We start from the raw sequence: 131,694 nt of genomic DNA, 5'->3' as shown, positions 1-131,694 counted from the left end.
CCTCTTGAACCTCTGGTTTCAAGTCCTAACTGCTACAGAAGTGTGAAATAACAGCTCTCAACAGGGTGATTAGATGCTACCTAAAATTATAGCACAGAAACAAAGTAATTTGGCCTGACACATCATATCAGTGTCTATGTCCCACAGAGTCATTCTGTTTTATCAAAGCCTATTCATGTAGGGTCCTTTCTCCCTGATTTGTTTATCTGGATTCCCCGTCAGTCAGTGTTCCCCAACAGTTTTCCCATTGTGATCCCAGAGCTGTGACAGTATGGGTAGGGGAAAGGATTAGATCAGGGGAGAAAAACGTCCCTGTTTAATTCTCTAAGTTTTTAAGTAAAATGCACCTACTTTTCCACTGGGCCACCTCATTGTTAAAATAGGCTGCATTTGTCAACTGTAACCTGTTTGTCTGGCTATTGTGGGTCATCAGTATGACTGATCAATAGTATTTTAGCCTGTTGGAAAGATATTTGTAACGATACTTGGTCTTTTTTAAAAAAGAAAATGTTTAATTAGCAAGCACGAACATTCAAGGCTATATCTCACAGAGTTTGGGAAGTCCTGCCTTAAACACATCTGTGTTATTTGCCTTAGAATTCCCATAAGTGTGGAAGCAGGCCATTCAGTCCATACCAACCCCCCCCCCCCCAACCCAAAGAATCCCACCCTATCCCTATAATTCTACATTTCCCCTTAGCTAAATCATCTAACCTGCACACTATGGGCAATTTACCACAGCCAATCTACCAAATCTGTATATCTTTGGACTGTGGGAGGAAATTGGAGCACCTAGAGGAAACCCAGGCAGACATGGGGAGAATGTGCAAATTCCACACAGACAGTTGCCTGAGGGTGGAATTGAACCCAAGTCCCTGGTCCTGTGAGGTAGCAGTGCTAATCACTGTGCTACCATGTGACTTTAACTACTCCTGAAGGGTCCTCCATTTTAGGCTCTTTCCAGGAAATTTTGCATTCAATTTATTAGAAATATCCCATATTCATGACCAAAAAGACAAAGAACAGCAGATGCTGGAAATCTGAAACAAAAACAAAAGTTGCTGAAGAAACTCAGCAGGTCTGGCAGCGTCTGTGAAGAGAGAAACAGTGTTAATGTTCTGGGTCCAGTGACCCTTCTTCAGAAAAAAAGGGTCTGAACTGTTCTGAAGAAGGTTCATTGGAGCCAAAATGTTGACTCTGCTTTCTCTCCACAGATGCTGCCAGAACTACTGAATTTCTCTGGCAATTTCTGTTTTGTTCCATATTTATGAGCCTTAGTTTTGGATTTCTCCATAAGTTGAAATTGTGAGAGGGTCTAACAGTGATAAATACTGAAAAGCTGTTTATACTCGCTGCAGAATCTGGAGCTAGGTGACATAGTCTGAGGATAAGGGTTTAACAATTTCCAATGAAAGAAAAGATGATGTTTCTTCACTCAGAGGATTGTGCTTTGAAATTCTCTACCTTTAAATATATACAATGTTGATATTGATGTTGGTGATCTCAGGGAGTTAAGGGATAATGAATCAGATAGCAAAGTTAAGTTAACGCACAAGATCAACCATGATAGTATTAGATGGCAGAGTGGGTTTCAAGGGTCATACAGTCTTCTGCTGCCCCCATTTCTTATAAACAATACTTCTACATTCACCATATCTATCATGTTCAAATCCTTAAAAGCTATGTCACCCCTTAGCCCTGTGTTTGCTTGAGACAAAATCTCCATTGTGTTCAGTCTTCAAGGCAGAATGCATCTGAGTGTGACACTGAGCAACAGCCAAACTATAAGAGAAATTGTCCAATGGCTGGAGTCAAATTTGGAACAAAGGAATATGATTGTGGCTGTAGGAAGCCAATAATTACAATCGTGGTGAGGAAGTTAAAATGCCACAGAGGGGTCAGTTCCATGCTTTACTTCTCTTTCAGGACACATTGGGGACTCAAAGTTTAAACATTCCACTACCAAAGGACTAACTGCAGTATCAACTGAAAGCCTGTCCTCTTACAATACAGACAGAATGTCTCAGTGGGGGGAGGCTAACTGTATCTTAGAAATGGAGCCTAGTGGAGCCACACATGCGGATTCCCCTGTATCCTCTTACAATACAGACAGAATGTCTCAGTAGGGGGGAGGCTGACTGTATTTTAGAAATGGAGCCTAGTGGAGCCACACATGCAGATTCCCCTGTAGCCTCAGACAGAGGTATTTGCCCTTTCCAGACAAGACTGATAGCCTTGGCCACAACCTTATTAAACTGCCTCCGCTCCCATTGTCTTACTTCCTCTCCATATTAGCATAGGTATGTGAATCCCCCATTTACAGCAGGCAAAACCCTTCTGCCTTAATCTCTTCCCATCAACACATAATCATGAATAATATGATAATCATTTTCTGTAATCTATTCACATGTTATCACAGGATATCAACATTCATCAGGCTATGTAAATTCATAATTACCAACATTAAACTATACTGTCTCTGTGCGTAGGGCAGAGATTTGTGAAGAAGCAGGCACACGGCTACTTGGGGACATTTTGAATCTCTCGCCGGCTGTCCGAAAATAAAACTACTGCTGTTGTACAGAAAACTTGTGTTGTCTGGATTTGTGAAACAAAGCAGACATCAACAGTGGGATATTATTAGTTTGAAGAAGTATCCTCAGCTCATCCATCTCTAATTCATCGTAATCTTCACTCTTTCATACTGTCAGGAATACAGTTTCTCAACAACCAATCTATAGTGTCAAAATCCATTTCCAACTCCTGTGATAATGAAGCAGTATATACCAGCTCAGCTGTCATAGCATTCAGAATTGGGCTAATGAGGGGCATATGACATGCATACCAGATAGTTGCCAACAATTACCATATAAATAAGTGAAAGTGTAACCATCTCCATTTGGTCTTCAATAGCACCATTGTTCCCTCCATGTATGTCTTGGAGTCATGACTGTCTATGAACTTAAATCAACTAGCCCTTATTGAAACCATGACTACAAGACATGAAATATTCTGCAAATAAGAACTAGTTTCCTGACACATCAAAGCTTCTCTAGCAGCTGCAACAACTACTTGTATTTAAATTCTGGATTAGTGGTGCTGGAAGAGCACAGCAGTTCAGGCAGCATGATTTCGCTGCTCCTTGGATGCTGCCTGAACTGTTGTGATCTTCCAGCACCACTAATCCAGAATCTAGCTTCCAGCATCTGCAGTCATTGTTTTTACCTACTTGTATTTAAATGACAGCTGTAAAACATTTAGCTAACATGCTGCATAGAGGCATTATCAAATAAAATCTATTATGCTGAAGTTCAGAATGAGGTAGAATACTCACTTGAACAATGAAGCCACGTAAACACATGAGAAGCTCAACAAAATTCAGACAAACTAATTCAATTCATTGGCAACCCTGTCACCATGCTCAATATTTACACTATCATCATTCACACTCATCACAATTTTGTTGGATATTTGCACTGTTTCCCATCACAGTTGATTAGATGGACAAATAATGGTACAGGATATAATTTATGGACATGATTTAAGGCCCACATGAGACTCTCAACCTGGAACTTTCACAGCTGAGGAACTTAGTTGCTGCAGTATAGAAATTGTTCTCAGTTTGCCTTCAGTGTGAGAGATAGACCAAATTACTTGTGCAAGTAAATTAAATATTTTCCGTTTTAAAAAGGCTAAGTATCCTTGTAGATCATTCCAGCAGGCAAAGAAACCCTTGATAAGATATGTTAATAACCCACAAGTCAAATAGTCTGCAAATGACAGACTCAGAGGAAACTCCTTGATTAAATCTCATGAGTGGTCCATCTTCCATATCAGTTAGATTTAAAATAATATATGAACAAGATAAGACACAAATAAAATAGTATAAGAAATTCCAAATGCCAAAGTGGAGACCCAGGGTCCTGATGTCAGCTATCTTCTGAGTAGAGTTAATAGAAGATAGCAGTATTTTTAATATATTAAGTGCTGTAACTCATAGTTTGCTAGTGAGTCAGCTTGTTAATTATGTGACTGCTGTGTGGTCAGAGCAAGATGTAGAATCAGTTTGGATAGAGATAAGAAATAGGAAAGGAACAAGGTCACTTTGTGGGAATGGTTTTTAGGCAGCAAGGACTCCTAAATCCCTCGGTGCTGTAGCTTCCTGGTTAAATAATATTAAGCTACTCTATTCTTCCTGCCAAAATGTATAACCTCATATTTTCCCACATTAAAGGCGACCTTCCAAGTTTTCACCCATTCATTTATTGATATTCCTCTGCAGATTCTTTGTGTCCTCCTACTTGCCTTTCCACCTATTTTTGTATCATCTACAAACTTGGTGATAAAACATTCACTTTCCTCAGCCAAGACATATTTATTAGTTCAACACAGACGGATTTGGTAGACGTTGTGCATAATCACAAAAAGCTAATATTCAAGTTCAGCATGTAATAAGGAAGGCAAATGAAATGTTGGCCGTTATTTCAAAGGGATTGGAGTATAAAAATAAGGATGAGGGTCTTGCTAAAACTGTACAACACATTAGTTACACCACACTTGAAATAACATCAATGTATTTGTCCCCATATTGAAGAAAATATATACTGACATTGGAGGCAGTATAGAGAATGTTCACAAGGTTGAGATTGGATGTGGAGAGATAATCTTATGAGGAGAGGTTGAGAAGGTTGGGTATGTACTCATTGGAATTTAGAAAACTGAGAAGCACCCTTATTGAAGCATACTAGATTCTTAGTGGACTTGACAGGGTAAATGCATAAAGGTTATTTCATCTTGTAAATGAGCCCAGGACCAGAGGGCATAATCTCAAAGTTAGAAGTCACCCATTTAAAGCAAAAGTGAGGAAGAATTTCTTCTTTCAGATGGTAGTGAATCTGTGGAACTCTATGACAGAAAGCTGTAAAGTTGGGTAGTTAAGTGTATTCAAGGCTGAGATCGATCGATTTTTGACAGGAAGGGAATTGATGATGATGAAAGAAAGTCAGAAAAGTGGAGTTGAAGTTTATCAGCTCAACCATGATCTCGTTGAAAGGTGTCCCGATGGGCTGACTGGCCTACTTTTTCTCCTATGTCTTATGATCTTACACCTAATTGTATTTATGCTGTAGGACAGATGTATAGTAAGAAATAAATAGAAGCTATACGAAAAAAAACAATAATTGTGGATGACTTTAATTCATATGCAAATTGGACAAATCAGATTGGCAAAGGTATCCTGGAAAATAAGTCCTTAAAGTGTATTCAAAACTATTTCTTAGAGTACTACACTCTAGAGCTGAAAAATGTGTTGCTGGAAAAGCGCAGCAGGTCAGGCAGCATCCAAGGAGCAGGAGAATCGATGTTTCGGGCATAAGCCCTTCTTCAGGAATGAGGAAGGTGTGCCAAGCAGGCTAAGATAAAAGGTAGGGAGGAGGGACATGGGGGAAGGGGCGTTGGGAATGCGATAGGTGGAAGGAGGTTAAGGTGAGGGTGATAGGCCGGAGAAGGGGTGGGGGGGAGAGGTCGGGAAGAAGATTTCAGGTCAAGAAGGCGGTACTGAGTCCGAGGGTTGGGACTGAGATAAGGTGGGGGGAGGGGAAATGAGGAAGCTGGAGAAATCTGCATTCATCCCTTGTGGTTGGAGGGTTCCTAGGCAGAAGATGAGGCGCTCTTCCTCCAGGCGTCCTCCTCTACATTGGGGAGACAGGCCGCCTACTTGTGGAACGTTTCAGAGAACACCTCTGGGACACCCACACCAACCAACCCAACTGCCCTGTGGCTGAACACTTTAACTCCCCCTCCCACTCCGCCAAGGACATGCAGATCCTTGGCCTCCTCCATCGCCAGACCATGGCAACACCTCCTTCCACCTATCGCATTCCAATGCCCCTCCCCCATGTCCCTCCTCCCTACCTTTTGTCTTAGCCTGCTTGGCACACCTTCCTCATTCCTGAAGAAGGGCTTATGTCCGAAACGTTGATTCTCCTGCTTCTTGGATGCTGCCTGACCTGCTGCGCTTTTCCAGCAACACATTTTTCAGCTCTGATCTCCAGCATCTGCAGTCCTCACTTTCTATTACACTCTAGAACCAACCAAGGTGCATGATATTCGAGACCTGGCAATGAGCAATACAATAAGATTAATGAATAACAGTATGATAAGGTAGCCTCAAGGCAATAGCAATCTTAGCATGATGGGATATTATGTTCAGTTTGAAAGGGAGAAGAGTGGGTCTAAGAGTCATGTTCTGAATCTGAATAAAGATAATTATAAGAATATGAAGACAGTGCTAGCTAAAGCATTTTGGAGAACTCATTTAAAAGGCGAGACAGTAGAGATGCATAAACAAAATTTTAAGGAGATAATTAAATAATTCTCAGCAAAGATATATCCCAGTGAGAAAAAAAAGACTCTTTAAGAAGGATGCAGCACCCACAGCTGAATAAGGAAATTTACGATATTATAAAATTGAAAGAAATGCTGTACAATCTTCAAAGATTATTAATAAGTCAGAAGATTGGTCATATTGGCTTAACCAACAAAAAAAAACCCAAAACAAGTCAATGAAGAGGGAGAAAATAGTCATATAGGAGAAAGCTCTCCAGTAATATAAGCATTCAGTAAAAGTTTCCGAAAGTATGTACTTGGAAGAGAGTAAGCAAAACTATTGTTGATCTTCTCAAAGACCAGTATGAAATCTTTAAAAATCCAATTAAGAATTAAGTAATTAAAATAGAGATGCCAAGTTAGGCAATGTGTTGTAACTCTGTAAAGTAGAGCTGATGGATCACTATTATGGTTCATAGTGACCACATCTGTACCAAGTGTTATCTTCTTGAGGAAATTTGGCTCAGAGTTGATAAGCTGGAGTCTGATTTTTCTAATATTTCAAAAGGCAGTCATACCCCTTAGATTAATTACTTTGAATTTGGTTGGTGGTCAGGGACAGAAGGACCTACAACCACCTGATTGAAGGAGCAGCGCTCTGAAATCTAATAGTTCCAAATAAACCTGTTGGACTATAATCTGGTGTCATGTGATTTTTAACTAGGGACAGAAGGGTGTGACTACGAGCAACACAGGTAGAGGAATTCAGGAGGGAATGGTGAAGGAGCTTCAGCCCTTGCGTTTGTCTAAGAGGTTTGAGATTTTTGCTCTCTGTGTGGATGAGAGTGGGGGCTGTAGGGAAGATGACCAAACTAACTACAGCAGTTTGGCAGTGGGAATGTGGGAAAATTTGGGAAAATTGGACATAAATGAAAAAAAATCAGAACCTTAACATCAAGAAAATGATTTCTGATTTTCTCCTTAAGGTTTAACTTCTGCATACAGAACCTCACAAATGAGTGGCAACTACCTTATTTCCAAACATTTGCATCTCATTGTGAGCAAACCCCAGCTCCTTACTCTGCAGCTTCCCAATTCTCCTTTCCTTGTTGAGGATTTTGAGATGCTCTCTGTCTTGTGACCTCACTTGTGGGTTAAGTCTACATCAGAACACTAAAATGCATTTACAATTCCAGTTTGTGAGATATGGAAAAGATTGAGAACATTAATTTAGATTTCTCGTGCAGCATGGTGGGTGTCTGAGCAACCGAACATGCCCGTGCCTATCTTAACCAAATGTTGCATTATAAATAAAATTGATGTTTATTTTTAGAATGTTAATGACCATATTGAACCATTCTGAATATTTAAGCAGCCTTTTTATTCAGTTTGAAGCTAAACCAGCCATTATTTATATGATTACATAATTTCAAGTCTCGGAAATTACCCAACCAGGCAACTACTCGAAAATGTTGAAACAACTGAAGTAAGTAGACGTCTTATTACTAAGAAAAGGTTGAGCAAATTTTACATGAAAGGCAGGGAATTTTCAGCATGGAGAAAATGCAATTTTCCATTAGAGTACTATATTGACTATTCATCTTATATGTCAAGTTGATTTAAATTCCAAGATCGACAATAGATTGAGAAATGTTTTGTGTGATATGTCAGTTAGATAATAATGAAGATTTGGATCTCTTCTTAATGTTACTGGATGAAATCTACAAGAAATTTGATTTGATGAATGGCTTTGAGGCATGGTTAGACTAGAATAAATTTTGGGAAATGGATGGTAATTCCATAAAAGAACCCATCACAGACTTTAACACTAAAAATATAGTGGAAAAGATTGATGAATTTAATTTGAAGATTCTGGATCAGTGTTAGCAGTTAAGTTACTCATCTGTGCTAAGGTGTCTCTTGTGAACAGGCCACTGGTTCTTAGCAGATGCTCAGTTCTGAAAGAAGAAGGATGCTGCTGCTTTGAACATTTCCTTCAGCCTTCGTGGGAAAACTGGGACATTTTATAGCTATGCCAAGAAAAAAGCAGTCAATGATTACCAGATTTTGAAATGGGTCCAGACACAGACATTGATACAGTGGAAGGATTACAAACAGGCAGTATTTAAGAGAGAGATGAGAAAAATGTTTCTCTCAGTGGGTCGTGAGTTGTGGAATTCTCTTAAGCAGAAATAAGTGGAGGCTGGGTCATTGAAAATTTTATGACTGAGTTAGATAGATTCTTGACTAGCAAGGCTGCCAAAGAGTATCAGAGACCACAATCAGGTCTGCCATGAACTTAGCAAATGGTGGAGCAGAATCTAGATGGGTCAAGTGGCCCACTCCTGATCTCAGTTCATATTTTTGAATTCTAAGGAATAGTTAACATGTGTTTCAGTTGTGACGCAAAAGATCAGTATCAGAACTGTCCAAAATGGAGAGACATGGTCCTTTACATGACACATGACACTGAAAATTCTGAGGAAGAGAGGAAAAGAAAAGTTTGAACACATTAGCTGGGTTACAAGGAGCATTAGTCTAGTGATGTATGTATTAAACATCGACTCCTTTAAATATGTAATGCTAGTTAGTGCTAGTAGATGTTCTGCATTTTGACTCTATAATCTTAAATAACATTATTTTGGAAGTACAAGCTACTGCAAGATTAGTAGCACAACTACATATCATCACAACTACACAATTCCCCATCAGGAAAAATGTACAAACCCCTTTGTAGACAGATTAGTTTGAAGCGACACTTCGCTACAGTGAGTGATTTTTCGGAACCAGCAAGAGCAGGAAATGTGGTTCGTGTGTTGTCTGAGTTAGGTGAAAGCTAAAATTTCAATTTCCTGACAGCGGAGTGATTAAGTCTACAGCTTGCTGTCTGTAACAGGGCCTCACTCAGGGTGTATTTGCATGCAACAAATTCTCATCAATGTAACTATTTTTTAATGATGTCCTGCCTTCAAGATAAAGTCTGTAGGTTTTGGGAATCCCCATGGTAACTGATTCATGTTCAAACAAGGAGAAACCTCTTGACTCAGAGAGTTGTTAGGATTTGGAATACACTGCCTGGTATAGTGGTGGAGGTGGATTCGATAGGAGATTTCAAAAGAGAGCTGAATATATATTTGAATGTGATGAATCTAGAAAGCTGTAGAGAAAAGGCTGGCGAGTGAGATTAACTGTGTTACTCTTTCTGCAGCTGGTACAGACACAATGGGCTGAATAGCCTCCTTCTGTAGCATAAAAGTTTTAATTCTATGATTTCAATGATTTAATTGTGGCATACAGAAGTCAGCTTTGTGCAGTTATGTGTGAGGTCAGCAGTTTTCCTTGTTGAACTATAAAGCTCGGAAGGGAGCAGGAAAGTGGCAGTTGACATGGAGGCTCTGGACCAACAAGAGTGTGGAATGGGGTTAGGAATGGGAGAATGAAAAGAGGGATTCAAGGGAGGATGAAGTGTTGGATTGGGGGTTTGGAAAAGTGGAAGAGAGAAGCAGCTGGTTTCCTGGGTGTGGTGGGATGAGTCAATCAAAGTAAGAAAATGAGTCTAAAATGAGACGTTAAAGGACAATATTATCCACATGTGGGTCCATCTTATTGTGTTTGCTGACAGAATCCTTGTAGGCTTTTAAGTTCAGCTACAGTGGTATAAGTTATCCCTCAATCTGTTGTAATACACAGAAGGTTAGCTAAGGCAGCAAGTTCTGCTCATAGAATGATGAGTACAACACTGGACACTAACAAGAGTATTCGGCAGAGTGTGAATGCAAAGGTAATTTCTTCATAATTTCTTCCACAATAAATGTCCCTATCCTGTAATTATCAATATATGACAACTATAAGGTATGCCATTATGCAACAAATAAGATGATGAACGTATGAATAAAGTGAAACCAGTGTCGTGTGAAATATTTATAGCTGAAATTTAAATTTAAAAAAACATTTATGCCACTTTTGAGCTGTCAAGTGTTCTGGTAATGACAGTGGGGTTGGGGAGAAAAGTTGTAGTGATGTAGAGCCTTCAGGTTTGTCTGGGAGGTTCTTTGATTGCCCATCCATAACTGCAGCTTTCTCAGCTGACGGTGAGTTTCACCACTGAAAAACTTCCCCTGTCACATCATCACATGTCTCCTATGTCTGCTGCTAGCATTTTATACTTTACTTGGAATTGCAAACAAGAAAATAGAAGTATAGTGCCCTCTTCCTGTTCCACTATCAGGAATGGCAAACCAGACTGAAAATGCCTCGTTGATTCCCTGACGATAAGCAGACCCATAGTATAACACCTCCATGACACATGAGGATTTGAAGCATTGCAGCAATATCACACAGCTGACTGCCATTTCAAAAAATACCTTGCTATCGTTGAATTCGCTGCTTTATCTGTTATGTTTTGAAGTAGTTATCTATGAAACCAGTGAGAAAAGCAAATTACATGGGCCATTACTTTTTTTTTTACCTGCCAAATAAGTTTTTGAAATGTTTACGAAACTTCACAAGTTTGCAATGATGAATGAAATAGAACATAGAACATAGAACAATACAGCACAGAACAGGCCCTTCGGCCCACGATGTTGTGCCGAACATTTGTCCTAGCTTAAGCACCCATCCATGTACCTATCCAATTGCCGCTTAAAGGTCACCAATGATTCTGACTCTGCCACTCCCACAGGCAGCGCATTCCATGCCCCCACCACTCTCTGGGTAAAGAACTTACCCCTGACATCCTCCCTGTACCTTCTACCCTTCACCTTAAATTTATGTCCCCTTGTAACACTCTGTTGTACCCGGGGAAAAAAGTTTCTGACTGTCTACTCTATCTATTCCTCTGATCATCTTATAAACCTCTACCAAGTCACCCCTCATCCTTCGCCGTTCCAATGAGAAAAGGCCTAGCACTCTCAACCTATCCTTGTACGATCTATTCTCCATTCCAGGCAACATCCTGGTATATCTTCTCTGCACCCTCTCCAAAGCTTCCACATCTTTCCTAAAGTGAGGCGACCAGAACTGCACACAGTACTCCAAATGTGGCCTAACCAAGGTCCTGTACAGCTGCAACATCACTTCACGACTCTTGAATTCAATCCCTCTGCTAATGAACGCTAATACACCATAGGCCTTCTTACAAGCTCTATCCACCTGAGTGGCAACTTTCAAAGATCTATGAACATAGACCCCAAGATCTCTCTGCTCCTCCACCTTACTAAGAACCCTACCATTAACCCTGTATTCCGCATTCTTATTTGTCCATCCAAAATGGACAACCTCACACTTGACAGGGTTGAACTCCATCTGCCACTCCTCAGCCCAGCTCTGCATCATATCTAAGTCCCTTTTCAGCCAACAACAGCCCTCCTCACTATCCACAACTCCACCAATCTTCGTATCATCTGCAAATTTACTGACCCACCCTTCGACTCCCTCTTCCAAGTCATTAATAAAAATTACAAACAGCAGAGGACCCAGAACTGATCCCTGCGGAACTCCATTTGTAACTGGGCTCCAGGCTGAATATTTACCATCTACCACCACTCTCTGACTTCGACCGGTTAGCCAGTCTTCTATCCAACTGGCCAAATTTCCCTCTATCCAATGCCTCCTGACTTTCCGCGTAAGCCTACCATGGGGAACCTTATCAAATGCATTACTAAAATCCATGTACACTACATCCACTGCTCTACCCTCATCCACATGCTTGGTCACCTCCTCAAAGAATTCAATAAGATTTATAAGGCAAGACCTACCCTTCACAAATCTGTGCTGGCTGTCCCTAATCAAGCAGTGTCTTTCCAGATACTCATAAATCCTATCCCTCAGTACCCTTTCCATTACTTTGCCTACCACCGAAGTAAGACTAACTGGCCTGTAATTCCCGGGGTTATCCCTATTCCCTTTTTTTGAACGGGGCACAACATTCGCCACTCTCCAGTCCTCTGGTACCACCCCCGTTGACAGTGAAGATGAAAAGATCATTGCCAATGGTTCTGCAATTTCCTCTCTTGCTTCCCACATAATCCTAGGATATATCCCGTCAGGCCCGGGGGACTTGTCTATCCTCAAGTTGTTCAAAATGTCCAACACATCTTCCTTCCTAACAAATATCTCTTCTAGCTTACCAGTCCGTTTCACACTCTCCTCTTCAACAATACGGTCCCTCTCGTTTGTAAATACTGAAGAAAAGTACTCATTCAAGACCTCTCCTATCTCTTCCGACTCAATACACAGTCTCCCACTACTGTCCTTGATCGGACCTACGCTCGTTCTCGTCATTCTCGTGTTTCTCACATACGCATAAAATGCCTTGGGGTTATCCTTGATCCTATCTGCCAAAGATTTTTCATGCCCTCTCTTAGCTCTCCTAATCCCTTTCTTCAGCTCCCTTCTGGCTATCCTGTCTCCCTCCAATGCTCTGTCTGAACCTTGTTTCCTCAACCTTATGTAAGCCTCCTTCTTCCTCTTTACAAGACATTCAACCTCCCTCGTCAACCAAGGTTCCCTCACACGACCATCTCTTTCCTGCCTGACAGGTACATACATATCAAGGACACGTCGTATCTGTTCCTTGAAAAAGTTCCACATTTCCACGTCATCCTTCCCTGATAGCCTATGCTCCCAAAATATGCTCCTCAGATCCTGTCTTACAGGATCGTATTTACCCTTCCCCCAATTGTAAAACCTACTCTGTTGCATGCACCTATCTCTCTCCATAACCAAGGTGAAAGTCACAGAATTGTGGTCACCATCACCAAAATGTTCACCCACTAACAAGCCCATCACTTGTCCCGGTTCGTTACCAAGTACCAAATCCAATATGGCCTCCCCTCTGGTCGGACAATCTACATACTGAGTTAGAAATGTTGATGTCAAGTCTAGACATTGGTTTTGCAAAATGACACACTTTGGGAATGGCTTCAGAACTTGATGTAATAAAAAATTAGACTATTTACAAGAAATGACATATCTGTTAACCACAGCTAGATTGGGCAATTAAAAGCTCAAAGCTCCATTCAGTTGACAAAAATAATGCATCAACCATTGGTTGTTAGCCTTGTAACTACTTTAACATTAATTTGTCCATTTGGTAGGAGTACTAATTATACCTTCTTGTATCACAACAAGGCATTTACTTCATATTTTAATTATATGGCATATTTAAACATTTTATGTATGTTTGGGAATGCTAACATGTATGATTTTTATCTTTACTCCAACCTTTAGGAAGGTAAGACTGAGAGATCAACCTTCTCCCAAAAATACAGCTAGGAAGAGTAAGATTAATTTGAACATTATTTTCTTTTGTGCTCCTATAAATGTATTTAATATTTTTCTAAAATAGTAAGTACTGAAACAAAATATGGGGAACTTACCCGCTGAACGTACTGATTGCAACATAGTATGAAAAAAGCTCAATTGATAAACATAGCCAAAATCTCTAAAGGAATTGGTGTCCTAATTTTTAACGCTTATTGATTTGTGCTCATCAATTATTCCTAGTCAGATCAATCAATTATGTCATCAGCAACTAATTACCAGAACTAAATACAATAAAGAAAACTAGCTTTCTGAAAAAGACAGAAACTACTGGGAAACCTCAGCAGCTCTGGCAGAATTTATGCAGAGAAAGCAGAATTAATGTTTTGGGTGCAGCTGCCCTTTTTTGAACAATCTTTTCTCAGTTCTGAAGAAGGGTCACTGAACCTGAAGCATTAACTCAATTTTCTCTCCATAGATTCTGCCAGACCTGCTGGTCTTTCCCAGCCATTTCTGTTTCTGATTTCCAGCATCCATAATTCTTTAGCTTTCTAGCTTTCTGACAATTAGATTTGAATTAGATTACTTACAGTGTGGAAACAGGCCCTTCGGCCCAACAAGTCCACACCGGCCCGCCGAAGCGCAACTCACCGTTACTCCTACATTTACCCCTTACCTAACACTACGGGCAATTTAGCATGGCCAATTCACCTGACCTGCACATCTTTGGACTGTGGGAGGAAACCGGAGCACCCGGAGGAAACCCACGCAAACACAGGGAGAACGTGCAAACTCCACACAGTCAGTCGCCTGATCTAAGCACCTTGTAGCAGTATTTCTCTGAACATCTATGTTATTCCAGTGGAGTTCCAATGATTGGATAGTTACAGGAGAATTCCCATTGTACTCCAATGTTCTATTTACATATTGAATGGCATCATTCACTTCAGATGCTACTTTTACAACCTTTTTTTTTCTGAACCCTCAGCTGTTTCACTGTATTCAGCCTTCCTTCATTCTAAATATAACCACTACTTTTATTTTTACTAAAATATATCACTGAATTATGCTCATTTCTCTTATTAATTCTCAGGGATGCTGGCTGGGCCAGTATTTATTGTCCATCACTAATTGCCGTTGAGTAGGTTTTGGTGAACTGCATTCTTGAACCATTGCAGTCTAAAAGTTGTAGATGCACCCATCACACGGTTAGGCAAGGATTTAAAGTAATTTGGCCCAATGACACTGAAGGAAGAGCAATATAATTTCAAGTCAAAATGGTGTATGACTTGGAGAGAAACTTTTAGGTGGTGATATTCCTGTGCATCTGCTACCCTTGCCCTTCTAAAAGGTAGAGGTCATGACTTTGGAAGATACTGTCTAAGGATCCTTTGCAGGTTGTTGTGGAGCATCTTGTTGATGTACACGTTCTTTCCACTGAGTGTCAGCGGTAAAGGCCGTGGATGTTGTAGATGGTGGAGTGATGACAATCAGGCAGGCAGCTTTGTGTTGGACAATGTTGGGATTCTTGTGTATGGTGAAGTTGTAGCCATCGAGACAAGAGTATTCTATCATACTGCAGGTTTGTGCCTTATAAATGGTACACATGCATTGGAGATCCAGCAGGTGAGTTACTCGCTTCATAATTCTAAGCCTTGGAGATGTTCTAGTAGCCAATATACCTATATAACTAGTCCAATTGAGTTTCCAGTCAATGAATTCTACACCCCACCACACTCCCCATCATCTTTCTGGTGTGTATCATTGTAAAAATAAAAGTAGTTGTTATAGTATATAACATTCTAATGGGTATCAGTGATGTTAATGCCATTGAGTATCAAGGGATGATTAGATTCTCTCTTACTGAAGGTGGTAATTGTCTGGCAATTGTGTGGCATGAATATCACTCGCCACACCCTCTTTTCCCTTCCTGAATTCAGCTCTTTTGACCATATATGGACCAAGATTGTAGTGAGGTCAGGAGCTGAGTGGACTTGTTGGAAGCGAAGCTGAACGTAGTCAGCAGGTCATTGTTGAGTAAGTGCCATTTGATAGCACTGTCAATTATGCCTTTTATTAGTTTGTTAATGTTTATGTTTGTATGGTTATTTCATTGATTTCCTCTGATTAAATTTTAATTGAGTTTGGTTTATTGTGACATGAGTACAGTGAAAAGTTTACAGGTCACCACTTATGGCACCATCTTAGGTACAAAGGTACCGAGGTACAAAATCTTGGTACAAAGCAGAAAACAGGTTAAACATCACAGTCCTTCTAATGAAAAAAAAAGAAAAACAAAGGAACACAATTAACAGTTAAACATCACAGTCCGTAAGTGCCTGGCCATACTGGGCTCACACTTTTCACAGGGCTTGACCTCACCCCTGCTGCCCACCCTCGGCTGCCTGCTCCCACTCTCACCACCGGTCACCTCCTGCTGCCCACCCTGGGCTGCCTGCTCCCACTCTCACCACCGGTCACCTCCTGCTGCCCACCCTGGGCTACCTGCTCCCACTCTCACCACCGGTCAACTCCTGCTGCCCACCCTGGGCTACCTGCTCCCACTTTCACCACCGGTCAACTCCTGCTGCCCTCCCTGGGCTGCCTGCTCCCACTCTCCCCACCGGTCACCTCCTGCTGCCTATTTTCGCTCTTTTAAAATTCCTGTAGATCCTTTTATTTATTTTGTGTCACTGCTTTTGTGTCTATTTTAAATATGCGATTGTTTATCATTCTGCATATTTTTAACATCTAATTCACAATAAACTTCCATCCTGTGGTGAGTAGGTTCTTAAAATGTGAAAATTTACAGAATTGTTACCGTTATTTTCATCATTTTGGCATATGCTGATCACCAGGAGAATGAAGAGATAACCTCAATTAGATCAACCAGCCAGTTACCCAGCAATAACTGGAAACCTTTTAGTAAACTTTCTGACAGCCAACAACTTGATCTTGCAATACCGTTGGCCCTCTATTGACATTGAGTTCTCTTCTCTTACATGACAAGGATATGAAATATCAATTATAATCTCGCATGAAGTGCAGCACCATCTGGTGTGTGAGTAAACAAGCTTAATAGGAAAGCAAATATTGCAGATTTTGGTCATTTGAAATAAAACCAGATTTGGCAGTAATTGTGTTTAAATTTCAGATCGATGGCTTTTCATCAGGGCTGGTTAAAGTGGTAATTGCAAGCTGTTATTGCTTGTTAATTTCCTGAGTTAAAGAATCATAGAAGGGTGTGGGGCAAAAGGAAACATTTGACGCATCAGATCTTTGCTGGCCATAAAAAGAGCTACTCAGCCTAATTCCACTTTCTAGCCCCAGTTCAAAGCCTTGTAGGTTGCACCACTCTAAGTGCCTACCTGACAACTTTCTTAATTCAATAAACGTTTCTACCAACCTTTATCAACCTTACAGATAATGAGCTTCAGGTCCCCTCTTTTGATGTGTAGATTTTTACACACACCCATGTGTTTGAGTTCAAGATGGTGGACATTAGGTAAAAAAGCACAAGAGAGAAAGAAAGAGTGGGCACCAGATGAAACAATGCAGGGAGAGAGGCAGAGAAGACATTAAATGAACAGCGCGAGGAGCGAAAGAGAGAGTAGATTCAAGATAAAATAACGTGTGAGAGTGGCCAAATTAAATTGTGTGAGAAAGAGAGAGAGAACAAACTTTGAAAAAAACGATGTATGTGAGAAAGTGTGGACACCTGATAAAACAGTGAAAGAGATCTAACATGGAACAGATGAAATAGCATGGAAGAGAGAGGGTACTCACCAGATAAAATAGCAAGAGAGAGATATAGTGGGCACCAGATAAAACAGTGTAAGAGTGAAAGAGAAAGAGAGCAGATACCAGATAAAACAGAGCAAAGAGAAGAGAAAATGTCTCAGAGTGACATTACAGGAAAGTTTGAGTTGCTTGTTATTGAGCAGGTGCAGTTAGGGACTGTTGCATCTTCAGTAATTATGAAAAATTAACACAGGGAATTTATAGGCAGTAGAGAAGGTGCCCACTTGTGAGTAAGGTCAAAGAATATCTGTTCTTTTTTTAAGTAATCTCCAGTGTATAGTTAATAAGACCAGAGTAATGTTAATTTAAGTAACTTAGAAGAATAAGTAAAGGTATAGCAAGTAGAACGCTCATCCAGTGTCAGGTGGGAATTGTGGATACTTTTTGTGACCCTGATGAGCCCGTGTGGAGTGAGGCTCACTGGCTGCATAAGCATGAGCCTGCGTTTCAGAGCCTGATCAGCAGCAGCTAATCACTTGTTATATCTGTGAGGCAGAGAACAATGTGGAGAAATTAGGGACCGGAGCTAAGGAATAAGAAGGGTCCTTGGTGTAATCTACAGACAACCAACTAGTGGGAAGCATTCAGAGGAGCAAATCTGCAAGGAAATTAGAGAGTTACAAACATCATATCGTAGTTCTAATTTTAATGACCTGTATATAGACTGAAGCGGCGCAAGAGGCATTGAAGGGCAAATGTTCCTGGATTATGTTCAGGACAATTCCCTGCAGCAGTATGTGGAGGCACTGGTAGGGCTGATTCTTGGGAATGAGGTGGTCTGGGTAGATCAATAAGAGTGGATGAACTTCTGTGTATAATGATCACTGTATCTTAGGGTTCAGGATGATGGTGGACAATGACATTGGTCAATCCAAAGTCAGAAAAATCATGGCAGAGAGGCAACTTTAATGCGGTAAGAACGGAGCTGGTAGGATAGACTGGATCTAGTAAGTTGGCGAGCAAATTAGTAACTGAACAATGGGCTACCTTCAAAGAGAACATGATTTGGGAACAGTCAAGGTTTATTCCCTCAAAAGGGAAAGGTGAGGCAAAGAAATCCAGAGATAGAAATTAAATTAAAGGATGAAAAGTGTGCTTATGACAGGCGTCAGGTAGTAAATATAATTGAGAAATAAGTTGAATACTGAAGGTGTAGAATAGAGTTGGAAAAGTAACTTTACAAAACGCGAAGAGGGACAATGAAGTAAATACTGTCAGTTAATATAAAAGGTATGTCAAAGACTTCTATAGACACATAGATAGTAAGAGGTTGGTAAAAGAAGTAGAACTGCTTCGGAACAAAAAGGAGATTTACACTTAGAGACAAAAGGCATGGCTGTGATTTTAAATGGATTCTTTGAATATGTCGTTACCTACAAGGCAGATGCTGCCAGGCCATGGTGACAGAGGAAGAAACTCAGTCACTAGAAGGATTTAAAATTGTTAAAGAGGAGCTATTAGAAGTATAAGATGTTGGTACTTAAAGTTGATAAGGGACTGGAACAGGATGCGATGAATCCAAGGATATTTAAAAAATCAGAGGGAAATTTGCAGAGGCATTGACAACAATCTTTCAATCTTCCCTGGATTAGGTGATGGCAGTGGATTGGAGAATCGTAAACATTGTACCCCCTTTCCAAAAAATACAAAAACATTTGGCCCAGCAATTGCATAGCAGCCAGTTTAACTTCGGTAGTGGAGATACCTCAGGAAACAATTATTCGGGGTAAAATTAATAGTCACATGGAAAAATATGGATAAGTTTGGAGAGTTCAGCATGGATTTGTTAAGGAAAAATCTTGAGTTAGCTTGCTTGTGTTTGTTGATACAAAAAGTTTTAAATTTGACACAGAAAAGAAAGAAAAGATGGGTTCTGGTGTTGCTTCTCTGAGGAAAGAGTAATGTTGTTCATCCGTAAGGTAGTAGTTCCCAAGAGAAAGGAACATGTTCCATTGCAAGATTGACCTGATATTCAGTGCTGTGCTCCAAGGCATGTATATTGATTTGATTTTGATTTGAATTGATTTGATTTATTATTGTCACATTCACTGAGACAGTGAAAAGTATTGTTTTGCATGCTAACCAGGTAAAGCATACTTCACATAAGTACACCAGGCTAATAGATCAGGATATAGTGTTACAGCTACAGAGAAAGTGCAGAGAAAGATCAACTTTAATATATGAGAAGTCCCATCATAAGTCTGACAACAGCGGGAAGAAAGTGTTCTTGAATCTGTTGGTACTGTTTTCAAATTTTTGTATTTCTGCCCAATGAAAGAGGGTGGAAGAGAGTTATAACTGGGATGGGAAGGGTCTTTGATTATGTTAGCTGCTTTCCCAAAGCAGTGGGAAATGTAAATAGAGTCAATGGAAGGAAGGTTGTTTTTTATGATGGATTAGGTTGTGTTCACAACTCTCTATAATTTCTAGTGGTCTTATGCAGAACAGTTGCCATACAAAACTGTAATGCATGCAAATAGGATGTTTTCTATGGTACATCTATAAAAATTGGCAACAGTCATTGCGGACATGCTGAATATCCTTAGCACTTTGAGGAAGTAGAGGCATTGGTATGCTTTCTCTACTGAGGCATTGACATGGATGGACCAGGACAGTTTGTTGCTGAAAATGTGTTGATGGAAAAGAGCAGCAGGTCAGGCAGCATCCAAGGAGCAGGAAAATTGACGTTTCGGGCATGAGCCCTTCTTCAGGAGGGCTTATTCCTGAAGAAGGGCTCATGCCCGAAAAGTCGATTCTCCTGCTCCTTGGATGCTGCCTGACCTGCTGCGCTTTTCCAGCAACACATTTTCAGCTCTGATCTCCAGCATCTGCAGTCCTCACTTTCTCCCAGGACAGTTTGTTATCAATATTTACTCCGAGGAACTTGAAGTGCTTGGCAATCCTCCACCTCAGCACCATTGATACAGACAGGGGCATGTCCTCCACTCTGCTTCCTGATGCCGATGATCAGCTCCTTTGTGTTGCTGACATTGAGGCAGAGACTGTTATCTTTATACCATGCCATTAAGCTGACTATCTCCTTCCTGTACTCTGTCTCATTGTTGTTTGAGATCCGACTCACTATGGTAGTGACATCAGCAAATTTGTAAATGTATTTAGAGCTGAATTTGGCACACAGTCATAAGGGTATAAGGAGCTTATTAAGGTGCTGAGTACACAGCCTTGTGGGGCACTGGTATTGAGAATTGTTATGGAGTAGGTGTTGTCGCCTGTACTTACTAATTGTCATCAAAGCAAGTCAAAGATCCAGTTGAGTGGGGAGCAGAGTCCTACGTCTTGGAGTTTGGAGGTGAGTGTTGTTGGAATTATGGTGTTGAAAGTAGAACTAAAGTCAATAAATAGGAATCTGATGTTGTTGTCCTTGTTATCCAGATGTTCCAGGGATGAGTGTAGGCCCACAGAGATGGCACCTGCTGTGGGCCTATGCAACAGTAAGTGAATTGTAGCGGATCAAGGCAGTCTGGGAGGCTGGAGTTGATGTGTGCCATTACTAACCTTCCAAAGACTTCATAATGATGGAAGTCAGAGTCACCAGGAGGTAATCATTAAGGCATTTTGCCTGATGTTTCTTTGGCACCGGGATGTGGTGTTCTTCTTGAAGCATATGGGAACCTCACATCATAGTAAAGAGGGTTAAAGGTGTCTGCAAATACTCCCGCTTGTTGATTTGCACAGGATCTGATTGCATGGTTGGGGCTCCATCCGAGCTGGTCGCTTTCCTTGGGTTCACTCTCAAGAAGGCCGAACTGACATCTGTGGCAGTGACTATGGGTACAAGTGCACCCTAAGCTGTTGGGGCAGATGATATCATTTCACTAATGTTCTGTTCAAAACAAACATCAAATGTGTTGCGCTCATTGGGGAGGGATGCATTGTTGTCAGCAATTCTACTCAACTTTGCCTTGTAGCCTGTTATATTGTGTACGGTTGACGTGTGTTCATGTAATTAGTCTGGGATTCTAATTTAGTCTGGTTATTGTGAAGAACGTGCCTGGATTTCCTGTATAGGTCAGGATCACCCAACTTGAATGCCTCAGACATGGACTTCAGTTAGGAGTGGATGTCTCAGTTCATCCATGGTTTCCGGTTGGGGAACACTTGGATTAACTTCTTTGGCATGTAGTTCATGCTGACTTGGAAATTATTTGGTTTAATCATTTGGTTCTTTACACTGCAGCATGTTTTCAAGAAGTGATCTATTTTCCTATAATGAACACATTGTTGGTGTAAGGCTATTGATGTGAGGACTCTGAAGTACACCTGGGACAAGATAACATAGTATTAAATTGTTCAGGATTTTGCATTGCTATTAAATGCTGTTTATTTTTTCAGATGAGAGGCCTGTTTGCTTTTGTTAAGTCTCGATTATGCTTTAAGCAGTCACGCTGTCTATATAATATTATACATTGTAGAACTTATGCTTAATATTTCTTGAACAATTTTCCAGACTCTGTATCCATTGCTACTTGGGCTGCTTATTCTGAAGTTAGATAATCTTTAATTAAATAAGTTCAGTAACTCATTTATCTAACAGACCAATGATGATACTGTTACAAGTGAATTCTTGTAAGTTTCCATAGTTGCAAGGTCAAAATAGCTTTATTGATAACCTCCATATACTATTTACAATGTTTCCAGGGATTTAGTACCTGCTTTGAAGTGTGCTCTCATCAGTGTCTTAGTTGAATTATAACCTGGTGTTGTGTCCTTTTTAACTCACAGTACAAGGGTGTCAATTTGAGAATGAGATGAAAAAGGATTTCTTGTCTCAGGGAGTTCTGAGTCTTTGGAACTCCTTATCACAGAGAGCTGTGGTGACAGAGTCTTTGTGCATAGTTAAAGCTGAGATAGATAGATCCTTGATCAGTCACGGAATTAAGGGTTTTCGGGAAAGGACAGGAAAGTGGTTTTGATGAATGTCGGATCAAGCATGATTCTATTGAATATTGGAGTCACTTGAGGGGCTGTTGTCAGGAGATTTTAAAAAGGAGTCTTAGTCCTGTATTCAGCAACACAAATCAATCTTTATTCAGAGCTCATTGCCATGCAGCTTGGGAGAGGCCTCTGGAGACAGACTCCGAGACACTCCTCCTCTCCTAATAAAGTACTGGGTAATTATACATTCTGCATTACAATGGTTACATGCAAAATTGACATCAGCGCTTGCCACCTCCCCCTGACCATTCTGCCCCTCCCCAGACATTAGCCAACTGCATCATACTGAGTGGGTGCTGTTGGTACCTTGTGAAGCTGCAATTGCTTGTTTCCTTGAAGTCATAATTAGAAGTAATGCTTTACAAATGTCCCCTTACAATGCTATCTGATTTTAGATGTTCTTTCACAAGGTTATCTGTTTATACCCTTTGTTATATGTCATGTCGACCTTGGTGTTTATATCATTTGTCCTTCAATGATCCCCTGCTGACAAGATGGGGATTCATTCTATTATCTACAGCCATTCTGGCTATTGAGGGAGTGCAGCGTAGGTTCGCGAGGTCAATTCCTGGAATGGTGGGACTACCTTACGCTGAAAGACTGGAGCGACTGGGCTTGTATACCCTTGAGTTTAGAAGACTGAGAGGGGATCTGATTGAGACATATAAGATTATTAAAGCATAGGACACTCTGGAGGCAGGAAACATGTTTCCGCTGATGGGCGAGTGCCGAACCAGAGGACACAGCTTAAAAATACGGGGTAGACCATTTAGGACAGAGATGAGGAGAAATTTCTTCACCCACAGAGTGCTGGCTGTGTGGAATGCTCTGCCCCAGAGGGCAGTGGAAGCCCAGTCTCTGGATTCATTTAAGAAAGAGTTGGATAGAGCTCTCAAGGATAGTGGAATCAAGGATTATGGAGATAAGGCAGGAACAGGATACTGATTAAGGATGATTAGCCATGATCATATTGAATGGTGGTGCAGGCTCGAAGGGCAGAATGGCCTACTCCTGCATCTATTGTTTATTGTCCATTGTCTATTTGTCTAAAGGAATTTAAATAAATTGATTAACATTTGCTTGTTTGTTGCACTTATAATTTCAGTATACCTACATATATGATACATAATGGCAATTATTTAAAAAGCCTTTGATTACGGTGGGATCAGAATTTTCCTTCTACACATTACTAAATAACAAGCTTTCTCTCTCCCACTAAGATTTCTATAAGACACCTTTATTTTCTTATCTGTTTACCATGTGTAGAGGGCTACGATTCTGACTATGGAAACTGCTGTCTCAACTAACAATTCTCATCAGCCATTTGCAACTCCAACAGGGACTGAATGGCTTACATTTGTTTTTATTTATTACGACCTTACAGTTTCATGGTCATCAATATTTGGATTTTGATCTTCTTGTTCGACATTCAGAATTTTTGCCAAATTGCATTAATTGCATCAGGTTGTTGAAATTTTACTGTTGAAGAACAAAAACTGAAAGCTGTTTAAATTTCTACGTTCTGAATAATTTCTTCAATGAAAAGTTTGGTTTTCCTTTACCAGTGATGAAAATGTTTAGTATGGCTAAATAATTTCTAAAAGACCTATGAGTAGAAATGTTCTCAGGTGGCATCAATCAATAAGATTCAATATTTGACTGTATCAAGGATTGCTACTATAACATCACTCATGCCAATACTTTTGTGACAAGGTATTTTTGTACCAAGTTCAAAACATTATGATAAGATTCATGTTCCTTCGCTTTATTTCCAATTTGTTGTATCGCAATGATTGAAAGTGATAAAATTTCTTTGTAGCTGAATAAAACGTTTTTGCTATAAAACCATTGAAGTAATAAAGATTTAGCTAATTTCACCATTAGAGCTCTGAGACTTTGAACTCTTATGAACAACTCTTATTTTCAATTTTTCAACCAATTTGTTTCTGTAGAGTTTTATTAACTTGTTTATTGTTAACTTTGTCAAGTAAATAATTTAGAAATTATTAAATCACTGGATAGTCACCACTCTGTTTCTCAGCCTAGTTTTTTGGGTGGAAATAATTTTTTTCTCTAAAAGATTGAATCTGCTTTGAGTTCCAGTAATTGGCCTCGACTTGTGGGTGTTTGATCTGAATCTATCCCTTTGCTGTTAGTGGGCCTTTACTGCTCTTGCCGTGCTTTTTAAAAAGCTTGTTTCTCCTTTTATTTGCTATAAAGGGTTTTATTAACTTTCAGGTGCTTTGATGGTTTGTAGATAGGAGATATCTCTATTCAGAGAGATTTTCTTTTCTTCACAGCAACTGTTTAACTCTGCGGTCTTTCTGGCTACTAGCTGGTTTTAAAGCTATACCCATCATGTTTTTCTTGAGTTCTTCTCCAGACAATGTTTCTTGATCTTCACAGATGCCAATATTCTCTAGGCAGTAAGTCCTGTCATTGGTACCATGCTTTGCTGTGTAATGTTTACATACAGCATCGACAGGTTTGGGTTCAAAACAGACTGATCGTGGTGACGGCAAGTTCAGAAACTTGCACTTCTTGTTTACAATATATATTAATGACTTGGAGGAAGGAAGTAAATGTACTGTAGCCAAATCTACAGGCAACACAGATGGAAAGGCAGGTTGCAAGATGCAAACAGTGTACAGAGAGCTATTGATAAATAAGTGGACAAAAGTTGGCAAATGGAGTATAATGTGGGAACTGTGAAGTTGTTCATTTTGGAAGAGCGAACAAAAGACCAGAATAATATTTAAATGGAGAAAAATAGCAGAAAGCTGCAGCACTTAGGGATGTAGGGGGTACTTGAGCACTAAACACAGACAGCTAGCAACAAGTGCAGCAGATAATCAGGGAGGCTAATGGAATGTTGGCTCTCATTTCAAAGGGGTTAGAGTATAACAATATGGACGTCTTAGTGCAACTGTACAAGGAGCTGGTGAGACATCTGGTGTACCGTAAGCAGTTTTAGTCCACTTTTTTGAATATAGATATCATTTTAGAGGAGGCACTTCAGAACAGGTTCATGAGAATGATCCCTGTTATGGAGAGATTGTCTTATGAGCAAAAGGCTAAAGTACTCACTGAAATTTAGAAGAGTGAGAAATGATTTCATTGAAACAATTGGGATTCTTAGGAGGTTTGACCAGGATGAGAGGATGATTTCCCCTCATGGGAGAGTTGAGGACCAAAAGGCACAGCCTCAATTTAAGATTGAGATGAGGAGGAATTTCTTCACTCAGAGGATTGAGTTGTCTTTTGAACTCCTTGCCACAGAGAGCTGTGGGGGCAGATTCCTTGCATACATTTAAGGCTGAGATAGATAGATGCTTAATCAGTGAGGGAATCAAGGGTTATGGGTAAAGGACAGGAAAGTGGACTTGAGGAGTGTTGAATTAGCCATGATCCTAATGAGTGACAGATCAGCTTTGAGGGGCCAAATGGCCGCATTTGCTGATATCAATGCATGCGCACTATGCCGCAATTTGAATTGTGCATTGCTGGATTTCAGGGGGATGTGGCAGGAGTGGGGGAAGAGAGTCGAAATGGGAGGTGAAGAGAATCGGGGAGGGTGGGATAAAGTCAGTCGAGGGGAGGTAAAGGATCAAAACGCGTGGTGTTGGAAAAGCACAGTCAGTCAGGCAGCATCTGAGGAGCAGGAGAATCGACATTTCGAGCATAAGCTCTTCATCAGGAATGTGGGTGCGGGGACCCCAAGGGGGCTGAGAGATAAATGGGAGGGGGTGGGGCTGGGCAAAAAGTAGCCAGGAATGCAATAGGTAAATGAAGATGGGGGTTGGTGGTGATAAGTCGCAGTGAAGGGTGGAGCGGATAGGTGGGAAGGAAGATGGACAGGTTGGACAGTTCAAGAGGGCAGTGCCGAGTTTGAGGGTTGGATCGGAGATAACATGGGGGTAGGGGAGATGAGGAAACTGATGAAATCAACATTGATCCTGTGTCGTTGGAGGGTCCCAAGGTGGAAGATGAGGTGTTCTTCCTCCAGTCGTCGGGTGGCTAGGATTTGGCGATGGGGGAGGACCAGGGTTTGCATGCCCTTGGTGGAGTGGGAGGGAGAGTTGAAGTGGTCAGCTACAGGGTGGTGGGGTTGTTTAGTATGTGTCCCCCAGAGATGTTCTCTGAAACGTTCCGCAAGTTGGTGTTCTTTCTTCCCAATGTAGAGGGGACCACACCGACAGCAACATACACTGTAGGTGAAGTGTTTGGATGTGCCGGAAAATCTCTGCCGGATGTGGAAGAATCCTTTGGGTCCTTGGATGGAGGTGAGGTATGGGGACATGGTTTACACCTCTTGCAGTGGCAAGGGAAGGTGCCAGGAGTGGAGGGTGGGTTGGTGGGGGGGCGTGGACCTAACAAGGGAGTCGCGGAGGGAATGGTCTCTGCGGAATGCTGAAAGGGTCGGGGAGAGAAATATATCTCTGGTGATAGGGTGTGATTGTAGGTGGTGGAAATAGCAGAGGATGATGCACTGTATCCAGAGATTGGTAGGATGGAAGGTGAGGACCAGGGGTGTTCTATCCATGTTGCAGTTAGAGGGGTGGAATTCAAGGGTGGAGGTGCGGGAAGTGGAGGAGATGTGCTGGAGGACATTGTTGACCACATAGGAGGGGAAATTGCAATCCTTGAAGTAGGAGGCCATCCGTGATGTTCTGGAGTAGAATCGATTCTCCTGGTAGCAGATGCAATGGAGGCAGAGGAATTGGGAGAAAGGGATAGCGTTTTTATGGGAGAATGTGTAGTCCAGGTAGCTGTGGGAGTTGGTGGGTTTGAAGTAGATGTCCGTGTTGAATCAGTCAATGAAAATGGAGATGGAGAGGTCCAGGAAGGAGAGGGAGGTGTCCGATATGGTTCAGGTGAACTTGAGGTCAGGGTGGAAGGTGTTCGTGAAGTTGATGAACTGTTCAACATCCGCGTAGGAGTATGAGGTTGCACCAATACAGTCATCAATGTAGTGGAGGAAAAGGTGGGGAATAATGCCAGTGTAACTGTGGAAGATGGACTGTTCCAATAAAGAGGCAGGCATAGCTGGGGTCCATGCGGGTGCCCATGCCTACCCCTTTGGTCTGAAGGAAGTGGGAGGATTCGAAGGAGATGTTGAGGGTGAAGATTAGTTCAGTCAATCAAATGAGTCAGTGGAGGGGTACTGGTTGGGTCGACGGGAGAGGAAGAAACAGAGGGCTTGGAGGCCTTCGTCATAATGGATGGATGTGTACAGGGACTGGATGTCCATGGTGAAGGTGAGGCATTGGGAGCTAGGGAACAGAAAGTCACAGAGGTGGTAGAGGGCATGGATGGTGTCCCGAATGTATGAGGGGAGATCCTGGACCAAGGAGGACAGGATGGTGTCATGGTATGCGGAGATAAGTTCGGTGGGGCAGGAGGAGATGGAGGTGATGGGTCAACTGGGGTAGTCAGGTTTGTGAAATTTGGGTAAGAAGTAGAACTGGGCAGTGCAGGGATCATGGACTATGAGATTGGAGGCAGTGTCCTCTACAGTGGGGAGACAGGGCGCCAACTTGCAGAATGTTTCAGAGAACATCTCTGGGACATACACACTAAACAGCCCCACTGCCCTGTGGCTGACCACTTCAATGCACCCTCCCACTCCATCAAGGATATGCGAATCCTGGGAATCTCCCATCGTGAAATCCTAGCCATCTGACAACTGGAGGAAGAACACCTCATCTTCTGCCTTTGGACCCTCCAACCAGATGGAATTAATGTCGATTTCACCAATTTCCTCATCTCCCCTACCCTGATGTTATCCAAGATCCAACCCTCCAACTCAGCACCACCCTCTTGAACTGTCCTACCTGTCCCTCTTCCTTCCCATCTATTCGCTCCACCCTCCGCTCTAATCTACAACCATCACCCCCCACCTGCATCTACCGATCACATTCCTAGTCACCTTTCCCCAACTCTGCCTTCCTCCAATTTATCTCTCAGCTCTCTTGAGACCCACCCCTCCCCACAATCCTGATGAAGAGCTTATGCTCGAACGGTTGACGGTCCTGCTCCTCGGTTGCTGCCTGACCGGCTGTGCTTTTCCAGTGCCATGCTTTTTGACTCTGATCTTCAGCATTTGCAGCCATTACTTTCTCCAAGGCGAGGTACAGACAGTCACAATGGGGGTGCGACAGAGGCAGGGAGATCAGGAGGACCCTGGACGTGGGATGAATGGGGGGAAGATCAGGATCCAAGAGAGAACTAGAGGGGAGGTTTGGGGTGTGCAGGACAAAGAGGCCCAAGAAAAGAGAGCCCAGGAATGGGATAATGTAGAAGGTAAATGGAGGGTTAGAGGTCTCCTGGGGTCTCCTCGTCACCCCTTCAAAATCATGCACACTTCTTTGCACATACACTGTAATGTCTTTGCACATTACATCATATGTAAAGTGATGGCATCAGTGTCTGGAACCGTGCATTCCCCAATTAGCACTCATTAGCCAGCAAACACTGCCTGTCTCTTTTCCCAGGGTAACAACTCATCTTCTCCATCTAGCCGGGTAAATGAGGTCCCTCAACATTGGAACTATTCTTGTCAATCTATTCTGCACCATTGCTAAATGCCTTGACATTCACCCTAAAATGTGACACAGTACTCAAATTGAAGGAGAACTAGAGTTTTGTAAAGGTTCCTGCTTTGTAATCTGTCCACCTATCTATAAAGTTCAGTATTCTATCCCACCAAAGTTAATGATGTGGCCATGTATTGCCAGGACCATCTGCTTCTGCACACTTTTAGAATTGTATAATTTAGTTTACATTACCTTTCCTTGGCACTTCACACTTCTCTGCATTAGGTGCCATCTGCCATATATCCATCTATCCCTAGCTTATAGAGTCATTGAGTCATACAGCACAGAAACATACCTTTCGGTCCAACACGAGTTGGACTGAAAAGTATGCAGACCAGATATCCTAAACTGATTTAAAAAAGACCTGAGGGGCAACTTTTCCACACAGAGAGTGGTGCGTGTATGGAATGAGGTGCTGGTGGAGGTGGGTACATTTAGTCCCATTTGCCAGAATTTAGCCCATATCCTTCTAAATCCATCCTGTTCACATACCCAACTGGATGCCTTTAAATGTTGTAACTGTACCCACCTCCACCAGCACCTCATTCCATACACGCACCACTCTCTGTGTGGAAAAGTTGCCCCTCAGGTCTTTTTTAAATCTGTTCCTTCTCACCTTAAACCTGTGCCCTCTAGTTTTGGACTTCTCTACCCTGGGGGAAAAAAACCTTGGCTATTCACCCTATCCATGACCATCATTATTTTATAAACCTTTATAAGGTCACCACTCAGCCTTTGACGTTCCAGTGAAAACAGCCGCAGCGTATTCTGCTCCTCCCTAAAGCTCTCCAATCCTGGCAACATCCTTGTAAATCTTTTCTGAACACTTTCACGTTTAACAACATCTTTCCAAGCAATGAGACCAGAATTGAATGCAGTATTCTAAAAATGACCTTGTTAGAAGTCTATCAATATTCTCCTCAGTTCACATTTGTGTCGTCTGAGAATTCTGAATTTCTACTCTTGATACGGAGTGCAGATCATCAGCACAGATCAAGATAAAAAGTGATACGTACTGATTTCTGGGAAGCCTATTATATCGCTTCCTCCAGTCCCACAAACAACGCATCATGATTCTTTCTGACTCAGCCAATTTCCTATCCATGATGCCATCATCCCCTTATTCCACTTGCTGTAGTTTTGCTGACAAACCTATTTAGAGGACTCTTTATGAAAAAAAAATGTTTGGAAGTCCATTAATATCACAGTAACTGCATTATCCTCATCAAACCTTTAAATCTTAACAAAAAAACCTCAACAAAATCAGTTAAATGTTCACCTTGCATGACATAAAGAAGCGACTGAATATTAGTTGAAGCTTAGAGGCTTGAATAAATGGGACATCAGTGAGGACAGCATTCAGTAATTGTGAACATAAAGAAGGTAGAGACGAAGATTGCTGCAGCACACTCTGTCCAGGTGATAACAACAAACAGCGGAAGGCACAGGATACTGCAAAGCCTATGGACCTGGACAACAGTAATAGTACTGGAGAGTTATGCTCCAGAATTAGCCATATACCCACCCTAGCCAAGCTATTACAATACAGAGACAACACTTGCATCTGTCTGACAGAGCCAAACATAGTCTTGTGCACAAAAAAATGGGAGAATTTCAGGAAAAACAAAAGGAGGGGGAGTTAGAACTAAGACAGCCCAAGTTGAGAGGAAAGAATCATTTGGCGTCCCCTTGAAGAGAACACTAGCTCAGCGAGGTAACAAGAGTTTTCCCACTTTATTCCGAGACTTAACGAGGCAGAGGTATAAGCATTTGTTTATGTTTCACACAGTTAGCACAGCAGTCAAAGTGACCAGTCCAATGTACACCCTTATTATTGCAGAACAAGCTTTCAGGGAAAGCTCACAAAATTTACTCTGTTGTACCTCAAGAATGCACCACTAATTATGAGGTGGTAAAACAACTATCTGGGTGTAGTAGTTAGTGTCAAAGCCATAACATCAGAAATTACATACCCTCAGGGAACAGCCTGACCATAGGTAAACATAGCTAGAATTTGAAAACCTTTAAATAGCTGGTCTCTGACCATTCCTACAAGCACTTCAAACAGGAGCCACTTCAAAAATCAGCTGTGAAATAATTCAAGGTTTTTAGAAACACCATCTCCTTCCCAATAAGAATATCAGCAGAGAAACAGAGAGGACTTAGGCCCAGGCTGGTTGCCACCTTGAGCCGATTCACCGACCTATGTTCCAGAAAAAACCCTCCTCTGCTGAACCCCAACCAATGGAAAGGACAGAAGTGGGGAGAGTGACAGGAAACTGGGTATCCATGGGAGTTGTACAACATGGCAGTGAATCCTTCTGCTAATTAAACCAACCACCCAGAAAAGCTCACCTCAATCTGTTAAAGTAGGAGTGACAGAGAACTCACAATTTCCACTATTTAAAGAAAAATAATAACAATTTATTTATTCATTGAGTCTAAAAGTGAACATTAAGCAGCTATTCACAACTCTAAGCCCTCCTTTCTCTTAACTGCTGGTTATTTGCCTCCAACTCTATAACAATATACTGTTCCAATAAAGGTTGTATTAAAATTACCTCAACTTAATTTCAAAACCACACAACGGCTGTCATCTCAGGTGTACTCCTCCTTTCAGCTGAAATCTCCCTCGGTTATCTTCTGTATTTTACTGCAAAAATGTTTCATATGAAAAAGGTACCTTTGATGGAGAATCTTTTGAATAGCAGTCTCTCTTGATGGCAGTTGGTATCTGTCTAACTTTCTAAATGTCTGCTTTTTATACCTCTACCATCAGATTGTCTCATTAGCTTGAGGTGGACAAAAACAAATTCAAACTCAATTGAGTTTTAGTATCCTGGAGCATAATTTAAACTGATTGGCTAAATTTGAATGGTTGTCAAATCAGCAACCAAGACTCAGGCATTTGTTTCAGAGCCAAATGTTACATATTTTGAATTTCCAGTACACTGAAACTGCTAGCTAATCATATGACAGGTGCTTGTAAGCTCTTAGTGCAAAACAGCATCCACTCTCTCTTAATGGTACACTACACACCTTCAACTTAATAATAAGAGTGAAGGAAATGCTGGGGCCTTCCTTAAGCCAGAAAACATGGTGTTGAGACAAAATGTGAGGTCAAATCGCCCAGTGTGTTTCAACTATCAAAAGGTAGGGCATATCCAGGCTAAAAACTGGAGGCTACAGGAAAACCTGATGGCACAGAGAAGCCAGGCTGTACCACCCTTGCCTACATGATGATGAATATGGGAAAGCCCCCTCTCGTAAGGCAACATTCTGATCAGCTAGGCCCAGGTTCAGGAGATGATTATCTAAAGGCTGGAGCATCAACTCAGAGCCGAGCAGCAGTAACCAGAGCTCCCAGTTGTTGTATGCACCAGACTGCTCTGCTTTGACTACAAAAGTTAACGTAGTGACCACAGGAAATTCCTACCTGATACCTGGCTGGAAGACTGCATAAATAAGTTAGGTAAAGCAGCCTTTATTACCAAGATAGATTTATTAAAAAGATGCTAGCAGGTTCCCATAACTGCCCACATAAAGGAAATCTCTGCCTTTGTAACTCCAAAATGGGCATACTCATGTTGAATCATACCATCCAGACTCCAAAATGCCCTAGCCATCTTGCAAAGGCCAGTGAAAGAGATATTGGCAGGCTTTAGCAACTGAGCAATGTACTAGACAAACTCCTAGTGTTGACAGACATTTGGGAAATGCACCTACAACAACTTGAAGCCCTCTTCTGGAAAGTACAATAAGCTGGCTGAGTTGTCAATCTCACAAAGAGTGAGTTCTCAGAGGTCCAACTGATCAACTTACTATGCATGGTGGGTCAAGGATAAGTAGTGCCCAGAGGTGCAATGGTTCAAGTAGTTGCACAATTCCCCACTCCCATAACAAAATGGAAAATGAAGAGGTTCTTAGGAATGTATGAACTGTTTCGAGAGGCCATCCCAAATATACCACAGCAATTGTATTGCTGACAGACCTAGTATAGGATGAAAGCAAAATACGATGGACTCAGTAATGCCAATAGTGACATTCTTGAAAATTTGAAGGCTATTTTAATAAATGAACCTGCGACTGCAGTTCCAAACTTTAACCAAGTATTTTGAAAAGCCATTGTGAGCGACATCAGGTAGTCACTGTCCTCTTTCAGGGAGGTGAGTTGGAATAAAGACCCCAATTGAGCACTTCTTCAAAAAAATACAAATAAACATCAGATATGGTACTCCAAATTAGGAAAGTAAACTCATGAATTATTACTGGCTTTCAAACACTTCCAGATACCGGTCCAAAATAGGTATAGATTGACCATAGTCACCATCATGACCATGATGCATTAACTTTTGTGGAAAAACTTAAGACCCAGATCACCAGATTATTCTATTGGGTTCGCTCCTTCAACAATACTTCTCAAAAATATACCCACGTTACCAGAAATTGAATATGATTGTAGACCTCGATGTCAGAACTGAGAGAGAGACCTGGATGGAACTGAAGTGATATAACTGACCAAGGTTAGGGGAATGAATGTTGAATCTCTGTTGTTTTATTTCTTCTTTCCTTCCTTACGAGTAAATCACATTTCATTACTCATGCAAGTGTCATAATCACATGTCATAACCCTGGATCACCTATGCACATTGAATATTAATTGCAATATTTCTTTTAAAAAGGTCATATAATCAAACAGAAAAAAAATCTGCTGGAAATCAGCAATTGCCGGAAAAACTCAGGATGCCTGGCAGCATCCGCGGAGAGAAAGCAGAGTTAATGTTTTGGGTCCAGTGGTCCTTCTTCAGAACTGTTCAACATGCTAAGAATTTCAGAATCTACTGTTCAATTACCAGTGTCAAAACAACCAGTAACCAAGGCTGTAATGTTCAACTATCTGCCTTTTGCCACCAATCCAGAGAATAATCCGCATATCTCTTTTCAACTTTAATCTTTTGATTTCACCCTCTTCTCCAACCTGCATTACATTACTTCTTGCATTTAATAATTAAAAAGTCATGTTTGCTCATTCAAGAAAGCCTAGTTAAATGGTCTCCTTTTAAATCACAAGTTCATTTGTCCTTCTTGCAGAACCATCTACAAGAGAAGGAACTTTTAAAAAATTAACCTTGCCGAAGCCAAGCCTGGGTACAAGTGAATAAGCAGTGAGCGCCACTTCACCCAGGAGCTTAACGGTATGAGGTAGCCCATCTGGAGGTGAAGAAACAAGGGGGCTACAAGAGGAGTTGAGGAGGGAGGCAGCAGGGGGAGGAGAAAAAGAAAACATCAATAAATAAACACAGCCAACAAGGAGCTCGAAAAATTTGAAATCTTGAGGTAAAGGAATTCCTTTCTTATTAATGAGGAAGCTCTTGCTTCATGTGTTCAGGAGCTTTAACATGGTGAAAAACTGTAATGGACATTATTGTAATAAAGTGTCCACTGTTACATTTAGATCAGAGTTTGCAATGTGAGATGCAGTAAAAATTTTACTAATTTCCTTTGTAAAAAGTGCCAGCTTTGTGCATATGTGATGGAAGCACACTAACTGCGACCTCATCAGTCTGTGCAAGATGTACTTGGTTTTGTGGGTGTAGAAGTGTGACAGATATTTTGAAAAAGTACTTTTGTTGCTGACTTGTGCAGTTTAAATACTGTGGTGTCTAATAATTTAGGGATTTCCTTGTGTGTTGTGGTTTTAAGTTAAATGGAAGATTGTTAATTGAGGATATTGATAAATTCAACTAATTCAGCTTCTGAATCTGTCCAAATACACCTTGTCGGTGCAGGTACATGAATGTATCACCGAACAGAATGAAAGAGAATGAAAAAGGTAAAACCAAACCTGAAAACCAAAAGGTACCCCAAAAACTAAGATGCAGCCCTAAAACAAATGTCAAAAACCATTCTTAGAAAAAGAAAATTACTTTATGTTCTTGTAGTGCTTCATGTCACCAGAATTAAATTCCACCTGTTGATTGTTCTCAAACTTAAAAGTTGGAATGGGTACAAATTGACTCGCAAATAAACAAGCATAAACATGAAATATAAACATCTTTATTCAAAATTTGTAAAATACATCTTGTTCTGAAAAAATAAAATCAAATATAACTAGTTTGATAGATTTAAAAGATTGTAAAACTTCAAACAATGAGGTAAACATTAAAAAAATTAAAACTTTACCAGCAGCTTTTTTAATGCATGGTTCAAAAATACATTGTGTAAATTCTGTATTATTTGGTCCTTATGGCTAGTGTGGAAGATTAATGTAGCAAGAATATTATGTGATTTTTGTAATGAAATAATTAGACTAAGTTATAAAAGTCAAATGAACTAAATTGTGTTGTCAGAAATAATCAGTAGTTTGGTAAAAGAAATTCACATAGTCTAAAATAACCAAATATATACTGAACATTAATTTCAGAGCACCCTGTCCAAGATTGGCCATGGATCAATAATGGGCATAATTTGCACGTTAGTCATGATTGTGGTTTGATCTCAACCCATAAATTCAGTAAAAAGCATTTACATATTATGTTGTCACACCCCAAATGTCTGAAACCTGTCAGTAACCTTTAAGTTCACTATTAATGTTAAAAATAAGTCAAAACAATTTTTTTAAGATGCAATTATATAACCAATTTTTGATAGTACAATTTTGTCTTCAAACAAATTTGATAAAGTGAAATAGAAAAAAAAATACAATAATTAATAGAATCTGGGGTGTATACGCTGATCTGCCACTTGAACATATTAATGCAAAATTAATGAGTGTTCTTGCCGGACCATATCATTCTGGTTTTAGTTTGCAAAACACTCCATCACAGTATAAGGTCGCATTTTAAAAAGTGTTTGAGCAGTCTAGAGGATTATATAGGCTCTTAAATATAACTTTCAATATTTTTAATGTGAGGAAAAAGCATATGTTTTTTCTACATTAAAACTGATCTTACTGAGAAGGGAGCTCTCTTAATGAATCCAAGATTCTTATTCCTAATCTCAAATCCACAATTATCTGCTTGAGACCATTACTAAGCACAATGGCTATGCTTTACTGATATGTAGGGATACCAGCTTTTTACATTCCTCTGGTTAAGTCATGGAAAATTAGCTGATACTAACTTTTGCAACTGAATGGAAAGTGCACAAAAACTTTAGCTTGGAGCAGTATTGTTATCAGAATAAAAATTATCGATTGCAAAAGGATCAAAGATAAATCACATACACACAAAAACAGAAACTGCTGGAGAAACTCAACAGGTCTGCCAGCATCTGTGCGGAGAAGGCAGAGTTAACATTTTGGGTCCAACAACCCAATGGTTTTGGTTAATTATCTTTCAAAAAATGACGAGAGGAAAAAAACTTTCCGTAATGATTTGGAATAGGTAAAATATTTAACTGGAGATTCATCAGCAACCATTCTTCATGTATGTACTGCGACATATAAAAGTGTTATTCCATCACATAGTATATATTAGGCACACAAAATAAAAATATCAAACAAAAAAGCAGATGCAAGAAATCTTAAACATAGAAAATGCTTGCTATAAATGGTGATCCTCCATAACTCTGTCCACAGATGCTGCTTCAGTGTTTCCATCATTTTTTGCTTATATTAGTAAATATTTATTTTATTGAAGAACAACATGTAATTAAAGGAAAAAAAATTAACAAGGAAAAACCACAGTGAAGAATCTGCCAGAATTAAACATTCTCTTCAAAGGGCTACAGGGAAAGACTGGAAAACAAGTGTTTCACAATAAATACACTGAAGGGATTCTCCTAACTTATGTGCTCAATGTCAAACTGTGAAAAATGCAAAGTTAGTTTACATTTTTCTAAATAACCCAGAAAGATTAACAAGAATAAACAGTTGAGGAACTGATCTTGTTGCCATTCCTCTTTATAATAACCACATTCTTATATCTGCATCTAGCTTTATTAAAATCCATCAAATAAACCTTAGTAATGGATAACCTGATTTTGTCAGAAACATACATAATACATACACCGATCCATCTTTTTGGTATACATAATTATTTAATATAAATTGACTGAGTACTAAGTGCCTTTATAACCTTGTAAATATGGTTGATCATTATGTCTGTTAAACTCATGTGAAGATAAAATAGTAACTACCTCCTTTCATTAAACTGTCCACTTTTTAAAAAATTCCATTATTCTTTGACGAGATATGCACATCACCAACAAGGCCAGTACTTAATCCCCATCCCTAATTATCTTTGAACTGAATGGCTTGCTAGCCTATTTCAGAGGGCAGCTAACAATCAATCATATTGTTATGTGCCTGGACTTGCATATAGACCAAACCAAGTAAAGAATATTCGTGAACCAGATGGGATTTTACAACAACCGACAATGGTTTCGTGGTCACCACTGAGACTAGCTTTATATTTCAAATATTTTAACAAATTAGTAATTGAATTTAAATTCCACCAGCTTCCATTAGTGGGATTTGAACTCATATACTTAGTATTTTAGCCTGGCCCTCTGTATTACTGGATGAGAGAACGTTTCTGATATACTGTCTTGTTCAACAATTAAACATCTGCATATGTTAACATGATAGAAATTTAAAACATTATTTAAGCATTTCGTCATTATTGTGTACATACAGTTTGTACTACACTTCAAATAACATTTTGTCTAAAAACACTTTTGCAAGTTTAGTTATGACCGAGAATACAGTATATTTTAGCTCTAATATGGAGTGCTAAAATATTGCTTTATGCTTGATTCCTTACAAAGTTATCAATCTTAGCCATACAGCACATGGATCCATGGGGGAAAGAAGAATAAAAGGGAGAATCTTTAAGATTCATATGGAGCAAAAAACTCAAGTACAGGCTGAAATGCAATGTATATCTTGGGAAGTAAGCTACAAAAATACTAAAATTTCAATTGTCTGAGCTGGACATACATATTTAGGAATGGACAAGTGTGTACTGCTTCCAATTTGCTGAACAATAAAGCAAACTACTTATCTGAAGAACAAGTTTATACATAAGCTCAAACTCACTGCTAATTTCATGAATAAAATTTAAATTATTTCCAAAATATTCTGTTCATTATCAGCAATGCACAGGATTCTAACAAAAAAAAGTTGCTTCATCAGTGTGGGAATCCCTGGAAAAACCTTTCTTCTATGTTTGAAGGTATATAATTTACACATTTAAAAGATCAACCTGAACTGCTAATATTTAAACACAATTGCATCATTGTAAATTATGTCAGAGAAAATTCAGGGATTAAACAAAATGCACCATTTTAAAGTATTTATAAGTTTAATAAAACTGCAAAAAAAATTAATTATTTCTAGCTAGCTTGTAGAATTATAAGATTAACAATGACGTCTTTGTTACATGTTCCATAGTGCGCACATCATTTCTATTTCAACAAAATGCAAGTCTATAGCATTGCTACAGCAGGAGACTACCGAAAACTTGCTGAATTAAAAAAAATTGAAGATAGGTTTTAAATAATCTTTCAGGATTAAAGTGTTTTAAAAAGTGATGGATCTCCATTAAAAAAAATGTACAAATCCATCGAGAAAATTTAAAATAGTAATTCATATTAAAATAGCACTAAGCCAATGTACGTAAGTATTTTCAATTGGAAAATACTTTCTGCATGGGAACTTTACATATTTTTATAACAAAATAGCAGTAAGGGTATTTTATTTACTGAAAAGAATTACAGAGCATAGCAGCATTACACCCAATGCAAATTCTCAACACCTTTTCCCACCTTTATTATACTAAACTTAAAAATGCGTGTATTTTTACAGCTTTAAAACAATAATAAATACTAAGTACAGTGAAGAACTTTATTAGTTAAAATTTGTGTCACATTTGCAAACACAAATTTTGTGCAAAGAGCAACAAAATTACAAATTCAATTTTATTTCTTAAAAAGAACTTATTTTACTCAGTCTCACTAATAGTTCTAGAATCCCACAAATTTTACTTTATACCGACAAAAGATAATCTTTCCGCAATTCAAGGAAGGACAGGGAGAAGTCCTTTCAACTGTAGCATGTATGTGGAATAATCAATGAAACAAATTTTGGCGGTCTTGATGTTTCAGAATGGACAGTTCCTAACCTGTACTGATATTTCAAAATACTACAAAGAGAAACTAAAGGATTAGGACAATTATATAAAACAAATTTTAAAAAGGTTCAATCTTATGATGAGTACATTTATCAGAACAACATTTCAGGTTAAAATATGCCTTACCCCAGTACAAGTCAAACAGGTATACTTCAGCATATCATAATAAAAGTTTCATTGTATTCAATGCTGCTGGAAATCCCTGAGTGTTGCCACTTAAAAAAAAAAGCACCACATGCTTAAATGCTTGTTTTGGTGCAGTAACACTAAAACCACGAGATAGTTGCATACTTTCAGAATTAGGAAGGATTTTTCTCGTCAAATCATTCTTTAATTCAACTTTATTTTCACAACACCTTGCTGTAGCTCGGTGAACCTATAACAAAACAAGCACGGATTGAATCAATTCAGTTGCCATTTGTAGCATTTTTTTCCTCAGAGTCAGAAGATTGCAGAGTTTAAATTCCGCCCCAGAGACTTGAGTATAATGAACTTGGCTGATACTCCAGTGCAGTATAAAGGAAATATCGCATTTTCAGAGAAGTTATCTTTTAAATGTTAAAAACAAAGGCCTTGTCTGCTGTCTCAGGTGGATGTAAAAGCATGTGACGCTATTTTGATTGAGAGTTGTCCTCAGTAACACAGCCAATATTTATCCCTTAATCAACATTTTAAAAGACAACCTGATCATTACTGCAATGGTCTTTGTGCAAGTTTGCTAGACACAAATTCTCACCTACATTCTATGCTTTAACCTTACTTAATTCGTTATATGATGCTTTGGAATGTCCAAAGTTGTGAGAGGTGTTATTTAAATGTAAGACTTTTTTTTAATGGTACATCCATTAATTGTTGCATTTAATAGCTGAAAGTGCTATACTTTAAATAATTAAGATCAAATTCAAATTAATGCATTTGACTAAGCACTTGAATTGCATCATAACAACAGACATTAATCCAAAAATGCAAGACTACATTTCCAAACATATTCGCTTAACCAGCTTTGCTGAAAGCTCAAGTGGTTTATTTTCTCATCAATATGTTTTCAATAGATTCCACTACCCCTGCCACCAAGAATAGTCACAAACAAGACCATTTGGTCAACAGCCAAAAGTCACTCATTGTGGGGATGTGGGTACAAGATTGGAGAATGTTATATAGCTGTGAAGGAATTTAAAGAGGAGAACAAGCTTAAACTATCATGTGCATAGGGTAAACAAACAATGTAGATTATTAAGTTCAAGGGTAACAGGCAATTAGATTTAGAATAGTTCAGTAATTGGACTGCTGCATTTTGGAAAGTTAAAGTTTTTGGAGGAAGGAACATGAGAAGCCAGTGGGAAAAACACTGGAGATGACAAAGCATGGTTAAGGATTTCAGTGACAAAGAAGCTGCGACTGAAAAAAATGTTGTGATGGTTGAAAGAAGTTGTATTGTGATTTATAGGAAGTGGAGTAGTATTAAATACCAAGTTATTGCACGGTTTGGTTCAACTTTTGTGAATGACTTGGGAAGAAGAGGAGAAGCTGAAAACAATGTCTTCTCTATAATCACTCCAAGGACAAAGTAATTCCACTATCAGAGTGTTAACCTGCAATCTTTGCTTCACTTAACCAAAAAGAACGGATTCAGCATTGTATTATTCTCTTCAGTGCTTTGCAACAATGCATTTTGAGAAATTGAGACCACACAATTTTTAAAATGAAAATATTAAATATAATTTATTAAAAATCAGCATGATTGTTCCTGTGTACCCTTTTTTCATAAATAGGAGTCTAATCCGAATAGATTTATGAAAAGTGGTGTTGGCACATTGAAGAACAGAAACAATAAGTTGCTGCTTCATAAAAGGACTTTTTTTATTCTTATTGTTTTGGCAGAAAATAGAAAATATGAAATTTAAAACAGTTGACAGTGAGTAGATCAACTAAAACATTATTCTTATCTGTTTTAACTTTCATTCTCTAAGAAGCTATATAGCCTAAACATACCTGAAGTTGTGGGTTTTGAGGTAGTCAATAACAGCTGGTTTAATACGTGCTACTCCTCCTTGGCTATGGCTTCCCCTTCCGGTTATGACAGTCAGGTAAGATTTACCACCTTTTTGTTGGTATTCTGAAATAAACAATTGTAAAAGTTGAAGCAGGTCTTGTCACTTTAAGAATTAAGAAATGCATAAACAATGGCCTTCAAGCATTCTAATTGTCCGTTCTTGTTAAGTGTTACACAAGCTCGGCTCTCAGACAGATGGGTTCAGCTAAAATCCTATTAATCAACTCATTTGATTTAAGTTATTTCCAAAAACAGCAATAAGATAAACACGAAGATATTCAACTTAATCTAATCAGCAGTCATGATAATGCTAAAATTTTACCATCTCAAATTTCTATGTCAACCTTAATTCAATATTAGCACTCTCACTTTTAAGTCAGAAAGGGTTGAAGCCTTATTCCAGAGTTGTGAACACATGACATAGATCAATACTTAAGTGCAGTACTGAGGAAGTGCTGTTTTGTTAGAGATGCCATCTGTTGCAGGAGATAGTAAACTAAAGTCACATCCGGTATCTTGAGTTAATGTTGCATATCCTATGAACAAATAAAATCCTCAAATAATGCCACTAAAATAAATTACCTGACCAATTTTTTTGCCTGTATGAGAGATTTGATATGCACAATTAGCAGCATTTCCGTACATTACACTAGCAACTAGAATTCAAAAAAACCTCACTGGCTGTGAAATGCTTTGGAACTTTAATGCTATATAAATGCAGGCTTTATTCTTTTATGTATTAGTAACTGCATCACCATTCTTTATCGTGTACACAACTGATTTTAAAAATCCATTCTATCATCATAAAAGCCGAATACCTATCAAAACTCTATATTTCTACAGCCATTGTTGGACATTGTAGTCATTGTAAATTGTGAGTTGCCTTTTATTTTTGTAACCTTTTGTATTATTTTGAATTCTGTTTCTTACATTAAGTATACTTCCACAAGTATTTGAACTTAATAAATCAGTGCATGAGTTGGTTAAATGGTTCTTCAAGCATGCTTCATCACTCAAGAATTTTTTTTAACTGTAGAGAGGCTGCGCCATTAAGTATAATCAAGATTGAGATGCACAGATTATTAATCAACAAAGAATCAAGAGCTTAAAGGAAAAGGCAGGAAATTGGAAGTGAGCATTATCAGATTAGCTACGATTTCATTGATTAGTAGAGCAGAGTCAATGGGCCGAATGCCTAACTTCTGCTCCAAATCCTTTTGGTCTTATGACTGCAGCTGATTTTTAGTTTAACGTTACAACCTTTAAATACCCAAATAACCTTTGATTCCTAATTGGAGCAATTAAAATAGAGGACACACAAGAGGCCAGGATTAGATGAGCAACAGCCCATGTTATAACATCTTGCCAACATTTGAATTAGACATGTGCCATATCATAGACACATAGTAAGCAAGGCAACTTTCTTTGTCTTTCCAGGGGTTGATTCCTTTAATTTATTTGATTATATACATTATATGAGTGACTTACCATCGATCTTCTCAAATAGCACTTTTTCCAGGTGGTACTGGGCTTCTTCTACATGAAGGCCATGCAGATCTAAAACATTTTGAGGAAGTAAAGACACATTCACTTGCTTCAAAATTTTTACAGCAGCTCTGTGGTTGGCTTGTTTCATCTTTTCGCCATGAAGATGACCCTTTAAAAATAGTGGTTGCATTAAAGCACAAAGTATTACATTGCAAGAGTTAAACTAACAAATTTCTAGCCAAGTAAAATAGTGCTTTTAGCATCAAAAGGTTAATGCAATTCTAGTAAATGTAGTATGGTTTTCAAGACATTCTCACTGCTCTGAACTATTTGGACGTGCTATGTACACCAGTACGAACCTTATTCTGGTTATGAGCAACTTGCACATCATAATAATTTGTATTCAAAGCACACTGAACTGAAGTTTCACTTCAGGGACAGGAAGCATCTACTTGGACCGTTTCTGATTCCAAACGTGCCCATACCAATAATGTAGGATTGTGTTTCCAATCATTTCAGTTTATCAGATTTTCTGAAAGTTCAAATGATTTCTTTTTGTAATCAGTAAAATTATCAAAAAAACATTATCCCTTACATTTTTCTTCCCAATAATGGCCAGTGCAAGACCAAATTCTAAACTCATTCCTAAAGGGGAAAAAAAAGCCATTGACCCAGGATTTTAAATGGGACACCCCTCAATTAATACAGACACAGATTCCTTATACAGTTAAGAGTGGCAAGTGGTGTTTTTTAAAAATTCATTCACGGGATGAGAGTTGCCCTGAGGCAATTAAAAGTCAACCATGTGCTGTGGGTCTAGAGTCAAATGTAGGCCAGATCAGGTAAGGATGGCTGTTTCTTTTCCAAGAAAACATGAGTGAATCAGATGGGATTTTTCCCCGACAATTGACAAATGGATTCATAGCCATCATTAGATTCTTATTCCAGATTTTCATTGAATTCAAATTCCATCATCTGCTATGATGGTATTTGAACCCAGCTCCCCAGAATTAACAGTCCAGTGATAAATACCACCAGGCCATTGCCTCACCAAGCTACAGAGTCTATCAGAGACATTCCAATTGCAGCAAGCTGTAGTAAAAAGGAGAAGTAGTTGACAACGTTTCAATATGAAAGTACCACCTCATCAATCTTTTGAAAAATTCAAATTGAAACCAGAGAAAGCAGCCATACTAGTGCTGTTGCTTTAGAGGAGAAATTTCTTTACAGAGTGACCTTTGGCTATATTTACACACAAGCAGGGAACTCGACTAAGCCTAGTTGGAGTGTTGATATCCCAGCCTAGAATTGACTGCATGCTCCAGGCATTAAACTAAATCCTCCCCCATCCCGTCATGTCAGGATACCAGAAGCCAGCTGGAAAATCCCAGTTAGCCTCCTTTAACTACTGTTACATAAGCTCTTAATGACTTTGTTTGACAGCCTATCTAAAGGAAACAGGCAGCTCTTCCAGGGCCTGAATCTGCCTTCATCAAAAAGGCTGGTGCTGGAAAATCATGCAAAACACCGTACAAGGACTGTAACAAATACTAGATTGGATAAACAGGTAGAAAACTAGCCACCAGGATATATGAACATCAACTAGCCACAAAACGACATGACCCTCTCTCATTAGTATCCTTACATACAGATGAGGAAGGACAGCACTCGACTGGGACAACACATGCATCCTAGGACTAGCCAAACAGAGACATGCACAAGAATTCCTAGAAGCATGGCATTCCAACCGGAACTCTATCAACAAACACATTGACTTAGACCTGATTTACCACCCCTTGAGAAAGAGAACAGGAAATTACATCATGATAGGAAATGACATCACCAATCCAAAGAAACCTAAACATATAACAGAAAGCAGGAATCATCAGCAATGCTTCGTCCGGAGGTCACTGAAGAGGTTACCTAGTATAGTGACAAAACGTCTGAAAATGAACCTTCCAGCTCTGCGAGCAAACGTATATCCAGAACCTCAATCTGAGGCACAAATCTTCTCAAAACTCGTAATTCACTCGATCTGTCCTGTCTGTACCTGACATATGCTTTTTTTTAAAAACAAACCCTCAATTTCTTTAGTCATCCAGCATTCCCTATTCCTACCAAACTTTCCTTTCACCCTAGCAGGAATATACTTTCTCTGGACTCTCGTTATCTTATTTCTGAAGGCTTTCCATTTTCCTTTACCTTTACCTGCGAACATCTGCCTCCAGCCAACTTTTAAAAGTTCTTGCCTAATACCGTCATAATTGGCCTTTCTCCAATTTAGAACTTTTAGATCTGGTCTCTCCTTTTCTATCACTATTTTAAAACTAATAGAATTATGGTCATTGGCCCCAAACTGCTCCTCCACTGGCATCTCAGTCACCTGCCCTGCCTTATTTCCCAAGAGTAGGTCAAGTTTTGCACCTTCTCTAGTAGGTACATCCATATACTGAATTAGAAAATTTTCTTGTACACACACTTAACAAATTCCTCTTCGTCTAAACCCTTAACAGTCTCAGTCTATGTTTGGAAAGTTAAAATCCCCTACCATAACCACCCTATTATTCTTACAGATAACGGAGATCTCCTTACAAATTTGTTTCTCAATTTCCCTCTGACTATTAGGGGGGTCTACAATACAATCTTAATAAGGTGATCATCTCTTTCTTATCATTTTGTCTTGAATGATATTTCCAATTGTTATGTTAAATTTCAATTTAGTATTGTCGTGCATTATTGCTGTGATATGATGGGGCTTCAGTGACTTAAGGGCTGTCATAATGAATTGAGTGCCACCATGGACATTCATTTGCATGAAGGAACTATGAATCTTTTTCAAAAAATTCTGAAGCAAACGTCTTCAAGAATATTCAAATCGACAGGTCACTTTTTGCAGGGAAACAACAGCAACCAGGAGTGTACATTTTATGGTAGAAAAGCCTAATTTCTGCACTGTCCAAACTTATTTGAATTTTGGAGTCCCAGCTTTATATTAGGTGAGACAGAGCCATTTTAAAGTCTGTTTGAGAGAGACACTTGTTACTGTAATGTACATTGTAAAATTGCTTTCCTTGTGCCAGAACTTGTTTGCATGAAAAATTCAAGGTGCACAGTACTGAGCCTTCAGGAGGCCGACTAATTTCCTAATTAATTTGGGAACTCCAAGTCTGCTCTCATTCATTTCTTCAATGGGTGAGGGGGGTCAGGCCATTTTAAAGCCAGTGAGAGTGCCTTGCATCAAGGCAGTAATCACTCAAAGCCAGTTTCAATGCAAAACTTCAGTGAAATTCTTAAAGAAGAGGTTAACCAACTTATGGTGATTGCCGAAAATATGAGAATGCCATTCAGGTAGATAACAAACACAGAATTCACCAGGAAAATGCAGAAGTGAAATTAAAGCAGAGGAGCATGTGCATAAATCTCCCAACTCAGCTCACTGACCCTCCAAACAGCACCTAACACATAAGTGGCAAAGTTTGCAGATTGCACATTGAGGTATCAGCCATCTCAGAACCAATTAACTGGAGCTGAAGCAAGGCATTGCCAAACTAGAGGGACTGGTTAAGAAAGAGACTACTGAGTAGAATACAGTGAGAACTAGCCTTTTGGGTACAGAACTGGCTCAATGGTAGAAGAAAGAGGTGGTAGTGGAGGGTTGCTTTTCAGACTGGAGGCCTGTGACCAGCGGTGTGGCACAAAGATCGGTGCTGGGTCCACTGCTTTTCATCATTTATATAAATGATTTGAACATAGGTAAATTTGCAGATGACACCAAAATTGAAGGTTAGTGGACAGTGAAGCTGGTTACCTCAGCGAACAACAGGATGGGCCAATGGGCTGAGGAGTAGCAGACGGACTTTAATTTAATAAATATGAGGTGCTGCATTTTGGAAAGGCAAATCAGGGCAGGACTTATACACTTAAAGGTAAGGTCCTAGGGAGTGTTGCTGAACAAAGAGATCTTGGAGTGCAGGTTTATAGTTCCTTGAAGATGGAGAGGATAGTGACAAAGGTGTTTGGTATACTTGTCTTTATTGATTCGTGCATTGAGTATAGAAGTTCGGAGGTAATGTTGCAGCTGTAGAGGACTACTGAATACTGAATGCAATTCTGGTCTCCCTGAAAGGGTTCAGAAAAGGTTTACAAGGATGTTGCTAGGGTTGGTAGGTTTGAGCTATATGGAGAGGCTGAATTGGCTGGGGCGATTTTCTCTGGAGCATTGGAGGCTGATGGATGACCGTAAAGAGGTTTATAACATCATGACGGACATGAATAGGGTAAATAGACAAGGTCTTTTTCCCAGGGTGGGAGAGTCCAAAACTAGAAGACACAGGTTTCAGGTGAGGGGGGGGAAAATTAAAAAGGAACTTAAGGGGCAAACTTTTCATGCAGAGGGTGGTACGTGTATGGAATGAGCTGCCAGAGAAAATGATGGAGACTGATACAATCACAACATTAGGATTAGGAAGGGTTTAGCAGGATGTGTGCCAAGTTGCAATAAATGGGACTAGACTTATTTAGGATATCTGTTTGGCATGGACGAGTTGAATTGAAGGATCTGTTTCCGTACTGAACATTTCTATGACTCTATGAGTGTTATCCGAAACAAAAACAGAAATTGCTGGAGTAACTCAGCAGGTCTGACACCGTGAATGAAGAAAAAACATAGTCAATGTTTCAGCTCCAGTGATTCTTTCAGAACAGTTTCAGGCCCAAAATATTGACTGATTTCAATCCACAGATGCTGACAGATCTGCTGAGTTATTCCAGCAACTTCTGTTTTTGCTGCACATTTCCAGTATCTGCAGTTCTTTTGTTGAGTATTATTGGATTTGGATTTAAACTATTTAATTTATATTTGATGACTATTTGTGCATTATTTCAACTAGAAATACAGAGTGGTGCACATGCACCACATCGTGTTCCAACTTTTATATTATTGTTTTCCAGATAAGAAATGTTCAAAGGTACCAAAGTAACTCTTGTTTTACCTCAATTCCCAAAGGAAATTGTGTGCTAAAAGTTCCTATTTTTAACAAAGTATTTTTATTAGGGAAATTTGTGGCTGGTTGTCCTGATGAAGGGCTTATGCCCAAAATGTCGATTCTCTTGCTCCTTGGATGCTGCCTGACCTACTGTGCTTTTCCAGCACCACACACTTAACCCTGGTGGTCTATTTCAGCTTTTTCCATGTAATGGTCTGTTCTTCTGCTCATTCATTATACAATTGACCTCTGTGGCACCTTCTCATGCAATTGTGTGGAATGAACAGTTCCTCTGGAGCTTAAGTTCCAACTCCATACCACTTTCCAAGCTGCAAGCCAGAAACTAGCCCTTACACTATGGCTCTATACCACTGAAACTCAGCAAATGGTGCAGGGCACGCAGGACCCTCTGTTTTGAAAACAGAGGCCTGGAGGTGCTAATCATCATGGTGGTTGAGAAAAAGGCCTATGCTGTTTCCTCCAGACTGAGAAAGGAAACCCTGTCACCAGAAGCAGATAGCCTGAACCAAGATAGCAGCCCAGGTCAATACAGTGTCCCATGTTATAAGAAATGCCCAGCACCTGTTTTAAAAGAAATGCTCAGCATGCTCAAAAGTTAGTTAGTGAGCTCCTGCATTCCACTAAGTGCCACCATCTTCTCTCTGCCTCTACTGCTCACTCTGTCACTCTACACATTTCTCAGCATGACCCATAAACTGTCACTTCTACTCCTGTAAAAACATGTCCATGTTCTCTTGCTTCCTACTCATTCCTTGGGGAGACCTCACCAACTCTCTTGATCTTCTATCACTTTTAAATTCTCTCCCATCCACTTCCATTGTACTCAATCCCTCTCTTTAATCACTGTGGAAACAGTCTCTCACAGTCAGGCTGAGGGGGCTATGACTGGCAACAAAGTGATGGACATGAGGCTTTGTACCCTGTATGAGGGAAAAATGCAGGAACTGACCAGAGAAAAAGGCGACTGTTCTTGTGAGGATGCTGAAGCCTCTAGAGGCAACCATCCAAGTAGGCTTCATTGTGCTGTGCAGCCTTCCCCAGAACACAAGTGCACTGATGCAACTCACTTTTATTCTAAATAGAATTTTAACACCTTTTCACAATTAATTTCCTCTCTTCTCTTACGCATACTAGTGGGACCCAGGGAACAGTAACGACAAGACGACCAGCATCACCTACTCAGATCAGCTTCCAACTGTGAAGAGGAAACCACTCAACTTTCACAGGATGCATCAGTTAGGCGTTGAAGCTGCACTCTCCAGCAGCTGTGACTGAATTCCTTACCTAGATTACATTCAGAAGCACACTCATCCTCATATAGAGCAGCATGGTGGCTCAGTGGTTAGCACTGCTGCCTCACAGCACCAGGGACCTGGGTTCGATTCAACCCTTGGACAACTGTGTGGAGTTTGTACATGATAAATTGAGATAGGATAGGATAGGGGATGTGTCTGCTTGGGATGCTCTTTGGAGGGTGGGTATGGACTCAATGAGCCGAGTGGCCTGCTTCCGTACTGTAGGGATTCTATATCTATTATTGCAACTGTTCAAGGAAGAAACTCCTCAGACTGCACAGAGCTGGTAGCCTGTAAGATATGGCTGAAGAACACGTGCTAAAAAACAATGCAAGCCCAAAAGTTGTGAGCCTAAAAATCACCATAAAGAAAGCAGCTAAGAACAGTTGGAAGCATCATTTGTGTGTATCCATGCATGCATGTGTAGAAGTATGTAAGTCATAAGCGTTCGCAAGCTCTGAAGTGAAATCCTAAAGTGAAAGTTTAGATTAGTGTGCAGGTAGTTCTGAAAGCAGACATAATAAAGATGGTGGTTTGGCAATGCTGAATTGCGTTCAAAGAGTGAAAGACGGGAGTGTCTATGAAACATGCAGGAAAAGTGCGGTGCATATAGAAGAAGGTCCAGTGAAGTAAGCACAGGCTGTAGTGCCAGATAATCACCCTGACCTTCATGTGGTAAATTGATGCCAAACTCATTTGTCAATGGGAAGGGAGAGAGGGGGAGAAGAAGAATCAGAAGCTGTTTAGGCATAAGGCAAGTTACAAGTGGGAAGCAAATGCATAAAAATAAGGTATACACCACTTGTTAGTAAGGTTCAGAACTCAATATATAAACAATAAGGGAAGAACCACAAGTCTTTTTCTTGAAGTTAGCAATCTGATTTTTTTTCTTGTCATATTTTTCCAACTTTCTCACCATTGCCCATGCTATTCGAGGCGTGGGAAAATTCCATCCTATGATTCACTTAAAATTATGGTTTTTGGAACAAAACTACAACTAAAACTACAAATTACTACAAGTGAGGAATTGTTATAGTTGAACTTCAGTAAGAAGGAAGTAAATTAGGTTGTGAACGTATCATCTTTCTTCACAGACAGATGTTAAAGTTCCCGGTGCAAGTTTCAAAAGCTTGGCAAATTCTTTTGATGCAAAGGCCATCTGATCCCTCAACCAACAAAACCAAAAGAAAACTGACTATTTATCAGTGATGTTTCAGAGAATCTCATATGGATTTCTACATGTTACTAGTATTAATAATGCAGATGTATGTTACTGTTTGTAAAGTGTTTGAGATAACCTGAGGTGACGAATAGTGATATTAAAGTAGTATTTTCTTCTTCCTTTCAATACATGGAATGGATTTACTAAGAGTACTGGCTGCAAAAGTCCTGGAACTCATAATTAGATTTAGCCAGGAATTTTAAGCTCATTTTAGCTGAATGAAGATGGCATAATTAGTCTTGCATATTTATAATGTGGCTTTGTAACCTAACTGCTTCAGATGAATACTTACTGTAATTTACTTAGGTGTAGACATCAAATCAGAACTATATTTAGTTCACCTATGAAAGCCACAAGTCAGCACAGGTAAGCTATTTGATTAATCAAAGAATACGAAAACCCATACAACATATTTTTCTTCTCCAGAATTGGAAAAGAAAAATAAAAGTCTTCTTCATGCCCAAACTTTCTACCGTTTCTTACAGAAAACTTGATAGAGTCATAGAGATATACAGCATGGAAACAGATTCGTTGGTCCAACTCGTCCATGCCGTCCAGATATCCTAACCTAATCTAGTCCCATTTGCCAGCACTTGGTCTATATCCCTCTAAACCCTTCCTATTCACATACATTTAAAAGGCATCTGAACGTGTAACCTAACAACTTAAATTAGACTGAGATTTTAAAATGCTTTGACTACAATACTTCAATTATTTTCTAGAGAATGAATCTAACAGAGTATCATGAATAAAATTATATACAAATCAAATGTATGTATATTTAGTGTGCCATAATAACAATCAGTAATGCCAGGGGTGAAGAAGATCATGTCAATCATATATTCAACAAATGCAATTTATCAGCGATATCAAAAGTAGTATCTGGCACATTAATTTCACAGTTTGATATTGTTCAGCCAGCGCTGCGGATGGACAATAAATACTGACCTAGCCAGCGATGCCCTCATCCTGAGAGTGAATAAAAGGTTCTTTGCAACAATGATGCATTTTTCAAATCTCACACAGTGCAACAAGGGAAGAATACAAATTTAGCAGATGGCATAGCCACAATGAATGTGTATCAGTTTTCTTATTGATATATAATTTGTAAAACAGTATAAATAAGAAAACTTGGAGGATTACATTCAAAACAATATAATGCAACACCTGTGCTTTTTTATGCATTACCACAGAAAGACAAATTTCTTGTGGCTTTCCATTTTCCCTCCAAAGATGTCTGTCATTGAGGTTTTTATTCACCCAACACGTCTCCAATAAGATGGCATTTGTGTCTGCTGAATCCGTTCACTTGCAAAGATGTAGGTGTTATTGTCTGTTTGATTTGTAGTTGCACAAATGAGAAAATGTCAGAATCAGCTATTTACTCAGCAACTTGATCACTGCTGCATTTTAGCGCCCTTACCTGCTGTGCATAAAATGTGGCTACTGGCTTCATACCCCTTCGATAAGCTTCTGCTGCCTTACTGAAGCATTCCTGCTGCTTGCGACGATGCAAAACTGCTTCAGCTCGAAAGTCTTCATAATTTGGGAATTCCGCATCCTGGAATGTACGCTCATTGTCCAATTCCTTAAAATCCTTGTTCACCATGTCCTGAAACAGAAATAAATGGCATACAAATTTATATTAATAGTGATAAATGTGAAAGCAACATCAATTTCTCTAACTGGAAAGCAATCCTGCTGAACATTCTTAGCAAAATTTCGACAGAATGTAAGACATCCACACAGCCAAGATACTGAGTATTGTAAATTGAAATGTGCAGATGTTTATAGATTATTCCTCCAGCAGCTTGTTGAATTGTTCTCATCACCAGTCTCTACTGACTGGTAAATAACTCAAACCACAAGCATCTGTTGTAACATGACTCTTTAAAAAAAAACACTCACAGCTAAAGTATAAAAGAATGCATTTCCAATATCTACCCCTAAAATGATTTCGAAAAATGCTTAATTATCTGAATCCAATCCAGATCGCAAAAGCTCTTGTTTTTGTGTCAATTTTACAGGATCCAATTTTAACGGTCAGAGAATATACATGTAACCCTCTGTAACTGAAAAAGCTCTGCACATCTTATATCTGTCCCAATTTAAAATAAGTTGCACTGTTAAACAACACTTGGTACAGTAAATCCTCTGTATCTGTGAAATCACAGTATCCGTGATTTTTAATCCATTTTAAAACAAGCTCTGCACTACTGAATTTCATAATTCACGGGAATTCTCAGGAATGGAACTCTTGCAGATATGGGGGAATAACTGTATCTAATAAAGGCCACAAAGCAAATATTATGAAAACACTGGTAAAGAAGGAACAAGAAGAAAAAAAGAATTTACTTAAGCATGAAACCTAAATATTGGAATTAAACATCAAGATTGAATACTGTTTCATTTTGATCAGAAATTCATTGTACTTCCCTCTCACAGACACACAGTGAGGAACAATGCAATAATGCCTACTGCTTTACAGATACAATATTCTGAATATTATTTTTGTTGAAACAAAAGGGTGAATAATTTTCAATAATTGTATCCTCTGTAGCCTTTAAGTGTTTTAAGGAAGTTTCAGTACATGGTTTACCTTCTTGTTTCGACCCACAGCTGGTTCATTTTGATGGACGCTTTCAAAAACAGCAATGGATTTTGTTGACTCTGGATTGCAATCAAATACTGACTTCAAAAACTGTTCTGTCTGCTCAAAGGAATAGCTAAAGTGAAAATAAAACTGTATGAGAATTGTAGAAAAAACAATTATCATTTATTCTGCATCTTTAATGCAGAACCTTTCGAGGTTCTTCACGGATGTGTCATCAAACCTGAAAATGGTACAAGATCATCTAAGACGTGAGATGCATGAGTAAGATAATAGTGCTGGAGAGGATACATGCTCAAGTTTAGAAAGTTGAATGGATGGGATGCCAGTGAGGAGCGCATTCAAATATTTTTTTAAAAAGTGTAGGTGAAAATTAATGCAGCAGATCCATTCCACATGACATTAACAAACTGAAGGCACTGGATACTGCAAAGCTATAGGCCCAGATAACATTCCAGCAATAATACTAAAGAATTGTATCCTAGAATTTCCACATTTCTGTTACTGTACAAGTGCAGACTGGCATCTACCCAACCATGTGAAAAATTGCCCAGCTCTGTTTTTGCACAAATACATAAGGCAAATTCAAAAAGGCCAAAAACCATCCATCAGCCTACTTTCACTCACAGTAAAATGATAGGCAGGATCATTAAAGGTGCTACCAGGCAGCACTCACCTAGCAATAATCTGCTTAACGATACTCAGTTTGGATTCTGTTAGAGCCATTCACCTCCTTACCTCATTATTGCCTTGGTTAAAACACGGACAGAATAGCAGATACCAGAGGTGAGGAAAAAATGACTGCTCTTGAAATCATGGACACGCTCAACTGAGTGTGGCACCAAAGGGCTCTTGCAAAACCAGTATTAATGGGAATCAAAGGAGAAACTCTAACTGGTTGGAGTTATACCTAGCTGAAACAAAATCAATTGTGGTTGTTGAAGGTCTGCCATCTCATTTCCAGGGAATCTCTGCAGGAGTTCCTCAGGGTCGTATCCTAAAGATCAATCATCTTCAGCTGCTTGATTAATGATGCTCCCTCCATCTTGGGTCAAAATTGGGGATGTTCACTGAAGATTTCACAGTATTGAGCACCATTTGTCACTCCACAGATACAGAAGTAGTCCATGTCCAGTAGCAGCAAGATTTGGACAATATCCAGATTTGGTTTGACAATTAGCAACATCCTCAGAGTTACCACTGACCAGAAACTGAACCATATAAATTCAGTGGCTACAAGAGCTGGTCAGAGGCTAGGAATCTTGCAGTGAGTACATTACAGCCGGACTCCTCCTAACCTGTCCATTAGATCATAACGCGTAGAAACAGAAGTTGAACCATTCAGTCCAACGGGAATGTTCCACCATTTAGTGAGATCATGGTTAATCAGACAATCCTTAACTCCACTTTCCCATCTTTACTCCTAATCCTCAATTTCCTTACTAATTAAAAATGTCTACCTCAGACTTGAAAATACTTAAGGACCCAACCTCAACAGCCCTTGATAGTAAAGAATTTCATTGATTAATATCCTCCAAGAACAAATTCCTCATTATGCTTGTTTTACATTGGATCCCTTACCCTCAGATTATGCCCTCTGGTTGTAAACTCTCCCACAAGGGGAAACAACTTCTGTTTCTACCATGTCAAGTTTCCTAAGAATCTTAATGTTTCAATAAGGTCACCACTCATTCTTCTAAACTCCAAAGAGTACAGGGGAAACATACTCAACCTGTACTCTGGGATTCTGGGTAATCCAAGATGGAGGATGGGAAAAAGTTCTGGCTGTAACAGCTGCTCCTTTTTTGAGGTATTTTAGGTGTTGGAGGTGATTTCCTCGAATTCCAGGAGCAGCAATTACTGTTTTATATGCTGTTGCATTGTTTTTGAATTTTAGAGAAAAAAAAGTCAAAACAACAGCACTTTTAAAAGGGAGAAGAACAGACAAAGGAAGTACATGGTGAGGCCATTGCAGGAAAGAGAGATGGAGAGAGAGCAAGTGAGCGCGCACGAGAGAGAGAGCGAGAGGGGGAGAGAGTGAGAAAGAAATCCACATTGCTAACTGAGAGTTAGCAGTTAATGCCTTTGCATTGGATTGGATAGGTGGAAAGGAAGATAGGCAGGTAGGACAGATCACGAGGACAGTGCTGAGCTGGAAGGTTGGAGCTGGGGTGAGGTGGGGAAAGGGGAAATGAGGAAACTGGTGAAGTCCACATTGATGCCCTGGGGTTGAAGTGTTCCGAGGCGGAAGATGAGGCATTCCTCCTCTAGGCATTAGGTGGTGAGGGAGCGGCAGTGGAGGAGGCCCAGGACCTGCATGTCCTTGGCAGAGTGGGAGGGGGAGTTGACATGTTGGGCCACAGGGCGGTGAGGTTGATTGGTGTGGGTATCCCGGAGATGTTCCCTGAAGCACTCTGCGAGGCGTCTAGTTTCCCCAATGTAGAGGAGACCGCATCTGGAGCAACGGATACAATAAATGACATTAGTGGATGTGCAGGTGAAACTTTGATGGATGTGGAAGGCTCCTTTGGGGCCTTGGATGGTGGTGAGGGGGGAGGTGTGGGCGCAGGTTTTGCAATTCCTGCGGTGGCAGGGGAGGGTGCACGGAAGGGAGGGTGGGTTGTTGGGGGGCGTGGACCTGACCAGGTAGTCACGGAGGGAACGGTCTTTGCAGAAAGTGGAAATTGGTGGGGAGGGAAATATATCCCTGGTGGTGGGGTCCATTTGGAGGTGGCAGAAATGACATTGGATGATGTGGTTTATGCGAAGGTTGGTAGGGTGAAAGGTGTGCACCAAGGGGGTTCTGTCCTTGTTACAGTTGGAGGGGTGGGGTTTGAGGGCGGAGGGGCGGGAGGTGGACGAGATGTGTTGGAGGGCGTCTTTAATCTTCTGTATGCTGTTTAGGAAAATGTAGGGGGTGATGGATTCTCAGGGGAACTTGGCATGGACAGCCAGGTTTCTTGTCTTGAGACTGGCTCTAATGCAATGAGAGGTATGTCAGGTTCCAAGCGATCAATTGTGTTAGGGGACTCTCCAGTCCAAGGTACAGACAGATGTTTCTGTGGCCAGCAGCGAAAAATCAGAATGGTGTGTTGCTTCCCTGGTGCCAGGATCAAGGATTTCTCAGAGAGGGTGCAGAATTTTCTCAAGGGGGAGAGGGGCCAGCAGGAGGTCATTTTTCACATTGGAACCAACGACCTAGGAAGGGAAAAGGTTGAGATTCTGAAGGGAGATTACAGAGTTAGGCAGGAATTTAAAAAAAAAGGTCCTTGAGAGTAGTAATATCTGGATTACTCCCAGTGCTACGAGCTAGTGAGGGCATGAATAGGAGGATAGAGTACATGAATGCATGGCTGAGGAGCTAGTGTATGGGAGAAGGATTCACATTTTTGGATCATTGGAAGCTGTTTTGGGGTAGAAGTGACCTGTACAAGAAGGACAGATTGCACCTAAATTTGAAGGGGGACTAATATACTGGCAGGGAGCTTTGCTAGAGCTGCTTGGGAGGATTTAAACTAGTAAGGTGTGAGGGTGGGTCCCAGGGAGATAGTGAGGAAAGATTTCAATCTGAGACTGGTACAGTTGAGAACAAAGACGAGTCAAACAGTCAGGGACAAAGCAGAGAACAAGATGTATTTATTTCAATGTAAGAGGCCTAACAGGGAAAGCAGATGAACTCAGGGCATGGTTAGGAACATGGGACTGGGATATCATAGCAATTGCAGAAACATGGCTCAAGGATGGACAGGACTGGCAGCTTAACGTTCCAGGATACAAATGCTACAGGAAGGATAGAAAGGGAGGCAAGGGAGGAGGGGGAGTGGCACTTTTGATAAAGAATAGCATAACAGCTGTACTGAGGGAGGATATTCCCGGAAATATTTGGGTGGAACTGAGAAATGGGAAAGGGATGATCACCTTATTGGGATTGTATTATACAACCCCTAATAGTCAGAAGGAAATTGAGAAACAAACTTGTAAGGAGATCTCAGTATCAGCTATCTGTGAGAATAATAGGGTGGTTATGGTAGGGGATTTTAACTTTCCAAACATAGATTGAGACTGCCATAGTGTTAAGAGTTTAGATGGAGAGGAATTTGTTTCTGATTCAGTATGTGGATGTACCACTAGAGAAGGTGCAAAACTTGACCTACTCTTGGGAAATAAGGCAGGGCAGGTGACTGAGGTGACAGTGGGGGAGCAGTTTGGGGCCAGCGACCATAATTCTATTAGATTAGATTAGATTACATACAGTGTGGAAACAGGCCCTTCGGCCCAACAAGTCCACACCGCCCCGCCGAAGCGCAACCCACCCATTCCCCTACATTTACCCCTTACCTAACACTACGGGCAATTTAGCATGGCCAATTCACCTGACCTGCACATCTTTGGACTGTGGGAGGAAACCGGAGCACCCGGCGGAAACCCACGCAGACACGAGGAGAACGTGCAAACTCCACACAGTCAGTCGCCTGAGGCGGGAATTGAACCCGGGTCTCTGGCGCTGTGAGGCAGCAGTGCTAACCACTGTGCCACCATGCCGCCCATGATATATATTAGTTTTAAAATAGTTTTAACTTTCCAAACATAGATATATATTAGTTTTAAAATAGTGATGGAAAAGGAGAGACCAGATTTAAAAGTTGAAGTTCTAAATTGGAGAAAGGCCAATTTTGATGGCATTAGGCAAGAACTTTCAAAAGCTGATTGGGGGCAGATGTTCGCAGGTAAAGGGATGCCTGAAAAATGGGAAGCCTTCAGAAATGAGATAACGAGAGTCCAGAGAAAGTATATTCCTGTTAGGGTGAAAGGAAAGGCTGGCAGGCATAGGGAATGCTGGATGATGAAAGAAATTGAGGTTTTGGTTAAGAAAAAGACTGAAGCATATGTAAAACAGGATAGATCGAATGAATCCTTCTCAGAGTATAAAGGCAGTCGGGGTATACTTAAGAGAGAAATCAGGAGGGCAAAAAGGGGACATGAGATAGCTTTGGCAACTAGAGTTAGGAAGAATCCAAAGGGTTTTTACAAATACATTAAGGATAAAAGGGTAACTAGGGAGAAAATAGGGCCCCTCAAAGATCAGCAAGGCAGCCTTTGTGTGGAGCCGCAGGAGATGGGGCTGTGTGATGAGTATTTTGCATCAGTATTTACTGTGGAAAAGGACATGGAAGATATAGAATGTAGGGAAATAGATGGTGACATCTTGAAAAATGTCCATATTACAAAGGAGGAAGTGCTAGATGTCTTGAAATGCATAAAAGTGGATAAATCCCCAGGACCTTATCAGGTGTACCCTCAAACTCTGTGGGATGGTAGGAAAGTGATTGCTGGGCCTCTTGCTGAGATATTTGTATCATCGATAGTCACAGGTGAGGTGCCGGAAGACTGGAGGTTGGCTAACGTGGTGCCAGTGTTTAAGAAAGGTGGTAAGGACAGGCCAGGGAACTATAAACCAGTGAGCCTGATGTCGGTAGTGGCCAAGTTGCTGGAGGGAATCCTGAGGGACAGGATGTGCATGTATTTGGAAAGGCAAGGACTGATTAGGGATCGTCAACTTGGCTTTGTGCGTGGGAAATCATGTCTCACAAACTTGATTGAGTTTTCTGAACAAGTGACAAAGAGGATTGATGAGGGCAGAATGGTGGACATGATCTATATGGACTTCAGTAAGGCATTCGACAAGGTTCCCCATGGGAGACTGGTTAGCAAGGTTAGATCTCATGGAATTCAGGGAGAACTAGCTATTTGGATACAGAACTGGCTCAAAGGTAGAAGACAGAGGGTGGTGGTGGTGGAGAGTTGTTTTGCAGACTGAAGGCCTGTGACCAGTGGAGTGCCACAAGGATTGGTCCTGGGTCCTCCACTTTTCGTCATTGATATAAATGATTTGGATGTGGGCATAAGAGGTATAGTTAGTAACTTTGCAGATGACACCAAAATTGGAGGTGTAATGGACAGTGAAGAAGGTTATCTTAGATTACAAGGGGATCTTGATTAGATGGGTCAATGAGTTGAGAAGTAGCAGATGGAGTTTAATTTAGATAAATGTGAAGTGCTGCAATTTGGGAAAGCAAATCTTAGCAAGACTTATGCACTTAATGGTAAAGGTCCTAGTGAGTGTTGCTGAACAGAGAGACCTTGGAGTGCAGGTTCATAGGTCCTTGAAAGTGGAGTCGGAGGTAGATAGGATTGTGAAGAAGGCATTTGGTATGCTTTCCTTTATTGGTCAGAGTACTGAGTACAGGAGTTGGGAGCTCATGTTGCAGCTTTACAGGACATTGGTTAGGCCACTGTTGGAATATTTCGTGCAATTCTGGTCTCCTTCCTATCGGAAAGATGTTGTGAAACTTGAAAGGGTTCAGAGGAGATTTATAAGGATGTTGCCAGCATTGGAAGATTTGAGCTATTGGGAGAGGTTGAATAGGCTGGGGCTGTTTTCCCTGTAGTGTCGGAGGCTGAGGGGTGACCTTATAGAGGTTTATAGAATCATGAGGGGCATGGATAGGTTAAATAGACAAAGTCGTTTCTCTGAAGTGGGGGAGTCCAGAACTAGAGAACATAGGTTTAGGGTGAGAGGGGAAAGATATAAAAGAGACCTAAGGGGCAACTTTTTCCATGCAGAGGGTGGTACGTGAACAGAATGAGCTGCCAGAGGAAGTGGTGGAGGCTGGTACAATTGCAACATTTAAAAGGCATCTGGACGGGCATATGAATAGGAGGGGTTTGGAGGGATTTGGGCCAGGTGCTGGCAGGTGGGACTGGATTGGGTTGGAATATCTGGTCCTCATGGACGAGTTGGACCGAAGGGTCTGTTTCCGAGCTGTATATCTCTAGGACTCTATGACTTATAAGACAACCCCTCTGAAATCAACCTAGTGAACCTTCTATCAACTGCCTCCAATGCCAGCATATCTTTCTTTAGATCGGGGAACGAAGCTTTAGCAAGATTTCCCTACTTTAATATTCCATTCCCTTTGAAATAAAGGCCAAAATTCCATTTGCCTTCCCTCTTACTTGCTAAACTTGTAAGCCCGAATCTCTCTGTGATGTAACATTCTGCACTCTTTCTCTATTTAAATAATATCGAAGCGCAGAACCTCACATTTATCATATTCTCTACACAAACTACAGGGGAAATTCAAATGTGATAGAATACTCCCCACTTGCCTGGAGGAGTGCGGCTTCAATAATTCTCAAGCAGCTTGACACCATACAGGATAAGCAGCCCACTTGTTGGCAGCATGCCCACAAACATTTACTTCCTTGCACCAATGATACACATTGGCAGCAGTGTTCCAGTAGCAATCCACAAGATGCACTATAGCAATTCACCAAAGTTCCTTACAAAGCACCTTCCAAACTCATGACCATTATCATCTAGAAAAGTAAGCACACAGGAACACCATCGCTTACAAGTTCCCCTCCAAGCTACTCATCATCCCTACTTGGAAATATATCTGTGTTCCTTCAGTGTTGGTGAGTGGAAATTCTGGAATGCCCAGTCTCCACTAAATAAACTGCAGCAGTTGAAAAAGGCAGCTCTGGGGCAACTAGGGATGGGTAACAATAGTTGGCCAAGCCATCAGAGCCCTCACTCCAGTAATGAATAGCTAACAAAAATGGATTGAGATGATAGAGATAAATGGTGGATTTAGACTATCTTCTTAAAAGAAATGTTAAGAGGTCTGAAGTCCAGTTCATCATCAAATATATGCTGTGGAATTCCAAAAATTGATTTGGAGGAAATTGTAGCTCATTTGAGACTGGATGTCAAACATAGGGACAATGAAGGGTAGAATGTTTGAACTGGGTGTTTTGGTGTCCAGTTGGAAACAGACCTCCTATTTGCAGATCATGTTACCAAAATATAGCATGTAAATGAAGAGGAAGGGATCCCTGTTATCTACCAAGATCGTGAGGAGAGTCAAAAAGAAAAGCTATTTTTAGAACTGATGCATAAACATTGAACCAAGCAAACTTGAAACAAGGAGAAAGACAGTCACGGTGGTAGGTTGCTTTTCAGACTGGAGACCTGTCGCCAATGGTGTTGGGTGCTCTTTTGTTTGTCCTTTATATGTATGATTAGGATGAGAATATATAAGATATGGTTAGTAAGTTTGCGAAGACACCAAAATTGGTGGCATAGTAGACATTGAAGAAGGTTTTCCAAGATTACAAAGGGAACTTGATGAAGTGGGTCAATGGGCTGAAAAATGGCAGATGGAGTTCAATCTGAATAAATGCGAGGTATTGCAAACAAGGATAGGGCTTATACAATTAATGACATGGCCTTGAGTAGTGTTGTAGAACAGAGGGACCTAGGGGTGCAGGTATGAGGATCTGAAACCTGAATATAGGATGAGGTAACTAGTCGTTGTCAGGAACAACTGCTTAACGGATGTTCTTATTAACTTAGGTAGAAATAAAAATGTCTTATCAATGCAAAAAATATATGACAAAATGACTTGCAGGCTGCAAATTGAAAATTCTGCTAAAAGCTGCATAAAATGGCTTTTAATTCTGATATAACTGCATAATTGACTAACCACAGTCTGCTTCAATAGAGATTAGCAGACAATGCTCCCTTTACAGCATAGAAATAACTAGATTAAATAAGACATTACTGGCCATCCTAACTGACCTTCAAATGCAGGTCCAAAGACTCGGTTAGTGAGATAATGAAGGCCTGAGTGTGGAAAATAAAATTGGTTCCTAGGAAATATCATTGGACCAAGTAACTGTCAAATAAAGCCATATTGTATATAGATTGGTAATTGTCTGAACATACTATGTGATCAAGGCCTGTACCTTTCTTTAGGAAAAGTATAAAAATGTCTTTGTTTTAAGCCATGTCTGCAGCTCCTCTGGGGAACATGAAGTGTTTAACCTCTGTGTTTCTGGATGATCTGTGCCCGGCCATATGAAGAAACAAAGAGTGAAATCTTAAAGAACCAGACCGACTGAGAGTATTTATTGACCGATCGTGGAACCAAGAGACCCCGCCAGGGTTCCAGATCTTTAGGCACATAATTCTTTGAAGTTTGCGTTACATATGAACAAGGTGGTATAAAAGGCATTTGGCATGCTTGGCTTCATTGCTTAGTCCTTCGAGTATAGTGTTAGGACGTTATGTTCAGGTTGTATAGGACACTGGTGAGGCCTCTTCTGGAATACTATGTCCAGTTCTGGTTGCCCAGTTATAAGAAGGGTATTATCAAGCTGGAGAGGGTTCAGAAAAGACTTACCAGGATGTTGTCGGGTACGAAGATTTGCGTTATAAAGAAAGACTGGACCTTTTTTCATGGAGTGTAAGAGATTGAGAGGCAACCTGATAGGGATTTATAAATTAAATGAGAGATATAGATAGAGTTAATAGTAGTTATCTAAGATGGGGAATTTCAAACCTGGGGGCACATTTTTAAGCTAAAAGGAGAGAGATTTAATAAAAGAAATGAGGCTTTTTTTTTTACACAGAGGGGAGTTCACATATAGAATGAACTTCCTAACAAAGTGGTGGATGTGGTACAGTTACAATGTTTAAAAGACATTTGGATAGATACATGCAGAGGAAAGGTTTGGAGGAATATGGACCAGGTGCAGGCAGGTGGGACTGGTCTAGTTTGGGATTATGTTCAGAATGGACTGGTTAGACAAAAGGATTTGTTTCCATGCTGTATGACTCTATGACTCTAAGTGTGTTAAAGTCAACAGGGAGGTCAAAGATGAGGAGATGGAATTACAGATCAGTCACAAAGGATGTATTTTCTAACTTTGGAAAGGGCTGTTTCAATGTTGAGGCTCTAGTAAAAACTCAAATTAGACACTCAGATAGACAGATAAGAGGCATGTGCATGTATTTTGGAGAAACCATATTTAAAGATTTTGGAGAAGAAAGCAGATTGAATATAGAGGAGTTCAGACAGGACATGAGAACAAGGAATTCATAGGCAATAGGGAAAAAGGAGTAGAGATGGAACCTGAAAACACTTGCCACACACAACATCTAAATCAATCTCATGCTATTTTAAAATGGCATTGGGGGAAACCCCAAATGCTAATCCTCCACCTTTTAGCACAAACACAAAAATGAAGCTTTCAGTCAGAAAATCCATTAGCAGTCAAATATTAATGGAACTTCTGAATTCAGAAGAAAGCTTTTCACTTTACTTCAATGCAATCTAAATTAAAAATATTCTGGTCAAGGGTCAAAGTATGTCAACTATAGATTGGGTATCTTTATGAGGAAATTGCAAAGTAAACATAAGACAATTTGCATATAATTCTAAAAATCACACAAGACCAGGTTATAGTCCAACAGGTTTAATTGGAAGCACTAGCTTTCGGAGCAGCGCTTCTTCATCAGGTGGTTGTGTCACAATCACCTGATGAAGGAGCAGCGCTCCGAAGGCTAGTGCTTCCAATTAAACCTGTTGGACTATAACCTGGTCTTGTGTGATTTTTAACTTTGTACACCCCAGACCAACACCGGCATCTCCAAATCATTCATATAATTTGCTTACATTGCAAAGCTAAAAACACTCAACTGTTAATTGTTCTAAGCTATCATAGAATATAATATGTGGTGCTAAGTATTAACACTAAGTTTGGTATTGCAATACCATACAGATTGTTACATATTCAAAATTAGCTTTTCAAGCTTTGGGAGATAAAGAAAATGGGTTTGAAATAATGTAAAGCTGTAGTTAAAGAACGTTGAATGAATCAGAGATTTTGAATGTTTAAAATTTTCTAAAGACGCAATCTAACATAATAACATTTGAAAAATAACAATTACAGGAAATGCTGTATGAAATTTTGATTAAAACTCACTTGTTGTCTTTATACATATCCATGATGAAGTGTTTATCAATGCCCGGAAACATCTCTAGGAGGCGTTTTTCCTTTAACTTTGTTGCACAGTCTTTTGAGGATAAGAGAGATCTCATAATGGACTACAAGAAATAAAAAACAAATAAAGTTAGGATAGGTTTAACAACAATTAATTTTATGTTCATTTGATACATTTCACCAGTATTACAAGTTTTAACAAAGAGTAGAATCCTGCAGTAAATTAATTGTCGAAAGTGTTGGTACGACTTGCCCTTCTATGTTGCACCATAAACAAGTGAATGCCACTCCGCTACTTTGGTTTCATTATTCATTCATGTTGAAGTGGACCAGCACTTATTACTCATCCCTAACTACCCTCAAGGAGGTGATGGTGACCTAATGACACTGAAACAACTGCAAAAAGACCAGCAGTGATGTTGGGAACCTCTTCAGGAGATCAAGATGGATCACCCACTCTGTGCAATTGTTTGAAGATTACTGCAAATGCTTGTGAAGTCTTCCCTTCCATTGAACTGTTTCATTGTCCACCACCATTCATGATTGGATGTGGTAGGATTATAGAAATTAGACCTGTAGTTTGTGGAATCACTTAGCTCTGATGATCTCTTACACTCTGCACTGTTGGGCATGCAAGTAGTGCTGTTTCATAGCTTCACCAAGTTGACACAGAAAATAAAAGCAGCAGTAGACCATTCAGCTCTTCAAGCCCACTCTGCTACTAGTTATGATTATTGCTGATCATCCAATTCAAAGGCCTGGTCCCACTTTTACCCTCATATGCTTTGATCCCTTTAACCCCAAGTGTTATATCCAACTCCTTCTTGAAATCATACAATACTTTGGCCTCAGCTGCTTTCTGTGCTTTCACAGGCTCACCACTCTCTGGGTGATGACATTACTCCTCATCTCAATCCTAAATGTATTACCTTGTTTCCTTAAATTGTGACCCCTGCTTCTGGACTTCTCACTATTGCGAACAGGCTTCCTGAATCTACCCTGTCTAGCCCTGTTCAAATTTTATAGGTTTCTATCGCTCCCCCTCATTCTTATGAACTCCAGCAATAATCCAAACCAATTCAACCCCTCTTCATATGTCAATCCCATCATACCAGGAATCAGTCAGGTACTTCTATAGTAAGGATATTCTTCCTCAGAAAAGGAGACCAGAACTGCAGACCTCATTTTCGGTGTGCCCTCTTGCACTCTTCAGTGAAACTGAGTTGATGTATTATTGTGCATTGTGGCAATCAGCAAGTGGTTTCCTTTCCCTTGACCTACTGCCCTAAGAATTCTTATGATCAGAATCAATGTTGAGGACTCCCAGGGCAACCATTATCCAATTAAATAGCGCCAGCTCTGCTGGGTTTGTCCTGGCATTCTCTGAGACATGTGTGTGACATATGTTTCTCAGAGTATGAGACACCCTGTAGGCTAGTCTAGGGAAGGACAGCAATTTTTTAAAATTTTCTTGTCACCTGAACTGGAGAGTTTTAGTTATGAAGAGATTTTGGATAAATTTGGATAGTTTTCCTTGAAGCAGAGGAGAGCGAGGAGGGACAAATTGAGATGTGCTACAGAAATTCACCGAACCTCAAGACATATAGACAGAGTGATAAACGTTTCCCCTTGGTGGAAAAATCAATGAATGGGGGCATAGATTTAAGGTCACAAGTAAGAAGTTTAAAGCAGATGTGAGGATTTTTTTTCACCAAGAGGTTGGTGGGAATCTAGAAGTCACTGCCTGCAAGGGAGGTAGAGGCAGAAACCCTTATTACACTTAGGAAGAATTTAGATGTACACTTGCGATGCCAAAGGCATACAAGGCTATAGGTCAAATGCTGGAAAGTGAGATTAGAACAGTTAGGTAGTTGTTTTTGTCTGGCGATGACTCAATGGATCAAAGGGCATTTTTCTGCATGTAGATCTCTACTACTAAAGACCATTAGTGAACCAGGTGGGTTGTTTTGACAATTACAAGTTTCATGGTCATCATTAGACTTATAATTACAGATTTTTTCAAAATTTCACCAACTGACATGGTGAGATGCAAACCCAGGACATTACTTGGGTATCTGCATTACTAATCCAGTTACAATACACTAACACCATTGGCTCTCCTAATGATAAATTACTAAGAATAAAATATCTAATGACTCTTGCATCATTCTTAATTTGTTTTTATTCAGTAGCAAAAAATATCAATTGCTCATATACAGTGTGGGTAGATCTGTACCTTTGCTCAAACTTGGAGGGCAGCTATTACACAACAAATTTCTTGCACTGCTGTTCCTGACAAGGCAGAAGTTCTAATGTTTGAAGGGCACATGGTTACAGAAATGTGACAGGTACGGTGACACTTTTCTACTTGAAGCATTTAGAGTCATAGAGATGTACAGCACAGAAACAGACCCTTCAGTCCAACTTGTCCATGCCGATCAGAAATCCCAACCTAATCTAGTCCCACTTGCCAGCACCCGGCCTATATCCCTCCAAACTCTTCCTATTCATATACCCATCCAGATGCCTTTTAAATGTTGCAATTGTACACCAGCCTCCACTATTTCCTCTGGCAGCTCATTCCACAGCCCCAGCCTATTCAATCTTTCCCCATAGCTCAAATCCTCCAACCTTGGCAACATCCTTGTAAATCTCTTCTTGGGGTGAAATTTGTCAGAGATCCCAGTGGTGACAGGAATTTTTTTGTATTTATCACATTTAATCAAAAAGACCTAAGTAGGTCATGAAAATATTTGGTAAGATATTAAGATTACACCAAATAATTATTGCCCTTTATTATAAAAAGCTACATCATGAACAATTACAGTCAGTATAACACAGTAGTTCCCTTCTCGTGCAATCCCATGTTATAAGAAAATTGCATAATATCAGCACCATTTAAAATAATGGGGCCAGAATCGTATTATAACCAACACAAGTTTCAAAAGGTTGCACTTTAGAAACAGTGTCCCCAATTAGTCAATCATGTTACCGCGAATTCATATTAATAAAACGTGCGTTATAGCACAATAACCTGTACTAACTAAAGAGACATGTTGCTCCCCCTCTCAAGATAATATGGAGAGATTTAAATCTAACGAATGAATCCTGTAGGAGACGCAACAAATGTGAACTTAATTTAAATACAGAAATTGTGTTGCCAGTGTCAGACATAGCAATTTTAGGCAATTGGCCATTTCAGAGGTGAGAGAGACAGAGACTAAAGTGGGTCTGGAGCAATACCTGAAAGTGGAAAGCCGGAAAGACTAGGGAGAGAGTTTATACCATTCAATGCACAAAGTGCCCAAATGCTGATAATGTGTTCATGTAGTCATGTCAACCCGAACACTAACGCTGTAAAGTGCCAGGCAAGTGTAAACAGCATATTGTGCAGCATGGAGCTTAAATTTAAAAAGTCTTTAATGCGTGAAAATCTGAAAAATGAAAAGCAAAAGTAACTATGAGACCTAGCCAGTCTTCCACCAATCATAGCTATAGTGGAACAGCTTAAATGAACTAAGTGGTGAGCTTTGTTGTGCATATTTCTAGCACTACAGCTCAGGTATTGTCAACACCCATAGCTTTTCCCTGTGCTCGGTACACATAGCTACTTCTTAACATCGAGAGGAGTGAACTAAATTGGCTTGAAAATGATTTCTGGATTGGAAAGAGGAAACAGTACAACCGCTAACTCAGAAAACCAAAACAACTGCGGATGCAATATAAATCAGAAACCAAAACAGAAATTGCTGGAAAAGCTCAGTAGGCCTGGCAGCATCTGTGAAGAGAAATCATTGTGAATTAACATTGCGGGTCTAGTGATTTCTCTTCACAGATGCTGCCAGACCTGCTGAGCTTTTCCAGCAATTTCTGTTTTGGTTTCTGCTAACTCAAAACCTTTGCTTAAAAATATCTGGAAATATTTCAATTTGGTCTCTTACACTTTTGGTCTGGATAGTAATGCTTGGGAGAGTAAAGACCATGAAAGGCTACCTGTGTAACTATCCTGTGGCACTGCTTTCTTGAAAACACTGAGTGTGAAAGTCCAAAGATGAAACACTGCCATTTAGGAAATAATGCAAAAATCAATAATATTCTTCTCAAGTAAGAAGTCACATGATGCCAGGTTATAGTCCAACAAGTTTTTTTTTAAATCACAAGCTTTCACAGTGCTGCTCCTTCGTCAGGTGACTTCACCTAAATTATAACCTGGCGTTGTGTGATTTCTGACCCAGTCCAATACCAGCACCTCCACATCATGGTTTCTCAAGTACAATTGAGAAAGTATCCAAGGATGCAGCCATGTGGAATATTAAAAAATGTGGCCCTCATTCTTACAATGGATGTGCCCCTCATTCTTACAATGGATGTGCACGTAAATGTTTTCATTGACATAGCAGCTTTACATCTTAGGCCACTATGCTGGTTCCAGAATAATGTTGGCAGTTTTCCCTCTTGGAAAAGCATTTTTGTTGGTTTTATGTTATATTTCGATTTGTTTTAAAAGATGTCCAGCTTTAAAAGTGTCAAGTATCCCCCCTGGACTTTCAAATTGGCACAGACTAATTATGGAATGTATTCCCCTTGACTTCCTTACAAATATGGTGCACCGAAAGACCGAATTATTTTATAAAATATGGCAGCCCTTTTTGAATTACATAAATACAGATATTTCGGCTATCCTAACAAGGGCTTTTATTTAATTGAGACTACAGACCTGGCTGGTCCGCGGCCCCTCGGGGGAGGAATCCCGCACGAATACGGGTTTTATCATATCTGATGTTAACACATCCCGAGCATGTAAGAGACTTAAATATACACCCTGGTTAGTTGTAGGTTAGATTAGTAGATAGTTGAGTTTTGTCTGTTTGTTTTTTTTTGTTGTTTTTTTTCTCGTTTTTTTTTTGTTTTGTTTTTTTTTGTCAAATTTTGGCTATTGTATATTTGAGCTAATTGTATATTAATGTTTATATCTGAGAGTTTTGTTTATTTTTGTAAACTTGTAAAAATGTTAAATTTCTAATAAAAATATCTATTTAAAAGTGTCAAGTATCAAGCTTTGATGTGAAGCCTCTGGTACGTTTGTTCATGAGTGCTTGTTCTAAAGTGACTTTGTACACTGGTTCTAAAAATTGAGTTCTTGCGAAAACCAAGAATCCCTAATGCACTGAGTACTAATGCCAAACTGCTATTGGAATCTGGTATCAGCACAATCCTATTGCTAAGTCACACTGGTAAGTTCAATTACTGTCGTGAAGACTTTGATACTGATAGCTGCTCATACATCAGCTTTACCAGTAAATGCTAGGTAACATTCAAAAGTGAGAACCCAGGTGAATATCAAGTATTGATGTATGTTAGTTATAAGCATTTTATGTACCAACCATGACCACACTGACAATCATATTTAGACGATTAAAGGTTTTAAACTAAAACTGGTATCAATGTTCTTGCGTAAATGCAGTGAACCTGTAAATACAGTGCTAATCAAAACTCTGGCATGGGTTCCCTAGCTTGTGCCCTATTTCTGAGAAAATTAGACAAGCACATTGGAAACACAATTGGTAATTAAACACAGATAAATCTACACGGAGCATCGATTCTAATCTGCTTCCACAAAAACATGCTGAAACATACAAATTGAATACATTAACACACAACACAAATATCAATATAATGTTCATATTTTATCAAATATCAAATGGCACTGAGTCATTGTCCTGAATGGTTCAGTACAAATACAATATGACTTGCAGCTGAAAAAAGATGAACGAGCAGAGATTCTTACAAAAACTGCTTGTCCACATTGCACATCTGATATTAAAGCAACATCACTTGCCACCAACCGTGAACAAAGATGTCTTCAAATATCTATATCTCTGCATCTTGGACTTCCCCTTTCCCAAAATTACCATGCTACTATGTTCAAGGGGATCTGCTAGTGTCCAACAACAGTGATGTCGATAAGCAGCTGGAACAGTTAATCAACTTAAAGTATTCTCAGTCAGCATATCAGAATGTGACCTGCATTATCCTTTTATAAAGAATAAAATAATACATGTGTATTTTCCAAACATTCATGGTAGAGTTAAAACATAAAACTAAACTCTCAAAGAAAATCTTACAAATATGCTTTGATCAAAATAAAGAAATGTGGCATTCCACAAAATATAAAATCAGTTTATTAGGGCCAGAGATTCATCAGTAGCAATAATACATCCTACATGTTATTCAACAAGGTATAACTTTTTCAAGTAGTTTTGCAGTGAGACGAGTAATATAAAACAGCAAGTTTTCATCCGTTCAGTATTTCTCATTGAAATCTGTGGAGATTTCAATAATACATCCTACGAAGAAGCATACAATCACTAACAACTCCTGAATTTCCACATTTAACTATGTATCTCAAGGGAGTCCAGAAGTTGCCAGCTTCCAAAGAGTAATGATATCAAATGGTGACAATTTCACCATGTTTACTCCCCCAAAATCCAGACTTTACAAGCATACAGATTTATACACACCTGGTCATGTTTTGTCTGAAAGTCCATCTCCTCTGACATGATATCCCTCAATGACACGCTAGGAACCTGAGTATTCCAATGGTCCATAAATGGAAAGCCTTCCATTAGATCCCTCTTGACAGTCAATGCAGTTGACACAGGGATTGTTTTCTTTCCATCCTTTCTCTTTGACCTTTTTGTATCACATTTCAAAGTAAAAGCTCCCTCCTCTTCCTCTTTCACAGAATCTTCAAAGTCCCACTTGAAATTCTCAGGTAAGTTGCCATCTGAAAAAAAGGAATGTTGTATTTTTGTAGCTTCTAATCCACATTAAAAATACAATAAAATGGAATTCCAAAATTCAATATAAAGGATGTGACCTGGGACTGTTGCTCATTAAATTCTGATATAGAACAAAAGGCGCACACACCCGTGTCACTCCACAAATAAGTATCTGATCTTTGCTGTGCCACTGCTATGATAACAGACACTTTCTCATAACTAGAGCATGTTATTAGAGTCATAGACATGTACAGCACAGAAACCCTTTGGTCCAACTCATGCATGCCGACCAGATATCCTAAATTAATCTAGTCCAATTTGCCAGCACTTGGCTCTAAACTCTTCTTATTCACGTACCTTCTTAAATTATGCAATTGTACCAACATCCACCTCTTCTGCTGACAGCTCATTCTATACACACACCACCCTCTGCGTGAATAAGTTGCCCCTTAGGTCCCTTTTAAAATTTTTCCCCTCTCACCTTAAACCTACGCTCTCTAGTTTTGGACTTCCTTTCCATGGGAAAAAGACATTGGCTCTTCACCCCATCCGGGTCCCTCACAATTTTACAAACCTCTAAAAGGTCACCCCTCAGTCTCTAATGTTCCAAGGAAAACAGTCCTTGCCTTTTTCTGCCTCTCCCTCTAGCTCAAATCCTCCAACCATGGCACTATCCTTGTAAATCTTTTCTGAACCCTTTCAAGTTTCACAACATCCCTCCTATAGCAGAGAGACCAGAATTGAATGCAGTATTCCAAAACATGCCTAAACTATGTCCTGTACAGCTGCAACATGGCCTCCGAACTCCTATATGCTATGCACAGACCAATAAAGGCAAGTGTACCAGATGCCTTTCCTCACTACCCTTTCTACCTATGACTCCACTTTCAAGGAACTATGAACCTGCACCCTAAGGTCTCTTTGTTCAGCAATACTCCCCAGGACCTTACCATTAAGTGTATAAATCCTGTCCTGATTTGCCTTATCAAAACGCAGAACCTCACACGTATCTAATTGATCAGATGCCACTTCCATCCACTATCATCCATACTTTCCTTTGTAATGAATTTCACTGCAGGAGCTGTGCTGTGGGACAAACTAAAGAAGCTATGACTGGAGTTGAACATTTTCAGATCAGCAGAAAACAACCTTGCTCCTGAGCTTTAGTTGAAGAACATTCCAAAAACAACTAACGATCATTGGGTGGTGATGGTTTCCTTGTAATGTCTGTAGGAATGTGATGATTGGTCAGAAACAAATATGACAAGGCTAGTGTGATGTTAAGATTTGCAAATATATATATTTTAAAGTATATTTATATATTTAAGTATATTTATATACATATTTATATTTTAATATCATTTATTTTTGAATTTGGATTTTTCAGTTTTAGCTAATGGCATATGGGTTTCCTGATGATGCCACCTGCCACAAAGAATGTGACCTGGGACTGTTGCTGGTGTAGAAAAAAAGCCCCAGAAATGTCCTCCGTATTCTTCAACTGAAAATTTCCCATCGCCATAGTTGACAAGGCTCTCAGACATGCTTCATCCATTCCCCACACTTCTGCACTCACCCCTTCTCTTCTCTCCCACAACACCAATAAGGCCCTTCTATCCTCACTTTCCAGCCCACCAGCATCCACATCCAAAGGATTTTAAGCCAGCATTTCTGCCACTGCCAGTGGTATGCCACCACCAGGTATATACCTTTCTCTCCCTGGACAGCCTTCTGCAACAGCCATTCCCTCTGGAATATCCTCTTCCACTCCCAACAACACCTTCCCATTCAATCACCGATGTAACACCTGCCCATTTATTTCCTCCCTCTCACTATCCAAGGTTCCAGAAACATCTTCCAGGTAAAGCAGTGATTTATCTGCACTTTACTCAATCCAGCCTACTGGATTCACTGCTAAAAATGTGGTCTCCTCTACAGTGGGCAGACCAAATGTAGACTGAGTGACTACTTTGCAGAATATCTATGTTGTGTCTGCAAATATTACCTCCAGATTCTAGTTGCCTACCATTTCAACACACCGCTGTGCTACCTGGCCAACATCTCTGCCTCAGGTTTGCTGCAATGCTCCAGCAAAGCTTAGCGTAAGCTAGAAAAATAGCATCTCATTTTCCACTTGGGGACCCTGCAGCCTTCAGAATTCAACACTATGGTCAATAATTTTAGGGCTTGACCACCTTCTCCCTGTCCTTCCCCCACTCCCAGACACCAGATCTTGTCATGGATTGTTTTCACTACAGCCAACCCATTTCACCTAATAAGGGTCCCCAATAGCAGCATTTCTTTCTCTCTGACTTAGCATTATCCATTCCTTTATCTGCCCAACTACTCTTCTCGCTCTCTGTGCGCCCGTCCACCTGATACTTACTCTTTCCCCTATCCCGACACCGTCTTCAGCTATTTACTAATCTTTTCCTAGATCCAATCAGTTCTGAAGAAGCGTTACTGGACGTGAAATGTTGGCTCTGCTTTCTCTTCACAGATGCTCCACGACCTGCTGGGTTTTTCCAGTAATTTCTGTTTCCGATTTCCAGCGTCCACAGTCCTTTTCTTTTTGTTTAGTAACCAAAAGTACTTGAACAAAATCATTGCATGTGTGGTATCAGTTGCAAAACCTGCCTCACATGGTTGGTCTCTTCAGCGCCATATAAAGTTCCCCCAACCGCAATAGATTTGATTTGCTGCATGTCCACGTTCATTTGTGGATGGTAGGATGACAACAAGGAACAGCACATCCATACAAGACCAAAAAGGGAGGAATGAGGGCTCCAGAAGTCATTACTGTGTTAGTTTCTGCATAAGTTATTAGCCATTTTTCTAATCCAGAAGTTAACCAGATCTATTGAATTCACTTTCACAACTTGCATAGTTAAATTTGAAGTTACAAGCAGAGATGGTAGCCCAAGTCTCAGAGCCAATACATCATCTTTTCTTATCAATTTTACTTATTGTATGCCCTTCATATTCAAACTTTTATAAGAATTATAATCACTTATCAGCAAAGTGATTTGAGTTTTTAGTACAGGAATTAACAATATTTATTACCTTCCAAAAGAAGCTGGTATGATAGAGATTCTTGTTTCTTTCTTTCCTGGAAAAGAGAATTAGTTACAGCCAAGCAAGATAAACTGGTTGAACAATTAATTACAAAGATAACGTAAGACTTTCAAAAACACATATTATACAACTATGCAACGTTATGGGTAGGCATGAAATGAGAATTTAAGACAACATGAAATAGCAGCATGCATAGGCCATTTAGCCTCTCGCATCTGCTTCATAATTTAATAAGATCAATGCTGACACTCTGCCCAACTTCACTTCCCACCCAAACTCCATACCCCTTTACTTTCATCACATTTACATCCTTTGCGGTAGGCAATGGCACTGAAATGGTAGTAATTTAATCAGACAATTTATCTTGAACGCTGAGTATGAAACACACCAAAAGGATTATATTTGAATTCAGTAAGAATATAGCATTAAAAGTTAGCCTACTGGCAATTGTTGCAAAAACCTGCCCAGCTCACTAATGTCCAAAAGAGAAGAAAATTTGCCATTACCTGGTCTGGCTTACATGCAAGTCTGGACCCACAACAATGTGTCTGAATTCTAACTGGCTTCTGGACAATCGGGATGGGCAATAAATTCTGACTTAGCCAGCAACACCCAAATCCCAAGAATTAATTTTTTAAAAAATTTGGTCTTATCAATGCCTTCAATGGCTTTCACCTTATTTTTTCAGAAAAAGTGCTGAGATACTTCATCAAACCATTTTAGTCGCAAAAACTTTAAGATTTAGTGTTGAAAACTATTTCTATGAAGAAAAATCAACAAAAGAGCAAGGAAACAGATTTCAGAATTTAATCACTTCTACACACCATTCCAAGTTGAGTGAAGTGGCAAATCATTGCAGCAAAATTGAATCTGCTCTACTGATTCAGACTGGAGGCCAGAAGCCTGTGGTGTGCCACAACAATCAGTTTTGGGTCCGCTGCTTTTCGTCATTTACATGAGTGATTTGGACGTGAATATAAGAAGGCATGATTAGTAAGTTTGCAGGTGACACCAAAATTTGTGATGTACTGGACACTGAAGAAGGTTATCTCAGAGTAAAACGGGATCAGATAGGCCAATAGGCCAAGGAGTGACTGATGGGAGTTTGATTTAGATAACTGTGAGATGTTGCAGCTTGGTAAGGCAAACCAAGGCAGGACTTATACAGTTAATGGGAGAGCCTTGGTGAATGGACAGAGTGGTGAATAACGTGCTTGCCCTTACTGGTCAGAACATTGAGTATAGGAGTTGGGATGTCATGTTGCAGCTGTAAAGGACATTGGTGAGACCACTTTCAGAATACTGCGCACAATTCTGATCGCCCTTCTATAGGAAAGATTTTATTAAACTTGAGAGGGTGCAGAAAAGATTTAGAAGGAGGCTGAATGGCTGGGTTTTTCTTCCTGGAGCATCAGAGGCTGAAGGGTGACCTGATAGAGGTTTATAAAATTGTGAGGGATTGGATAGGATGCACAGCCAAGGTTGTTTGGAAGTGGAAGAGTCCAATACTAGAGGGAATTGGTTTAAAATGAGAGGGGAGAGATTTAAAAAGGATGTAAGGGGTAAGCTTTTCATGCAGAGTGTGCGGGGTGTATGGAACAAACTGCTAGAGGAAGTGATGGAGGTGGGTACAATTACAACATTTAAAAGGCATTTGGATGGCTACATTAATAAAAAGAGTTTAGAGGAATACGGGCCAAATGCTGGGAAATGGGACTCAGTCTGATTGGTATGTCTGGTCAGCGCAGACGAGTTGATCCAAAGAGTCTGTTTCCGTGTTGCATGACTCTCCTCAGGGCATCGATTCACAAAACGGTAACCCCCATGCAGCTTTACAACTGTTGCTATCTTTTTCTTTAATTACAAGACACATTAATTTTTTTAAAGACGGTTGGCATACAATCTTAATGTTAATGAAAATAGTTCTGCAATTTCTAAATGAAACTTATAAAAACTAAACCTTTAAGATATAAATCTACTTAACAAAGGAATTATGATTACCATAACAGGAACAAAAAGATGTTCTTATTGTCTAAAACTCAGATCCACTATACTAGCTTGCCCACATATATGCCCAGAATATTCCACATGGAAAGACTAATCACAATAAAAAATAAATAACATGCATAAGACTCAGATAAGGTTATGATAGACAAGAAAAACTGTACAAACCAATACAGTCTCCTTCCACTTCTGATGGATTACATTTGCCAAATTCAGATCCAGCTGGACAACACAATCCTCTGGAGTCAAATAATCTGAGGAAACAATCATGGTCACTTTTCACTAAATGATAAGAAATAACTTCAGATGACCATTGCATATTTGGTTTCATTTTGGGAAGAATAAAGAGCATTTTAAAAACAGGATTTTACATCTCTAAATCATTTTTGAAATTTAAATTTTCTCTCTGTCCCTTAAATGACTTCCTGACATTTAGGCAAACAATCAAGGAAACACATCGCAGATTACAAACAAATCTCTTCAGGGTGTTGCAAGTAACCAGATTGTTCCATAGTTTGCTAAGATCTTCATATATTTTGGATATGCTTTTTAAGTGCAGGATTAATACAACTTATGCATAAATATCTGACTTTATACAATTATGGACTTGCCTTACAAGTGAAAGTGAGGGTATCTGATTGAGAAACTGATAAATAACTTTAAGGTAAGTGCAATTCAATCAAGTTCAGAGTTTTTTATAATTAAAGTTAATAAATTCAGATGCTTTACAAGAGCTGGCCGTGGAAGAAACCTGAGCAATTAACAATCCATCCGTAATGGAGCCAGGGAGTCCGGCGACAGGGACTGACATTCATTCAAAATATAAATTATTCATATGGGTTAATAAATCAAAGAGTATGTTGAAGATAAAATATCTGCTTTGCATTATAATCAAATCACCCCAGACCATGCCACTTTGCCACAGAGGTAGTGATTCAGTGTAGAGTTTTGGTTAGAAGGTGATTTTATTTAATTTACTTCTATGTCTCTAAAGAAAGCAATTCAGTTTGGGTTTTACCAAGGAAAAGCAGGCTGGGAGATTGCTCTAGTTTGTAACTAGGTGAAGCTAGCTACTCAACAGCCTTCTGGCACAGAGTAAGCTTGAAAACTTAACTTCGAAAAACTATAGGTGCTAATCTGCACTATGACTATGACTATGCATATCCAATGCCCGGCCAAGGAGTTGAACAGTCCATAGTTGTGAAATTTTTACAGAAAATTGGAGGATGGTTTCATCAAAAGGTAATGGAAGAATCCACATGAAATGTGTACCTTGAGGAAAAGCTGGAATATTAAGGAGAATACTATGTTAATCCAGGAAAATTAGTGAACTTGAAATGTTGTAAAATTAGGGAACATTTGTGTGAACTAAAGTGTGGAACTAATTTTACAGCATAAGTATTTATAGGCCATTGTATTAACAATGCTTACTTTACATAATCTTTTTCAATACACAGTAATTGTTATTGTTTAACAATTTGAAATCTTGTAGTGTGGCTCCGACAGTTAACTGCTGAATGCTCAGAATTCTTCTTTAAACATCAGCAATCCCTAACAAGTTCATAACACTTCCTATAATCATTAGGTTTGATACATTGAGGAATAAATTTCTCAGAATAAGTGGAAGTTTTCATAACGTAAACAAACATGATCTGATAATCTTTACAGTGGTGTGGCTGAATTATGATAAGGATTGAGTCCTGAATATTCAGAGGGATGAGACATTCAAGAATAGGAGATTCCTGATGAAGGGCTTTTGCGCAAAACATCGATTTTCCTGCTCCTCAGATGCAGCCTGACCTGCTGTGCTTTTCCAGCACCACACTCTCGATTCAAGAACAGGAAGCAAGGTAAACTTGGAAAGATAGCATTGTTAATCATGGTGACAGGGTGCAATACATAGAAATGACCTTGGTTCAGGAAACTGGAATGTAACTTAGGAGAGCAAGTCTTTAGCAGGAATGGTCTGCAGGCACTGTAACAATAACCACAAAATTGGATAAAGAATGAAAGAAGAAATATTTGTTGCTTGTGATAAAAGTCAGCAATAATCATACACAGCTGGAAAAAAAAACAAATTGGTAATTATAGCCTGAATGAAGCGTTGATAAAATGTTTTTAAAATTGTTTCCGAGAGCAGCAGGTCATGGAACAAACTAGAAAGCAGGTTATACTGGGCTTGGCATTGTATAATGTGACAGGATTAATGAATAGCCTCAAATCAAAGGCTGTATGAGAGGGCAACAACCACAAAATGAATGAATTTTACATATCGTTTAAAAGGCAGGAGTGGGTCTAAGATCAATATTTTAAACTTAAGAGGCAAATATGTGGGCATGGCTGTTTGTGTGCTGTATGACTCTATGACAACGGTGCTAAAGTGAACTGAGATAAGAGGCTAGGGGACAGATCAACAGAAAAGCAGTGTCAGACATTTAAGGGGATGTTTCAGAATCTTCAGAAAGAAAAAAATTAAGCGGAGGACCCACCATCGATGAGTAACTAAAGAAATTAAAGAAAGCATTAAACTGAAACCAAAAGTAATTAACTGGGCAAAGATGAGTTGCAGGTCAGTTGAAAGGTCAGAACATAAGGAACAACAGAGAATGATTAAAAGGCACCCATGAGAAGCTGACAAAAAGTTTGCATGACGCTGTCACGAGACAGTGTGCACATCAGGGTCTAAGTAACATGACAGGGAGGCAATAAGAAATTAGAGTACGAGAGAAAAAACAAGGAATATAAGAACAAATAGCAAGGTTTCGAAAGGTACCGAAGAAGGAAAAGAGTAAAGTGACTGCTGGTTCTCTGAAGTGTGAGAATGGTGAATTAATTGTCGACACAAAGTCAAACACAGATGAAGTAAATAGTTTTCTTGTTTTCACTACTGAGGATATAAAAGAAAAATGCTACTAATAGCTGTAAATCAGAATACTGAAAGTAGAGGGACTTGCGTGAAATTACAATCACTAGAGAAGCAGTACTGAGTAAACTGGCAGAGCTATGGACTGACAAGACTCTGGGCTCTGATGGACCTCATCCTAGTGTCTTATAATAGATGACTAGTAAGGTAGATGATGTGTTGGTGTTATTTTTTAAAAAATTACTAGATTCCAGAAAGGTTCCACTAGATTTGCAATTAACAAATAAAACTCCTTTATTCAAGAGGAGTGAGGCAAGAAACATCGAAACTGTAAACCAGTTAGCTTTATTGCTGTCATGAGAAAGGTGTTAAAATAAATCATTAAGAAAGTTATAGGTGAATGTTTAGAAAAATGCACGGTAATTGGGAACAGTCAGCATGGTTTTGTCAAAGGAAAATTACATCTAACCAATTTATTGGAGTCCTTTGAAGGAGTAACATGAGTTGTGATTAAAGGGAAGCCTGTACAGATACAATATTTGGATTTCTAGAAGGCACTTAACAAGACACTACATAAAAGGTAAGTGCATAAAGTAGGAACTCATGGTGTAGAGGGGTAACATATTAGCAAGAATAAAAGATTGTTTTCTATCAATCACAGTATGCATAAATCGATCTTTTCCTAATTGGCATCATGTGATTAGATTAGATTACTTACAGTGTGGAAACAGGCCCTTCGGCCCAACAAGTCCACACCGCCCCGCTGAAGCACAACCCACCGTTACCCCTGCATTTACCCCTCACCTAACACTACGGGCAATTTAGCGTGACCAATTTACCTGACCTGCACATCTTTGGACTGTGGGAGGAAACCGGAGCACCCAGAGGAAACCCATGCAGACATGGGAGAACGTGCAAACTCCACACAGTCAGTCGCCTGAAGCGGGAATTGAACCCGGGTCTCTGGCGCTGTGAGGCAGCAGTGCTAACCACTGTGCCACCATGCCGCCCATGATGAGTGGAGTCCCACAGCTTTTAACAATTTATGGTTACATTTGAGGCCGGGTTCACTGAAGATGGAGCATTCAGTGTCCACCAATGCTCTTGATGCCTTCAGGGAGAGATGTACACTGCATGTGGATGGAGTGCTTTATTTTCCCTTCCAATTTCATTTGATTTAGTCCCCTCCTTCTCTTCCTAAGCCCTTCCGTCACATTTTAACGACAGCATTGCCCATAACAGGCTTTGCTTGTTAATGTTCAATTGGCCACATGTGTTTTCTCCTGGTTGCAGAGAAAAAAATGTATAATAAAATGTACACATAATGGTGTCTCTTTACTGTGTCACTATTAAAATAAATTATACACCACCACAGGTGATTTGGGGACTTGGCTCAAACTTAAAGATACTACTACTGCATCAGAGGAGCCCTCAGTATTAGATTACATTAGATTTAGATTAGATTCCCTACAGTGTGGAAACAGGCCCTTTGGCCTAAAAAGTCCACACTAACCCTCCGAAGAGTAATCCACCCAGACCCATTTCCCTCTGACTAATGCACCTAACACTATGGGCAATTTAGCATGCCAATTCACCTGACCTGCACATCTTTGAACTGTGGGAGGAAACTAGGGCACCCGGAGGAAACCCACGCAGAGAATATGCAAACTCCACACAGACGAACCTGGGACCCTGATGCTATGAGGCAGCAGTGCTAACCACTGAGCCACCGTGCTGCCCCTAAGTATTGTTCCTCTTATGTAGATATTTTATAATCACTTACACCTTTTAAGAAAGGAAATCTGCTGTCCTTTCCTAGTCTGGCTTACCTATGACTCTAGACCTATAGCAATGTAGTTGACTCTCAACTGTCCTCTGAAATGTCAAGCAAGTCACTCAGTTCAAGGACAATAAGGGATGTTTAATAAATGCAACATCCCATGAATAAGACATTATACAGGGCATTAGTGACACAACATTTCAAACACTCATGACGTTGTTGGTGACCATATTAAAGAAAGGATGTAAATGCATTGAGACAGTTCAGAGATGGTTTACAAGATTGATATCTGGAATGAGTGGAACGTTTTATGAGGTAAAGTTAGGCAGACTGGGCTGGTTTTCAGTTGAGTTTACAGGAGTGAGAGGTGGCTTGCTTAAAGTATAAAAGACCTTGAAAAGTCTTGACATGGTTGGTGTGGAAAGGATGTGGCTCAGTCCAGAACTTGAGGACATTGTTTTAAAATTAAGATTTTTTTCTTGGGCTTTGCAGCTTTGGAACATTGCCGCAGAAGATGGTTTGGGCAGGATTACTGACTATTTGAGGTGAAGGTAGATTGATTTCCCTATCTAATAAAATCACAGGTTGTCAGGGTTAGATGGGTATGTGAAATTCAAAACACAATTTTAAGATAATTTTAAAATATAAAAACTTACCTCAGGAGTTCAGTGCGCTTCAATTTGTCAGTGGCAGTTGGAGTGGGAGGAGCGACGGCGGGGACCAGTGACCCGACGGTAAGGTAATTTTAAAATATAAAAACTTACCTCAGGAGTTTGAGGTGTACATTTTGGCAGTGGCTGAATCCAGAGACACTACATGTATAGTGTCTCCCACTCGCCCTCCTCCTCTAACCAAAAAAAAGGACTCTTGTGTATTGCTTAGGTAAGGCGTTTCAACTGATATTTCTTTAGTATCGTGTGATTGATTACAAGTTTAATATTAGTTGGTTAATTGAATAAGATAACAGATAAGTACAAGAAATTATTTAACTCAAATTTGTATAAATTAATTTAATAAGTAGAGATGGCTGGACAGGTGATGTGCTGTAGCTATACTGGTAGCTACAATATTGGTAGAGGAATTGAGTTCCGGAACCCTGAGGTCACGTTGCAGTTGTATAAGACTCTGGTGCGGCCGCATCTGGTGTGCAGTTTTGGTCGCCATACTATAGGAAGGATGTGGAGGCACTGGAACGGGTGCAGAGGAGGTTTACCAGGATGTTGTCTGGTATGGTAGGAAGATCGTATGAGGAAAGGCTGAGGCACTTGGGGCTGTTTTCATTGGAGAAAAGAAGGTTTAGGGGTGACTTGATAGAGGTGTACAAGATGATTAGGCGTTTAGATAGGGTTGACCATGAGAACCTTTTTCCACGTATGGAGTCAGCTATTACGAGGGGGCATAGCTTTAAATTAAGGGGTGGTAGGTATAGGACAGACGTTACGGGTAGGTTCTTTACTCAGCGAGTCGTGAGTTCATGGAATGCCCTGCCAGTAGCAGTGGTGGACTCTCCCTCTTTATGGGCATTTAAACGGGCATTGGATAGGCATATGGAGGATTGGGGAGACAGGCCGCCTACTTGCGGAGCGTTTCAGGGAACACCTCTGGGACACCCGGACCAACCAACCCAACCACCCTGTGGCTCAACACTTCAACTCCCCCTCCCACTCCACCAAGGATATGCGGGTCTTTGGACTCCTCCATCGCCAGACCACAACAACACGACGGTTGGAGGAGGAGCGCCTCATCTTCCGCCTAGGAACCCTCCAACCACAGGGGATGAACTCGGATTTCTCCAGTTTCCTCATTTCCCCTCCCCTCACCTTGTCTCAGTCAAATCCATCGAACATCTTCTTCCTGACCTCTCCGCCCCCACCCCAGTCTGACCTATCACCCTCACCTTGACCTCTTTCCACCTATTGCATTTCCAACGCCCCTCCCCCAAGTCCCTCCTCCCTACCTTTATCTTAGCCTGCTGGACACACTTTCCTCATCCTGAAGAAGGGCTTATGCCCGAAACGTCGATTCTCCTGTTCCCTGGATGCTGCTGGACCTGCTGGGCTGTTCCAGCAACACATTTTCAGCTCTGATCTCAAGCATCTGCAGACCTCACTTTCTCCTCCCATATGGAGGATAGTGGGCTAGTGTACGTTAGGTGGGCTTGGATCGGTGCAACATCGAGGGCCAAAGGGCCTGTACTGCGCTGTATTTTTCTATGTTCTATGTTCTATATGATGTGGGAGCTGGCTGATCCCATTGTGAATGGCAGTGACCACATCTGCAGCAAGTGTTGGTTGCTGGAAAACTCCTGATCAGAATTGATGATCTGGAATCTGAGCTTCAAACACTGTGGCACATGCAGGAGTGGCAGAGTTATCTGGATGCTTTGTTTCAGGAAGCAGTCACACCCGGTTAGATTAAGTAATTCAAATTCAGTTAGTGATCAGGAACAACAGAGTGTGACTCTAAGTGGGGCAGGTAGGGGGATTCTGAGTTCAGGAGTGGAGGAACCTCAGCCCTTGGCCTTGTCCAACAGTTACAAGATTTTTGCTCCCTGTATGGATGAGGAAAAAAAACTGTGGGCAGGATGAGCCAGCTGACCACAGCACCATGGTGCAGAAGGCCATTCAAGAGGGAAGAGCAAAAAGACAAGTAGCTGTTTTCGGGGATTCTATAATTAGGGGGACAGATAGTATCCTTTGCGAGCTGGATCGGGAGTCCCGCATGGTGTGTTGCCTGCCTGGTACCAGGATGCGGGCCATCTCTGACTGGCTTGAAAGGGTATTGGAGTGGAAGAGAGAAGATCCAGTTGTTGTGGTCTATGTTGACACAAACAACATAGGCAAGGCATGGAAGGAGGACCTGTTTGGGGAGTATCTAGGAAGGAAATTGAAGACCAGGTCCTCGAAGGTCATAATCTTTAGATTGCTGCCAGAGCCATGTTCTTATTGGCAGACCAGGAATGAAGCAAAAAGGAAGGATAACTTAGGATATATTACTGGAGGTAATGGAAATCATGAGGATGAGAAAATTAGCATTAAGGTGCTTTACCTGAATGCTCGTAGTATTCATAACAAAATACATGAATTAACAGCACAAATCATCGTGAATGATTATGATGTGGCAGGCATCACAGAGATGTGGCCGCAGAGGTTCAGGACTTGCAGTTAAACATTCAAGGATTTACAACTTATTGAAAAGACTGGGAGGTTGGCAGAGGGGTTGAGTTGCCTTGTTAGTTAAGAATGAAATTAAATCTTTGGCACTAAATGACACAGAATTAGATGATGTGGAGTCTGTGTGGGTGGAGTTGAGGAACCACAAAGGCAAAAAAACCAAAATGGGAGTTATGTACAGACTTCCCAGTAGTGGTCAGGAATAGGGGCGCAGGATATATCAGGAAATAGATGGGGCATATCAGAAAGGCAAGGTCACGGTGATCGTGGGGGAACGTCAATGTGCAAATAAACTGGGTGAATAACGTTGCTAGTTAATCTAAAGAAAGGGAATTCATGGAATGCTTACAGGATGGTTTTAGGAACAGCTTGTGATGGAGCCCACAAAGGAACAGGTCATTCTGGACTTAGTTCTATGTAATGAGCCAGACTTTATAAAAGATCTTAAAGTAAGAGAACACTTCAGATGCAGTAATCATAATATGGTAGTGTTCAGTCTGCAGTTTGAAAGAGAGAAGGCAAAATCGGATGTAATGGTGTTACAGTTAAATAAAGGTAATTACAGGGGCATGAGAGAGGAACTGACGAAAATCAACTGGAAGCAGAGCCTAGTGGGGAAGACATTAGAGCAACAATGGCAGGAGTTTCTGGGTGTAATTAAGGACACAACTCAGAGGTTCATCCCAAAGAAAAGAAAGATTATCGCCTGAGGGGGGTGGGGAGATTATTCAGCCATGATTATAGCCAGTAATATTAGAAATGATAGTAAAATTTTCTTTCAATACATAAGAAACAAATGAAATGCAAAAGTAGAAATTGGGCAGCTCCAAATTGATGCAGGAAGGCTCGTGATGGAAGATAAGGAAATAAATACTTTGTGTCAGTCTTCACAGTGGAAGACAGGAGTAATATCTCAACAATTAAGGAGAGTCAAGGGTCAGACTTAAGTATGGTAGCCATGACAAAAGAAGTGGCGAGAAAAGCTAAAAGGTCCTCATAAACTCCTGGCCCAGATGGGCTACATCCTAGAGTTCTGAGGGAGGTGGCTGAAGGAATAGCGGAGGCTTTGGATGTAATCTTTCAAAAATCACTCGAGTCAGGGAAGGTCCCAAATGATTGGAAAAGTGCGGTTGTAACCCCCTTGTTCAAGAAAGATCAAGACAAAAGATGGAAAATTATAGGTCAATTAGCCTAACCTTGGTTGTAGATAAAATTCTAGAATTCATTGTTAAGGATGAGATTTCTAAATTCTTGGAAGTGCAGGGTCGGATTAGAACAAGTCAGCATGGATTTAGGAAGGGGAGGTCGTGCCTGGCAAACCTGTTAGAATTCTTTGAAGAGATAACAAGTAGGTTAGACCAGGGAAACGCAGTGGATGTTAACTACTTAGACTTCCAAAAGACCTTTGATAAGGTGCCTCACGAGAGGTGCTGAGTAAGGTGAGGGCCCATGGTGTTTAAGATGAGCTACTGGCATATATTGAGGACTGGCTGACTGACAGAAGGCAGAGAGTTGGGATAAAAGATTCTTTTTCAGAATGGTAGCTAGTGACAAGTGGTGTCCCGCAGGTTTCAGTGTTGGGGCCACAGTTGTTCACTTTATATATTAATGATCTGGATGAAGAGACTGGGGCATTCTGGTGAATTCGCCGATCATACGAAGTTAGGTGGACAGGCAGGTTGTTCTGAGGTGGTGGGAAGGCTGCAGAAAGATTTAGACAGTTTGGAAGAGTGGTCCAGGAAATGGCTGATGAAGTTCAATGTGAGCAAATGCGAGGTCTTGCACTTTGGAAAAAAGAATAGAGGCATGGACTATTTTCTAAACGGTGAGAAAATTCATAAAGCCAAAGTACAAAGGGATCTGGGAGTGCTAGTCCAGGACTCTCTAAAGGTTGACTTGCAGGTTGAGTCAGTGATTAAGAAAGCAAATGTAATGTCGTCATTTATCTCAAGAGAGTTGGAATGTTAAAGCAGCGATGTGCCACTGAGACTTTATAAAGCTCTAGTTAGGCCCCATTTGGAATACTGTGTCCAATTTTGGGCCCCACACCCCAGGAAGGACAAACTGGCACTGCAGCATGTCCAGCGGAGATTCACACAGATGATCCCTGGAATGGTAGGCCTAACATACAATGAATAGCTGAGGATGTTGGGATTGTATTCATTAGAGTTTAGAAGGTTGAGGGGAGATCTAACAGAAACTTAAAGGGTGGACATTGGGAATTTGTTTTCGTTAGGCGGGGATATTAGGATCCATGGGCACAGTCTTAGAATTAGAGGGGGTCAATTTAGAACGGAAATGAGGAGACATTTCTTCAGCCAGAGCGTGGTGGGCCTTTGGAATTCATTGCCATGGAGCGCAGTGGAGGCCAGACATTAAAAGTCTTCCAGGCAGAGATTGATAAATTCTTGATCTCGCAAGGAATTAAGGGCTACGGGGAGAGTGCAGGTAAGTAGCACTGAAATGCCCATCAGCCATGATTAAATGGCAGAGTGGACTCGATGGGCTGAATGCCCTTTCTTCCACTCCTTTGTCTTATGGTCTTACAAAATGATCATGGCTATCCCAATTGTATGTGAAGCAGGCTCGAGGCTGAATAGCCTACGTCTGCTCCAATTTTTTCCAAGTTTGTATGGTATTTGTTTCCTTCCTTTAATTCACTTATTTTTGTTTGGATTTTAGAACTCATCAGCAGTAAGGTCAACCTAAAACCCTTGCTTACCTGGATCAAGGCCTACCGATCCAAACAGGTCAGTAAGTTGAATTGCCAGTTCCGGTGGCAAGTATAATTCCAAAGTCTGAATGTTCAATGCATCAGAAAACAATCCCAAATGATCCTGACTTGTACTTTCACCTTCCAGTGTCTTCTTAGTTTCCTTTTCTGTTGCAAGTTTCTCGGTGTTATAGCTTGACTGATTTTCATTTGAATTTTCGATAAAGGTATTAAGTTCTGGTTGTGATACTGTAGCAGTATCATTTACTTCTATACATTCAGACAAGTACATGTTTCTTTCATTTAATACCTTTATATTTGAAGTATGAGATATGTTACCTTCAATGCATGTTACATGATCATTTGGCAAATCCTTTCTAAGCTTTGAATCATCGCATTCTCCTCTGACACAATGATCCTTACATGGATTAGGAAACTGTTCATGATCAATGTTACGTGCTTCACTGATGATGTTTGTATTTTTCAACTCTTCAGCTATAGATTCTGTAGTAATGTCAGATGGAGGGCTTATGTCTTCATATCCAAGGTAAGGCAACAGATGTTTCTTGTTTTGTTGCGTGTAAATCACTGATGATTGATTATTTATGCCTGTTGTAGTTTCATTGGCATGAGACAACTGATTCATAACAGATGTAGATTTGTCACTTTGTGACTGATCATCAAAATCTATTTTTTCCATTTGTGGTGTCTGGGTCACTTGTACGTTACTGCAAGTTACAAGTTTATCATCTGCAACCGACATCTGATTCACCGGATCTTCATTTGACAGCTTCACACCAGAATCAAGCAATAAATTGGTTGCCCATTCTATATCTCCATCACATTTTTCATATAAATCAATCAAATCTTCAAAAGGAACAGATTTAAAGCAATCATTAAGTATCTGCAAATTCTCCTCTTCATTAACAAATGCATTTTCATCTACAAATGTGCTTTTATCGTGCACAAGTTTATAGGGCACTGATTTCACAGAGCTTATAGATTCTTGTGTTGCATCAAAGTCTGTTACCTTAAGTTCATCTACAGCTGCTGTCAATATTTTAAACTCAGTAGAAACAACTTTTTGATTTTCAATCTTCCATAAAAGAGCAAAGTCTTCAGAAGCAGTTTGCGTTGAACTATCCTGTTCTGAATTATCTGAAATTAGAATAGAGTTCTCCATCTGGTCAGTGTTCAAAAGGACAGGTTCCAAAGGCTCCTTAGAGATTAGGCTGCTACCTGTAAGTGTTAGTGCCAATTTGCAAGATTTTCCTACTCCCCTATTCTGCAAAGATTTTCTATTTGTGGGTTTTTCAGACAATGCTTCTGCATTTTGCTGTTCAAAAGCTCCTAGAATTTTATGCTCCTCATGGTTTACAGAATTTCTTTCTGAAGTAGAATTTTTAGCAGTTGACGATAACACATTAAGATTATCTGAACTATCAGCAGAGATTTCAGAGCTGTTTGTTCCTGGTGAGATTTCTACATTCCTCTGTTCAACCAAACTACTAGCAGCGTATTTTAATGAATCACTTGGAATGACAGAATCAAAGGTGTCAGATTTATTTCTAATCTTTAGTTCTGATTTTTTTCTGGTTTTCTTTTTCCTCTGATCTTGAGGTTTCAATTTCTCTGCTACTGGCCAATCGCCAACAAAATTTAAGAATTCTGGGTCAATAATGTGATGACGTTGTTCTACAGCTTGTGGCTTTTCTGTCAAATTATTTTCTCCAGATGGATCGTCTTCAACTGGCAGTTTTGGTGTTCCTCCATTTTCCAAAGCACTACTTGTACTATTGGCACCTTGCCATTTCCTTCTCCTAATTCTCTGGCCAATAGATGTACTAAAAGCAGTTGGCAAATCATCGTATAGTGCTAAATTATCGTTGTGACTTTCTAAGTGTTCAGTATTTTCTGTTCCTTCAAACTTGGATTCAAAAGTTTCCACACTGATTATCTTTCTTTTTTCATCTTCAGTTTCAGCATGAGATGCTAAATTATAATTACTACCATTTGATTCAAGAGTTTGATCTTTTTGTATGTTTTCTCCATTTGGTAATTTTGAAAACGTAGCATTATTGCCAGTCTCATGTTCAGTCCCATGTTTTCTGCTTTCACTAGGGAAATCTGAAGGCAGCCTTGTGCATTGCTCCAAGTTATCTGGGAATGCTGTGTTTATTTCAGTAGTTGACAAGTGTTCTGTACTCTTAAAAGGAGGCATCAAGGAATCAGGTAAAACCTGGCACACTGAAGAAGCTGATGGTCCTGTTGCCACAGTCATGTGATGTAGGTCTCCATTCATTGCTCTGCATAAATTCACAAGTAAATAGATATTTGTTCTAATGAGATTTTCTAGGGTTAAGCAAATCCCTAGCAGCACAGTATTTCCCCATATCTACATGTATGGCATTTAAAATATTTTTACAGCTCATGGAACTTTCTATGTTTACACAATAGGACCATGAAGCAGAAGGGAGTAAACAAAAGAGTGTTGTCATGTTCCATTCAGAATTGTAACTCCCATCCATCTTAGCTCTATTTCTGCTGCAATGGCAAAAACTACTAGAGATTAAAAAACAAGTGCGCAAAATGGCCAAATTCTGATCCTAACTGCGCAAGTGAACAGGTGAGAACACAAACTGATAAGAGGTCTAATTCTTAAGCACAACATGGAATGCAATTAGTTATGAAACAATGTCCAAACCAGGTATTGTAACAGCAATAAAGAAGCTTTTGCAACATTTCCACATTGCATCGTATACATTTATTACATCAACCTTAGATGAATATAGATTCAAGTGCACCCTGTTGAGATTCAATTTTGAAACATAACACTAAGTCAACTGAACTATTCAACAAATTGTTGGTAATTTTTTTTAAGGAAACTTGTATTGGAACGTTTCTTCACCTATTTAAATAGAAACCATTGACCTGGATTTAACCAAGACACAGTGTGACCTGAACAGTCATGGTAGCCAAAACAGCCTAAATTTTAAACATGAAAAATTTCTTCTGATATACAAGACATAGGCATTGAGCTATGTTTACCCTTACATTAATAAGAAAAAATTCATTTAGTTATAGTTTAAACCCACTTATGATTTTTTTGCAAGATAGCTTCAGACACAATATAGGAGGAGAAAGAATGCTCTCTAGAAAATAAAAACTCACATGATGGTGTGAGTTTTAGTACATTTTACTTACCCACTTGTAGGACACAGTTCTACAGCTTCTGTTTCGGGAATTTTAGGTTCGGATGACTTTATTATAGTGTTGACTGTAACATGGTGCTCATAGTGATCTATGATTGCTTTAATTTTCTCCTTCGACACCCCATGAATATTACGTCTAAGGATAAATAAGCATAATTTCAAATCTCTGGATCACAAAAAAAGCAAAGAAAAAGCTGGTTAAAATTTCAGGTGAAATTCTACCTGCGAAGCAGTGACCTTAGCAGTCTACTGTATACTTTGCCCAGATTTCTTTTCTATTGCTGCTAAGGTAATTTTAACCTACTTAGGATACAAACAGCTTTCCAGATGAGACAGGAGCTTTACACAAATTTTGTTATCTACTGGAAATTAAAACAAATAAATAAGAATATTTGCAAATTTTAGCTTTAATACAGAACACTGAAAGCCTGAGTTACAAGGCAAGGACCATATCAAGATGTGCAAATGGTGACACAAATGGTCTGCATGCTCCATGGCTTCTGTAATTTTGTAGAAACTAGTTAATATCTTAACAAAATGAGAAATTAAACAAAATTACAAGATTAAACAAGGTTGAAGATACATCTACATCTGAGCACTGGTTTCTTTCCCACTGTCTAATTATTCTGAAAACCTCTTGCAATATTTGTTTACTTTCCTCAGTTTATGACTCTCACATACTTTTTATTGGAAGCTCATTCCTCGACTCACATTGTCTACATCTCTCAATCCTCTCAATATGAAAAACTGAGGGAGGAATCAATGTATTTAAAATGAAATGACAGTAAGGAAAAAACATGGGCAATAGGGAACTGACAGTCACTACAGTGCACTGGGAGAATAGTCTAGGAAAAAGAAGTGACAGTCAGAGTAAAATCATCACACAATGGGAGCAGCACCAGAGGAGGATTCTTCAAATTCTGACAGATAGACATCAAATACTGGCACTACCTCAGGTCCAGGAAAGAAGCACATTCTGAATTTTTAACCAGGTCAGAAACTTGTTGCTGGGTAGCTTTGCAAAGGTAAGGCTGGAAAAGTGGAATTGACCCATCTGCAGATCAATATTTCAATGCTATCTTGTTGTGAATTACTGACCAAAAACACCATGATCCCTTAAACAGAGATTAGTGGTCTTTCTTCATCTCTATTTGATCAGAATATTTTAGCTCCACTATTCTTCAATTGTAAGATGTCTTAACATGTATAAATTATATCCTTACTAGAACAAGCGACGGGTGGGGGGGGAGCTTTAAGAAGAGAACTTCAGAGATTGTGAGGCTCTTATGAGAAAAGGCTGAGAGACTTGGGTCTGTTCTCTTGGAAAGGCGGCGGCTAAGCCGGTATTTGATAGTGACATACAAGATAGGGTAGACAGTGAAAGTCTTTTTCCTTGGATGATGATGATGTCAGCTTGTATGAGGGGCATAACTACAAATTGAGGGGGGATAGATTTAAGACAGATGTCAGAGGCAGGTTCTTTACTCAGAGTGGTAAGGGCGTGGAATGCCTGACCTGCTAAAATAGTTAACTCAGGCACATGAGGGAGATTTAAACAATCCTCGGGTAAGCACATGGATGATGATGGGATGGTGTAGGGGGATGAGCTTAGAATAGTTTACAGCTCAGCGCAACATTGAGGGCCGAAGGGCCTGTTCTGCGCTGTATTATTTTATGTTCTATTATAATTGTGACTATTTGATCCCATGACTGACAGCCAGGATTTGTGCACATAAAAATGTCCCTAGGTCTCCTTAAGGTTTAGTGGTGTCATGATTGCAATAGGGGTCTTGAATTCACAGCTTGAGAATCCAAATCAAAAATTTAGCCAACTTTAAGTTATGGGTCATAGCCAATAAATAGTGTTTAATGCTTAAATTATGGTTTGGCTTCTTCTTTGATGGCGATACTGGACTGGTAACATCACTGGATTGATAATCTAGAGATCCAAATGGGTTTGAATTCCAGCATATCAGATGGCAGAATGTGAATTCAATTCATAAATCTGGAATTAAAAGTGAGTGATCATGAAATCATTGTTAATTGCTGTAAAAACAGATCTGATTAAGAATGCCCTTTTGGCAAGGAAATCTGTCTTTTCTATTGTGCCTGGTCGTTATGTAACATCAGACCCACAATGTGACCACTGGATTAATCAGTGGTCAGTGATTACAAACTTTGCTACCACTGACACACAATGGAAGGTTGTCTCAGAGCAAAAACAAAAACTTGGTCTCCATAATGGTCACACAGTGGTCACACCAACAAATATTATCATGGCACAGGTGCATGTGGAACAGGTAGATCAGTGAACGTTAGTAGACTTTCTCTCATGTTGATTCCCTTACCAGTTACATAGCTGATAGCTCGAATACAGATTCATCAAGGGGGTAAGGAAAGCTGGGGGTGGGAGAGGAGAGAAAGGCAGTAGGTGATAATCAACATGAGGTTCCCTTGCCCAGGTTTGACTTAATGCCATGAGACTTCATGGAGTCCACAATCAATATTATGGACTTTCAAGGCAACCCTCTCCTAAATGTGAGCCAAGGTGTCACCACCCCTGGTGGGTCCGTCTGGCCTGTGATACAGGACTTATTTCCTTGGGTTGGGTAAGGTTTTTAAGGTTGACGATGGTCTTATGGTCACAATTACTGTGGCTAGATTTTAATTACAAATTTATTCATTGAATTTAAATTCAATTTGAACCCATGTCCCCACAGCAATAGCTTGGATCTGTGGATTACTGGAAGAAAGTGAGGACTGCAGATGCTGGAGATCAGAGCTGAACGTGTGTTCCTGGAAAAGCGCAGCAGGTCAGGCAGCATTCAAGGAGCAGGAGAATCGACGTTTCGGGCATGAGCCCTTCTTCAGGAGCCCTTCTTCTTCCTGTGGATTACTGGTCCACTGCCATTACCACAACCTCCCCCTAGCTGCAGACACAGGGAATGCCACAGATATGGAAAGCAGCAGTGTTTGTGAAGTTCAAAGAGGGCCATAAAAATCCACAGGATGAATGTAGAAGAAGAAATTGCTCCATAGATGGACAGATTCTAGGCAGTTGTGGGGCAAATCTATCCAGCCAATCTTATTAGATTTTGCAATTAATGCACAATCGTGAAATATGGCAGATGTATATTACAGGTCACATCCTGTAGCATTTCTCATGAACAGTCTGAAGCACAGCTGTGAAAATTATTCATGAACCAACTTACCTTTTTAAGACTACTTGTCAGGAACTCCCTAAGGGAATAAGTATAAATATATACATCACAAGGTCAAGTGCTAACACTCTTTGCACTGAAAGTTTCTTTAAAAATCTGCTCAGACACATTTTGGCGAGACTAGAGAACTGCAAGGTCAAAGCTATAGGAAATTACTCGCTTCTTTCCCTTCAATGCATTTAAAGATATTTTAATTAGAATTTGGCATTACACACTAAAACTGGCACCTAAAAAGTATTGGACATAAACTTTTACTCATGAGTGATGGATGCTTCTGGATTTACAAGAATATTGTACTACTTTTTGTCAATCTTTCTTAACACAGAAAGCTAGGAATGTCTAACCATTATCAATGTAAAAGTTGAGAAAAGTCGGCAGATAAGATCTCTGAGTCAAGAGTCACCAAAGTATCCCTTTTCCCTCATCTAGCTGGTATCCCTTGGTTACATCTTTAGCAGACATGGGCTACATTCAATGCGTGGACTAGATGTGACACCCAAATTTGCCCCTCACCTCTCTGCTGAGAGACTGCCGATCCAACATTTAGTCTTTAATGTATCTCAGCTTCTTAAAGCTCAAATTCAGAGACATTGAAGCAAACATTATTGGTTTTCACCATAAACCACACTCCACTGTTACTAATTCCATCCCTTCACTCAAGTTGAACCTTAGCATTAGGAAGATCAGCATTCTGCTCAACCCAGTACAAAGCTTCAAACCTTGGGTACTCTCTATTACTAAGACAGTTTATAACCAACTGTAATACTAAATGCTTCTCTCTCTCTCTGCTGCTGCTGCCAAAATCCTCTTGTCAACTATCCCCTCTTACAATCCAAAACTCTTCTTGCCGGTGGCCCATCCTGCCTTTTAATAGTGCGGTTCTGCCATGCTCTGTTGTGGCTTTTGGAATGAAGTACTGGATGAGTGGCAGCCTCAGCACAATTAAGACCAGATTGATATTTCTACGGTCTTACCTTTAAAGTAAAAATTGGTCTTTAGTTTAAGATTGAGAATTTTTAAATACAAGGATGATGGAAGGTAAGTGACATATATTTAAAATTATTTCTACTACAGGAAGAAAATAAGAAGATGTCACTGAAAAGTAAGCCATGAAAAGGCAGCTTGCCCAGGTGGAATGCCCCTCCTGCAAAATGTGGGTAGTAAAGGACACTCCCAGGGTTCAGGGTCATCATTTGCACAGGAAGTGATTCCTGTTGCAGCTACTGGAATTTCACGTTTTTGATCTGGATCAGTGGATGAAGTCGCTGGAGTATCTGCAAGGCCACAATATTTCTGGACTGCACATACAGTGAGGGAATATCTCGGGCTGAAAAGGAATGGGTGCTCACGAGACAGTAAAAAGCACACAGTAGGTAGTACTGGAGTCTTCGGAGGCCTACTCAGACAGATTTTCCATTTAGGATACTGCTAAGGGACATGGTTTCTCAGTGGAAGGCAGTGGGTGCCAAGAGTTGCTCAGCTACACAGGGAGGTGGTGGAGAAGAGAATGGGAGAGCAATTACAACAGGGAACTCTATTACAGAGGGAACATGTAGATGTTTCTGCAGCTGCAAACATGACACCAGGATGGTACCTCAATTATATCCTTTTTCAGACAAGAAGACATATCACCGTTGTGTTTGCTGACCCACACTGGGTTCATGTTAAATGATTCCCTGATTTTAAAATTTTCACCTTTCTTTTCAGAACACTCCCAAACGCATGCTCCTCCCTCTGTAAACTCTTCCAAAACAATAACTCTGAAGTATCTGTGCTTAACTAATTCTGGTCACTTGAGTGTCTCTGTTAGTGACTGTACCTGATTTTCTCTAGGCCTCAAGCTCTGGAATTCCCTCCATATACCATGTAGCCTCTCTATCATGCTTCTCCCTTTAAGGTCACTCCTTAAATCTCACTCTTCGACCAAGTTATGGTCTTATGGTCATATCTCGTCCAAAATGTCCTTATGTGGCTCAGTATCACATTTTGTTTCATAATGTTCAAAAGAAACATCCTGGGAATATAACTACAAGTTAATGTTTTTGGAATTATGCATCATGACAAACTAATTAGAGAGTTAGCTAACAAGACAGAAAAAAAAGCTAACTTCACCTTTCAAGCTCCCACGGTTTAAACTTCCACCAGGTATCTGGTTCACGAAATACAACATTATAATTGTGCTTCACAGCCTATACAAAAACAAATAAAAAGCATCAAAATCTGAGATAAAGTAAATTAATTAGGGACAAGAAATTGTTTCAACAGACACCTCACACCTTAAAATGCCTTACCACCTTGTTTAGTTCCAACAAAGGTGGATGTTATGTTCATGTAATATTTTTATATTGTTTATATCCTAATACTTATAAATATTTATTGTTCTCCTAAAAAAACTTATGCTATTTGCAAAACAAAACCTCCCATAACAACCTGGAGTTCCTATGCGCTATAACACAGGACATGTTGTTTGGTAGTACAGTCATAATCTTAAAAGTAACTTAAATCCTTCAAAGATTTACTGAGCTTTTTTTTTACAACATTACTAAATGTACACAATTAAATCAGTCTCTGAGCCCAGATCATTCCAAAAGTCCCAGTGCAAATGAAGTCTTCAAATCCAATCGAACTTGACAGTTTACCTCGATTCATGTCAGTGTCCTCCAAAACAAACCAATCAAAATAAATTTACTTATTTTCTATACATTTCAGAAGGCTTTTTGATAGTTTAACACATTTCTGGAAGATCAGATGCAGATGAACACTTGAAACACCATAGCAAACAAGGCTATGAGCCAAGTGCTATAATTGATGACAGACACAAAACACAATGAGCTAAGTGCCTCTTTCCAATCTGTAAAACCCTGAATTTGACTCTCTGAGAAATTGAGTATTGCTGACAAAAAGGAGATATTTTGTCAAAGCTTCTCATCTTGCAATCATATTGTCATTATGAGTGTCATGATGAAGTGAAAACAACACTGTACTGTAATACAGTGCTGATTGGTTGATAAGTGGACTGTGCTTGGTAAAGGTGTTGCCATTAGGAATGCACCAGTTACTGAAGACTAGTAGTTAATTGCAAAGCTTTGTTTCAATTTTAAAATAGGCATGTTGACTCTAATTGAACAAGGCAAGAAATGAGCCAAAATGTTTGTCAACAATTTTGTTGAGTTTAAATTCATAAGATATGGGAGCAGAATTAGGCCATTTGGCCCATCAAGTCTGCTGCACCATTCGATCATAGCTGATATGCTCCTCACCCCCATTTTTCAGCCTTTCTTCCCTATCCCTTCACCTCATTACCAATTAAAAAGCTGTATATAGCTCCTCAAATTTATTCACTATCCCAGCATCCACCACACTTTGGGGTAGTGAATTCCACAGATTCACAACCTTTTGGGAGAAGTAGTTTCTCAACTGTTTTAAATTTGCAACTCTTTATCCTAAAGCTATGACCTCTCATCCAAGAATGTCCCACAAGAGGAAGCATTCGCTTCATGTCTATTTTATCCACAACTTTTATCATCTTCAATACCTCAAATTTGATCTCCCCATATTCTTCAAAATTCCAGACAGTACAGGCCCAAACCTCTTCTGAACTGCCTCCAATGCAACTAGACCTTTCTTCAAATAATGGGATCAAAACTGTTATTTCTGTCTGCAAAAAACAACTACGTGCATGTTATTGTATGTAACAAAAGCATGACAAGACAATCCTAAATTGTTTCAGTGTAATTGTTGGTTTACTTTGGATTACAAAGCAACTATTTTCGCACAATCACATCGGATGTTGGACAGTTTTGAGAGTTTTACGAGCAGATGGTACTGAAAAGTGCCCAGTCTATCTCAGCTTAAGGGCAAGATTTTCAAATTTTCAAGCAACAAATGACGCTAACTGTTTCACACTGCCAATGTGCATAAGCAACACATTTTCAAGGCATGAAGACATTTGTCCATCATACAAATGAGTATTGTGTTATAGCAATGTCAGTGTTACTATGATGCCATTTATATAGGCCATACATCACAAATGCAAGTGGATCTTATCAAACATTACATATTTTTATCTTTCTGGAACAAACTAAGAACTAATTGCACCCAATAAACCAGCGATTGCAAAACTCATAACAGTGTCCAACAATGCAAGGTGATTCTGTGAAAGGACAACACTTGCTGGACAAACCTGAATGTGCAAAGAATTTAACTGACAACCAATTTAGGTTTAGTTGTTGGGATTGTAACGTGATGCGTTTGCACAGACTGGAAATAACATGTATTAATACACAAGACCCTGTTCTTTGCAGACAGGAAGAACATGTATCTATATTGCACCTGATACAACTCAATTAAATCGGGAGCAGCTATTTGTCAATTCATTTCTAGAACTTGAAAACCCTGTTCTACATCTTTTGCCCATCCCCACAGCCCAGGCTCTATCATGACATGGGCTTCTTTCAACACAGCCAACCCATTTTCAGCATTCTGGGTAATCCAAGATGGAGGACAGGAAACATTTCTGGCTATAACAGACTGCTCCTTTTTTGAGGTACTTTAGGTGTTGGAGGTGATTTCCTTGAATTCCAAGAGCAGCAGTTACTGTTTTATATGCTGTTGCATTGTTTTGGAACTTTAGAGAAGAAAAAAAGTCAAAACAAATGTCACTTTTAAAAGGGAGAGGAACAGATAAAGGAAGCACATGGTGAGGTAAGTGCAGGAGAGAGAGAGAGAGAGAGAGAGAGAGAGACACCCACACTGCAAACTGACACAGCAGTGAACCTGCACAGTTACTGCCTTTGATGTTGAATTCATATTATCGTTGGACATCGGAGTGCATCTGGGAAAATTAACAAACAGTGAAATTCACAACTGATCTTGGAAGAACTTGTTTGGGAGAGGTCACAGCACAGAGACAGATAAGTGAATAGTTTAAGTGTGGCCTTGGGACCTTGCTGTAAGTCTGCAGTAGTGAATAGAGTGGGTTCTTTTTTGATTATGTGTTTCATTGAGGTGTCTCTTGATTAAACTTAACAATATAAGCCATAAGTATTAAATTAGCCAGGAGCAGTATTTTGTAGAGCAATAAGACAGTGCTATTTTCTGGATCTGCAGATTGGAAGAAGCAAAGCATATCAGTAGAGTGATATGCTCTTCTTGTCAGATGTAGGAGTTTAGGAAGAGTTTAACAAGTTACTGAGGATTATATCTGCAATAATTGCAGTTGGTTGCGAACCTTATCAAATCGAATGGAACGGTTCGAGCGACAGTTAGAGTCAATGAGGAATTTACAAGAACAAGGGGGCGTGATGAATGGCAGTTATAGGAAGAGAGAAAAGTTGCAGATACAGTCAAACAGATAGGTTAACTCTAGGAAAAGTAAGAGAGGTAGGCAGGCAGTGCAGGAATCTTCTGTGGCTATCCCCATTTCAAAAACTCTGCTGATTTGGAAAATATAGGGGGTGATGGATTCTCAGCACAAACAGCCAGGTTTCTGGTATTGAGACTAGCTTTAATGCAATGAGGGGTATGTCAGGTTCCAAGAGATCGATTGTGTTAGGGGACTCTCGAGTTCGAGGTCCAGACAGACATTTCTGTGACCAACAGCGAAAAATCAGAATGGAGTGTTGCTTCCCTGATGCCAGGATCGAGGGTGCCTCAAAGATTAGATTAGATTAGATCCTCTACAGTGTGGAAACAGGTCCTTCGGTCCAACCAGTCCACACCGACCCTCCAAAGAGTAACCCACCCAGACCCATTTCACTCTTACCAATGCACCTAACACTATGGGCGATTTAGCATGGCCAATTCACCTGACCTACACATCTTTGGACTGTGGGAGGAAACTGGAGCACCCGGAGGAAACCCACGCAGACACGGGGAGAATGTGCAAACTCCAGACAGTCACCCGAGGCAAGAATCGAACCTGGGACCCTGGTGCTGTGAAGCAGCAGTGCTAACAACTGAGCCACTGTGCTGCACAATGTTCTCAGGGGGGAGAAGGGCCAGCAGGAGGTCATTATCCACATTGGAACCAACAACATAGGAAGGGAAGAGGTTGAAATTTTGAAGTGGGATTACAGAGGGTTAGGCAGGAATTTAAAAAAAAAAGGTCTTAGAGAGTAGTAATATCTGGATTACGCCTGGTGCTAAGAGCTCGTGAGGGCAGGAACAGGAGGATAGAGCAGATGATGCATGGCTGAGGAGCTGGTGTATGGGAGAAGGATTCATATTTTTGGATAATTGAAATATCTTTTGTGTTAGAAGTGACCTGTACAAGAAAGACGGATTGCATCTAAATTAGAAGGGGACTAATATACTGGCAGGGAGATTTGCTAGAGCTGATGGGGGTGGGGGCCTTTAAGCTTGTAAGATGGGGGTGGGGGGACCCAGGGAGATAGTGAGGAAAGAGACTGGTACAGTTGAAAACAAAGACAAGTCAAACAGTCAGGGCAGGCAGGGACAAAGCAGAGAACAAGGTTGGTCTGATAAATTAAACTGCATTTATTTCAATGTAAGAGGCCTAACAGGGAAGGCATGTGAACTCATGGCATGGTTAGGAACATGGGACTGGGATATCATAGCAATTACAGAAACACGGCTCAGGGATGGAGAGGACTGGCAGCTTAATGTTCCAGGATACAAATGCTACAGGAATGGACAGAAAGGGAGGCGAGAGAGGAGGGGGAGTGGCGTTTTTGATAAGGGATAGCATAACAACTGTACTGAGGGAGGATATTCCCTGAAATAATCCAGGGAAGTTACTTGGGTGGAAATGAGAAATAAGAAAGGGATGATCACCTTATTGGGATTATCTTATAGACCCCCCTAATAGTCAAAAGGAAATTGAGGAACACATTTGTAAGGAGATCTCAGTTATCTGTGAGAATAATAGGGTGGTTATGATAGGGGATTTTAACTTTCCAAACATAGTCTGGGACTGCCATTGTGTTAAGGGTTTAGATGGAGAGGAATTTGTTAAGTGTGTACAACGAAATTTTCTTATTCAGTATGTGGATGTACCTACTACAGAAGGTGCAAAAGCTGACCTACTCTTGGGAAATAAGGCAGGGCAGGTGACTGAGAGGTCAGTGGGGGAGCAACCATAATTCTATTAGTTTTAAAATAATGATGGAAAAAGATAGAACTTCAACTCTTAGATCTGGTCTAAGTTGGAGAAAGGCCAATTTTGACAGTATTAGGCAGGAACTTTCAAAAATTGATTGGGGGCAGATGTTCACAGGTAAAGGGATGGCTGGAAAATGGGAAGCCTTCAGAAATGAGATAATGAAAGTCCAGAGACAGTATAATCGTATTAGGATGGAAGGAAAGGCTGGTAGGTATAGAGAATGCTGGATATCCAAAGAAATTGAGAGTTTGGTTAAGATAAAGAAGGAAGCATATGTCAGATATAGACAGGGTAGATTGAGTGAACCCTTAGAAGAGTATAAAGGCAGTGGAAGTATACTCGAGAGAAATCAGGGGAAAAAAAGAGGACATGAGATAGCTTTGGCAAATAGAGTTAAGGAGAATCCAAAGGGTTTTTACAAATACATTAAGGATAAAAGGGTAACTAGGGAGAGAATAGGGCCCTCAAAGATCAGCAAGGCAGCATTTGTGTGGAGCCGCAGGAGGTGGGGAGATACTACAAGAGTATTTTGCATCAGTGTTTACTGTGGAAAAGGACATGGAAGATATAGAATGTAGGGAAATGGATGGTGACATCTTGAAAAATGTCCATATTACAGAGGAGGAAGTGCTAGATGCCTTGAAACGCATAAAAGTGGATAAATCCCCAGGACCTGATCAGGTGTACCCTAGAACTCTGTGGGAAGCTAGAGAAGTGATTGCTGGGCTTCTTGCTGAGATTATTATATTATTGATAGTCACAGGTAAGGTGCTGAAAGACTGGAGGTTGGCTAATGTGGTGCCACTGTTGAAGAAAGGTGGTAAGGACAAGCCAGGGAACTATAGACCAGTGAGCCTGACATCGGTGGTGGGCAAGTTGTTGAAGGGAATCGTGAGGGACAGGATGTACATGTATTTGGAAAGGCAAGGACTGATTAGGGATAGTCAACATGGCTCTGTGCATGAGAAATCATAGAGTTTTTTGAGGAAGTAACAAAGAGATTGATGAGGGCAGAGTGATAGACGTGATCCATATGGACTTCAGTAAGGCGTTTGACAAGGTTCCCCATAGGAGACTGGTTAGCAAGGTTAGATCTCATGGAATACAGGGAGAACTAGCCATTTGGATACAGAACTGGCTCAAAGATAGAAGACAGAGGGTGGTGGAGGGTTGTTTTTCAGATTGGAGGCCTGTGACCAGTGGAGTGCTTCAAGGATTGGCGCTGGGTCCACTATTTTTCGTCATTTATATAAATGATTTGGATCTGATCTTAAGAGGTATAGTTAGTACGTTTGCAGATGACACCAAAATTGGAAGTGTAGTAAACAGCAAAGGAGGTTACCTGGGAATATAACAGGATCCTGATCAGATAAGCCAATAATTGGAGAATCTGAGCTACAGGGAGAGATGAATAGGCAGGGGTTGTTTTCCCTGGAGCATTGGAGGCTGAGGGATGACCCTATAGAGGTCTATAAAAACATGAGGGTCATGGATAGGGTAAATAGACAAGGTCTTTTCCCTGAGGTGCAGGAGTCCAGAACTATCAGACAGAGATTTAAGGTAAGAGGGGAAATATGTAAAAGAGACCTAAGAGACAATGTTTTCACGCAAAGGGTGGTACATATATGGAATGGGCTGCCTGAGGAAGTGGTGGAGGCTAGTACAATTGCAACATTTAAAAGACATCTGAATGGGTATATGAATAGGAAGGGTTTGGAGAGATCTGGGCCAGGTGCTAGCAGGTGGGACTAGATTGGGTTGAGATATCTGGTCGGCATGGATGAATTGGACCGAAGCATTGGTTTCCATGCTGTATTTCTCCATGACTCTACAAGTGGTTTCAATTATCAGCTTTTCTTTCTCCCTGGTGTAATATCATCCGTTTCTTTGATAAGCCTATTGCTCTCTCTCTGTGGATCCGCTCACTCTTTCCCTTCCCAACCCATCGCATCCCACCCCACCATAACCCCACCCCAAATGCCCAATGATCAATTTCTGTTTATGTTTGAGTCATAGAGTCAGACAGCATGGAATCAAACCCTTCGGTTCAACCAGTCCATGACAACTGTAATCCCAAATTAAACTAGTCTCACCTGGCTGCACTTGGCCAATATCGCTCCAAAAATTCTTATTCATTTTCTTATCTAAATTTACTTTAAATGTTGTAACTGTATCTGCATCCACCACTTTCTCTGGAAGCTCATTCCACACATGAACCACACATTATTCAATTGGAGAGGGTTCAGAAAAGATGTACCAAGATATATACAGGAACGGAGGGTTTGAGTTTTAACGGTAGGCTGGACAGATTAGTCCTTTTTTCACTGGAGCGTAGGAGGTTGAGGGGTGACCGTATAGAGGTTTACAGAATCATGGGAGACATAAATAAGGTGAATGGCAGGGTTTTTTCCCCTGAATGGGAGAGTTCAAAATTAGGGGGCATATTTTTAATGTGAGAGGAGAAAGATTTAAAAAGGACCTGGGGAGGGCAACCTTTTACACAGAGTATAGTTCATGTGTGGCTGTAGGTACAATTACAACATTTAAAAGACATTTGAACGAATCAGAAAGGTTTGGAGGGATACAAGGAAATGCAGGCTCGTGGGACCAGTTTAGTTTGGGAATATGGTTGGCATGGACTAATTAGACCGAACAGTTGTACAACATGGAAACAAACTGTATGCCTCCATCCACATAAATAACCAACACTGATTATTTACTCCTTCATCTATTTATTTTACACTTGCTTAACCTTTTCAAAAAGTTGGTTTTCATCTTTGCTTCTGAGAAGGTGGTAGTGAGCTGCCTCTTTGAACTGCTGGCATTCATCTCAGTTTGGCGCACCGATAGTGCTCTGAGGAAGGGAAGGGACTTCCGGATTTGTGTTACTGCAAGAGTGAAAGAATGTCATTATGGTTCTAGTTATGATGATGCGCAGCTTGGAGAGGAACCTGCAGGTGATGGCGTTCCCATGTGCCTGCTGCCCTTTTCTTTAGTTGCAGAAGTTCCAGGTTTCAAAAATGATTCTAAGGCTCCTTAATGCACTGCTGCAGGACATCTGTATATGATACACACTGCTGTCACTATAAGCCAGTGGTGGAGGTAGTGACGATGCTGTTGATTCATCAATCGGACTCAATGAACAGCCTTGCTTGCACTTGCTGTCAGAGAAGTCATAGTGTCACTGGAAACAGATATAGAATTAGCTCAAACGTCTGCTGAAAATCTCACTGAAGTCTATGTGAACTGGTGCAAGGTGAACTGCAAAGGTTGTTCCTTTCCTGAAGTGAAAATCTAAACCACTTGACAGATGATGTTTTGCATTAAAAATTGATGGAACTTCATAGAGGTCCAGTGATAAATTCCAGAAAGCAAAGTGGTAAAGTCTAAAACTGCAGCCAATCCTTAAGCAGTATTACTGTAAACATGTACCTCAACCCTAAAACCAGGATTTCAGCCTGCTCCTATTTATATTGCAAGAATGAAATGTGAGAGCCAGTAGCTATACCAAAATTTTAAAACAGATTGAATCACAAACTTCCATATTATGCACAAAGCATTACATTGCTCTAGGTTCCCTAACAATTTCTTGACATGGCATTTATTTTTCTGAAGCAATCAAGCTGCTGATACATCCATTTGATTGTAGAGTTTTAATTTTTTTTCCAGAATTTGCTTTAAGCCTACAAAATGAAACCTCAAACTTTTCTCACACTTTAAAAGAATGTGCATTATTTTACAAAAAAACAATTATTTTGATGACATTCTCAGCTTCAGTACTTCAACTGTACAAAATCACACTTAAAATGTATGACTGATACAAGCTTCACAACAGCCATTATTTTGGCAACCCTTCTTATTTTCTTAGCTCTCAATCTGAAAGGAGATTTCCCACTCTCATGTATCAGAAACATTATGAAATCTGCTTCACCAGAAGGTTAGCATGTCAAGCATAACTAATGTGCTTAATATTTTTCCTGTCACTTAAGCTTAGGGACTAGAGGACACATTTATCTAGATGGTTTCCTTTTAGATACGGTATTTGTCCTTAAATTTAAAAAAAATCAGCATCTAATCTAGTCTGATTGCACAATCACTTTAATAAATATATGACTACCAAGTTTTGTAATTTTTGATTCTTTTGTTTATGTGATGCCGTGGCATGATTTAAAAGAATGGAAATAATACTCTTTACATGGAATTGTTGATTTTTAGTTATGCTATACCTTATTTGCTTACTATTTAAAGAAATACATTTAGAATTCTGCAAGCTGACTCCCAATTGTAATTTCTACTCTTTTTAGTAAACCATTTTTCAATTCCTCAACACCACCCCATAAGAAAACATAATTACAAGTGTTATCCTTTATACTACATTGCAACACATCTATTTTTATCCATAGTACATACTTCATTGAGAAATTCCACATTTGGAAAGCACCAGATTAAAGATGCATGTACTCAGATTCCACTGTTTTCCTTCTGCCTCTGCTGCATCTTGGGTAGTTTCAGAAACACTTTGCTTTGTGACTTCCTTGTTGATTGTCCTAAACTCCCATGAATATGTCTGTGGTCAAAAGAACTAAAATATTTGAGGTTACTTTTCCAGTTGTGGACTTCCCAATCCACACTAACTTTGCATCACTCAGTTGCTTTACTAGCAACTAATCTTGCTTTAAGTCTTCTAAGTCTAACCTATAAACAACTGTTTAGCACAAATCCACCAAAGTGACAAATTTGGTTGACACTTAGTGAGTACTTCAGAAAGAACTCAAAATTTGTTCCAATTATCAAATTCTCTTTCCTTTGTTTGTTATATTTCTCTCATTAGTGTCTCTTAAAGCTTGTTGTTAGCCACCAAAACTTCATAATGAAAAGTTTGGTTTCTAGCTCTTTTACAAAACTACTCTTCGGTCCATTTTCTTTTGTCCAAAGTGGTGTGGACTTTGACTTTTATGTCTGTTTAGATTACAGCTGCATGACCTGCCCTTTTGCAGTACTGGAGGCTCTTTCTCTAACATTCAAATGGTTTTGAAATGGGGCACTTCCAGCCTCAATTCCAGTATTTCCACTGTGCTTTATTTTCTACACTTTCATCCTGTTCTGCCAGTCCATTGACCTCACTTCTTGTCCATCACCCTGAACATTCAATCATTACTTCCAGGCGTTTTATCCCCTTCACTGGCAATCAGACCCCATCACCAGGGATTTTTTTGCCCTCCCTATCCCTATCAGCATTCCGCAGAGACCGTTCCCTCCACAACTCCCTGATTACATCCATGCCCCTCCCCACCAACCCACTCTCCACTCCTGGTACCTTCCCTTGCTGCTGCAAAAGGTGTAAAATCTGTGCCCACGCCTCTCCCCTGACCGCTAAGGCCCCAAAGGATCCTTCCGCATATGACAGAGATGTTCCTGCACAGCCAAATACTTTATCTCCTGTGTTCATTGCTCTCGATGTGGTCTCATCTACACTGGGGAGACATGATGCCAACTCGCGAAATGTTTCAGGGAATATCTCTGGGATACACACACCAAACAACCCACTGCCCTGTGGATGATCATTTCAACTCCACCTCCCACTCCATCAAGAACATGCAAATCCTGTGCCTCTTCCACTGCCAAATCCAAGCCACCCTATGCCTGGAGGAAGAATGCCTCATCTTCCACCTTGGGATCTTGCAACCAGACGGCATCAATGTCGATTTCACCAGTTTCCTCATTTCCCCTCCCCCCACCTCATCCCAAATCCAACCCTTCAACTTGGCACCACCCTCTTGAAATGTCATTCCTTTCATCTCCCTTCTCACCTATCCGCTCCATCCTCTCCTCCAACCTACCATCATCAAGCCCCACCTCCATCTACCTATCGCCTTCCCAACTACCTTCCCCCAGCGCCACCCCTACCCTCTTATTTCTCTTTCAGCCTCTCCCCCCTCCACATTCCTGATGAAGGGCTTATGCCCTGAAACATTGATTCTTCTGCTCCACGGATGCTGCCTGACCTGCTGTGCTTTTCTAGCACCACACTTTTTGACTCTGATTTCTAGCATCTGCAGTCCTCTTTTTCTCCTTCACGAGACCCCTATGGAATACAAATCAACGTACCCACTATAGGCAGCTGGCTTTTGTATGTGATAGCTGCGTCATATGTGACACAATTACTCACATTACCATTACCCAGGCCTTATCAGGGTTACTCTGCACCTCAGGACTTTCATCACAAAATATATGAACGTTGGAGGTACAGTGTGCCTTCGATGAGCTGATTGGACTCCAAGATTCTGTATTTAAGCCCAAATTGGAGGACTCTTGGGCTGCAATTCTAATTTTCCTTCTTCAGAGTCAGGAGGCCCAGTTTCAAGTCCCACCTGCTGCAGAGGTTTATAATAACACGTCTGAACAGGTTGATTAAAGGAAATGATTAATGCTATCTATTGCATGCTTCTTCCACTGTTTGGCTTGCAAAACACCTCATGAATGCTTCATCAACTAAATATGCAGCCATTAAAATTTTTAATTTTGACCAGTAGGGTATGCAAAATGCCTGTGAACCCATGTCAATTTGCTTTATTCCTCTGATTCTTATCACCTGATGCCATGAAAATGTGTCCAATGCAATGATGAGAAATAACAGATTTTATTAAGGGAATGCAATAGTGATTACATTCAGTAGACATTTTTAATCAATGATCAGACATATTGCGATACATCTCTGTAGCATGTAGGACTTGAGCCTGGATCTTCTGACCCAGACGTAAGGACATTACCACTGGTCCACAAACTATTCTCCTTATCCAGTTTGGACTATAGATAACCTTAATCAATCTGTTTAGGCATGTTATGATACTTCTGAAACAAGTAGGTCTTGAGCCTGGACTGTATAGCCCAGAGGACTACCTCTGCATCATAACAGCCCTAAAAGTGGAAAGGGGGAAATAGTTGGTCTCAAACTACCAACCTTTCCATAAATAGTCAAAAGCATTGATCAACTGTATCACAGATCTTAACTGACTTTCCAACACTAATTATCTTATTATACTCCACGCCAAGTTTAATTTGTGCCATTCCCTAAAGCTAGTAACACTTATGTAGTCCCTCAGTGAATTGAGATAATATTTCAAACAAACAATGTCTCACATTCTAATGAACCACTAATTGAGGTAGGTTGCGAATTCCTGCGCAAGCTGCACACATTCCTGCTTTCTCCTCAATCCCTGGCAACCAAAAATAACTTCTGGCTATCTCCTCCATTCTGAGGATGTCACATTGATTTTGTGTAGTTGATTTAATGCACATTTTCTCAGCTGTGCTGGAATGATGACCCTCATTTCCCATAGGAGAAATCCTGTTTTGTATGGATAGTTCTAGCTTCCATTTAACATATGGCTTCAGTTCTGCAATTATTCCTGAGATCTTGCCACAAAGTACCATGTCCATCACTTTTGATAGTAGTGGATCATTTGTAGTGTAAACCTCAATTTGTCCTGCCATTACAGAAATAACCTCTATTGATGCAACATAAGGACTGATCACAGCTGACTCATTTGGCAAAGGTAATCTATTGAGCCCATCAACATTCCCACACAAGTTGGATTGCCTATACTTGATTGTATAAGTGAGTTGATAGCAATTATGCCTACCACTTATTGTTAGAGAAGTTATCGCTGTATGAAGCCTAAATATTGTGGTCAATTGTCTGTGGCCTGTCAATAAGGTAAATTTCCTGATCAGAGGTATTGGTGGAATCATCTAATGCCAATGATTCCTAGAGCTTCTCTGTCTATCTTGGATTGTTCATTTCTGCTTTAATAATCTTGATGCTAAAGCTATTGGCATTTCTTCACCATGTGAGAAACAATTGCTCCCACTCCATACAGTAATGCATCAGAGTTGCAACACCAAAATCATAGAATCCCTACAGTGCTGAAGCAGGCCTTTCATCCCATTGAGTCCATACTGACTCTCCAGAGAATTCCATCCACATCCAAGTGTGTCTCTGATAGCAACATTTCAGTTGTCTCTGAATTCAGAGAATTCTGCTCATTTGTATTGCTACTAACAGTGAAGATCGATTTTTTAAAGAGTCATACAGTACTGAAACAGACTCTTCAGTCCAACTTGTCCATGCTCACCAATTTTCACCAACACACTTGTTACATTTGTTGAATCTGAACCTTTCAGCCATCAATAGTTTTGGTGAAATATGGTTCTGTAGAATTCCTCTTATTTCTTCATACGTTTTAGAAACAGGCTTTTTTGGCTGTACTAGACACCGGAGGTTAAAGGATCCCATTTCCCCCCTCCCCTGCACATATTACTCAGAAACGCTACAATTTTTTCAATTTTCTTATCTTGAACAAAATAATGGAAACTCTGTATTGGAGTTCCGGCTCTCTGCATTTACATCATATGGTCCTACAGTGCCGAACTTTCCTGCTTCTTTTTCTTTAATTGGAAGGGCCTGCATTGCATGATATATTACAATACATCCAACATTCCTTACTTTTTTTTTCCTTTTTTGTCCTTTTTAAAAGAAGGCATTCCTGAGGCTTCCACCCCCCCCCCCCCCCCACCCACCGAGTCTACATCGTGAGCTCAAAACGCTTCCCTCCATGTACGATACTCATTACTCAGTGTTCCTTCAGGGTTAACCACATGGTGAGCTTGTTCTGCACTGTTCATCTCTTCTCTGGGATTTTTTTTGCTGACTCTATCTGCTTCAATGCAGTGATGGAATCCTTTGATTTCTTCACCTTTTTTTCCCCCCCCACAAATCCCTCCAAGATCTGTAATGAGGATTACAATTGTCTTTTTTTTTGGACAAGTCACTGGATTGACCAGTGCAACGCAAAGCAGTTTTCTCATCCTCATTGACAGTTTTCTTCTTATGTTACATTCCAAGAAGAACCAGGAAACTGAAGTGCTAACCAGCAGGAACTTTATTACAGGCATGTTTACTCTACAGACAACAAGGTTAAATTAAGCTGTTTACTGTCCAAAATGGCTGATTGATTGTCACATGATCGGACTCAAAGTGAGTTTACCGTACTTGCACAAATACACATTTCTATTTTGCCTGTCACTGCAAGTGTCTAATTTTGTCCATGAAGTGTGAAGGAAATGACTCCCAAGAATACTTTAAGGCAACAAGCAGCTAATTTCCTTCTGTAATAACAGAATGGCAGTAAGAAATAATAACTTGTCCATTTGAAAGATCTTACAATACCTAGAAATTTAAACACCAGTATCAATTCAGAGATTTGGTCAACTTAATAATCACAATTGAAAAAAGTTTTTAAAAAAAAGAAATAAGAAATCTTAGTTCTTTACTGAAAGAATTATGTCACGAGTTCGTGGATCAACGCAAAAGAATTGTTACTATGCAAGTGTCAAATAATGCAAACATTACATACTATCTTGGGTAATAACTTACACTCTAAAACCAGAACCAGTTAATTAAACATGAATTAATAAGCAAGTTGCTCAGTGGTTACAAACTGTTAAGTACAAAGAAAATAGCAGATTGTACGAAAGCAATTCTTACAAAATGGCATGACGATTGATTCAACATGTATATCATCAATCACAGTCAAAGTTCTTCAACACTCGGTCTTCCTCAGAAAACAAAATTGGCTCATCTTTTACTCAGATTGAGTCTGATCTTCAGCCAATGGTAGCACACAAACTGAGATTTCCACAGACATGCCCTTCACCAAAAGTGGCATAAACCTGAAGAATCTCCTCAACTTTGCATTCTATGGTCTAGATAATATAGATTCACTAAAGTTCTCTTCAAGTAATTGAAAGAGCTGCTGCAGCTATATAAATGGTTCACAGGATTCCAATCTCTTTCAGATATCCTTTCTCAGTTTCCCTTTTCAACTAAGGTACCTCAAAAAATACAGGCCTCAAAACAATAGATTTCATCACATTGTATATAATCAATTAGAATTATTAAAAATATATCAAATTCCAGCCAGGTCTCTTAAGCGTTTTATCTTCGATCATATTTTAAATTTCACCCTAAAGCTATATCTTGTTTTCTTTTTCTTAGAGATATTTTCCGTTCCCACACATTCACTCCATTCTTCCATTGGTTCATAAATTAGAATTAAGGAACATTAAAAGGGTAATTATACTCTAACTATTTAGACTTCTTTTTGTCCTTTTCCACAATCAACATTAGTTGTTACTTGCACATTTTTTCTCCCCTTAGTTTCTATTCTTTACCTTAAGGAGCTACTTTTGACTATAATGTTCTATACCAGAAGGCCAACCAGTAAAGAATAATTGAAGTCAATCCTTACACATTTTAAGAATACGATATTTTTGAGATGCATATTTCAAACATGCACCTCCTAACCTTGCCATAAAGTTTTAGTCTGTTTTTGTTTACAACATTGTGAGGGTGCCCAAAGCAAAAGACAAAAGCAGTGATAATCGTGTCCAAGGAGTGAAAGATATGTGGCAGCTCAGTGGTTAGCACTGCTGCATCAGTGCCAGGGACTCAGGTTTGAAACTATCCTTGGATGAGTGTCTATGTGAAATCTGCACATTCTCCCCATGTCTACGTGGGCTTCCTCTGAGTGCTCCGATTTCCTCTCAAGGTCCAAAGATGTGCACGTCAGGTGGATTGGCCATGGGATATGCAGAGTTACGAGAATAGGATTGGGGGGATGGGTCTGGGTAGGATGGTCTTCAGAGGATCAGTGTGGACAGTATGGGCTGAATGGTCTGCTTTCACACTGATTCTATGATATGTAAAATCAGTATAAATTTTAGCTTGAGAAAAGAGAAAATCATTCTTCTCTGCAACCTAAAGAAAAATTTCCAACTCCTTTGAGTTCTGAAGAATCATACTCGACTCGAAATGTTAAACCTCGTTTTCTCTCCAAACATACTGCCTGCATATTTGCTTTATTTCAGATTTCCAGCATTCGCAGCATTTTGCTTTTTTATTGTGGTTGAGTCTAATTTTTATCTTGTAGTTTTTCCTCACTTGAACTGTATACAATTACCAGTTAGAAAGATTGTTTTAAAAATTGATATACATTTTATAAATGGTATTTAAAAAGGACAAACAGTGCAATATATAATTTGCAGAAAATGTCACATTTACTTAACATCCCAAGCAGCATTTATGGAAAGTAAAAGGTAAGAATAACAAAGCATATTCAGGGTGAAGCAGCAATTTACCTGCACTGCATTCAATCCAATCTATTTCATTTGCTGCTCACAATATGGCTTCTTCTACATTCTACAGCCTGTCCAGTGGCAGGCTGGGTGACTGCTTTGTGGAATTCCTCTATTTTTTCCACAAAAATGAGCCTGGGCTTCTGGTGGTCTGCCACTTGATCATACCATCATGACCCCTGACCAACATTTCTGTCTCTGGCCTACTACAGTAATCAAGCGAGATTCAACACAGGCTGAAATAACAGCATGAGAGAAAGTGAGGGCTGCAGATGCTGGAGATCAGAGCTGAAAATGTGTTGCTGGAAAAGCGCAGCAGGTCAGGCAGCATCCAAGGAACAGGAGAATCGACGTTTCGGGCATAAGCCCTTCTTCGGGCTTATGCCCGAAACGTCGATTCTCCTGTTCCTTGAAATAACAGCATCTCATATTCCGCTTGGGATCCTGCAGCCTTCATGGCTCAATAATTCAATTACTTCTCTCTTTGGGCTGTATTTCTATTTATCTGCTCACTCCTTTTTCTTTTTCTTCTTTCTCCTCCCTCTCCCCACATCATCTTCAGCATATACACCACATTTTCCTAGCTACTATCAGTTCTGAATAAGGATCATTGGACTCAAAATTGGACTGCTTTTTCTCCACAGATGCTGCCAGAGCTGTTAAGTTTCTCCAGCAATTTATGCTTTTGTTTCACGATCTCCTGGATGGATATATGGATAGGAATGGTTTAAGAGGGATATGGACCAAATGTTGGCAAATGGGACTAGGTCAGATTGGGATGTCTGGTCAGCATGGATAAGTTGGACCAAAGTTTCTGTGCTGTAGGATTCTCGGATTCTATGAAAGTGTTATTATGAAAAATTTGACCTTGTGTAAGCTCCTTCAGTCCAGTTTAATGACTTTCAGGTGACAAGGAAGCTATTAATAAAAGCTAGAGTGGAATATTTAAGCTTAGTCTGACAAAATGTACATAAGAAATTTCTATTTAAAGAACAGAAATAATTGAAAGGATGGATAAGTATGCTGCATAAGCAAGATGAATAAACAGAAGTTTAAAATTAATCGCATGATTTTGTTTTCAGTATTTTTGTTGCAAAATAATGCAGCAAGCTTTGCCAAACCACTCGGCTTGTTTGCTTATCTTGCTCATCGGCCAGAACTCAACGAATGAGCATGCAGCACATTGCAATTCCTCACAGCACCCATTCTGGTTGCAGATGCAATGAGAAAATAAGTGAAACCTAACAATCTTCCAAGTACTGTACATTGAACAGCATCTGACAATCAAACTCAATTGTTCCAAAGACAACTCAACTTCCCATTGTTGAACAATTTCCACATCATCTCGAACTTACAAAAATAAAAAAAGAATATAGAGCAACATTTTGTATTCCAAAGAAATTGGCATACTTGACAAGATTTTGCATGGAAACAGACTATGAGACATTTCTAAACAACTTTAACTAACCATAGTGATGTAAGATTTCATCTCCCACGCTTGTGTATTTGTATTATCTATTATTACAGGAGAGTAACCTTTTTCCATGGCTTCTTTGGCTGAAAGAAAATATGATCAGAATTAAATTTTATTCAAAGACATGTATGCCACTAGCAACAACAGTGCATATGACGAGAATCAAGTTGCATGGCAAGATTAAATAAAATTTGCTAACCTGTTTACAATTACTTTTCAATATACATAACATTTTCATTAAACATTTGTAAGTATTTCAAAATTCAAATTAAAAATCCACAAATCTTAGTATAACTTAACAGTTTCAGTAAAAAGATTTCTTTAGAAATTATCTCTTTGCATTCTTGATTTTCCAATGGTGTAAAATGATATTCATATGCAGCAAATTAAGTATCTCAGATGGAAACAGAAATCTGCTTGGCACAAACTCCTTTACAGCTCGTTATGCGTTATAATACTTTTTTGTCCAGTGATGTGGAAATATATATTTTTCTAGTTTTCACATTCACTGTCTTATTAATACCCTCTGAGATTATGACCCGATTACATTGATCTTTAGATTAGAGTGGTGCTGGAAAAGCACAGCAGGTCAGGCAGCATCTGAGAAGCAGGAAAATCGACATTTTGGGCAAAAGCCCTTCATTAGGAATAGAGGCAGGGTGCTTGCAGAGTGGATCTACATTGATCTTTACCCTAACATTACTAAATCCAAATCACTGAAGAATAATATCAGTGCCAATGTCTCTTTTACTGCTCCATCAGGCATAAACTTTGCTCAATATCTCTTTTATCATCTGTGGAAGTAACATACTCCTCACTTAAATATAACTCCAAAACTCCAACATCACCCAGGTGACTAAATTCTCACATATGAATCCGGACAGGCATTGAAGATAGGCAGTTAAACCGGTAAGCTCAAACAAAGAACCCTATGCACAGCTGCAGTATAGAGTATCAGGAGGGATGTGACTGCACTAGAGAGGGTGCAGAGGAGACTTACCAGGCTGGAGAGTTTTAGTTATGAAAAAAGATTGGATAGAGTCTGAAGGGGGACATGACTGAGATATAAAATTATGAGGGGCATAGACAGCAAGAAATTTTTCCCTTGGAAAAGCAATCAATGACCAGGCAGCATAGCTTTGAGGCAAGAGTTTTAAAGGAGATGTGAGGGAAGGTTTTGTTTTCCACTGAGGTTGGTGGGAATCTGGAACTCACTGTCTGCAAGAGTGTAGAAACCCTCATAACATTTTAGTAGTATTTAGATGTATGCTTGCGATGTCAAGACATATAAAGCTATAGGCCGATTGATGGAAAATAGGATTAGAATGGTTAGGTGGTTGTTTTTGACCAGTGCAGACTCAATGGGCTGAAGGGCTTTTTTCTGTGCTATAGACCGCTATAATTTTATGAATGAGTTGCTATGGTTCATTTCGGGACTAACAATTTAGGAATTTGACAAGAGGTCTTATTTGAAGGATACTGGGGGCTAGGGACTAAAGGCTAGGACCGAATTGCACAAACCGACAGAGGATTAAACATATTAGGGAGGTTAATACAGAAAAGGAATTTGAACAAGTACCTGTCAGTGGAGGGCTTAGGTATAAAAGATCATGTTGATAATAGTTTTGGGTCAAACAAAAGGAAAGAGAGTCGAGCAACAGTCAGAAATTTTATTTTAGGCACTGCAAATAAAGAGAAAGCTAAAAACAGAAATTAAACTAGCAGACAGAAATAAGGTGCATGCAAAACAGAGAAATAGAACAGGTTAGACAAATGTACTGAATATATCAGAAATAAACTGAACAAGTTACTGCTACATATTCAACTTGTGTGAGACATGGCAGCCTTTGTGGAGAAATGGTTCAAAATGAATAGAACTGGAGTAATGCTACACCAGATAACCAAGTCTGCAGGAAAGATAGTAAAAGTGTTACAGTGGAAGAGTAACCTCAATACTAAGGATGAAAGCATTTCAATGACAAGCAATGATATAACAAGCAGTAAGGAGGCAGTGGAGACTGAGTGGAATTAAGAAATAATAAAGGATTAAGATTGCAGTACAGCAGTTCCCAAAATGTGAGTTTCAAATTAAACTGCGGTTAGAGAGACAATGGGTCCAAAAGGGTATCAAAATTCTCAGATGGCTCCCCATGCTGGAACCCAGGAAATTTCCAGACCTGCATGCCTCAGGATTATTTTTCAGTTGGCTGGACAGTTGGGTTGTGAAGCAGAGTGATGTTAACATCCTGCGTTCAATTCCCACAATAGCTGAGGTTATTATGAAGATCCTTCCTTCTTAATCTCTCCCCCCACCTGAGGTGCAGTGACCCTCAGGTTAAACCAGCACTAGTCATCTCTATCTCTATTGAGACAGCAGCCCTCTAAGAGGATAGTGACTTTACTTACTACACGACAATAGATGATTGGGCATTTACAAAATTCTTGTGTTTGGGTGACCTTTATATTGGAAATCGAGTATATTTACTCTTCCTTTTAATGTAAATGAGGGAAATAATTTAGCCTAACATCTGTTGTCAAGAAATTGCTCAAGTCAATAAGTGAGGATAGGGGTGGTCGATCAACTTGAAATTTTTCAGCTGATTAAGTCAAGCTTGCATGCATTTGCAAAGTGCCTGAAGAAAATGACTGTTTCAACACATGACTAAAGTAATGGACAGAGAATGGCAATGAATGTTATTGAAATTGACTTCTGGAAAATGACTCATCACAAGAAACCACTAGCTAAAGCTGAGAATCGTGAAATTTACACATATTATTGACCTGGATACAAATGTGACTAGTGGTGTCCCCCAACAATCTGTGTTAGGTCTAAAACTATTCATTGTAGAGATTAATGACTATGGAGCAAGAACCAAAAACCACAATATCCAAACACTGACACAAGGACAACAATACTATAAGCAATATGGATGAAACCATAAAATTAAGGAAAAATTAATAGATTTAGCAAATGGGAGAAAATGTGGCAAATTAATTAAATCTCAGGAAATTATTTTATAAAGTGATAGTTAATTTGTGTAAAGCCTTGGTTAGACCACACCGGTGTCAGGATCAGTATTGCGCATCACCTTGGGAAGGATAACTGTCTTCAAGAGAATGCAGCATAGATTTACTGGACAGATAATAAGCTTGAGGAGAGATTAAAGAAAGAAGGGCTTTATCCCCAAATGTCCAAAAAATTCAAAGATTATGGTGGGTTTTATAAAAAGACATTTCCAAAAGTAACCTTTTTGAATAAGAATTGTACAACAAGTATAAAATTCAAGAAGTTTTGAAATTATGACAAGTTAAAATGGTTCTCTTATGGAGAAATCAATGTAATAAATTCACTTTTGTAATACTGTCTACAGTAATCAAGAACACATTTTTAAATTTCTCACCTCGCTTTTGATTCCATTCATGAGCCTTTCCAATCAAATCAGGATCAAACTGGTAGCGTCCATTTCGACAAAAATAATCATCTGTGCTGAAAATCATTCCATTAGGCCCCTGTTGAACAAGCATTCTGTCCAATTGCAATGAAAACTCATTAATTATGCACAAAATCTCAAATTCTCGAACTATTCAGTAAGTTTGTCTAAGAAAAAATGCTCAGTCTCAATTTGGAAAACTGTTTTGCTTGGCACAGGTGGGCAAATAATTTTGATCAAGTGTTAAACAAGAAGACATCCAATAAGATCTCACTTGGTGGTTGCTCAGCTCTCAAAGTAAGATTGCCTATTACCATAACGAGCTGAAAATGTGTTGCTGGAAAAGCGCAGCAGGTCAGGCAGCATCCAAGGAACAGGAGAATAAGCCCTGCCCGAAACGTCGATTCTCCTGTTCCTTGGATGCTGCCTGACCTGCTGCGCTTTTCCAGCAACACATTTTCAGCTCTGATCTCCAGCATCTGCAGTCCTCACTTTCTCCTCAAAAATATTACCATAACGACACAGGACTGCTTAACATTGAGACTAGTGAGTTTGGGGTGACAGGGATTTTGCAAAGTGGTTCTTTAAGAAGGGCTCAGCAATCATCAAGAGGGATTTTAACCTACATATTGATTGGAAAATCAGATTGGGGGAAAACGTCATCAAATGAGAAATTAATTCAATGTTTTTGGAATAATTTCTTAGATTAGCATGTTATGACATCAACCAGAGAGCAGGCTACAGTAGATCTGGCTTTGATGAACAACATAGGATTAGTTACTGACATAATTGAAAGTGCCCCTGGGTAGCATAATTGAATTTCATCTACAGGATAATAGAAAATTGTGTGTCCAAGACTACTATTTTGAATTTAAACAAGGGCATTTATGAGGGTGTGAAAGCATAACAAGTGAAAGAGAACTAGCAATTTAGGTTAAGGGATAGGTCAATTGAGAGGAAGCGTCAAACACTTAAGGGGACATTCCAAAAAGCACAGAATAAAGACAGTCTAACAAATTAGAAAAATTCTAAGGGACGGCCTTGCCATCTGTGGTTCACTAAAAAAGTCAAGTTAACATCAAGCTCAAAAAAAAGACATCATTTTGCAAAGATAAGTGGCAGATCAAAAGATTGGACACAATATAAAAAGTAGGAAAGAATTACTAAAACGCATCGGGGGGGGAAAGCTAGAGTACAAGGGAAAGTTAGTCAAAAAGATAAAAACAGATAGGAAATGTTTCTTCACTTATTTAAAACAAAAGAGTTAAAGATTGTGTTGGCTCTAAAGAAGTTGAGTTTGGTGAATTAGCAATAGAGGATAAAGAGATGACAGACAAATTGAGCAAATATTTTTCTTCATCCTCATCACAGAGGATACAAGTTGCATCCTGGTAATAGCTGTAAATTTGGAATTTAAAGTGAGGATGAATTAAAGAAAACTACAAATACAGAGGAACCTCATTTATCCGAATGCCAATTATCCAAAAATTGGATTATCTGAAGGAGATCTCGAGGTCCCGACAGAATCATTACATCAAAGACGTGTGTCCAACGCTGATCATGTCTTTTGTTTACAGTGATTAAAAGTGCTGCCGAGTACAGTCCTGGACTGGTGGGAGCCCGGGCACCGTCGCTAAATGACTAAACTCCCACACCCTCTCTCTCTCTTCCCACACTTTCCCTGGAGTTCTACACAGGGGTGTACCCTAAACCCCCCTTTCCCAAATGATCTCTCTAACATTGTCCTGTACAGGGCAGAGATGGAACCTGTCAAAATGTTGCAGTAAAAAGTTGTGTGTGTGTGTGTTTGTGCACTATTTGGAGACTCACCCCCAAAAGGCATTAGTAGCAGCAGTCTTGTTGTTGGTGTCCAGTCCGGCTGTGCCGGAGAGGGAGAGAGGGTAGGGCCGGCAGGAGGTGGGGGTGAGGTTAGAGACGGGCGGATGGGTGGGTGGTGTCGGACTGGTGGACGGAAGGTGCGGTGTTGGACGGGGTTTCGGGGGGGGGTAGGCGGCTTGCGCGCGCTTTGCTGCTGTTAGTCTCCTGAACGGGAAACAGACTTAATAGGAAACTCTTGAGCCCCAGAGAAAAGACATCGAAATGATTAACCGAATAATCAAGTATCCAAATGAAATAGTGCCCCCCCATCTCATTCTGATAATCGAGGTTGCTCTGTACCAGGGAATTAGTCTGAAGTAAAATGTTGGTGTTGCAAATTGACGAGTCCTCAGGTCCTAATGGCTTTCATCCTAGGGTCTTAAAAGAAGTAGCTGGTGAGATAGATAATGCATTGGCTTCCATTTTCCAAAACCTATTAGATTTGAGGAAGATTGCTTTACATTGGAGAATAACTAACATTACTTCTTTATTCAATAAAAGGAGGCAGCAAGCAGGAATCTACAGGCCAGATACCTTAACAATGGTCATAAAGAAAATGTTAGAAGCTATTAATAAAGATGTAATAACAGGGTACTTAGATAAGTGCAAGGCAATCAGCTGGAAACATGGTTTTGTTCAAGGGAAATTATGTTTAATTAATTTATTAGAGTTCTTTGAGGAAGCAGCTTGTGTTATAGGTCCAGGTGAATCAGTGGATGTGTTGTACTCAGGATTTCCAGAAGGCATTTGATAAGGTGCCACATCAAAGGTGACTGGAGAAAATAATAGCTCATGGTGCTGGGGGTAACATATTGGCCTGGATAGAAGAGTGACTGGCTAACGGGAAGCAGAGACTGGAACAAGGGACTTTTCCAGGTTGGCAGAATGTTACAAGTTATGCACCACAGGGTCATTGCTGAGGCCTGAACACTTTATAGTTTTCACAAATGATTTGGATGAATGGACAGAATATACAGCAGCTAAATTTGTTGATGACAAGAAGATAGGTGGGAAAATGAATTGTGAAGAAGACACAATGAGCCTACAAAGGGATAGATAGGTTGAGTGGACATTGTAAGGATTGTGAAAGGGAGATGAGGTGGTTAGGTAAGTAATTCTCCATCTCTTAATAATATTCTTTATTAACACCCTTTTTTTAGATTAGATTAGATTACATTACAGTGTGGAAACAGGCCCTTCGGCCCAACAAGTCCACACTGACCCGCCGAAGCGTAACCCACCCATACCCCTACATTTACCTCTTACCTAACACTACGGGCAATTTAGCACGGCCAATTCACCTGACCTGCACATCTTTTGGACTGTGGGAGGAAACCAGAGCACCCGGAGGAAACCCACGCAGACACGGGGAGAACGTGCAAACTCCACACAGTCAGTCGCCTGAGGCAGGAATTGAACCCGGGTCTCTGGCACTGTGAGGCAGAAGTGCTAACCACTGTGCCACGTGCCACCTAACACGGTGCCATTCTTCTTTGGATAAAGGTCAGCTGTGTCATCGCAGTCCATAAAAGCTATCGGTACCCTTACAACGTACTCTGGGCAGAATTGTGTACCTAATTTCCTCTCTTACCTTATTCAGGCACTCGTAATATCAACACAGCCTCTGTTTGCTAAAGGTCAGCTCCTCCTGCATCTGAGGAACAAGACACTGACCCCTCAGAGGATGCACCGGCCAGGCTGCTTCCTGTGCCCTCCAGGATGTTGCCAGGAATTGAGGGTTTGAGTTATAAAAACAGAGTGGGACTTTTTCAGTGGAGTGTAGAAGGTGGAGGGATGACCTTATAGAGGTTTGTAAAATCAAAAGGGGCATAGATAAGGTGAATAGCAAGGTCTTTTCCCTAAGGTGGCTAAGTTCAAATTAGGGGGCTTTTTTTTTTAAGGTGAGAGGAGAAAGATTTAAAATGGACATGAGGGGCAACCTTTTTTTAAACAAGAAAGTGGTTTGTGTGTGAAACGAACTGACATAGGAAGTGGTGAATGCAGGTACAATTACAGCGTTTAAAAGACATTTAGATATATACATGAATATGGATATGGTCCAAATGCAGGCAGGTGAGACTAGTTTAATTTGGGAAAATAGTTGGCAAGGACTAGTTGGACCAAAGGGTCTGTTTCCATGCTGTATGAGTGAGCAAAGAGCTGGCAAAGTACAATACGGCAAAGTTTGTAAGTCTCTAAATGATGAGAGGTTGCAAAGCTTGGGATGTGAAGAAATCTGGGTGTCCTGCTATATGAATCACAGAAGGTTAGTGTACAAGTAAAGGCAGTAATCAGGTAAGTTAATAGAATGGTCATTTTTGCAAGGGAATTTAATGCAAGAATAGGGAGTTATGCTTAAGTTACACAGATCTCATCTGAACTAGTGTATACAAAACTGGTCACCCCACATATGAAAGGATGTTACTGTGATGGAACGAGTTCAGAGAAGATTTGCTAGAATAATACCTGGAATGAGCAAATTGCATTGGAGGAAAATTAGACAGGCTTTTATCTTTTGGAGTTATGATGAGTCACAGGTGACTAAATTGAAGGAACCTGACGAAGTGGATGTCAAAAAAGGTTTTCCTCTTGTAGGAGAATCTAGAACTAGGGATCATAGACTAAAAATAAAGGGGTTTCTCCCTCAAGACAGAAATTAGGCAACATTTATTTTCTCTCAGAGGGTTGAATGACTTTGAATTCACTTCCTTAAAATGCAGTGGGATGCAGAATCTTTAAGTCGGATGTAGATATATTCTTGATTTCCAAGTGAATGAAAGATTATCAGGAAATGTAGGAATGCAGAGTTAGGTTAAAAATCAGATCAATCATGATCTTAGTGAATGGTGAATCAAACTGATGGCCTATTCCTTGTTTGTATGTTCAATTCTCTCAAGTAATTCAATCTGTCAATCATTTGTTTTGACCCAATATTAGATTAGATTCCCTAGAGTGTGGAAACAGGCCCTTCAGCCTAACCAGACCACACTGACCCTCCAAAGAGTAACCCACCCAGACCCATTTCCCTCTGACTAATGCACCTAACACTATGGACAATGTAGCATGGCCAATTCACCTGACCTGCACATCTTTGGACTGTGGGAGGAAACCGGAGCACCCGGAGGAAACCCATGCAGACACAGGGAGAATGTGCAAACTCCACACAGATAATTGCTAGAAGCTGGAATCGAACTTGGGACCCTGGTGCAGTGAGGCAGCAGTGCGAACCACTGAGCCACCAGGCCGCCCCAAAGTGGGAGGAATATGATAGGGGACTGATGTGAACATTACGGTCTCTCAAGAGATCATGCAGCAGACTAACTAAACTCAGCAAATGAGGTAGCTATCGCTCGGCTCCGGGAATATACATTTGTTAAACAAATAAAAACAAAAGATATGTTTTTCTGTCCTTAGAAAATCTGCCTCATTAAGTTGTTCGTGATCAATCTCCCTCATCTTCATTTTTCACTTTGAAAGAATATAGTCCTAGCTTTCTTACCTAGTATAAAGAAAACTAAGTAAGAAATCCATCTCAATAGATTAACGTTGTACCACCTCTACAATTAGTTGGGTGCCTGAAGATGCACAACCATCATGTTTTAGAATTCTTAGTTTCTTCATTTTTGAAATTTAGTTCCTCTTGAGACAATTTTAAAAAGGCAAGTGGGTAAGTATGTGGAAAGGAAATTTTGGAAAAGGAGGGAAGGAAGTTTTCAGACAGCACCATAAGGCTATTGTCTTTTTCTGTGTTCTTAAATTTGACAGTTCGACATGATCAGCTCTGTTATCCAAAACTACGTCAGTATCGCATCATATGTTGCACTACCAAGTCCAAAAAAACGACCCAAATAGATTCTACAAATCCTACCTCATTTAAATAATGAGTAATATTAATTGCAAAGAAAAGTACTATTCAATCTGCCATATCCATGCAAGCTATCCACAACAGTAAGTCAGCTGCTCTCACTCTCCTACCCTTCTCCTGTAGACCTGCAAACTTTGTTCCATCAGATACCATCCAATTCCCTTCAAATATTTGAATCTGCTTTCGCCACACTCTCACATGAAGTAAAATGTTTTAATGTCAATTTTGGTTTTTTTTTGCCAAATCACTTTAAATGGGGACCTTCTGACTCTAAACCCTTGCACCAACAGGTCTACTCTGCCCAATCACCTTAATATTTTGAAAACAATTAAATTAACCTTCTTCTTTTTCAAAAAAGTCCAGCTTTTGAAATCCTTCAACCCTGAAACTATTCTCAAAGTCTTTCTGTGCCATTCTCAACAAAACAGCTGACAGCCATTTCTCAGGTCAATACCCACCAGAATCCACCTGTCTGTTTAAAATTAAAACAAAATCTGGTAGTTAACTGTCAATTATCATTAATTGGTGTATTCTCCATCTCAACACCTCCAGCAAAATCCACTTTATAACCAATCAGCATTCTTCACTAATGCAGTAAAGCTTTCCTCTTGGAATTAGTCTCCCTAAAAATTGTCCTGATGAGTGCAATACTAAAAGCTTTGATAAAGTGTGTATTTTCTCAGCAATACGTCTCTAAAGTAATAACATCCTTCCAAAAACTTGGTTTGTAGAATCGGAGTTGAAGCTGAACCATGGCTATAGAAAGATTTATCAAACTGCCTTGCACAGTGGCCAAGCGGTTAGCACTGCTGCCTCACAGTACCAGGGACCTGGGTTCAATTCCCACCTCAGGTGGCTGTCTGTGTGGAGCTAGCACGTTCTCCCGGTGTCTGCATGGGTTTCCTCCGGGTGCTCTGGTTTCCTCCCACAATCCAAAGATGTGCAGGTCAGGTGAATTGGCCTTGCTAAATTGTCCATAGGTGTTAGACACATTAGTCAGTGGTATATATAGGGTTGGGGAATAGATTACTCTTCGGAGGATCGGTGTGGACTTGTTGTGCTGAAGAACCTGTTTCAATACTATAGGTAATGTAATCATTTATACTCTATGCCACGATTTAAAAAATAAAGAATGCTTAATGGCTTTTTGATCACTTTCTCAATCTACCCAGCCACCCTCAACAATACGTGTATGATATTCATAGAGTTTGTTTCTGCATCCATTTTTTAATTGTACTTTTCATTTTATGTTGCCTTATCCCGATAAAAATGTATCACTTCACACTTCTCTGCACTAATTTTCAACTTCTTTGTGTTTGCCTATTCCACTTATCTACTCATGTCTTTCCTAAAATCTATTATTATACTTCTAACGGTTCACAAACTTTCATGTTTGATGTAATTTGCACATTTTGAAAAGATTTCCTGTACACCCAATTAAAAGTTATTAACATGCAATAAGAAAATCAGTGGTCATACTGCTGGCTACTGGGGAACACTTGTCCATACTTTCCTCTGGTCTGAAACATAAATATTCACTACGACTGTTTCCTATCATTCAGACAACTTTGTACCCATATTGTCTCAACTCACTCTGCCAGACTCTTCACCGTTTTGAACGTCTGTATCATTTTAGAATCACAGAATCTCTACAGTGTGGAAGCAGGCCAGTGAGTCCACACCAAGTCTCTGAAGGGCATCCCAACCCTTCCCATCTCTATAACACTACATTTCCTATGGCTAATCCACCTAACCTGCACATCTTTGAACCATGGAGAGAAACCGACGCATCCAGAGGGTTGACTACACAGACACACTGAGAATGTACAAGTTCCACACTGTCAGTCAGTCGTTCAAGGGTAGAATCAAACTGGATGCCTGGCACCGTGAGATAGCAATGCTAGCCAATGAGCCAACATGCCACCCAAAATGTTTTGTATTTCCTCTCAATTGTCCACCTTGAGGGGGTCAGTTAGCTGGATAACTGTTTTGGAATGCAGCGTGATGCCAACAGCACAGGTTCAATTTTTGTACTGGCTGAGGTCACTGTGAAAGACTCTACTTCTCAACCTTACTCCTCAACTGAGGCATGGTGACCTTCTGGTTAAACTACCATGAGTCATCTCCCTCTTATGAGAGACTGGTCCTATGATCTGGTAGAACTCTCGCAACTTGACTTTTAAAGAGAAACTAACCATAAAATAATAAGATGCTTGAGGCAATCAGTATAAACTTAAACTAAAATGAGAAATGAGATAAGAAAATTCAAGTAAATATATATAACACTTGTTAAGCTATAACTTTCTTTCCCACTCAAAAAGAGTCAATCTCTTCTAAACAAATTATAGAACTTGGTTTTATACAGTGCCTTTCAAAGTGATTCACAATGAATCCAATAGGTCTCTCGATGCTATAGTAATGTAAAGAAACAGGAATGAATGTGCCTACAGCAGGATCCCACAAACAACAGCTAAATAGTCTTTTGATATGTTTTAGGGAGGTATTTAGGGATCAAAAGGTTAGCCAGAACAAAAGAGACCAGTCCAGCAATTGTAACTATTTCCATGAAATCCACTTAAAAGGAGTAGAGATGTCAGTTTAAGATCTTATCTGAAAGCTGGCACTTGTAACAATGCATCATTCCCTTAATGCTGCACTGAAGAAGTGTCAGATTAAATTATGAGTGATTCTCTAAAATGGAGATTGAAGCAGAAACCTTCTGGCTGAGAATTTCGTGATTGCACTAAGACTAGCACTTAATGTAAATCTTGGGTTGTAAAGTGCTCCAAGAACATGAAGCAGCACTTACAAAAAGGCAAATTTTCTCTTCCTTCAAATGTGCTTCCTAAATACACAGGAAAAAATGGAAAAATGTATTGATGGTTATGTCATACCTGGCTAGGGTACTTTTCCCAGATCCAGGTGGTCCCCTCATCAAAATAAGCATTTTAGTTGTTCCTAATATCTTCCTATTGATATGTTGTGGAAATGGATACGCACAAGTCTGCAACTGCTGGATGCCATACTGATTTAACCGTGATTTTGAATGTGAGTTGATGATACCCGATCTCATTGACTGATGAGGTGAACCAGGACCAGTTCCTGCTGGTCTCCATGGTGAAACAACATGAGACTTTGGTTTTGCTGGACCCATTACCACAGGGGTGACAAACGTCTTTGGCAAGCTCACAGGCTTGAATTCAGGAGCCCATGGGTTCCATGAGATTGGAGACATATTTGGAACATGTGGAAACAGCACACTACCGGAATACTGATCACAGTTTGCTCCCCCATTGTTCAGTAAGTTAGGTGGGTTGTCATCACTTTTATTTTCCCCTAACCAATCAGGTAAATAAGCTGTGTTTTGTTGTATATTGTTCAAATTACTCCCTGTATTTGCTAATGGTTTTGATGAGAGGATGTTGTTTTTTGGATTTAATTGGTTTGTTCCTTTACATGCTTGTGTCTCTTCAAATAATTTGTAGTTTTCTGCAGATGATGGATGTGTATTTGGTATGAACCATGGTATTTCATTGTTACTTGTACCAGAACAATTCCCTCCTCCTTCAGCAGAAACGCTACTAGTTAGTGATAATCCAATCTGCTGATCTGTAGAATTTGACTGCATGTCATATTTTTGACCAGAAAGCACTGAATCACCAGACGTGTTTGGGACAATGTTCACAGAAATGCCTGCTGACAAGCTGTTGTTTTCAGTTTCATTTGTCCAAATGTCTGCACTACTTGTGTTTGTGCTGTTTGAAAATGCAACTCCAAGGTCATTAGAGAATTTCTTGCTGCTGGAGCTTTCGACATCTTCTGACAGCAACTTGTTATAATCTAAGTGAACTTCTGGTCTTTTCTCAAAGACATTTTTTTCATAACCAAAACATTGACCTAAAGTTTCTTCACATTCTTTTGAATTCAAGGCAAATGGTGAGTGCCTGAGACACAGCGTGTCATCTGCCATTTGCTGTTGATTTAGCATACAATTGAAAGTAGAGTTCAAATTTGATTGAGTTGCCTCAGCTAACTCATTGCTCACACAGATTCTGGAAAACTGACTGATGGGAGAATTATATTGATTCATAAATGGCTGATACTGTTGATAAGTTGTGTTTTCTTCTGAAACAGTTTCATCACTGGTATCTGTCTGAGAATTTTTCAGTTTATTGTCAGGCGAACAGTTGAATTGCTCAGACAAATGCAATCCAGGTTCTCTAGTACTTGTAGAAACAACAAGCGAATTACTTCCGTGGTCATTCATGACTACTTTGATCTTACTATTGACTTGATCATCACTCAGGGTAGCTGCCACACGGTCAAATCCAGTGAAGCTAGAAGATGCTACACCTTCAGCTGCATCAGACAGTACCAACAAAGAGTCCATTGCATCGTCAGCTAAACAAAATTAAAAAAAAAGGAATTACCACGCAAGTATGCAAATCAACAAGAATGTTTTCTGATCAAGCTAAAATCATTATTTCAGATTTTATGCATGCATGTAATGTTCATGTATGTCTGTTGGCTAAATTGTAAATTCACGATGTAGCTAAATCTTACAAGCAGCATGGACGGGTTGGACCAAGGGTCTGTTTCTGTGCTGTACATCTCTATGAAGTTGGAATTTTTAAACAATCCTTCCGCTATTAAATATGTGAAAGGGAGAGAGGAAACAAATCAGGATTGTTCTAAGAGTTCAGTTATGCAATTTAACAGCAGCTTGTTTGTACAGTTTACATTATTAACACACATAATATTCATTCACCCTTGTGGTGCCAGTGTTATTAAAGTTGGCATGTAGTCTGAATAAGGCAACAGAACTGAACTGGGCACTGTGAACACAATTTAGTGATTGCATTGGAGCAAACACAATGGGCAGCACTACCACTCCCCACCATTTAAAGCCTCTCCCAGGTGCACTCTCTTCCATAAAAACGTTCAGAATATCAAGACATGGACAAGTGCAAGCAATCAACTCAAACCTTGCAATGCAGGAAAATGAGTCTTTGAAAATTTAGTTACTCTGTAAACTTTAATGCACTGAATGTTATCATTAATGCAACGAATCAAAGAAAAAATGTATGATCACATAACGCAAATCCCAGTCCCATGGATCAGAATAAACATTTTGAACCATGGCTCATCTTGTCTCCCTGTAATACGTGAATCTAAATATTCATAACCAATACATTGCAAAGACCAGCAGTTCATTTGCAGTTATAAGCAATAAAAAAATTGACATGAGTGGAGATAATCCTAGATTCCAGGATCTCAACATGTCTTAAATGTAGACTTAATATCAACTTAAAAATCCACAGGTAGCAAAGCAAAAGCTATGAACAAACTTGTAAAAAGTTATTCATTGCTTGTTGAGTGAATATTTTGTGACTGACTGGAAATTAACACATTCCAATTGAGTATCCAGGGAGTTACATTTCTTCTGTTTTGTCTGCGTCTCCTGATCAGTAATGTCATACGCATAATATTTTGCATTATCAGTGTTAAGTAGCCAAAGTTTTGAGAGACTCAAGTTAGCCTCCAGAACTGAGGTCATGCAAACACTATAGCATCAATTAGCAGACCTTCTCATAAACTACCACATTCACCCAATAAGTAGACATTGAGCAATATTGCCCTGGTCTCAGTGGAAACTCCTTCTCCCCATCAAGATGAGGCAAGAGTACAAGACTCCATTACATTCACCCAACAGAAACTTGATGAAACTTCCACTCTGGGGACAAAAAACATATCTCATTCCCAAGCCAAAAAAAACCCAGCCATGATAAGATGCCTTGAATCACCAAAAAAGTTTCAGGACCGAGTTCCACCCCAAGCAATAACAGCATAGTCCAGCATTTGGAAACATAGTAAATAGGAGCAAGCACAGGCCAGTTGGTCCTTCAAGCCTGGTCCCCCATTCATCATAATAATTCAACTCAGTATTCTGTTTCCACTTCTGCCCCATCTCTTTTATCCCTTTAGCCCTAAGAAATATATCTAATTAGTTTTTGAAACCAGTCAATGTTTTGGCTTCAACTGCTTTCTGTGGCAGAGAATTCCACCGGCTCAGCACTTTTTGGGTAAAGGAATATCTCCTCATCCCAGGATGGCATGGTGACTCAGTGGTTAGCACTGCTGCCTCATAGCACCGGGGACTTGGGGGGATTGGATTCCAGCCTCGAGCGACTGTCTGCGTGGAGTTTGCATGTTCTCCCCATGTTTGCATGAGTTGTCTCTGATTTCCTTCCACAGTTCAAAGATGTGCAGGTGAGGCAGATTAGCCATGGGAAACACAGGGTTAAAGGGATAGGGTAAGTGGGTCACTCTTCAGTGGGTCAATATGGACACGACGAGCTGAATGACCTGCTTCCACACAGTAGGGACTCTATAATGATTTAAATGACTGACCCCATATTTTTAGTGTCTGATCCTTGGTTCTGGACTCCTGGTCACCAGCAACATCTTCCCTACGTTTATTTTGTCTAGCCCTGTTAGAATTTTATAGGTTTCTATGAGATACACTCTCATTCTTCTAAACTTCAGTGAATACATTTCTAACTGATCCTCAGTCTCCCTTCATACGTCAGTCCTGCCATTCCAGGATCAGTCTGGTAAACCTTTTTTGCACTCAGTCCACAGCCAGAACATCCTTCTTCAGATGAGACCAAAACTGCACACAGTACTACAGATGGCCTCATCAAACCCTATACAATTTCAGCAAGATATCTCTACTCCTGCACCCAACATACCATTTGCCTTTTTCACTGCCATCTCATGCTTACTTTCAGCACCTAGTTCATTGAGTTATGCAGAAAAGCAGTGGCAGATATACCTCCAATGAGGTCTCAACCTGGTAAAACTACAACACAAGATGATATGTATGCCAAACAAAGTGGGAGCATATTGATAAACATATGCCATAAGAACTGGTCAGTGTTACCCTGTCTTTTGCAGTTGTGAAACATATGGATAATTTAATAACAAATGGGGGAGACTGCATGAATGTCTGCATTGACAGCAACAATGAGCTACTTTCTGGTGCTCAGAAGCTCCTTAATTAATCTGACAGCTTCCTTTATTGCTTGAAGCAGGCATATAGTAACCTTCTGTAGATAAATACAGGTGGTACAAATTTACCAAAGAAACTGAAACATTGCTACATGTTTTAAACTTGGAATCTGTTATTTTTCTTCATTTAAATAAACCTCTTGCACTGTTTCCACATTGAAGCCCCACAAGCCCAAAACATGGTTATTGCAACTATAGTTTTAGCTTGTTAATCACTTTCTATGTACAATAATCAGATAATTCAGGGAAACCTGAAGAAGACTAGTCAGTTCAAGGAAATGCTCCTTCAACAAAAGCATGCTAAGTTCTCTTGAATATTGCACACAGAGCAATGGAACAGTAATATTTGGAACAAAGTGATATCACCCAACATTTGTGTTAGATTTTCTATTACATTTTTAATTTTAAAAAATCTGCTAAATAACAATATTATAGTAGGAATTGAGATATTGGCATTTCTCATTGTTGAATGGACACACGAAACGGCAAACTCTAAACTGCCTTGTGTTCAAGAATTCTTACACAATTGAAAGAATCTGGCAATGAAAATCAGTCCAGGGAAAAATGCTCACTGATTTAGTGACATCATCTCACATGTAATACTCATCACAATGTGCATTAAGGCAACAGCAAGTTAGCTGGACATCTCCGGGTTCAACTCGAAGTATAAAAACACAGAATTCAGGGTATCTAATGACAACATTAAAAAAATTATCAGTTCAAAAGCTAGAAAATTATCAGGAAGAATACTAAATTATAACATCATCGACTCCTGGAAGGGTCAGATAAGAGTCTAACTGTTATTAGACTGCTGAATGGACTCTCTAACTTCAAATAATGTTGATCTTGCTTTGCGCATCTCCTGTGCAGCTGTAAGCCTCACTCTAAGGACCCTGTGATCGAAACATCCTTGTTTGCAATGATCTGCCTGTACTGCTCACAAAACAAAGTTTTTCACTGCATGTAGATATATGTGACTACAATAAATAAAATTAACGTATTGAACATTTTTAAGTTTTGTTACACTTCTTGGGCATTGGCATGCATTGACAATTTCAGTGACATGAAGCAATTCTCTACTGCATCTAACCTAACCTTATTTACCTGGCAATCAATGTCCATCTCCTTTGATCTTAGACAAGTAGAAAATGCACACACAGCCCTGTAATTTAGATCTGCTAAATGAAAATTACAAATCCCTATAGGAGAACATCTTTACATAGAATTCAGTGACAACTAGCTCAATAAAGTGAGCATTACTAAATCGATTAGATCTATTTTCAAAATGAGGACTTCAGCTTCCTTGTCCATACAGCATAAACATACATCAACAAATGGCACTGGATCCTGACTGATTTAAACCACTCAAATTACTGAAACAATTTAAAATTCTGTGTTGAAAAAAAAACTTCTGAAGTGGTGCGCGTAGGGATTTGCACCATGAGATGGTAGAGTGCAGACACAAAAAATATTTACCTTCAACCTCATGTTAAGTTTACTTAAAAACGAACGATTTTGTTTTACGAATGGATTTCCAAACAAACAACAGAACATAGGAGTGGGGAAAGAGAGGACTAACCACAATTACAATTCAAGGTGAAAATATAGCATCGATACTTAAAAGTGCATCAGCCGGCAGCAGATGTTCCAGGTAAGAGTCAAAGTCTGGTGGGTCAGGGCGATATTCTAGTAGCAGACGTTACCTTTGAAGTCACATTCGGACAGCACCACATATACCACGCTCGGGTCCAGGTGAGAGAACATCTCTGTCATCCTGTTCAGCAATTCTTCCTTGTTTACCCCATTGGCAGTGGAGGCAGTTACTGAACTGGAGCCCAAGGCCCGGCCACGAATCAGAGCCTGGGACCGATCCGCCGCGGCAGGAGCCGATGTCGCGGAGCCAGTCCTGGGAGGAGGCCCCAGTCCAGGCGGTCGGGCCGGACTAGATGCGGCGGCATTCCTCCTCTTCCTCGGCATTTCGCACACACACCCGCCCCCGCCGCCGCCGCCAAACTGTAACTGGAGCCGGGCCCGGGGAACGGTTACGGCTGTAAGGGGGAGGGGCTATGGTCGACGTACCTTGCGTCATTGTGTCATGGGGTCCAAGCAAATGTCACCAAGAGTAAGAGAAAGGCCTGCCTGGCGTTTGGACCAATCAGGTTGCAGCTAGGCTGGCATTCTTCATTCTGCTCTGCAGTGTCAAATTCCCATATCTGAACCTCGTTTCTGCAAATATGCTGAGGTTTTTGACGGATCTGCGAATTTAAATTAAACCTGTTGGACTATAACCTGGTGTTGTGTGATTTTTAACTTTGTATACCCCAGTCCAACACCGGCATCTGCAAATCATGAATGATCCATTTCACTTCTGATCAGTAATGGTAAGAAACAAACTGGACTGTAAAACCAAGACCCAATGAACCATTTCATACTGCAGGATATAAGTGAATGGTTAGGAACATTCAGAATCGTACAAATATGGGAACAAAATTTGTCGAGTACTTTCAACATGATGAAAGATTCCATGGTGCATCACAGGAGCATTATTAAACATAAAGGTCTTCCAAATTCCCTCTTCCATTGGGCAGGAGATACAAAAGTTTGAAAACAGGTACCAACATACTTAAGAACACCTTCTTCTCCACCTTTATAAGACTTACGAACAGACTTCTGATATATTAAATTTGATATTTCTCTGCACCTTCTCTATAGGTGTAACACTATATGCTGCATTCTGTTCTATTACTCTGATATGCTTACGTAAGGTATGATTTGTCTGGTTAGCATGCAAAACACTACTTTTCACTGTATCTCATTGCATGTGACAATAATGAATAAAATCAAGCAAAAATATGATACCAAAGCACGTAACGAGATTTTTAAGTCAGATGACAAAAGCTTTGGTAATCAAAGAAGCAGTTTTTAAAGGATGGAAATGGAAAAGTGAGGGAATTCCAGTGTCCTAGGCAACCAAAAGCATGGCCCACAATGGTTGGGTACAGGCCATCAGCATAAGACAATCACAAATACATCAGAGGCAATGGGATCAGAGATTACAGAGATGTGAGGAGGAAGACTATGGAAGGAAGAATGTAATTTCAATCATCATGTCTGTGCCAGTCATTGAGGGTCTACTGAACCTGTTATGATCCTGCAATAAACCATCAACTTTATGTTCTATAACCATAGAAATGATACAGTACAGAAAGGGGTGACTATCTTCTCCATGCT

General features: G+C 39.9%; 1 protein-coding gene and 1 long non-coding RNA gene across 6 annotated transcripts; one reads left to right on the top strand and one right to left on the bottom strand.

Moving 5' to 3' along the window:
* Positions 1-34,978: 34,978 nt before the first annotated feature.
* Positions 34,979-130,707, bottom strand: n4bp2 (NEDD4 binding protein 2). 5 transcript variants are annotated; one of them, XR_006311992.2, is made up of 17 exons: positions 130,167-130,707; positions 124,287-125,793; positions 115,620-115,744; positions 112,213-112,301; positions 94,538-94,614; positions 89,197-89,340; positions 86,002-88,298; positions 75,632-75,717; positions 73,448-73,493; positions 70,124-70,389; positions 63,585-63,706; positions 52,740-52,866; positions 51,564-51,752; positions 42,618-42,786; positions 41,575-41,665; positions 41,069-41,192; positions 34,979-39,452 (listed from the first exon to the last, which is right to left on the bottom strand). XR_006311992.2 is itself a non-coding variant. In XM_043692675.2 (16 exons), the coding sequence occupies exons 1-16, from the start codon at positions 130,438-130,440 to the stop codon at positions 39,407-39,409; spliced, it is 5,688 nt and encodes a 1,895-aa protein (XP_043548610.2). In that variant the 5' UTR covers positions 130,441-130,705; the 3' UTR covers positions 34,979-39,406. The 5 variants fall into 5 exon arrangements, 3 of the variants coding, with proteins under 3 accessions (XP_043548610.2, XP_043548622.2, XP_043548629.2); XM_043692675.2 differs by lacking the exon at positions 41,575-41,665 and having other exon boundaries at positions 130,167-130,705; XR_006311993.2 differs by lacking the exon at positions 34,979-39,452 and having other exon boundaries at positions 41,499-41,665.
* On the top strand, positions 78,718-92,685 carry LOC122551057 (uncharacterized). The gene is made up of 4 exons (XR_006311994.2): positions 78,718-78,906; positions 85,962-86,029; positions 86,488-86,539; positions 91,925-92,685. It is a non-coding gene; the product is annotated as an uncharacterized LOC122551057 (long non-coding RNA).
* Positions 130,708-131,694: the final 987 nt, after the last annotated feature.

This window comes from Chiloscyllium plagiosum, unplaced genomic scaffold (assembly GCF_037043375.1).
Source record: "Chiloscyllium plagiosum isolate Xiang-an unplaced genomic scaffold, Cpla_swu_hap1 HiC_scaffold_1, whole genome shotgun sequence".
NCBI classification, from domain to species: domain Eukaryota; kingdom Metazoa; phylum Chordata; class Chondrichthyes; order Orectolobiformes; family Hemiscylliidae; genus Chiloscyllium; species Chiloscyllium plagiosum.
The sequence above is the reverse complement of the archived record's forward strand: the minus strand, read 5'-3'. Positions and strand labels throughout refer to the sequence as shown.

Coding starts and splice junctions, on each gene's coding strand:
- n4bp2 (XM_043692675.2), bottom strand. CDS start 130,440: ATGCCGAGGAAGAGGAGGAATGCCGCCGCATCTAGTCCGGCCCGACCG. Junction 42,787..51,563: donor CCACATTTTATGCACAGCAG/GTAAGGGCGCTA, acceptor CTATTTTTAAAG/GGTCATCTTCATGGCGAAAA. Junction 39,453..41,068: donor CTCAAAACCCACAACTTCAG/GTATGTTTAGGC, acceptor GTTTTGTTATAG/GTTCACCGAGCTACAGCAAG.